Source organism: Gavia stellata, chromosome Z (genome assembly GCF_030936135.1).
Source record: "Gavia stellata isolate bGavSte3 chromosome Z, bGavSte3.hap2, whole genome shotgun sequence".
NCBI classification, from domain to species: domain Eukaryota; kingdom Metazoa; phylum Chordata; class Aves; order Gaviiformes; family Gaviidae; genus Gavia; species Gavia stellata.
In genome coordinates, this window is record NC_082637.1 from 58353541 (window position 1) to 58497719 (window position 144179).

The 144179-nt window shown below is 45.8% G+C and overlaps 2 protein-coding genes across 2 annotated transcripts; both read right to left on the minus strand.

Annotated features, from left to right (window-relative positions):
- Positions 1 to 19757: 19757 nt before the first annotated feature.
- Positions 19758 to 84589, minus strand: LOC104257745 (neuronal acetylcholine receptor subunit alpha-7). The gene is made up of 10 exons (XM_059833981.1): positions 84511 to 84589; positions 66574 to 66713; positions 48771 to 48815; positions 47461 to 47570; positions 44235 to 44314; positions 41486 to 41653; positions 39238 to 39432; positions 37848 to 37934; positions 24088 to 24197; positions 19758 to 20279 (listed from the first exon to the last, which is right to left on the minus strand). The coding sequence occupies exons 1-10, from the start codon at positions 84587 to 84589 to the stop codon at positions 19758 to 19760; spliced, it is 1536 nt and encodes a 511-aa protein (XP_059689964.1).
- Positions 84590 to 111865: 27276 nt separating this feature from the next.
- On the minus strand, positions 111866 to 136358 carry SLC49A3 (solute carrier family 49 member 3). Its single transcript, XM_059833980.1, has 10 exons — positions 136230 to 136358; positions 126726 to 126884; positions 125579 to 125798; positions 119550 to 119626; positions 119295 to 119432; positions 118584 to 118700; positions 116823 to 116975; positions 114789 to 114946; positions 113606 to 113718; positions 111866 to 112146 (listed from the first exon to the last, which is right to left on the minus strand). Exons 1-10 carry the CDS (start codon positions 136356 to 136358, stop codon positions 111992 to 111994), a joined length of 1419 nt encoding a protein of 472 aa, XP_059689963.1. The 3' UTR covers positions 111866 to 111991.
- Positions 136359 to 144179: the final 7821 nt, after the last annotated feature.

The following is a 144179-nucleotide window of genomic DNA, read 5'->3' on the forward strand; positions in this document are numbered from 1 at the left end:
TACAAAACAAAACTGGACATATTGTTCTGAACTGTTTTGCAAAGCTGAAGATTAAGACTCTCATATATTTGCTGAAATAAGAACAAGTGCTTTCAAACACCCCTCCTAAACAAAATCCTTTTTGATTTGCAAACTGTAGCCCAATATGAGTTGCAAAAGGTTTATTAATTCACCTCAGATGGTAAATGCTTGTTTACAGATTAGTGATTTTATTTTGACATCAACATTACAATGCCTTTTACAATCTTTTTACTTTACATCTTTTACTTAGGATCTTTACATTTTATGCATGAATATTTGATTCTTTTAATGATAAATTTTGTCTAGAATGAATTGTCTCCTTGGTTCAAATCTTAAAATTTAGCTCTTTTTTTTTGTGTTTCCTTTTATTCTGTCCCTTTCCCTTTTGAAATATGACTAGCCAACCATGTTACTTTGGGCTTTTGTAGTCCCAACTCCTAAACTAGTCTGGAGAAAAAGGATAGCTTTTTTTCCTAGGATTTCAGAGAGATGCTACATCCATGAGAATATAAACTCTGTTAATCTGGGTTTTTTTGTTAATTGCCAGACCCTGAAAAATGGAAAAGCTACTAGTGCCAGAAAAAAATGTGTAGGAAAGCAAAACCACAAGGTAACACAGAATTAACTTCTCAGAAGCAGATGTATCAGCCCTTGAAGACAAACTCTGCAAAGCATCTGCATATTCATTAACTACAAACCATATAAAGATTTCTTGGCTTGGTTTTCATTCTGCTTCTAGCACTGGTCTTGAAAACAAATTAATTCCATCAAATTTGGGAGATATAACATTCTTTTAGCCTTCTCATATTCACTTCTTTATTAACTGTTACTTCTTGTTTACCATGTCACAGATATTTGTCCTTTGAGAAAAAAGTCAGAGCAGATAATAATACCTGCCTTCATTTTTCTCATTGCCTTGAAAATGTTTCTGCTTTTAATTTGGCAAGCTAAATGAAGATGCTTTTTGATGTCTTTGATAGAGTCTGTTTGTGTACACATAAGTAATTAAACAGTGATCATGTAATATTAGTTTTAGAAGGTTTGTATGTCTACTAAGTTTTATTTATCTCTTACTAGAAAACTAGCATCTCTGCATAGAATTTGAAATCCTTTTTTTGTAGAGTCATTATCTGAAATTAAGACAAAAATAGTTTAAAAATGTTGATGATCACACTAAGGACCAGAGTTTGAGGTTGCAAGTGAAAAAAGTGAGAACAAGTGTTTGTTTTGCACGTGCATTCATTCTGCTTACATAGGAAATTGGGCACTTGTGCAAGTAGACAGGCAAAATTAGTTGTTCATCCACATGGTTAATGAGGCAAAGAAAGGATATTCAGTACACATACACAGCTTCAGCTATGACCATAGTCACAGTATGCAATTGCTTATGGATGATGTTGAAAGTTCAATAGTTACATGATTTTTACTACTTGACATGGATATTTTCTAGTACTACTAGTACTGGTTTGTACTTTAACAACTGAAAGGAACTGATTATGACATGAAAGCACTTCCACTTCCATGTACACGACAAAAAAAAGTGAATCTCTCCTAGATTCTAGAAAACAGGAGATTTGGAAAGAGAAAATATTGTTTCTTTGTGCATTTTAATGTTCAGTACAAATCTGTCAATACTATAGCTGAAATTACCTCGGGAGGGCAAGGTACTGATAGCTAAGATCAGAGGTGTCTTCGTACAGTCTTAAAGAGATTTTTTTGCTGACACATTGAAAGATGACAGAGAAAATATACAGAGTCAGGTAAATATATTTCAAATAAAGGATGAAAAATTTTCAGTTGACTGGAAATCTGAGTAGAAGAATTAATTCAGTCTTGGTTATTATATTTGTTCTCTATGAATGTGAAAGATTGTGTATTTTCATGTCTGTTTTATGTGATATACAGAAACAATAGTCTTCAACTAGGATCAAGCTCACTCCATGCATCTAAGCAGTATGCTAAAATTCAGTTTAAGACCTTAGAGATATTTATGGAGGAAACTGTTATTTTCTACGGTGGATGGTACTGGTGGTGTCCCTCCATTCCCACATGCAAAGCTTTCTGATCAGTAGTCAAAGTTGCAAGGAGGCACTCTTGACTCAAGCTTGGCATTATTTAGTAATCTTCTCCCATAAATCTAGCTAGTAGATTCTTTGAGTATTACTTGGTGAGACGACTCGCATGACTGGAGTGCTGCAATGGATGGCTATAAGCTCTTCAGGAAGGACAGGCAAAGAAGGATAGGCAGTGGGGTGGCTCTGTATGTTAGGGAGTGTTTTGATTGTATAGAGCTCAACGATTGTGATGACAAGGTTGAGTGCTTATGGGTAAGGATGAGGGGGAAGGCTAACAAGGTGGATATCCTGCTGGGGGTCTGTTAATCCAACCAAGACGAAGAAGCCGATGAAGCATTCTACAAGTGACAGGCAGAAGTCTCACAGTCGCAAGCCCTTGTTCTTGTGGGGGACTTCAACTTACCAGATGTCTGATGGAAGTATAACACAGCCGAGAGGAAACAGTCCTGGAGGTTCCTGGAATGTGTGGAAGATAACTTCCTGACACAGCTGGTAAGCGAGCCTACCACAGGAGGTGTCCTGCTTGACCTGCTGTTTACAAACATAGAGGGTCTGGTGGGAGAAGTGATGGTCGGAGGCCATCTTGGGCTTAGCAACCATGAAATGATTGAATTCTCAAATCTTGGCGAAGTAAAGGGGGGGGTTAGCAAAACCACTACAATGGACTTCCAGAGGGCAGACTTCGACCTGTTCAGGACACTGATTGAGAGAGTCCCTTGGGAAATGGTCCTGAAGGGCAAAGGGGCCCAGGAATGCTGGACCTTCTTCAAGAAGGAAATCCTGAAGGCACAGGAGCAGGCAGTCCCCATGTGCCCTAAGAAGAGCCAGCGGGGAAGACGACCGACCTGGCTGAACAAGGAGCTTTTGCTGAGACTCAGGGGAAAAAAGAGACTTTATCACCTTTGGAAGAAGGGGCAGGCAACTGAAGAAGAGTACAAGGATCTCATTAGGTCCTTCAGAGAGGGAATTAGGAAGGCGAAAGCCCAGCTAGAGCTCAACCTGGCTACGGTCGTAAGGGATAACAAAAAATGTTTCTATAAATACATTAACAACAAAAAGAGAGTCAAGAGAATCTCCATCCTTTACTGTATGCAGGGGGAAACATCGTCACCAAGGATGAGGAAAAGGCTGTGGTACTTAATGCGTTCTTTGCCTCAGTCTTTAATAGCCAGACTGGGTATCCTCAGGGAATCCAGTCCCCTGAGATGGAAGACAAGGATGGAGCAAAATAAATTCCCCGTGATCCAGGAGGAAGCAGGTAACGACCTGCTATGCCACCTGGACACTCACAAGTCTATGGGGCCTGATGGCATCCACCCAAGGGTGCTGAGGGAGCTGGCAGAGGAGCTTGCCAAGACACTCTCCATCATTTATCAACAATCCTGGTTAACAGGGGAGGTCCCAGATGACTGGAAGCTTGCCAATGTGACGCCCATCTACAGGAAGGGCTGGAAGGAGGATCCGGGGAACTACAGGCCTCAGAGCCCCACAAAACACTGACATGGTATATAGCACTATATTCAACAGATGACTGAGGTGGACCCCACGACCTGCAGTCACTGCACATCATTGACTTTCTGTCTGTGAAATACATGCCTAGAACACGAGAACAGGACTTCTGGATAATGAGGGCGATGGCTTGTTTTGGAACAGCTGTACCACTTCCTGCCAGCAGCTGTCTTCCCATCCCATGACAATGCCGGGTAAGAGGAATGCCTGCTACAGGGATGGCCCAGGTACCCGTGTGGCCGTTGCTGATCCACTGCAGATTACTGTGTGATGAGCTAGTATAGGTTGGTTTTTTCTTTGATATGACAGGCTGTAATTATAACAGATCCAGTTGTACCAGCACAACAGATAGGACAGCAGCCTGTCTTACAGGAGGATAGAGAAAAAGGGAGGAAATAAGCAATGAGAGATGGCTGTGGAGGGAACTCCATTATCTGGTGTGGCTGCTGAAAACTACATCTTCTGAGTTGATGAAGTTATCCAGGGTATCTGGGATGGAGCAGTTTCAGATCCATGTTTCCCAATACTTGGAGAGGTGCCCTAAACTTCCCTACCTATGCTTCAGAATAATTCAGCCGATCTGGAAGGCAAGGCAAATGAATGATGGAGATATATAAGCAGATTCTTGTCAGGCTTTTAGTCCAGCAGCAAGGCTTTGGAAAGCTGTATTGTTCTTTTTATTTTCTGTACGATTTGTTTTGTGTAAATGGTATCACAAGCCACACCTTGCATCCAGCTATTAGTTTTACAATGTTCCCTCAAGCAACAATTTGGTTTTCTGTTCCAAAGTGCAAAAAGAGGGAGGAAATATTCTGTCTCAAAATATTTTTTCCTGAAATGCTAATGAATGTTAATATATTACACGTGAATGTGAAACTTTTTAAAACATTTTTTTATAATGCTGCTTATGTTAATTTGAGGATGTCAAAAGCTGATATGCATCTGTCACTGCCTATGAAAAAGTCTGCCATCCATGTGCAGTTGCAAGTGTCTTCCTACAGATGTTTTCTTACAGTGAATTATGTGTCTTCAGATACTTTAAAGACAATCCTTGGTTTATATTGATAATAAGTTATATTCATATCCTGATACTTCATTTCTACCTATTTAAGTCATAAGAAAATATTTTAATATGTATATCATATATATACACACATAGGTATTTCTGCAGCAGGTGTGTGTTTTGCTTATGTGGGTGGCACTTTCAAGATTTTAAAGAATACATTGAAACCTTCCTCTGCCTGTTGATCCAGAAATCTTCAGAATGCATGGGAATGCCAATTTAGTGTTTCAGGTTTGTAGGTTTTTCTCAAATACATTTCTAAACTGATTATGTTAAATGAATTATACTTTGTAGTTTAAAAGGCAAATTTGATTTGCCCAATCACTGTTTGTTAAGCAGAAATAACAACGAGGAATGGCTGTACTACTTGTTAGATCTGGCTTCTCTCATGTAGGTATGTAACAGAGGAATCTTAGATGTTCTCTTCAACCAATTTCCTATCAACTCATGTTTTAATGAATTGATTCTTATTAGTTATACATTGTATGTTATATACTAACATAAATGTTATCCATGGTTTTGCACAAATCAATCACTTTTCATGGGCTAGTGGTTTTATACTTTCTGATTTCACAAAAGAACACTTTAAAGGAATACTGAGAAGCTGTTCAGATCCAAGTTCTCAATCTTATATTACTTAAATCTTATTCATTTTTCACAGGGGGAGCCCAGTAATCCTCTAAAATCTGCTTAAGCAGGACATTTATAGCAGTTGAACCAAAATAGTATTATATGCTTAGAAACACTCAAGGTAAGGAATTTTGAGACTTTCAATACAAACTAATAGATGCATAAACAAGAAGGAAAAAATGTTAGTTTATGCTTAAGGTTTTGTGGTAGAACTGCAGTGATTTTGTACAATCCTTGATTGTGCCACAGATCCCCTGGGTAAGTCATTTGATCTCTTTCTATCTTTGCTTCTGCTAATCAGAATAGATGATGAGATATACCTTCTTCGTATACCTGTTCTATTTAATTTAAAAGCTCTTCAGATTGATTGTAGACAGCCTAGCACATAAGAAACTAATTTTGATTGTTTTCTCTGAGTGCTTCTGTGTCTTCAATAATGACAACCCATGACTTTAGGAATACCTGTATGTTAATACTCCCATGATCATTCTGAATAACCTGATCTGTAAATCATACTTTTACCATTTATCTGCCAGTTTCTACAAGATCTCTAATTCTTTAAATTTATATTCTAAATCCATCAGGCAACAAAACACATATTAGTCCCTTTATGAAGATGGTATCAACTTTAACTTTTAGAAGCAGTTTTTGAACCAAATCAATTTACTTGTGTCATAGCTCTCTCTTTGGGAAAAAAGTTCCAGTTTGTGTCTGTAGTATAATATTAATTACGAAAACTAAACTTCTGTAGCAATAAACTGAAGTACTAGCAAAATAAAAGAGATGCCTCCCCCTAGAAAATAGGGAAGACAAAGAACACAATATTTAATAAACTTTGTTCCTCTGGGTTTGAAACAAGGATTTAATAACATCTAATACTAAGATAATTAAGTAAAAGCATTAAAATTTTAACTCATTTCCTTATGTTTAAAGTCTCATTCAGGAATATACATAAGGAATTTAATGGCAAAATTAGAAACATACTGAGAAGAATAAGCTGCTTTATGTAGGAAACAGTGAAAATAATTGTCTTTAGAATGATCAGCATAAAGTATTAATAAGCACTCTAATCTAATTTTAAACATCTGTCTTGAATTTAAATAGTATTCATAATCTGCAATTCAATGGAATGGATGCTGTGCAGAATTAAAAAATATATTGTGTATTAATTCATGGGAATGAAATTTAGGAAATATATTTTTCCTCTGTAGTTATTGTTTTACTAAATAGCTGAGAACAAGTAGAAAGTTGGTGCAGCATACCAGAACTAAATTTTGGAGTGAGCCACGTAAATAAGATCATAATCCCAAATATTCCGCGGAAGTATTTCCTATGAACAAAGAAAAAATAAGAAAAGACAAGATGAGGCTTCTCATGGAAAGTGCTCTGAAGGATTCCTATGTTCTATTTTTCCCCCCTCTCTCCAGTGTAAAGAGTTAAATACTTCAGTTATAATAATACTTGTGTTGCGGCCATGAACAACAGCACAAGGATCGGGAAAAAGCAGTGACAAAATTGTTCAAGCACTTACTAACACCATCTTGTCCAAACTTCCTGGTATGACAATGTCACTTCCGCCTTCTTAGTGCTGCTATTCTATATTGTAAAGATTGTTGGTTAAAAAGAGTGAAAATTGGTTCACTCTTTAATAAACTCACTTCCAACAAAAGTGTACTTGTGGTGATACCAGTCTTACATAATGAAATAGTAAATATGCATATAACATATAAAAAGCCAAAGCTTCTAATACTCATTAAATTTTTCTGACTTTGAATATTAAAAAGGAAAAAAAACCCTGAACATAATTTGTGGTTAAACCATGGAAGTTGTTGCATAAAGCATCATCGAGCAACAAATTCTCATTTGCGCTTTTGAACATCTTCACAAAGGTGTTTTGATTAGTGAATATAAAACGCATAAAATTAATCAAAAGAGATTTTTTTTTAAGAAAAGTGTTCTCTTGCTAAGTATAAACAACTGCTACACAGCATAAACATTTGGGAGTAGCAATTCAAATGCTTCAAGAAGTAAGACCTCTAAGCATTAATTTGTGTTAAGAATGATGATTAAAAGCATACTACTAGGACAATTTGTAGTATTGACAGCCTCTTTCAAAGTGCCCGTGCTGGCCAGTGCTGTAGACAGCATATCTGGCTAGAAGGAACCGTTAAAACAGGTAGGTGGGATAAACTAGTGCATTGGTTCCTGCTGACCTGCTGCTCTTGCAGGCACAATGGGGAATACGTAGTCAGCAACTTAGAAAAGCATCAGGAGATAATTTCAATGCATGGTAAATTCAGTTTGTTAAGCACTTACCTTCAGGATTTCCTCAGATTCCTTAATCAGAAAAACGTCCTTGGATTTGAGAAAATGGTTCTTAGAAAAGGGAAGTGCATGAAAAAATGGAATTAACTAAGGTTCAATCCCTTCTCTAGCTGAGCTTTTCCCATGTCTTCTGTTTTCCAGAAGCTCCTCTTTGATGGCCCTACCAACTGTATGGGAAGAGAGAAGGGAGAACAGACTCCTGGAGCCAGAGCAAGCACTGGGCATTTTATGATGCAATAGTAACAGTCTCATTGCTGGATTCAGGCAAGCCAGTGGAGCAATTCCCACTGAAATCAGGGAGACTGGATGCTGGCAAATGACAGGCCTCTTCGACACATCAGTGTCAATCAAAGGAGGCAAAACATTTCACCAGCATAGTTCTGGCTGCTGGGCGAGCATATAAACAGCTGTGAGATTTATGCATTTTAGGTGATACGAGTGTTAAAATTTTCTTTTAGAAAATAAATTTAAATAAGAGCTAAGGGAATGGGTAATAAAGGGTCTTCGCCAGAAAAAAAATTTATTTTCCCTAGTGGAACAAAAGATGTATATTGTTGCTATAATACCTCATCAAGAAAATTCATTTCAGCAGTAGAGATGATTTTTCTAATCACTTAAGACTTTGAAATCCATTTAGAAATACTGCCTTCTTTTCCCAGGGAGGCACTACAGTCAATATTGTGGAGTCAATACACAAGCAAGTCAGATAGAGTCATTCTCATGCCATGTTTTTCTCATGAACAGCTGCTCCTGTTTGCCTATAGGAATACTATTATTGGCTTCACCATAATTGTCAAGGCGTTTAATTTGTTTCTGTTTTGTAATACATTTGAAAGAGTGTAATCTTAACAGTTCAATGTTTTCTGCTTCAAACACTTTTAGGAAACCTCCCCCAGGTTTATCTTTTATTTAGAGAAGAATTTTTTAAAACCGCTTCTCTGGTCATTGTGTAACATGTGAAGTGTTAAATGCAATTCAAGTGTGCCCAGATCGACTGCTAAAATAAATTGGTAGGATTCCATGAGCTGCTGTTTAGTTGGATGACACAGCATGCAAGATCTGGTTTGGGTGCTTTTTTGTCTTATTGTACATGATATGAGAGAGTGCAATATCTCTCAGCAGAGATTGTTCCTCCCTACAGCAACATAGCTTTTGACAACTGCACGGGAAACAAGTCCCTCCTGTGTGCAGAGATTCTGCACACAGATACTGAGCAGACGTTCAGAAGCAGAGTGAAGCTGGGAGGTAGACAGCTTGATATTCCATCAGCTGTTCTTCTGTGATGGAAAGGAGTTTCCTAGCCACTGTGCTTGGGTAGAAGGTAGAGAGATTCAACAATCTGCATGCACTATTCAAAGTGTGGCACTCACATAGCTCATTTTGCACTGGGTGACAGCTAGTATAGGTGTCATAATCTGGATATAAATTTGTAAATAATTCTGGATTTGAACTGCAAATAATGAGTGTTAGATTCGGTTATTCCCAGCTGCCCTTCATCAGAGTTAATAATTTTCATTAAATCCTTATTTTAGAAATTTTAACTACACTGTGATGAAAGTATGATTTGCCCTCAAGTTTGTGTTTTTTTTTTCTTTAAGAGAAGTCTGTGAATATTTAGGGTATGTCTTACCTTTACTATGGCTCCAAAAGAGAAGAAAACCAAAAAGGAAAGTGGAAGATGCTTTTGTATTACTCTGCTATTATACAAAGCTTTCTGCTTCTGGTAGTCATTTGAACTCACTGTCTTAGCAACTTCAATGTCCAACAGACACCAAGAGCTCTTTCATCCAGTCTCCATTGCAAGCACAGCAATATTTCAGTCGACTGCTTGCATATTACACAATTTTTTTCACTTGTGCTTTGCAATGACTCACTGAAAGTTCCAAGTTAACTTTATTAATGTGAGCTTGCATGGGGTCCAGAAGTTGTTGTTGCAAATGCAAGATGAGTGTTTCCGTACAAAACTGTACATTAGATCTAGCACATTTTTTGGAGGTCCAAGTACTTGAACTTTTAGATCTGTGTAAAGCAAAGCTTCTGAAGATCATTCAAGACAAAGACAATCTGCATTTAGATACTGAGCTGTGAATGTAGACACCTGACTGGCAGTTGCCTATTTGAACTCATCCTTCTAATGCCCTTGAGAAGAGAAAGCAAGGACCCACTTTTTACTCAAGATATGTTTATGCTTTGGTAGTTAGTCCTCCTTGAGCTCAAAGCTATTTTAGCAATGCTACTTGTAAGCAACAAAACCAGCAGCATTTCATTACATCCGTACAATTGGTAACAATCATAGAGAAGTTGTGTCATTAATGTTTCTTAGACTAGAAAAGTACAGGAATAAACTGGCTGGTATTGTGAGCTTAAGTGCTTCTCACTGTGCAAATCACTCCTTTATTATTCCTTCAGTGAGTAAACAAAAGTAACTTGACACTTGCAGTGTTTTTACTGAAGTAAGGTCAATTCTGCCTTGAGTATAGACAGCACAGTCTCTCATGTCTGTTTTTACCTGGAAATTGCACTCACCACAAGGACCTGATCAGCTGAAAGCACAGCACCTGTACACGTTTCTCAGCTGCAGTTCTCTAGTAATGTCTATCACAGTATAGAAATTTTTTTTTTTTTTTTTTTTTTTTTTTTTTTTGTCAGTCAGTCTGTATCTGGCAGCTCTGGCTCCATCCATCAGGAGGGGTCCTTTCCAATTAGAACTTCACCATGGGCCACCATGGTAGAGTCTTTCTCAGTTACCTTCTCCATGCTAAGTACAAACACAGCAGCGCACAAGCCAGCAGCAAATCCTACCCTGCAGTCAGAGAAGAAGTGTGTTCTTCTGTGTATGTTGTGGGGAGGAGAATTCCCTGCCCAGATAAAAAAAAAATTACAGCCACCACTAATATACGTTAGGCTTACTTCTGAGACTATTTCATAAACTCAGAGAAGGTCTAGGAAGGATGGCTGAATGGGAAAACAGGTTTACGCACAGCTCATCATTTTTAGAGATGTGTAATTTCTTAGTGGATTTTCCTGTCAGGAAACTTTCACCTTTACTCCTCAGAAGGTTTACAGATACTCAGTGATACTGGTGTTGAGCTTGGTTATGAATAGACTCTGATGTCAGCTAAGGGAGCTTGTCACTGCCTTGATGGGTGCAGTATTTTGTGATCACAATGAACTACTGTTAAATATTCAGTAGATGCACCCTGTTCTTAAGATGTTCACTGTCCAAGAGATTAGTACTCCCATGTCAGGTACCTGCCATAATCTTAGCTCTGAGCTCACCATAATACAGAGCTTTGAGTGAGATTTCCTCCCCATGCAGAGGAGAACTTTAGGAGCACACCAGGGAGTTCTTACTGTAAGGGACTTAATATGTTGCACTTCTGGGAAGATGTAATAACTTATTTGCCCTCTGCCCTTTAAAAGTGCTGAATAGTACAGCAAGATGCTGCCCATGATGAACACTGAACCCTGAACAGCTGGTTCTGCCACTGGCCAAATCGCCCATTTTACTTGTCACATTTGCCTGTTTGGGAATTCCATTAGACAGACTTCAGCTGTGCCATCTGGAAAAACATATCTCAACTGAGAGGAACTACACCGTCTGTCTGAGAGCAAAACCCTTTGTCATCTTGCCAAGAAGACTCTACTAATATGTGGTAGAAAACATGGTCACTGAGCTACAAAACCTAGAACTATTTTGTGACGGTTGGTCAATGAGATAAAAGCCAAGCTCTTTTGATGTGTCCACAGGAAAGAAGCTCATGTCCAAAATTATTAATAAAAGAAATTACAAAAGCCACTATATAGTATTTTTATGTCAAAACCTGTCTAAAATGACAAACAAAGTAGTTGCTGTCTAATCATCCGCAGTGCCTACTGCTTCCATCTTTAATAACCATGGAAGAAAAGCATGGACAGATGTACAGTTCGTTTTTTGTCTCATGCACTTTTGGAAGATCGGTTAGTCTTCTTTATGTGCAGACAAGCTACAGGCCCTGTCATGCATCCCCAGAAACTGTGCAAAAGACATTTCTCCTTACAAATAGGTCTCCCTCTTTCTCACTACTCAACTCTGCCAAGTTCACAGGAATCTTTAGTGCTTTGCAGATGCTTAGCATCAACTCTTAGTTTTCCAAAAGTCCAGATTTTCAGCTGGCAATTTTAGTTGCCCATGGTGTAAAGCTGCCTGCTTCTTGCTATTGACATACTCCCACAAATACCCAAATACCAAAAGTTGAGACTGTTTTTTGCATTTAAACCATGTTACTCTTATCTTGTAGAGACAGCTGTTTCAAAAACATAGCTACAAATAAGGGATAAGTGGTCCATTCCTAATCCTGTGGCAAGACTTTTAAGTCTTGTTTTTAAAGCTCTTTAGAAACCCTCAAAAAAGCTATTGCTGGTTTTGTAGTTATGTCAGAAGAGATGAAGAACATCTACAGTAGTTTTCTAAACAATCAGGTTCCTGCTCTGTGGGGCAATGCAGCATATCCTCTGACGCCTTTAGGAAGCTGAGTACAAGATCTTGTTGTCAGGGTAGCCTTTCTAGATGGCATGGGAATTTCATGTAGAACATGATCTCTCTCAGCTTTATCTATAGGAGTTACTCAGAAATATGAAAGAAGAGGCTGGCCCAAATTTGCTGTATAGCCCTTTCTCGAAAGTTTATTTGGAATTACAATGTAAAACTCACACAGCGCACCCACTGAAAATTCTGCTATTTATTATCACCATTACATTAGTCAAGTCTGTTTCTAGACACTTGGTGCCAATCTGCTGCTGTTCTCCAAGGCAAAGACTTCTGGGCAGTGGGGAGAATGTGCTGAACCATGCCCTTGCAGTGCATGTGGTCGTCAGCACCTCCACAGCTTGAGCCTTCCAGGTCATGGTACTGCACCAGTCTCTGAGATCAGGTGATTCCCTTCATCTGTCTGATCTGCCTGGGGCTACTGTTTCCCTTTCCTCTGAATAGCATGTGCTTAATGACACTTTCCCAGGCATGTGGTCTAGCAGGTTTCTGGCAGCAGCATTCCACTTTACACTGACAGTCACTTGAAGGTAATTAGAGAGACCTAAGTCTCTAGCTGTCTTCCTCATTACCACAAACAGTACTTGCCTTTCAAACATCCCCTGCTGAGAACCTGAAACTCTGGCAGTCTTTTCTGCTGATGTTACATCTGTTTGTGCTAGAGTATGCTGGGTCACTTAGTCCCAGAGCACATTCATTTTAAATTCAGCAACAGCAGGAATTTAGCAGAGACATTTGCTAGAGTGGTGGTATGCAGTGGAGACACCTTCAAAGAATACTCCAGGGACTTTGACAAACAGGATGTTTCAAACGTTGGCTTTGGAGCCAGGTAAATGCCTGAGATTGTGTGTGCTACACAGTCCTAAAACCTTAACTTCTCCTGTTCAGGATCTTACCCACCCTATCACTAATGTAGGAATTTCCCTTTTATCACTCCACTTCCTTCTGCTTCTTATTGTGCCTGTGCTTCGTAAGATTCGGCAGGCTTTTGCAGTGAGAGTTTGGCATTTGATTGCACCTAATTATAAAATTGGAAGCTTTCAGAACTGGCAAAAAACTTTGTGCCTCATCTCTGACTTCCTTGTGAAGTCAAAGTATCTTAGGATTCAGAGTGCTGAGAAAACGCATTATAAAAATACTCTGGTCATATGCAGAACTCTTCACGTTAGCCATAAGCACATTTTGTATTCTCAATACTTCTCAACACATACCATGTGTCCCATTAATTCATTAAGGACTATTAGTTGCAAAGCTATAGAAACAAATTTTAATTTAGGAAGGCATAGTTATTATTCATAGACATTATTCATATATAATAGACATATTCATCAGGCATAGACATTATTCATCCTCTTAGAAGTTGGATATTGGGCTAGAAGGGTCTGTCAGCCACCCCACTATGGCTGTGTTAAAAGTGCTTCAGATGGGCCGAACTTAGCCACGAACTTCTAAGTTTAGCAAGTACGATTTAACTACACAGTGTTAAACTTCACAACTAACATTAGCTAAAATACTCAGGTTTTATAGGCTTAGATCAAAACAAGGTCACACAAAGTCTTTCTCGTTCTCTGGTTTTTCTTTTCCGTAAGGATTTTTGACAGGTAAAAAAGAAAAAAGAAAAAAACCAACACCCTATATAGAAACACATTTGTTTGCTGCAGAATTCTGGGTCATGGGTGCTAGTTGTCTGTATTATTCTTCTGACAGGATGCCCCCTTTTCATTGCCCTTAGCTAAGAGGAAAAAGGGAGCCAGCAGCTGCCATTTTGGATAGTTCTCATGGCCTGACAGTCTCTCCTGAGATGAAAAGGCCATTCTGCACAACTCTTCTATTGATTCTAAAATGAAAAGTCTTGGCTTTTTGCATAGAAATTAAGAAGAGCGTTTTCTCAGGAAAAACAGGCATCTGAAGGTTTTGGAGGTACTTTTGACATTTGTTTCTAGAGTTATCAAGGAGTAATTTTTCTTCATAAAATAAAACCGACAGTGCTAATCAATTAAAAATAAATTCTTAACTCCAGATCATATGTCTTTTTAGAGCTTTTAAAAACTAGGGTAAGTTTTTAATCAGAATGTTTCTAAGTAAAATGAAATTTAGAGTAATTTTGGTAAATCTATTTTTAGGGTTTCTGTGGCTTTGACCTTTTCCCTTCCTTCATGAACTTCAGTATTTTTTTCTGAGTGGAGAGATATATATATATATTTTTGTCTGTGACATTTTACTCATTGTTTTCACTTTTTGATATTCTTATCATTGGCCATGTCCTGAAGATGGTGTATGAGTTCATATGATGATTTTGACTGTAAGTCCTTGGGATGATGAAGAAATGATTAAAGGAGATGCCTCATCAAATAAATCCATTGTTACCAGTGATCTATTCTGAACTGCAGAAGAACTATGAAGCCGGTCCACAATTGTTCCATTCATCAGTCTGTAACTGGGGCCAGAGCAGGTACACTGTCAATGAAAGGTAAGCATTTCTTTGAAATTCCATTTTTCTGTTCAAAACCTTCATTTGTTTGAGCTGTAAACGGAACATTTTGAATGCACAAAAGATCAATCTAAACCTTTGTTAGGATGTTGAATGAAAATCATGTTACAAGTGATTCCAAAGGAAATTACTTTATTTGTGAGAAATACACATACTAGACCTCCCTCGCAAAACAGTTTAGATGTTTCCCTGGTGTTAAATCTCTGGGCACTGTGACAGAAGTCACTGCTGTGCATTATTCTAAGGAGCCCAAGATGCTGGGAGTGTCCAGTTTGGATCAGCTGATTACTAATTAGGCTTTTCAGAAGCACTGGGGAGGATGTAGATGGTTTAGTTTAAAGATCTGTTTTGCCTGAAATTACTTATTCTAAGCAAATAATCCAAGGACAGAACTTGGTGAATGAAGTGGGGTTGTATGCATTTCCTGTAATACTGGGTTTAATGAAACTCAAATGCCTAAAATCAAGGAAGAACAAAATTAAGATATACTAAACCTTATCAGTGCTGCTTTAGAGTTGGTGTTAGTTAACAAGAATTACTTGTAAGTATACTAACTGCATTCACTGGTAGTATAGCTACATTAAACAGTGAAGAATTTAATCCCAATAGCTTAACAGAACTAATGGGGTACAAAGTGACCTGTGAGGGTATGAATCTTTTCAACTACCAAGCATGTAATAAAAGGCAAAAGTATACGTAAGACCTCCATCCTCTCCATTAAAGATCTCTCCTACGTCAGCTGTGCTGGGAGCTGCACATGGGTCTTATTGGCAACAATGTGAGACATAAATGAAATTCAGAATTTACTACATCATGTTAGATCAAGGTGCATTTGTATGTATGAAGGTGTGGAAGTATGGTACACTTTTAGTATAGTATTCAGTTTTGGACATCAGGACAGGTCGAACACAAAAGAATGGGAGTAGTGTTAAAGTGGCTTTCAGAACTTGCTGCATGGGGGCAGAACTAAGGTTTTGCTATAACTCCGTACTTCATAGATTTCCAAAATCTGTACGTGAAATACCCTCAAACTTACTTTTTATTTCAGTAGTTTCACAAAACATTACAAGATAACCTTTTTTTGGCATTTTTTGCTTTTGCTTTTCACGATTTTTAAATGAAAAAAAGGCCTTTTCATGCCTTTTATTGACATGAAATTTCTGAGAAAAAAAAATTGTTATTTATTGGCTTTTTAAAAGATACAATTCTTGAAAAAATAGCTGAATATACAGCTGTAACCTTGAGGGATGCAAACAGTTAAAGGATATTGGGATTTCTAAGTATACCTTCCCCTTATTAAATACATTCTCTCATTGAATATAAATAATGGTTGTGCCTTGAAAATTTTGGAATGCAATGTCATGTGTCTAAAATCCAAGAATGTAACAAATATGATCTTAAAATTTATTTTGACTACAACTCAGTGGACATTTCACTATACTGTGTTGTGCATACATTCACTTTTTGGATGTTGTATAACCGTGCAAATTATATCAACAAAAACAGTTTTCTATATAAGCAAATATATGTTCCTAAAACCACACTGCCATATTCCTGTCCTCGGTCTGAAATTTAGATCCTGCTTTCTCTGATAAATGGTTTTAAAAAACTGAGATGATATAAAGCTTGTATGAGATAAGCATGTGTCCTGAAAATCCTAATCTTTTAAAGTTCTCATTCCTGCAATAATAGCTCTTTTTAGGTTTACCATCAGAATGACTGCATGTTTTTTTTTTTCCTAGTATTCTGTCCTTTTTCTACATTCTAATTGTATTTGCATTTATTTTTGTTCAATCACTTGCCTTGCCAATTTTTTTTCTTTAGTCAGACAGGTATGTCTAGGTATTTGAGTCAAGATAGTTAAGACACTTCAAAAAAACTGGTAATCCATGAGTCAAAGCTAAAATTATGTTTGACGATATCCACAGTTCTTTATGGTCAATGAATAAATCAGGGCAGATTCTCATCTTTTTATGCTGAATGCCTCCATACCAGAAATCTACCATGTCTTCTAGGAAATAAGGTACTCCTCAGCAAGAGAGTGTGCACAAGGACCTTTACTATCATGTTCCTGTGTTACTGGGGGAGGGTAAGACCATCACTCTTTAAGTAACATTTGTTTTAGTGCCTGGATTTTATAAAGTATATTATGCGTTAATTTCTTGTTGCCATTTACAGTTTGTAATCGATTTGGGAATTTTTCCTTCTTTTAGAATTATGTAATACCTTGACAGATACTCTGTGACACTAACTAGTGACGCCATGAAGAGCTTTGAATCAACATATACAGATGATGCATCAATCTTTCCAAGTGTACTGTAGTTCTCAGGAAAATCTTAAATGCATTTGTGCTTTATTCTGCAATGCTCTTTATGTACAGTAACCATTTTTCTATGCCATTTTACACTAGGTCATTCTATAAATTTTGGGGTAACACTGTTATTACCTTCCAAAAGGCCAGGTGGCAACTGGATATCTAAAGGATCTGCCTTACTTTATCATCTGAGAAAGCAAGCAGCAAGCAGTTTCAGTCCAGTGTAAGGATTTGTAAACTGCATACCACTAACGTAATTTGAGGATATTTCTATAAGAGACAACTCAGTCCTGACAATCTAACACTATAAGGTAATAATCTATAGATGGATTTTTTTAATTTGCACTGGCTTTTATAAAATAAAAAAGTGATTGAAATTAATTTTCTGCTGTTGTTTTCAGATAGTTTCCATCCTCCTTCTTATCCTAATATGTATGCATTCAGTTAAAAATACTCTTATACAAAAACTCTGTGTTTCATGTAAGGAAACATGCTTTGCATTAGGATGCTAAGGTATTGTGACTGTGTGCTTTAACATTAGCTTTTATCTTTTTATCCTGTCACTTGAGATTACTTTCAAAAATGGGGATTTTCAAGCAAAAATATTAGTGGTCCTTGAGCAAGTGTTCTAAAGGTCATTTAGCATCCAGCATCACAAACTGCAGAAGTAGTTGGATATTTAGACTTTTTATTTATTGTTTGTCCCCATAATTAAAGCAATAAATTACAATGAACATTTCAGCTGCTGTCCAAGAGCAGAGCCTGATATCCCTAACCCAAACCCCCAGATCAGTTCTGCTGTTTGGTTAGGTGTTTCTATTAGGCAAACCCTTCTTGAATTGCATTCTGTACCTCAGCAAGGCCAATTTTGTAAGTAGAAGCAGCAAAATGGGCAGAAGAAAGAAGCAGAGATGATGGGAGTCTTCTGCTGCAGGTTCAGAAAGAGCTACTTAGAGCGCTAATGCCTCTATGAAGGAAAACAAAATCTGTCTGAAATACAGATTGAATTTTCAATGGAGCTTTTTACTATAAACCATTGTTACCCCTTTGAGCTGCACCCAGAACTGAAGTAACTGCAAGAAGTGCAAAAGCTAAATGAAATACAAAACAGGTCACTGTAGTCAGGACCTCCAATATCTTTTAGGTGCTTTTAAAACATAACTCCAAGCAGTGTGATAAATCCATCGGTGTGATGATCTAATCTTACAGCTACAGAGGTAACATGACAGTGAAGTCTCTACTTAAAGGGAACCATCACCACCTAATGAAAAGCAATAGTGGAAAAGCTCAAGCACCTTATCCTAAAAGAAATAGTTGCATATTCCTTCAGTCTGTAGATCTACAAGCTTCACCATCACCTTTTAGATGGAAAGACTTTCTATTGAATAATAGCGCCATGATCTGCTTCTTTCTCTTCAACAATGATGGTGGGAAGGATCCCATCACACAGATATGGGAAACGTTAATTTTGGTACTCTGGAAGAACAGGAAGTTGAAAGTCAGCCAGAGAAGATAATTAAGAAGTAGTTGTTTTCTTTTAGTGAACATTCAGGAAAGTGCAGTGTTAGCCCAAAGAGGAAAGGTGTCTACATCAGACCACATCCTTTTGTAGCTCTGCTGTGATCAGTAGGAAAATAAAATCACACCAACATAGGTGTCATTCCCACCCACAGTAGTGAATGGAAAGAAGTTGCTATTGAGAACAGTGGGTTTTTTCCCCTTTCTTCCAGGGAAGTGTTGTAATTAGATTACTTTTTATTAATATATAGACATTATATTAGAGTACTTCTGGACAGCAAATGGATAATAAACATTGCTACATTAAAATCTAGCAAAATAAAATTAGTCTTTTACACACTCCTTTTGACAAAGCCATACTGATGAGGTTGGAAAGGGGACTGTACTAATAGAATTTTAAAAAAATACTTCAGTGGTGTAGACTAAATATGAAATCTGAGCCCAATGAAATCTTGGCAGAGCCAAGATTTTTGCCCTAATTACAGAGTTAGTCAGTAGTAGGTTGGCAACTGTGTCCCAAGAGATCAGAGATCTTTCAAATTAAGTAGAATTTCAAGGTGACAGCAACAGTTAAGTAGCAGTAGAGCTAAGAAGGCACCATTAATGATTTATATGATTGTCAACATAGAGAATTAATTTTTTTTCCAATCTCACAATCAACACTTCCTAATTTAAAAAAAAAAAAAAAAAAAGACATAATATTCTGGCAAAAATACATTCTGTTAACATATTTACTGAGAAAACATTCCAGTCACTGAACTAGTAAGAGTTAACGTGATAGTTTATTTTCATAAATACAATATACAGCATCATAAGACTGTGGAGATATGTCTGTGAAATCTGAGAAGTGAATGTCACAACCACACAAAACAAAAACGATAAAACACAAAATATCGAAAACAACAAAATGCTGTAAAGCTAAGTCATCAATGAACATTTAAATTATTAACAATATCTAAAATTTCACAAATTCATAGTAACACATTGATACTAGTGTTAACTTGTAATAAATATAGTCTAGATTTGAATTCTTGTCTATCATTTATCACAGATCATGCCATAATTACATGTGGAACTAGTCTATGAAGTAAGTAACAGAGCTTAATATGTTTACTATTCAGTAACTACAATGACTAACAACAGGAATAATTACCTCCTGAAATTATTTTCATCCCCTTCTGTGTGTTAGCACATATAAGTACACTTCTCTATTTGATTTAAATTATTTAGCAAAATTACTGGTAATGTTCACGTTTAAATTATCGTGCTCATCTTTGAAATTCTTATGCAAAATCCTTTGAAACAGCTTCTATAAAATTTGGAGCAGACATGAGAATTGTAAACGTGCAAATGATGGCAAAAAGGGTAAATGCAACCAGGCATAATCTGTCTATGACAGCAGCTGCGAACTTCCACTCACTGCAGATGTCTTCACCCTCATCTTGTTTCCGGAAGCGCATTGCTATGAACTGAACTTCCTCCAGAATCTTCACAATCACTGGAATAATATCCATTAAAGCTTTCTTTTGAACAAGCTCAATATCTTCTGGTAAGGGGCAAGTAATCTTTCCGCTCTTGCCACCCAGATCATTCTTCTGCGGGCAGCATGGATTTTCCATCACATGGTAGCTATAGATCATGTTGCCATTGCTGGACTGGTGCCCAGGTAGGACATTCATCTCCATGCTGTTTACACTCAGATGGTGCTTGGAATAGCTGTATTTGCAAGAGAGGGGCTTTATATTTTCCCCAGGTTTTTTCATACGTAAAAACCAAGCACACCAATTCAGCAGAATCACACGGACCTGAAAGAGAGTGATCAAAATAGAAATAAAAGGAACTTTCATGCATTTTTGAAGTTTTTGAAATATTTCATGTTTATAGTTAGTCTGCATGACACTTCAGAAAGACTGACTGCCTTCTGTGTTCTCCAGCTCTCTGCTTTCAAATGGGGTTTTTTGGGGTCTGGCTTCTTCCCAAGAATGACCTTTTTTGAATATGTCTTGGACATAGACGTGTTCAATGCCCACTTAGCTTATAAAGCAAAAGAGATGTAAAATCTTTCTTTACAAAATGATTCTTGAAGTCCTATCTTTAGCAAACAATCACAGATCTCTGTAATTGAGCAGAGGCCACAAAATTGGCTGCATAGCTTTCAACCATTTCTCTGATAGTATGGAAAGAGATACACTTAAATATTTTGGGGGGCAATGTTTAGATTCTGCTGACACTCAGACATCAATTTGTTCTTGTTGTACTAATTAATTCAGGAGAGAGCTGCAGCATGCGGTTGTTGGAAAACAGTCCAGGCATGATGGTATGAATCTATGTTCTCACCTGCATTATACTGTGAAGAAAGGACACAGGTACAGCTCCCCTCAGAGGTCAGAAGCCTAACCTGGCTGTGACCCTCTCCACCAAGGTCCTCCCCTAACCTTAATACAGATGTACTGTTAGCTCCCATTACAGCCACCTGCCTGGCCCAGTCCAGAGAAGAGAGTCTTCAACTAAAGCTCTCCTGGTAAGGGCTACCAGAACCCGAGCAAAGCTGTGCATGTCCAGGTTTGAAGCATATCAAAAGAAAAGCCTGAAACATGACAAACCTGATTTAGGCACAGCAAAGAGACAGAGTGCTCTTGCCTTTTCCCACAAGACCCTTTCTTCTCTCTGTGCTTGGTCTCTCCATTATCTTTCACCTATGCAACAGTCTTTGTTGTCAGCAAAGGTAAGTCAATGGAGCGTCATGCTCCATGCCTCATGCCTCATGCTATCCACTCTCAAACTGCTCCTCAGCTGGACCTTCTTTAGTGCTCTTTTCCTTGCTAGCTCAGCAGACATTATCAAAAGTGTCAAGTAGCCAGCAGCTCTCACTTCACAGAGTAGCCAACAAATGCCCTGACTGAACATCTGGGATTTAAACTCCTCTCTTGGAAAAAGTTGGCTTTAGTAAGTCATTGAAGATTAATAGAAAGGAAGACACAATTCTCAGCAGTAGAGTAAAAGAAGAAAGGAGCACCTACAGAGAGGCTAAATGCTAACACGTGTATCTCCTCCCTCTTCTGGTTCAAAGGCCAAGCACAAAGCCCTTGAGAGACGGGCAGGGAAAAGAAGCTGCTCAACTGTAAATAGTTTAGAAAGTGAGTGTTTAGGCAATGCAGTCTGTTAAATGTTCTAGGTGGTTGAGCTGCTCACACACAAGTCCAATGCCCAATGCCTTCCCCTGCAACTTACTGCAGCAGCTAATTCCATTTAAGTAGGAGGTGAGAACAATCCTGGAACAACTAATCAGAGTTAGAGCTTTGCAATAAACTGATGTCTGGCTCTGCCAGGATGAGGAAGGTGCAAGGAGTAAGTAGATGGTAGGTGTATCTCCTGGAACTGGAACTGCAGAGAAGAAATTTCAGGTAAGCAATTTCCTTCTTTCTGCAGATGGCTGCCTTAGATTCCTGGTTTTTATTGAGCAAAAATCTTTCAGGGTGTCTCTGTAAGAAAAACCTGACATAGGTGGACAGGAAAAAAAAATAATAGTGAGACTTTGCCATGAGTTCTAGTGACCATGCCTTGCAGAGGACTAATGCCCATCTTCTGTGGGGCCAGCCTCTTCCCTACACACTTGGCATTCACCCTTTTTCTCTTGAGATCTCTCAGCCCTGCCAGCTTGCCTGGTCTACAGCTTTCACAGTCTATCATCTCCACTTCCCAGTAGTGCTTCCTGATGGCATTTTTTCAATGTATGCCAGTTCAGCTGTCAGGCCATTGAACAAAGGTTCCTCAAGAGTGAGAATTCATTGCACGCTGTGTTTCCAGCCAAGAGAGCAAGAGACTGGTAGAGAGCAAAAGCTGACTTGCAGGGCCTGTGAACAGATTTAACATGAGCCATTGTGTCGAGGCTCCTTGAAAAGCAGACAAAACAATAAAATTGTCCATGGGGGCTGTTATGCTGCTGTATACCATGTCCATGTAGACTTCTGAAGCATGTTTACCCAGATTTGTGCCCTCAGGTCTTCCTTACATGCACGTTCATCCAGAATTCACATGCTCTGCTGTCTTGAAAGTAAGGTGATTTTAAATGATACAGCACTTAAGAAATAATTGTTAGTACGCTTAATTGCTACTGGATTTTTTTTAAAATATGCATTGATGCTGCAGTTTATTTTTAGAGAAGCTGAATTAGAAAACTGTTCTGTACTCAGGCTGACATTGGCAACAATGTAACATTCAGCATCATGTCAGGATAATTGTCTAGCATGACAAATGTGGTGAATGAGATACCAGACAATGCTGTACAACCAGACTTCTGTGAAACCAGAGTGGGTAGACAGTTGACTGTGACTATTTGCATCTGCTTCTGCTTTCATTCCTTTTCTTTTTGTAAATACAAAGTATACCTTGCTTATTCTAAAATCTAATTTTAGGAAAAGGAGAGAGAAAAAAAGTATCATGTTCTTTTAACTTGAAAATCTAAAGGAAACACATTCCTCCTGAAGGCCAGCTGACGTTGGTGCCAGACCTCACTGGGCTAAGAGTCTGCTGCTGTAGAGAAAAGAGGGTCCACATGCTAATGCATTGAGAATTGATCAGATGGCAGCAGACAAAATTGTTTTTCCACAACAGACAAGCAGATGTGGCTTTAGCAGAAGGCAGATTTCCAAGCCAGGGAAGTCCAGGGGTCTCCGCAGTACAGTCAGACTGAACCCAACAGCTGGTAGAGTCACCCTCCCTGGAGGTATTCAAGGAGCGTGTGGATGTGGCATTGTGGGATGTAGCTTGATGGACATGGTGCTGTGTGGTGTTGGGTGGGTTGTGGCTTGTTGTTGTTGTGTGGCGTGGGTTTTGTGGTTTTTTTGTTTTGGGTTTTTTTTTTTTTTTTTTTTTTTCTTTTCCAGGTTGGACTCGATGATCTTACAGGTCTTTTCCAACCGTACTGATTCTGTGATTCTGTGATTCTGTGATTGCCTTTCTGTTTCTGCTGGTGGTGCAGCAGCAGTGAGCTCCAAGCTATGAGAAACATAGCTGGGTTCAGCATTCAACACCCTCACTACACTGAGGTATTGGGGTTCCTGATCTTCCAGCAACTCAGGGAGCCAGCCCATAATTGGAACAGTTGCAAGAGAGAAGTAAATTGGCTTAATCTCCTCTCTTTGTTTTGGGAGATTACAGCTCTGTCACAAACTGCAGTGAGAACCTCTGTAAGGGAACAAAAGCAGACAAACTGCTCAGCAGAGACCAGTAAGTGTTTGTTCAGTGCTTTGAAATGTCACATTTTATCAATACTGCTGTCTGCTGGATGAGAAATCAAAGGTGTTGCCCACAGGGCTAGCACTTGCAAAGCGGGTGCTGAGCAAGATTACTCTGCCATGACTCAACCACACCATTCTAAGTTTAAATAGAAAACCCAAATAACAGATGCTGGTTTTAATGGAAAAACAAATTTAGTATGTTTGTTCTTTCCCTCCAATAGCAAACATAAGAGTCACACATACTGCCTGTAGCTGACTCTTTAGATTAATGGAGAACAACTTCTACCCCTCATTTATAACTAGTTTTCTATAGCTTTTAGATTAATTTTTTCTTCCAGTAGGCTGTTGAATATTTACCATCAAAGCTGCTTACCCATTTGGGCATCTTTCCTGCTTGTGGGTCATGATGGTGAAACTGCAGAACCAGCACTGTTACCACCACAGACAGACCAACGATGACCATGATGCTAGCGAAATACTGAGCTAAAAGTAAAAGGACAACTTGGTTAGGAGGGGAAAAAGCAAACAAAAGGCAAATAATATTCCTTGGCCATAATCCAAGATCTGCATTTGAGAAGCATTGCATCACATCCAAACATCCTCTTCTCTGGTCTTCCACACTAGAGCATTTGAGGCCTTTGAGGTTTTCGGTGTATCTGCTCAGCTCCCTCCTCTCCAGTGAGGGAAGCGCTAGAACCAGTGAAGGGCGTAAACTGCTTGGGTTTTGTTCCCAGGGGGGAATGTAGGGCCTCCTGCTAAGGACCTGCTCCCTGCCTGCTGCCAGGACAGCAAGGAGCTGAGCTGACCAGACCCAGTGAACAGCAACATGCCCAGCCCTGGGCCACCCCACAGTACCAGCAGAGGTGCTGGAGGGAAATGCTGTCCTCATGGTGTCACTGGACCCCCTCAGGAAGTGTCAACAGATCCCCTCCCTTGCCCCACCACTGCTCACAAAGCTTTAGGCCTATTTTTCAGCACCCGCTTCAGCCCTCAAGACCACTTCTTTTGGTTCCTACGAAAGCATGCCACACCCTTGCTGAGTGCTGAATTTAAGCCTGCCATGCAGGAAAGAAATCAAGCTCTTGAACACCAGAACTGAGACTTGAAACTGTGTCTTCTAAGTGGCAGTACGGCTTCCTCATGCCAGGAGTGAGGTTGATGCACTGGCATGTAAAGAGGAATTACCCACTGGGCTAATGACTTTTTAAGGCTGCTGTCAAAATACCAGGGAGCATTACCGTTTACTGATACAAAGGGGCGATGTGGGAAAGCACATGACACTGCCGCAGGCTGCAGCCTCCTCCTACCCCCAGCCATCCCTTCTGCAGCTTGCAGGAAAATTCAAAAATTCAATACAGGCTCCAAGGCAAGTTTTGTTCCGGCTCTGTTTCTCAATAACACTTTCCACTGCCTCAGCAGCAAAAAGCTTGTTCATAATTATGAGGTTCTCAGGCCTTCCTGAAACCAACACTGCAATTGCTTCAAGAGACGGGCATGGCTTTCGGTGGCAAAATGAATTATGCAGCTAGATTAGAAGAACAGTCCTGAGTGTGAGGTGAATTGAAAGTTCTTTGTTGCACTTACTCATGAGAGAACAGAGCCAACAGCCAGGCAGAAGCAGAGCAAACCGGGAACTCAGGTTTGAGGGATTAGAAGAACAGTCCTGAGTGTGAGGTGAATTGAAAGTTCTTTGTTGCACTTACTCATGAGAGAACAGAGCCAACAGCCAGGCAGAAGCAGAGCAAACCGGGAACTCAGGTTTGAGGGAAGCTGGCTGACGTGATTCCAGTATGCCCCATGTAACAGAAACACAGCAGTGTTGATATTGCTGGTTTAATTACTTCCACAAGTCACTGCTGTAAATTCTATGCATTTTGATGCCACCAGACTTTAAAGGCCTGAAGTGGTCCATTTAAAATGGCTTTGGCTAGGATTTTTCGCAGATCCTTTGAAAATTAGTCAGCTGGTTGAACTTGGAAACAACTTGGTATTATCTGACTCAAGATCCCAGCCAATGATTAGCAGAGGATTTCACACTCTCAGTTTTTTAGGCTGTAAAGCCAGGAACAGAGGTCAAGAAACAGCTATGGAGACCTGCTAGTAAACAGTGAAAACAGTTCTCTCAGGAACAGACTGGGAACTGTAGGGGACCTGTGGACCTATAAAGAAGGATGCTATATGTTTTTGTCTGGTGATAGGCAAGGAAGATGGCTGGGTGTGTATCACCTGCATTTTGGGGTGGGGGCAAACCTTTTGTTCAAGGTCCAGTGAAGTTTTCAGTCAGAACGTAAGGGTGGAGGAAATAGGGCATAGTACTTCAGCCCTACTATCAGCATCAGGCAATGAAATATCACAAGATATCTGTGAAATGGGAACTGGCAGGTAGACTTATACAGGCCAGGTAGGTGCAAGTGCTGTATTCATTTCAGGGGGAGAAAACCCCAAAGGCCTGGAGCAGCCCAGACCTACTCTATGGCTGGATTTTGCCAGCCCTGAAGAACCAGCAGTGAAAAGGGAGGAAGTAAGTAACAATGGCTGGCACATCTGTCACGTTAGCTTTCCACATCTCTAGTTGGAGATATGATGAAGGCTGTTGCCTCCTTTCCTGTGGCAAAAGAAGGCAGACCTAATGGCCATTGTTCACAAAGGAATTGCTAGATATTCTGCCCATGGGCCTCTTTGACGGAAAACATGACTCTGTGGTTACAATCCCAACCCTGCATTGGGGCAGAGCCACAGGTAGGGATGGCCAAGACCTAGCTGGGCCTGAGTTCAGTGATGGTTCACCTATAAGGGAAGGAAAGGCCCCAGAACTGAGTGGGTATGTCCATGAGGCAAAATGGTGCTGGCTCTGAAACGGTATCCATACCCACTCAACATTTCCTGATCTTTCTGTCCAGGGTTTAATCCTACATCCTCTCTTTCCCAGCAGCAGAAAAACATGGTCCTCCTGCAGCAGTCAGGAGAACTGGTGGGGAAGAATCCTGTGCTGTCTCCCATGCACCTCCCTAAAAGCATGGCTTAATCCTCCTTCAGTCTGCTGGCTTGGCATCTCTGTTCCTGGCAGTCTTCCAGCCAGACCAAACCCATCACTTGGTGAAAGCTACACAGGTTGCTGTCCCTTTTAACCTAACACCCCCTCTGATATGACCATGAGTCAACCTTCCTCAACAACCCTGTGAGCAGAGGAGCCTAGCTGCTGAAAGGATCAAGCTACGATGTGCAAAGATAACATGTTCCTTGGAGTCACGGGACTCACCCAACCCTAGCCCCACACAGCCCTGAATTAGCAAACTCTATTCCTGGGCCTCCATTGAGCACAGAAACAGGATGCTCTCCTGTGAGATGTGGCACAGCAGACAATCAATGGAGTAAGAACTGAGCTTTGTTCTCCCAAGTGGCAGCCACAGTCCAGCCACCAGGCTTTTTTTGCCAGTATTTTAGGGTCCATCCTAAAGCTTACAGCACTTACGTAGTTAGGGCTTTGAAGCTGCTCGTCCCAAAGAGTCCTACCCCCACGTGTGTCTGTTGGCAGGGGTAAATGCAAATCTGATTTTACAAAGAAGCTCAGCCCCTTTCATTTCAGCTGCAGAAGCAAAATGCTCAGCAACTCTCACTAAGCATCTCTCTGTATGCTACTTCAGAGCTTCTGGTTACTAGATCATCCCCGGTACGGATGGGTCAGCTTTACAGGAACAGCAATCCCAGACCGGAGTGCATTTGAAAGAGCAGAACCCTGGTTGCTGTATGTCAGCTGCTCTGAGGCACAACTGGGAAGCGACTGACCTGTTCTGGAGGGGAACTGGCTCATTTGCACTCTCTGCCCTGGACAGCTGCCACAGGCCAGGAAAAGGGGCCGGAAGACCTGCGTTTGGAGCCCCTCAATATCCCTGAATTACACAGCGACATTCCCCAGGGATACTGAGCTCTGCACTGGTCACTGCTAGATGCTCTTCATGTGTTTTCAAACCTGCATGCTGCTTTCTTCAGCAGTTGTGTGTGAACAGAAAAGCTGTTTTGGATGCTCAAGTAATCTCTATCAAGTAGCATCAAGTATTTGTGCTTCTACAATTTGCTTTCTTCCCTTTCTTTGCCAAAGGAGGCATGACATAACACACTGCCTGGAGAGCTGTTTTAACATCTGGGAGTTGTCAGCCTCTGTCTCAGCACTGTCAGAAGATGATCAGGTGCTGTTGTCATAGCAAATATGGACCTAATACAACAACAAATAGCCAGGAAGTATTTTTAAAAAATTGGTGACAACAGCAATTTGTTCTTGCAGGCATCCTCTGACATCACCAATATCAAAAGGATGGCAATGGCTTGCAATTCATAACTTGAGGGGCTTCCAGTACCATTTTTGGACCTTCTGTGCCATTATCTGATGTTAGAGAAGCACCTCAGGACTATTTTAGAGATGTTTTGGAAGATCTGCTGTTTGAGAGGACCTGGATTAACCTTAAGGACTGATTAGGGTAAATAAAACAGAAACCCTAAGAGGAGCAAGATGATTCCAGATGGTTGCTTTGCCCTGTTGATTTTATCACTGAACACTGACTAAGAAAGCAGTATATTATCCAGATTTGTTAACATAGTTGATCATAGGATAGGCAGAGCTTCTCTATTGTGACCAGTGCTGTTCCTATGAAATAGTGGGGGAAGGAGGAGAGTGTCATGCTCAGGTATTCAGAGTGATCAGGTTGGATACCTCCCACTGGTGTTCCTGTTTGTACTCCTTCTTTGCAGGAAATGTCAGGTTCTGCATATGAAATGATGAACTGGTTTAGAGCTGCTCTAAGTCAGGTCATTTCAGTCATTCAGTGCTGAGTGCTTCTGGTGAACTCTCAGAAAACAGGAGAAATTTCCCAGAGCATGCACAGAATGAGATATTCACTGCTCCTCCTTCTGGAAATGGTCCAGGTTAATGAACTGAAGCCTGTGGAGGATGCAGGAAACCTCAAAAAACAGCAGAGGGGCTTCCAACCACCTTTCTTCTTTTCTCCTATGGCAGGGACCAGGGCTGGTGCTGGGCAGATTCTGTTGCAGTCTACAACAGGTGATGGCAGAGTTTCTCAGAGATCAGGGAAAACAAAAGGTAGAGGAGAGATTGATTCCCTTGCTGGCTGATTTACTGTTGTACACAGACAGCAAAGAAACACAGAAGAGGATGTAGGCAGGAAAACAATTTCCACCGTTGTCGAGATTTGCTGCAGCTGGGACTGTGCTGTCCATTAACTCTCACTGCCAGTAGATAGCGAAGAGCATCATCTCCATCCAGCTTGTCCCTCATAAACATGAAATGTCTTAAGAGAGTGAGAGACTTCAGGATTGGACCCTGTGTCTACCTTGTGGTTATGTTATTTGTAGAGGGCACAGGGGCAGTGTTTTCAAGCTCTCCTCCTCCCACATGCTTTTGAAGAATAGAACTGGGTGTTTGAAAAGCGAAACTGTTCTCTTTTTTTAATAAAGAAAAGGTGTCCAAGACTCGTGGCTTTGGGAAAAGCACCACTGATCACAGGGCATGAAACTGTAAGAGCTGCTATGAATATCAATTTCTGTTTCATGGAAAAGGCTGAGCAGGGTTCTGGTGCCAGCAGGGCACCCGACAGGACCATGAAAGGGAGGTAGGAAAAGCACTCCACAAAACCAAAAAGAGACAGAGTAAAGTGAAGTGGCAGCAGCTGAGGACATACAGGCAGATGACAGAAAAAGTAACAGGAGATTAATCTCGTTTTCTCTCTCTAGTCAGAACCACTAATGCCTTATGCTCATAACTTAAAACAATCTGTAACTCCTGGAGGTGGTAAAGCACCACATTGCTTCCTTGTCTTAGTAATTTGCAGCCTCGTTTGCTGTATGACTAACTGCAAGAAATCACCCCAAGCATCTGCTGCAAACGTCCTTATTCACAGCATAAAACCTTCATTCTTACTGAAATAACATAGGCATGATAAAGAATGGCAAGGAGGGGACACAGCTGAAAATAAGTCATGATAGTAGAGCCCTAAGCAGCAAGTAAGTGTTGTGGTTTTTAAAGAAGCAAGCAGAGGAGCTCAACGGAAGACAGAGAGAAATGCAGTTTTGTTATCTGGAACTGAAGATAACTTAATTTTCATTGTGCACTATTTGAAACATCCAGCCAAGGTGTCAAGCATCACACAGATGTTAATCGTAGGAAATGATAGTTCCTCACATTCATGAGCCCTATGTTTCCCTTTCAAATACCCTCTGCACACGCCAGCTTTCAGGTGTTCCACACTTTCTGCTATAAAACTCCTTTTAGAGCAAAATACAGATTCTTGATCCAAAACCAATGGTGTTATTTTGGACAGAGCTGGAAGGAAATAATGATTTGCAGCACTTCAGAGTTATTTGGGCATGGAAAAATATCAGAAATGATTAAGCACTTCTCCTGTGCAACAGGATGCCTTGCATTTCCAGGTCTAAAAAGTGTTTATGAGAGAAACAAATCATCTGACTGGCCTGAGAGGTCTGAACATTTCGTTTCAAGATTTGGCTTTTGGGCAGAAGCATGCCTTATCTGCTTGCACAAGGTACTTTCAAAGTGATACTTCCTCAGTGGAGGAAGAGCAGCCAACTCAGAGCTTATTTCAGCTTTTCTCTCAACCTGAAAGCATCCTGCTGTGGGTGGTCCTAGCTATTTCTCTGCGTGACTGTACTTTCTGTGCCACCTGGGGCCTGAACTCAAATGCTGCAGCAGCTTTGGACCAATATAAGAGTAAAGAGCTGGGTGGGGTTTTCAAAGTAAGCATTTTAGGGTCAGCATCTGCACAGTGTCACCCTGTTCTCACAGCGGTGAGACTGCAGCATAGTAAACCAGAGCTGAGTGCAAGATGGATGTGGGTGGGTGGAGGAGGGACCTCACAGCCTGTGTCTTGCTGCAGGGTGCAACAAGAGGTGAACCTGCTGCTTACTAGGGGTGGGGGCCTTAATGGTGTTTTCTTAAAAACAAAACATCTGGTGCTGGAAGCAGCCAGGATCACAGAGGGAGACGGAAAAGTGGAGACAGTTACAAACTTTTCAATGCCATGTGACCCCAAATGTTTTACCTTCTGGAGGTGATATTGCAGGCAGGGAGAAAGAAGGGTCAGGAAGTTGTGCTGGTTATGCTTGTAACTGTCTTGCTTTCAATTTTGCAGAGCAATGGCATTTGGCCATGTCTGACTTTAACATGGGCTGTGTATTGATCTGTCTTTCTGAAACACTGTCTGGTTTTGGTAGTAACTAAACATTACATTAGGAGCTGAAATTTTAAGCCTAGGAGTCCAAACTAGCAGCTTATACTGAGACATCAATTTTTTAAGACATTCCTACAGCTGTGCAAGATGAATGAGATTCTGGTCACTGCCTTATCAGGTACTGCTGGATGTGGGTAAGCATGACCACCAACTGTGTAGTCTTAAGGAGACTCTAGTCAAAGGATAGTCATGAAGGGGAAGAGTTATAGTTAGGAATCTGTCTTGACTTAGGGGAACTTGTTCCTTAGTGACCTCTTAATGTATGGTTTCGTAGCCTTAATTACAAGGTTGTTTTCAAATGGAAAACATAGTTTAATGAAACAGGTCAGGGATATGGAGACTGTAAACAGGGAGGCACAGTGCTCTTTAGAAAAAGAAATTCAGGCATGTGTCTATTGCCTAAGGAAGGAGCTCATCCTTTCTTCAGAGATGGTCATAAAACAATTACCAAAACCAGATCTGATTATCCAGTGCTATTTATGTGGATCACATTGTCTTTATAGAAATAAAAAAAGACCTTCCAGTTTAGATCTAACTGCCTCAAATGTAGTTCTCAGATTAATTACCTAAGCCTTTAGTTTTAATGGGGAGGACCTGAGCTTGTACAAAAGCTTTATTTGAAATAACAGTGTTTGTTTAATTTTGATTTGGTCACTGATCCAGGAAATCAACACAGGGGGACATGGATATCCCTTCTTACATAATGCACTAGACTGGGTGCAGTGGTGTTACATGGTAGGGGCAAGAAGGTGCATGAAATCCCTATGAAATTACTAGCATTTATAGTGCGGGACAAATCTGCGTAATTGCATAGGTTTTTAGAAGCAGAAAGAAAAATTGTTGTCATATACCTGAGCTGTATCACACAGACTTCATGATTTTACCCAGTGATTAGTGCACTCAGACCAGTAATTTTGGGTGTGTAACACATCTGGAGTTCTCTGCATTTCTGTATATCCTTTCCTCAAGTAATGAACTCCAGCTGTCTACTTACATAGACTCTTGAAAAAGTATTTTTAGACAGAGAGAAATAAAAGTAAGTCGAATCACGAGTGCTGCCAGACACACTTCCCACAAGGCATGATTAAGCTAGGTTAGGAAGGGTAAGTTCAGGACATAGCTGCTGCTGTATAGTCATGGTCTGCAAGTCTTTTAGGAGCTACACTCCAGAGATTTTAAGTGCCAGGAGGGACCTCCAGGACCCTATAGTGAAAAAAGCCTTGTTCGTATAGTTGACTTGCATTGGATTCTGGCCAAACTGTTGTGTTATACATGTCATGGGACTCTAACGCTTTTGATACAAATGGCTGAGCTGGTTTCTGTTGCTATGGGTAGTTAATTTTTTAAACAGAAACAGAGGCATGTTTGCACTGGTTCCCAGACTTCTCCGTTCTTTGGCATCTCAGATGAGTTTGCAGAAGGGCAGAATTCAAATTCTGAAAGACTGCAGTGCCTTACTTTGCACATATGCATGCTACTGAAAACTGTTTTTTGGAAATACCTTGTTGCCCCCAAAAGGGAGGCTCCCCTGGAGAAGGACAGGAGCAGACATGCTGCTGGGCAAGGAGTAGCTAGTTGCTGATGTGAATGCAAGCCCCCAAGAAAGCTGAGTGAGAGCAGGGGGCAAATATAGTGACACAGCCTGTCCAACTGGAACAATTCTTGGCACGGAAAGGGGCTGGCTCACCATGGAAAGAAAGCTCTACCCATCACTCTGCAGCATAGAGGAGTAGCACGGTCCTGATGTTCAAAGGTGTTGAGCAGCCTGCTGCTGATTTCTAGGCCAAGCTTTGTCATTTACTCTTTACAGAGAAGAGCAAGTGGCTTGGTTTTAATGTGTATTAACACAGCAATCAGTAGGCTATATAGAAATGGGAGTCCATCATGTGGGGAAGTTGCATGTGCAGGGTAAGACAGTCTCTGCTGTGGGCAGCTTTATGAACAGACAGAGAATGCAGGGGACATACCAAAGAAGGGGGGGAGCCACTGTTCAGAGGAGTAGAAAAAAGCAAGTGTCTTGCCCCACCTCCTTCCTTGTAATTATTTAGACTGAGTGGTCCTTCATTTGTTCTAAATGTAAGTTGAGGTCAAGGGAGAATGGCCTCAGCTGAGAAGAATCGGAATATTATTTCCATATTTCTCTGCAAATATACCAGACCTCAGAAGCTGGTTCTTTTCTTGGTGTCATATTAGACCACCTTTCCTTTGCTCCCTCAACAAAGACACTCCAAACAGCAGCTGTGAGAATTTCCGATGTTATTACAATTAAGTAGTTAAAGCTGAGGTCAGAAGACAGAGAAAAGTTAGAGGCAGAGTGTGTTAGGTGCTAATGGTTTTGTGCTAGCAAAGACTGGGAGTGTTCATCCAGGTCCAGGTAGGTTTGGATGCATGTTTGTTTTTAAAAACCTACACCCTAAGAATATAATGCAGATTTTTAAAGTGGGGTCCCATTTTCAGAGCATCTCTGCTCCCATGTGGCTGATGGTGGCTTTTCTGCAGACCAGCAATGGATCTTTCTACTTCAAGATCAAATTACTTGCATCCTTCTCAAACCACATGCTTTAGAAGGTTTGTTTATTTTTGTAACCTGGCGCTAACCATGCTGATTCTCCAAAAACTGAACAAGCTGTCCAAGTGTTCTCCTTTTCCTCACACTCGTTCCTGAAGACTTTCAACTGAAGAACTGTGATCATGACCTCATATATCCAGTTCAGCAGCTAAAATATCCCATTTGGGATCACCTATGAGATCACTGTGGAGACATTATGCTGTGCAACGCTGTTAGAGCAAGGATAAGGTTTTCAGAGCTCAAGATCATATAAAACCGCACAGCCCACGCACAGCCCAGCTTTGAGCACTTGCTGAACAAGGGCTGTCTGGGTGCAGAAGCCAAATGGGTGAGCAGTCTTTCCCTGCATATTTGGAGTCGAGCAAGGAGTTGGGAGCAAGGCTTTAAACTAGGAATACTCTGAAAGGGAGATTACAACCCAAATTTAAATGGAGAAACGGTGGACAAGGGCGGAAGGAAAATGGTGCTGGGTGGCTAGAGCAAGAAAGAAATGTGAAACAAGGTGGAAGGGCTCACCTGCAGAGTGAGCAAATGCATGAAGTCTGGGAAATATGCAGGAGCAACTGGAATTCTGTGTGTGGTCATGAAACAGTAACGTTGCTGGGACAACTGATATGTGGAGGGATATCTCTCACTACCAGAATGCTCTAATGCATAGGTACAAGATCTTCAGGAGGAACAGACAGCGAAAACAACATGGGTTGCCCTCTTTGTGAAGGAGCCACCTGGATGTGAGTGGCTCCTCTATGGGACCGATGAGAGCTGCTGGAGAGCTTGTGGGTCAGATTCAGTGAAGAGGCCAACGAAAGTGATGCTGTGGTGGGAGTGCTTTATAGACCACCCACACACAGTGGATATGGGCATGGGGCCTTCTTAAAGCAACTCAGGGAAGCCTCTGTATCACAGATCCTGGTTGTCACAGGGGACTTGGACCTCCCTGATGTCTGCTGAAAAGGCAACACAGTGTAATGCAAGCAGTCAAGAGGATTTCTGAAGTATGCCATTGATAACTTCTTGAAAAAAGTACAGGACAGGCCAACCAAAGGTGGTGCACAGCTGGCTCTGCTCTTCACTATAAAAGGAAGAACTGGTTGGGAACATGATCATTAATGGCAGCCTAGGCTGTAGTTATTATGAATAGTGGAGTTCAAGACCATGAAGGGAGTGAGGAATGAGAACAGTAGACTTTTCTCATTTTGGGGGGAACTAGTAGCTGGAATCCCACTGGAGGAAGCTCTGAAACATAAAGCAGCACAAGAAAATTGTGAGGTCTTAAAGTACAGCAGCCTCCAAGTGCAAGAAAAGTCCCTTCTATTACTCAGAGAAATAAGGAAACACACCAGGAGACAAGCATGGGTAGGCCAGGAACTCATAGTGATGCTCCAGTGCAGAAGAGGGGGGGATGCGGGAAACAGAGACAGGCTGCAAAAGGAAAATTTGGAAGCCTTGCTTGGACATAAGGGTTGCTGTGAAGAATGTTAAAGCTCAGGAGCTGAGACTGCCAAGGGAGTCAATGGCAACAGGAATAGTTTCTACCACTACACAAACAGTAAAAAGCTGAACAAGGAAAGCATGGGCTTGCTGCTGAATGGGGAGGATGATTCAGTGACAGTGGACAGAGATAAGGCCAAGAGAGTGCATACTTTTCCTCAGTTTTTGCCATCAAGGTATCCTATGTCTCTGTGCTTAGAGACATGGTTCAAGGATGAGGAAAACAATCAGCAGTGGATGAGGATGGAGTCAGTGATTGATTGTGAGATCTGAACCTGCCCAAGTCCCTGGGACCAGATAGGTGTCACCAAGAGTCCTAAGGGTATTGTTGCAAGGCCACGGAGATGGGGTAAGATCCTTGGCAACTAGAGAAAGACAGATATTGCACCTATCTTCAGAAAAGTCCAAAAGGACAATCCAGAGAACTACATCCCTGTCATTCTGACTTTGGGCCCTGGGTAAATCAGGGAGCAAGTCCTTAGGGAACATTTCTGGACACTTGAAGGAGAAGGTGGGGACTGGGAACAGCCAGCCTGCATTTATCAAGAATAAATCATGTCTCACCAACATGATTGCCTTCTATAATAAAATTACAATATTTGCAGACAAGGGGACAGCAGTAGAGGTCATTTACATCACCTTTAGCAAGGCTTTTGACACAGTCTTCCACTTTCTGAGGTCCTTTCCAACCTGAACTATCTTGTGATGCTATGAAACAAGAGCTTCCATTGCACAGAGGTGGTCAAGTTTCAGAGCATGCAGCTTGAGGGCACCCCCGTGTGTCAAGGTTCAGTTTGGTTCTGGGCGTAACAGGGAAGCATCAGATGACAGTAGCCACAGGATTATTTTAGACATCCCTCATCTGGATACCTGAAGTCAGTCTCCAGGGTGTTACAAAGCATCCATGCGCAAGGATTATTCTTTTATAGTGTTTCACAGTATAAAATTCATCTAATGAACAGATGAAAGAAATAGACTGTGTTTGACCTACATGACAACTTCAAGAGGTGTGTTTCTAATACATTTGATGATACACTATAATTATTTGGGCATTAGGAAAAAACTTGCAACAACACATGCTGTCAACAAGGCATATTTGTGAGAATAGACTCCCTTAACATCTCCTTGACTTTGTGATCCAGACAGGGTGAAAAAATGTGAGCGGTCGTAAGAGTCGAGCTGATATTCACCTGGAGAAGGGGAACTTTATGCAACAGGGTTCCCCAATACTGCTGCCCCTCACCCTCTCCTGATATGTGATGTTCACATAGCTATGCTGTAATAAGTAGAAATTAATCCGTTATTACAGCATGAAAATCTGTAATAATACATAACTATTACAGCTTTTCTTGGTACAGATCCTGCCTTCTGTGATAGGGGACTGTATCAGTAGAAACTGGTCTCGTTAAAGCTAGTGGGCTAGGCATAGGCAAGTGCATCCCTTTACTAATTCCAAACAGCTTTTGTCATGTATTACACGAAGGAAAATTATGTGAGAACTGGTCCAAGATGTCTTGTGTCTCCTCCCTCCACACAAAGTTTGTCTTAAAATTGTATCTGTTTCTGTAGAGTCCCAGGTATATGTTCAGAGAGAGTTTTTGTTAGTTTTTTGGAAGCTCCTCTGTGACTCAGAGGCAACAGTCCTGCTGACTTTCAATAAGATATTACATTTATTTGGAGGCTTTCAGAAACTCTTGCTGATGGGCGTTGTTGCCCTTACTGTTCCATAGTCACCCTCCTTCCCCACCATTAGGTCTGAGGTTTTAATCCTTGAAGTGAGATAATGAGGTTGTCTGAGTAAATGCTCTTTTGTCCTATTCATGACGTAACTTGTGCGAGGCTTTAATTGTACAATGGTGAGGTGCACCTTCCATCAGCACATAGATATATTGTTGAATATTTTGTTTATTTCTACTGTCTGTAATGTGTACTTTAGTCATGATTTGTACACAAAGATAGGCCTTAGCTCAAGAGATGATAATTAAAGAGGTTCTGAGTTTTTCTGTGGTGTTCATGCTTTGTTTTGTAAACCATAATAGGTTTATTTTCTCTACCCTGTTATGACATCAGGGAATAATGCTTTCTCCAGTTCACAGCTGAGAAACACAGGCCCCATGAGATCAAGATAAAGGGATGGACCTATGAAAACAGAGGATGTAACAATAACTATCTGGCCCACGTTGCCAAGATGATAATCGGTTCCATAGTTTTCAGCCCATGTTAAAAATGCTCCAATGATATATTTGAATTTTGACTGTGGTACCTTGAGTTGCTCTTGGGGTAGAGAGAAGAGAAGAGGAGAAGAAAGGTGCAGGCAGGAAAGAGAGGTTTAACAGCAGGGAAGGCGGGTGATGCAGAAGAAGAAAGATGAATATTCTCCAGCCAGCAGCACTGAGACCTGAAAGCTTCAAAAGCTCTCTGTGCACACAGCTTAATCCAAAGAGCTGTGAAAGGGACTTTATGGACAGACTCGGTGAATCCAGAGCCAGGGTTGAGTACTAGTATCCCACTCGTGCCTGTGGACTGGTGGTGTTGGCTTTGTGCTTTGCCTATGCAAACCTCCATGTTGTGTCTTTATTCTGTGTCCCCTCAATCCTTGCAGTTACCAGCTTATCTGATATTTCCAGATCCTTTTTGTATCCCTAGTGTAGGCTTTTTTCATACATGCAAACAGGAAAGCCCAGACAGAGATTTACTCCTGACATTGCTGAAATGCAAAACTGTAGTAACAAAAAGAGTCAGTCCTCAAATAGGCTTTGAACAACTCTTGAGAAGCATCATATATTGTGCACAGAGCAGAGAAAATCAACTTACCTATTAGTGGGACTGAGTCAGAAGTTGCAGGCATGATCTCAGCCACAAGCAGCATGAATACAGTCAGGGAAAGCAGGACAGTGATACCTGCAGGGAGTGAACATGGAGGGGAAGGATGAGGAACACTCTGCAGCTGCTCCTCTGATGTCTTTGCTGCTAAATATAACCTTGTTCTGATCTACGGCTAAGCCAAACCCATGACTTCACATCTGTCAGTGCAGATAAGAACTTCCACAAAGTGAGAGCATTTTTGGATGCAACTTTATCTGCTGTCTTTTCACTTTTCTCAGTTACACCCAAACCCTTGCTCCTCTTTTAAAGTAATGGAGAAATCTTTCCTGCCAAGTGAAATGAAGCTTGCAGAACTGGTAAACTATGTTGCTTTTCCAAAACACAGCTCAAAGCCCAGATGGTTATTAAGGGCTAGAAGACACTTGCACAGATATCAGTCTAGTTTTTGGCTATTGCGTATTATATAACACCCTCCAAGGAGCTGCAGCCTGTTTTATAAGTAGGTCTTTGTATGTTCTATCTGGAAAGACTGTTGCTAAACCTAACTGCCCTAGTGCTGAGAAATCACAAGGCAAGGTCATGCATGAATATTTTCTCCTATTTTTGTGTCAACATTGTACTTCAACTCAGGTAATTCTTTTCCTTGTTTCCATCCTATCTTTCATAGATGGCAATTGTATCCCCTATAGCCTGTGTTTTATTTCTTGTAAGACAGGCCGCTCAGATCCCTGATTGTTCTACTAACACTGAGGGCACTTCATATGATTTAAAGGTCTCTGCCCTGATTGGAATTGTGCACAATTAACTCTTAAGGTCTTGCATGGGCCAGTCTTGTGTATTTCCAGCTCTTCCCTGTCTTCTTTTGGAAGCACCCCTCCTGTCTTTATCAACACACCAACAATAAATCTCGTTCAGCCCTTCCTTGGCTGTCACTGTTTGTGTTCATGGGGGACTCATGGCTTGGTGTTTTGGGAGCTGAACTTGGAAGGTGAAAAGCCAATGCCCAGTTGCTGCTGCTGCTCACAACCCTTCACTCTCTGTGTCTTAGTATGTCCTGTGTGAAAAACAGAGTTAATCAACTGTGAAATGCATTGAGACGTACGGAAGAACAGAACAACAGGGATGTCAGAGTACTATCACTGCTGCCTGTGCCAGCGACAAGTTCTGCCTCATCCCACAGTAAAATCCAAAAGATTTTAGAAGTGTTTAGCCCAGGATGTGTGAATGCCATACAGAAAGCTGTTACCCTGGTTTCTGCAACAAAACAAGTGCTTCTATTGCTCCTCCTGGGAAATCTTTATTCATCAAGCACTATGAGGTATTTATTTTTCATTTTATAGGAAGTACTTATGAAAGAAATGAATTCTTTAGCACTTACCTAAAGAAATCTTCTCCCCTGAATCAGCAGGCAAAAGGAAAACAAGCAGTGCCAAGCCAGATATGAGAACGCAGGGAATGAGTAAGTTCAAGCCATAGTAGAGGGTGCGTCGGCGCATGGTGATGGTGTACGTCACGTCTGGGTATGGTTCTTTACAGCATTCATAGTATATCTCATTCCTCTTTCCTGGGACACCTACAGAGAGGGAGATCAGAGCAGTGGGGAGAGGTGCAGGACTCCCAGGTAACCCCTCAGAATGGGCCAAGAACTGATGGTTTATGAGCCAATGTGTGGCAACTCCACCACACATTGTGTGTTGAAGCGTGCTTCGAAGTGTCCTGTGGCAATTGATAAAGGAGAAGAGACACTCCCAAATCAATTACCAGGCAAAAGAAATTTCCTAACACTTGTGGCCAATGATGCACACATGGATGAATAGATTAAAGGGGACAAAGGACAACATGCCTCTGTTCAATGTTGTTTGAAATCTGAAATACATAACTACGGGGTTAAATGAGCCAGTGTAACTCTTAGTGTGTCAGTGTCTTCTGCAACATCTGAGGCAACAGTGCAAGATGTCTGCTGTTCTTAGTCCACATTCTGTGTTTTCTGGCATTTATTTTCATGCCTTCTGAGTCCTTAGAACTTGACTTAGCCAAGAAAGCTCATCTGGGCCAGATCAAAACAGTTCTGAGCATCCCAACCTCAACAAGGAAAAATTTGCAAGCAGTGGCCAAAGATTAACTCAGTAAAAGTATCCAGGGAATGGTGACAAACAGCTGATGTCATGTTCACTAGCCTATGCAGCAGATTTTTTGTGTGACAAGTGCCCCCGGTTCTTATTTTTCTGTCATTCTCTTATACACATTTGCTTTGTTTTATCGAGAAAAACAAACAGGATATGGCTTAATTTTCAAAAGAGGTGTCAAGTTAAGCTTAAAGTCTGTCACATGGTTGAACAATATATCTGTACTGCAGGGTTGGCCATGGTGACCCAGCTGCAGTGGACTGCCTGAGATGCTGTGTGGCAGGGACTGCAGCAGCACAGGAAATGTCAGGGGAGCTGGAAAAACTCAACACCTTGTATCTTTCATGCCATCATAGTTCACCTCTTTTTTATTTCTGTGCACATGACAGAAGATGTGATAATGTGTATGTTCTGGCAGGAGCATTGCAAAGTCTTCATAAAGGATATGGCCATGGCTTGCCTGAGGTGTTACTTAATTCTTTTGCTGTATGAGCTAGATAAGAGCCTGTTTTGTCCACCCTTGGTCAGGGTTGAAGCCGGATAAACCACAGGCATCTCTTAATCAGATATGCAAAGTTATTGGACAGAAATAACCACTATAAAGGAGCAGTGGAAGGTCAGGAGTGCCCTGAAATGAATGGACTTCAGGAGGACTTCCCTAGGGAGTCCTTCGGCTTCTCATGAAACTGAATATTCGTTATGTTTCTTATTGTATTATTTCTCAGATGCCCTACATGGTAAAACTACTGCACACAGGTGGTCAGTGACAGTTGTTTCCTTGTCTACACATCCAGACTAGAAGATGACACATCCGGACTAGAAGATGAAATGTCCCTTCTGCAAGCTCTCCTTAGGGTGGTCTAAGCTCTACCAATTTCCATAGCATTGCTTCTGACTTATACCTACATAAATGGGTTCAAAATAACTCAGTAGGAGCTCACTCCAAATAAGTAGTTCTGGGCATAGATTTCTGTTTTAAAAGTACAGGTATCTTCCAAAGCACAGAAGGGAAGAGAGACATACTGAACTGCGGTTATTTCCAGTTATTATGAACTGGTAGACACTTGGAAGGTTTTCTGGGTGAGAGAGATTCACCTCTGTAAAAGTTCATTCCGGTCTTGCTGACATAGTGTTTTTTACACCAATCAATTTTTGGCTGACATATTAGAGTAGATGTGACAGTAGTGTTCCGTGCACCTACAGGAGACACATCCAAGTTTAGTACTGACAAACTGCTCAGATGCATCAGGACCAGTAGATTTGATTTATATACTCAGTTGGAGGCCATTGCTTCAGAACACAGTGTTTTCAGACACAGTTCAATGAATGCGGCTGAAAGGTTGTCTCTGATCTGTGATTTTTTTCTTTTTTTTTTGCTGCCTTTTACATAAAAACTTTTAATATCTGTATTTCATGTCCCAGGGGGATTGATCATTTCTATATATTTGGGGTTTGCCTTGAAAATTAAACTATTGAAAATCTTTAGGCCAGCCGATTTACCCACTAAATCCCATTCTCCATTTGAGATGTAGTTGGAAATATCAGCCTCGAGCATCTGCAGGTCAATCAACCAGCCACTGTGAGTCCAGGAGCCAAACTTCAAATCACACTTCTGCACATCAAAGGGGAACCAGCGGACATCAATGTAACATGTGCTCTTCAGAATGCCTGTGGATAGAAATCAGTCAGTATCAAGCGTGTGCAGGGTGCAGTTCACCTCTCCCCTTATCTGTCTGATCGATTATGAGCAACTCTCTTCTCCAAAAGTCTGTGTGATGTAGTCATGGGGTAACGAAACAAGTAGTGCAGGTGGAAGATGCTGCCATGAGTGGAATAACTTCCCTTCTGGGGGCACCAGTGAAGATCCCTCTTTCTTTCACTGCATCCTTGAGGTAGGTTGCCCAGGACACTCTGGCCATCCAGGAGCAGTCCAGGCTGTCTCCTAGTGCTGGCTCACCCTTGCAGATCACAGGCAGTGATGCAGGGCCTGACAGGAGCATAGAGTACATAGATGTCCATGCACTGTGGCTGGAAGTACTGTGACAAGGTCTTTGAAAGGAGTTCCTTGTCAGGCCCTGCATTAGACCTACCACGTAAATACATTGTTATGCTAAACCTTGCTTTGCTGGCCTTTATCTGCTGTATGTTAACCTGGGCCTTGAATGTTACTCTGGATGTGTCTAGTCCACTATCATTATTTCATATGACATCTTAAGCAGTTTAGGAGATTAATACTTGTATATTGTTGCAAACTAATTTTTTTTTTTTTTTTTTTTTGTTATGTAGATGCTCCGAACTTTCTTCTTGGGGCCACAGATGTGGCTGTGGGACTTCCCCAGCCATCTGGCAGCATGAAGGACTTGGAGAGTGGGGAAGATTATCTGCACAGCCTGCATCACTGGCAACTGGTGGCAAAGCACAGTGGTCATTCCTGCAAACCCCTACCCCTGTGGGTCTGTGGCTTTGCAGCCTTCACCTTACCTCACCAGTTCAACACATGCTGGCCAGCTCAGAGGCGCTGTGTGAAAGAGAGGCAGCTTCTGCTTCATTGGAAAATTATCTCCAGCTCTGCGCTCTGCACTTAGCCTACCTGTTTGCAGTAATTGTTTCTGTGTGCTCCCTAAAACACCAGCTAATGTGAGTGCCAGCTCTGAGTCACCTAACTGAGCAGTTTGATGTTTTGCAGTTAGTGCTTGAGCCTTGCCTTCTGACAGAGATTTTTGCTTCTTGTCTTTGCCTGCTGCTGCAAAGGCTGAGGGCATTGTGGCATAATCATGTGCGCAAGACAAGTGTACCTGCACAAACACTGCTGCTCTGGGGTGGCTGGGTTCCCTTCATTTGTCCCTTTATGTTCTGGGAGGTCTGACTCCCACTGTCCCATTGCCACTGTCCCACTCCCACTGTCATGGCCATTTTTGGATGGGGTCCATGGAGGCTTTTCTCCCAGTTTCTCCTGAATCTTGGCTCTGTTCCTTTCCTTAACAGCAGACAGCTGTTCCCTTCTTGTCCTTTCTCTCTACTCCTCCACCTATCTTGTTTCTCTAATGGACAGCATCAGTGAGTACAGCCTGCTCTCAGAGTCATGGGAAATAAAACTTTCATGAAGCTTTGGAAACACCATCTTTTCCACTTTTCCATGTTTTCCAGTGTCTTGATTAATCTAGCTGCTTCTGTGAGCCCTTGTTGCCAGTCAGTAGGCTGATAGTCAACTTTTTCCTTCTAAAATTTTGCAAAGTAGTTTGGCAGCAGTTAAATCCCTGTACCAAAGGATTTCCTTTGCTTTATACAACAGATTTTCATTATTACTTCTTCTTTCTTTACTCTTTTCTTGGGTTCTTAAGTAACCAATTCTTCACCATGGAGTTTGTATCTCACCAAGAGGTGAGCGGGACAACAGATCTGCCCATATAGGCACCCTCTGCATCACCTCCCTACCTGGAGGGATGGAGAAGGCTTTGCTCTGGAACATGCCAATTTTATTCCTGCCTCATGTTGCTCCCTGGAGAGCAACCTTAGCCATGGGTCTGTCCCACTGAAAACACAAGGATGCTTTAAGAGGTCTCAAGGGTAGAGATCAACAGAAGACCAGCCACCAATGAAGACCCACGTGTTCGCTGGTAGGCCCTGTGGACGTGCTTGGGGTCAGTCTGCCAGCAGCTATGACACAAAGTTTGGGCATTTCTTGTTCACCACAGTGAGTGACTGTGGGGATAGCCTGTGTATTTGCTGGTAGGCCCTGGCTGCTGTGCCCTACAGACACTGAATTGGCAATACAGATTCACAGAAAGCAGGCTGAGACATGGGTCTGGCTGGCTGAGATTAGTCTCAGTGTGTCTTTTCACCTGGAGTTGTAGCCTCAGCCTGACAGGGAGAACTTCACTGCAGGAGTGCTGCTGTCACGGTCTCCTGTGGTCACACGCCTCTCCACTCTCAAGAAAGGGTTAATTGGATTGCACATGAAACATGACGTGAGTGTGCACACAACCTTGCTGTAGATGACATCTCAGTTTGGCCTCTTAATGTTCTAAGCAAACGGGTCAGGAGAGTGATTTATTGATTTGTGGAGTGGAAATACACGACTAATAATGGACCCAAATTATTTCAGTGGGTTTGTCCCATAATCACACAGTTTGCAAAATTTCCACAGGCTGCTTCTAAACACCTTGGTTTTATTCATGAAGGAAAACTGCTTGTAGTTATTCAAAGCTACACATTGACTAAAAGCAAACAAATGCTCTCTGTGCCCTACCTGGAGGAATATATTGGCAGGATCCAGAGTAATTCACCAGCACATTTGTGTGAAATGTCGCATCAAATCTTTCATCCGCACTATAACACAGTATAAACAAAACAAAACAAAACAAAAAAAAAGAAAAAGCAAGCTGATGTTTGAGTTAAGATGTAGTAACTGCCAACATAAAAATAATACTTTGGCTGAATTTAATGCACAGAATGTCTGAATTAAGGTCCTACACCTAGGTGAAGAGTCCACCCTCGATCAGTATGTCTGCTTCTCATACACACTGTTGGCCTGCACCCAGGCATGCTGGTTGCATGCTGCAATGTCCTCAAAGAAGTGAGGTTCAGAGCTGTTGGATGTCTCAGAGCAAAGGCGGAACTGAAAGGAGCAAAAGTGTCATAGTAGCTGTACCCAAAAACCAGACAGTCAGTAGCATGAGGCTTTTCTGGGGCTGCTGTCAGAATCAGGCAACTCACAGCATAAGTCAAGTTATCTGTTAGCCAGATATCTGTTGTAAGAACAGGCTTGGGGACAAGTGGCTGGAAAGCTGCCCCGCAGAAAAGGACCTGGGGGTGTTGGTCGACAGCCGGCTGAATATGAGCCAGCAGTGTGCCCAGGTGGCCAAGAAGGCCAACGGCATCCTGGCCTGTATCAGAAATAGTGTGGGCAGCAGGAGTAGGGAGGTGATCGTCCCCCTGTAGTTTTGGCACTGGTGAGGCCGCACCTTGAATACTATGTTCAGTTTTGGGTCCTTCACTACAAGAAGGACATTGAGGTGCTGGAGCATGTCCAGAGAAGGGCAACAAAGCTGGTGAGGGGTCTGGAGCACAAGTCTTATGAGGAGTGGCTGAGGGAACTGGGGTTGTTTAGTCTGCAGAAGAGGAGGCTGAGGGGAGAACTTCTTGCTCTCTACAATTACCTGAAAGGGGGTTGTGGTGAGGTGGGTGTTGGTCTCTTCACTCAAGTGAAAAGAGGAAATGGCCTTCAGTTGCGCCAGGGGCGGTTTAGACTGGGTATTAGGAAAAATTTCTTTACTGAGAGAGTGGTGAAGCATTGGAACAGGCTGCCCAGGGACGTGGTGGAGTCATCCTCACTGGAGGTGTTCAAAAAACATGTAGACATGGTACTGCGGGACATGGTTTAGTGGGCATGGTGATGTTGGACTGATGGTTGGACCTGATGATCTTACAGGTCTTTTCCAACCTTAATGATTCTGTGATTCTGTGAATGATGGTGGCCTGAGGCAACAATTCTGCGGTCTCTTAGGACTCAGATGGGCCAAGGGTTTGCTTCAAGCAATGGAGGAAAGCACTAGGAAGAAGTTGTTTTAGATTTGGGGCTTGTAGGAGGAGAGTCATTGAGACTCTAAGAGCAGAAACCAGATGAAAGGGACCAAGAAAAGAGAATTTCTTTAGGATTCCAGCAATTCTGAGAAAAATAAGGGAGTAATGTGCCAGGCAAGGACAAGAATCTTTCAAAGGAGCAGGCCTGGGGACTTGCTCCAGACCGTCTCTTGGGAAGAGATGAAATACAGAGGGTTCCCCTGGCTGATGCTGTAGAGCCTTGCCTGTCATGGCTATGTCTATGTTCATGATTCATGACTGCACCATCTTAGACATCCCGTCTCACAGCCTGATGTGGAAAATTCAGACCCTCCATCCTTCCTGTGACCTGCTCTTTACTCGTGTCTGAGTCCTCAGTCCTCAGAATTGTCCCCAACACAAAACAAAGGGGATAAAATTGAATAGGCTAAGTGCAGAATGAGTGATAACTATCAAAAGACACAAAAGGCAACAAGAAAGATTTTTATAAATGCAAGGAAACAAGGAAAAGACAAAGGACCAGAAGATCCATTACTTGCTGTGGAAGGAGAGGAAACAACAGGGTGCAGAGGGCTGCGGTATCCTGCACCCTCTGTGCTTCACTCTTCACAAACTGGCTCACCACAACTAATTCTCACACAGTAGCAGGAGTCCAGGGCAGAAAAGGGGAGGAATAGATTAAAGAAGTGTAGATAAGACAGATTCCAGTTGGCAGGGCTGATGAAATTTACTTTTGAGAACTGAAGGGACTGGCCGAAATACCCTCTGAAGCATTAACAATTATCTGTGAGAGCTCATGGAGAACAGGAAAGGGCTCAGTGAAATAGGGAAGATCAAAGAGGATTCTGATTATTTTTTTTTTTAATGGTGCAATTATAGACACATCAGCCTAACTTCAAGGATAATGAGGTGAAAACACCTGGCACAGATTTGTCAAGGGCCAACTGCATCAAATCAATCTAATTTTCTTACTGACCAATTGAGTAAGAGGAGACAGGTGATATATCTGAACTTCAGAAAGCAGAAAGTCTTTGCCACATCATGTTCTTATAAACAAACTACAGTAGTATGGACCAGGCTATATGCCTCCTTTTTAGAGACTGAAAAGGAATGAAGAGACTGTGAGGAGTAAAGCTGAAGCAAAGAAGAACACAAACAATTCAGATCACTCCAAGCCTCCTTCACAAATCTTGTAGTGAGGGTTTGGAATGGAAAATGAATCTTGGTGAACTGGGGAAACCAACAGAATTAAATTCAGTCTGGATGATTAGAAAGTATTATCTTTAAAACTGCCAGAGAAAGACAGATCAGTAAAAATCTAGTAAAACAGCAAGGCTGAAGTAAACATCTGGTGTTTGTGATGGATCAAAAAATAAGTCCAAAACTAAGATGTTAGAGCAAAACCAAAATCCCCTCCTCCTGGAAAGTATTAAGAAAACATGTCTAGAGAGTTTACACTCCAATCAACACTGCAGAATTGCTGGCTAGAGAGCTGGATTCAGCTCTGGAGGTGGAAAAACAGATTAGAGAGTGTTCAGAGGGGAAGAGGAGTGATGAGGAAAGTGAGAAGAAAATCCGTTTGTTTAGTTCATGCAGGAACACTATAGCAGAGATATGACAATAGTTTTCCAGGAGAGCCATGGTAATTATAAGGAGAATATGGATTGTTTTCTCTCTGCATTCACTGGGGAAAGGTAAAGAAGACATCTGCAGAACTACAGTAAGGAAGGCTTAGATTGGGTATTAGAAAAATATATTAGCTGGTGCTTGTTTGCTTTTACTGTTACAGTTTCAAGAGTAAGAGCCAAATCCCCAGATGGCAAAAGCCCCAGAATATCAGTGAAGTGTGGCTGATTTCCAACATCTAATGCTCTAGTTCTAGGCTCCCACTGGCCATTGCGCATCTTGCTTACCTGTTATACAGAAGAATGTCTGGTACCCAAATCTGGTCGGCTGGAAATCGCAAGTTCTGCACCCCTGGATATTCATACTGATCCCAAGACAAGTAAACATCAACCCAGTACTGTTGGCAAATACATACATCAGATTATATGAGCTGGTAAAAGTCTTCTAAGTTGTCTGGAATATTATGGGAACAGAATAGATTTTGCCAGTAACAGTAGCACTAGTGTGATAATAGTTTAATGCTCAGCTTTAATTACTAAGAAAGTTTGGCATATATACTGAGGAATCCACGGTGTGATGACTGAATGCTGTGAGCTGTATTTTAATTTAGTGTCTAACCCTTCCACCTTGGGGCATGAAGCCAGGTATCCCAAACCTTTTCTGGTGCGCTGGCAGAAACACTGGCAGTAGGCACCTCAATGAGGCACACTGCTTTTCCCTCCAGAGCTGCGTCTTTACTGAGTGCAAGCCATTAAGGAGATCAGTTTACATGCCTTAAGAAAAGACCGTATCTCTCATTGTATGTGGCCAGCAGCAGACCTGATGGGAAACTACCTCCCCCAAAGCTCTCAGTGAAGATCATTTTTGTTTATCCTGCATGACCGATGCAGGTCATTCCTCAGCTGGAGCAGGTTGCAGAGGAGGGAGGAGGAACGTTTATGGATGACATTTGTAAAGCACGAGGCAAGGCACTCATGTGCCTGGGCACTGCCAGCAGCAATGCAGCATGGGGATCCTTGTGGTCCCTGGCCACCCCACCAGCCCCCCGAGCAGTCTCCATGTGGTCCAGCATGGCTGCATTGCTTCTGTGTTTGGGGTCAGGTGCTGGGGATCTTTGCGTCCTGCCCTCTGTGGGTGCAACTCTGGCTCCCTGTTTCAGACAGAGGTGGGGATTTTGCCAGAAGCCATGAGTGCAGGATGTCCAGGTCTTACTGGGTGTCTGGCTCGTTCACAACAAGTCCCTGTCACTGGCCTTGAAGAGGGCCTTGAGCCCCTTGATGAGTCTCTCCTTCTGCTACCATGTGACCATAACTTTGGGCTCTTTGTTAGTAGATCCCTACCCCACTGGCCTAAAAACGCAGTTGGTTTCACCCTCCAAACGCCAACAGGTCTGCCCAAGGGATTAATGTAGTCTCCTGCATTTCATTTTCAAGGCTAAAAGAAGCACTAAAGAAATTTCAAAGGACTCCAAATGTGTGCTTGTTTCACATCATAAACAAGTTAAAAGACAGCAATCTTGCTTTTCAGCTAAGAAATCACATGCAGTAGTTTGCTATTAGAAAGGGGTTTTTTTTCTTCATTGACACAGGTTACTTACCATTTGCAGCCAAGCATTTGTGATCAGCACCTGATTCTTCTCGTCCTTTGAACAAAAGGGGGAAGGAAAGGGAAGAGAAGAGAAAAAGGGATGAGATTCAAAGTACAGTTTGATTACAGGTGGAAGAGTTTCTGTTTCTTTTAGAAACCGAAGACTCTTGGGGTAAATAAACACAAACTTTATGGAGTAGATTGTGAGCTCAGCGCAAAACCATTGAACTGCATTATATGGCCCAGACAATATGGCTCTTTTCTATCTTTTAAACCTACAGACCTCCTCCATTTATCATAACTGATCAACAACAGAAATGAAAATAATAGATAATCACTCTTACTTTGCTGGGGACAGTCAGACTGCTTACCAAAAGCAGAAGTTTTTCCTTCCAGCTAGGTGGTCAAAACAAGATTGTTTCCAGTACCACACAGCATACAGTACTTGGAGAGATTTTATTTGTATTTGCTGCCACTGCAATTGTGAAATGGTGCTGGAAGTGCTGTTCCTTTGGAGTGTCAGCGTTATGTAGCTTAGCTCAGGCTGAAAGGGAAGGGAGGGCTGGCCTTGGGCAAAAGCTAGGACATGGCAAAAGGACACGAATGCTGCCAGAGAGGGAGCTCACATGGCGCCCGCACAGAGCAGGATTCTGTGGGTTTAGACACGTGAATGCAGAGGCCACAGGGAAGCAGCTCTGACTCACAACAGAAACAAAGCTCTCACCCAGCTGGTCTCCAAGTGCTTTGGGGTGCTGCAGGGTGCCCAGCTTGCTGCAGTTAGCCTGCAGGTGCAGGACCCTGTGGTGCTACTGCCACAGTGGGGATGGAGAGCAGGGCTGCAGAGTTACTGTGGTGCAGATACCCAGATCCACACCCCTGCCTGGAACAGCTCCAAATACCACCCCAGGCATGCCCTGCACTTCCCAGGAGCTGAGGCTGGGGTACTCAGGAAGGCTGTCTCACTGTATACCAAACTGTCTCTACACCACAGGGACGTATTTCTTCCCCCTCAGAGCATCACCTGTGTTCAACTTTTACCTCTCCAGAGAGCACTCCAGCTTTGACTGAGGTGAGTCCTGAAGCTTGGTTTTGATGCTGGAGATGGGGGCAGGCCTGACCAGTGCAGCCACTCTCCGAGAAAACCACATTCTTGGCCAAGAGGCATACCAAAAAGCAACAGTTTCCCCCTCTGATTCAGCTCAGCTCTCTTGGGCACATGTTAGGAAGCACAGCTATGGCCTGGCCCAGGTGACTCACTTGTCCATAGCAAAGTGGAAATACCTTCAACCTGTTTTCTCCAGATTGCCACCCCATGGTGCATTGACTTCACTCCTCTTCCTATAGATAAGTTGAAAGAAACTATGATTTGAGGCCCTGAAACAGTACTCTTCTTTAATTAGAGGGAAAATTTTTGTTTGACTGTGTTCTTCCCATTCTTCCATAGTCAAGGATAAACATAGAACTCATGCAGACACCAGAGATTAGCTACATTACAAGGAAGATAAGGAGCTTTCTGAAGGACAGAGGTATGTTTTAGCATCAGACAAAGCTGCTGTGAAACTCTGCAGCAAACCCTGTGAGCTGCAGCCCATCATTACTGCTCTGCAGTGATCAAATCTCAGGGTGCAACACAGAAGTGTGGGAACGTGGAGGCACCAACAGGATGCAAACACTCATGGCAAGTATGCTGTAAGAACAGCCAGACAGAGAGCTTCACCAAGATGCAAGACGATGCGTTGACCTAGCAAATTTCTAAGGAGAATCTCCACCACCTACCCATGGGTCCAGGCTCCCTCCTGATCAACTTACTTCCCAGGCTCATAATGATAACCACATGGTGCCAGTGCCCAGCTCTTCCAGACGGCTGAGCTACCTATTCATGTATCTTTGTGGTGTTCATGCCCTAAGAAGCGCATACGGTTGTCTGCAGTGTTTGGGGTGGGAGATGTTGCAATTGCAGACTGCTCTGGCAGGCATTTAAACCCTACAGAGTACCCTGGGCATGCAGGCCCTCTCTGGTCACATCCTTAATGTAGTAGATGAGGTAGTGTGTGCTTGCCATTGTCCTCCATGCCAAATGTCTATCTCACTACCACCTCTCCTGCTCCACTTGAGTCTATGCCACTTCTACTCTTCATTGGCACTCAATGTCCAAAAAGCCTGGTCTCTAAAACCAGAAGGTAAACCGCAGCCCTGAAATAGCTTGGGCTTTTTGGTTCATGCTGATCCTAAATTATGCTTTTTTTTGCAGTACTTACTGGTTAACAAGGTAGTAAAGCCAAAACTGCCTTACTCACTTTGGAAAAATACCAGTCTGCTCACCTCAAGCTACATTCATGCTCTCTTTCCTCCCCTCCACCTCTCCAGAGTTATCCTCGCAGTACATATGCAAAGAAACTACCCCAGAAGTGCCCGGAAAGATGTAAGCTGCTCAAAAGCAGACTGCATGATCTCACACTGAGCTGCATAACTAGGTGCATGCTTCCTTCTTTGAGGCCTTGGGGTTTACTTCTTATGTGTCCCATGCAGGACCACTGCATGACTGAAGACTCCCAGGCTAATGCATGAAGCAGAGCTGCCTGGAGAAGCCTCCTGATGATTGATTCCCCAGCACACAGGCTACTGGTACTGCTGAACCCTTAGCATGAACCTCGTCTGTGTGATGATCTCCTCTCTTCTCTCACTTGGGTTGTTGGAGCTGCAGAAACACCCCAACCTAGAAAGGGAGACATCATTGATCTGGAGGATTGTTGACTGTTTTGGCACAGTGGGCTGAGTTATCCTCTGCAGCCAGACTCCTGTCCCCAGGAAAAGCAAACTTCAGGCATGAAACAGACCTTTGCCATAGTCCTCCATGCAAAACTCTCTATCACAAGACCTCTTCTTCTGCTCCTCTTGAGTTCCCTTGAGACCTGCCTAAACAGCTTCTGCTGCTGGGACGTGCCACACAAAAATCAGCTGGGATTTTATATCATGTTGTACTGCTCATACATTTCTTTTTGACCTCTCTGCTGCTCCTCAAATCGTGGCAGCAAATATGTGCCTCTCTTTGTGCAAACCACAACCAGCCTCCAGAGATCTGGTCCATCTGCAACTCCCTTTGTCCCCTTGGATGCAACTGCTGAAGCAACTGTAAGAAAGTCCACAGAATAATAAGAAAAGAAAAATCCCACACAAGACTAAGCTTGTTGAAACACATTTTTTAGATGCTGAAGGATTCAAAGAGATAAACACCAACTTGGAAAAGTATGAAATCCTAAAGTGAAAAAAATCAGAGCTGGTAACTGATGGGGTCATCAGGGCTATTTGTGTCAACTGACTGGGGAAATGAAAGAAACCCAGCAATACAGAGGCTGTGTCCCAGGGATCCTCAGAGGCCAGCCCTTCCTCATCTGACTGATGCCTTCCTGGCCACTAATGACTCCTCAGGTGTCTTCTAGAGTTAGTGAGCATGATGCTTGTCTGAGTTGCTCATTAAATCCTAGCAATATTTTGTGTTGCTAGCCAATCAATAATTGCTTTATACTTGTAAGCTTCACATGTCCTCCTTGCCAAGCCTTTCTGCATACTGCATACTGCTAAAGAAGCCTCAACATGGGCTGCACCTGTTAGGCAGTTCCTTTCCTGTGCAAAAGGAAGGATTTCCCCCAAGGACATTGCACCCTACAGGGAAGGGGAGGAGGGGACCTTCCTTTTTTTCTTGACTACCTGACAGCCGCAGGGGGATTCATTAAAGTGCAATGTAGATCTGGAATGTCTATGGGTTTCCTGCATGTGGAGATTCCTCCTGTCAGCAGCCTTTCATGTGTGGCTCTGGATTTACAAGGAAACTCCCTTTTACCTGACATAGTAAGTTTATACTTAACAGACTCCATGTCTGCAAAGGAAAATATCTAGGGCTGACTTCTGTATTTCACAAAACAGTCTGTTGCCCTTACCTGCTCCCCTGTCACACCTCTGTCAGCTCCTTGTTCAAAGTCAGATGCTAATGACCTTGGTAATCGGCTTTGACTCCAAGCAATTACTTAGCCATGTATTCCAGGTAGCATTAAATTCATTATCTTGGGCACACTTTGCCTCCTTTTCACAGGGCTACTGAGCTCCCCATTTTTGTCCTGCTTCTCAGATTTTTTCTGCATTCAAAGGAAAGCTTGTTTGTTAGAGTTCTCACAGGTTTATCTACAGCGTTACCATGCCCTGCATGGTCTTCCTTGTCTTGCCTTTTGATAACAGCAGTCAGCAAAAGTACAAAATCTAACCAGGGCTTTGGGCTGCTTATGGCTCTCTGAGCCTTGGGGGGAAAAAAATGTCACTTCAGGATGTTTTCATGGCCATTCAGAGTCGATTCTCATCCTTCCCTTCAGGCTGCTGAGCTTTCAAAGGGTTTTTAGCTTTACGGATAGCAAAAGACAGAAAATGCTATTTCCGTATTTAGCACTGATCAACAGATGCAGCTTGATGGGTCCTTTTTATCGCAGGATGGAACAGAAAGTTTTCCAAACGAGGATCTGAGTTTGCCAGAAGTGCCTGGTTTGCAGGAGCAGTAAAGCTCACTTTACACTGCCTAGGCATGCGTCCCAGTGTAGCTCACTTCCTAAGCCCCTTCTAGAGAAGGACCCCGAGGAGCCTGGTCAGGGGAAGAGTTCATGCTGGGGCTGCCCAGGAGGTGAGGGCTGTGGGAGTCTAAAGTCTGAATCCATCCCCTGTTAGAGCAAGAGGCTTTTAAGGGCAGAGGTGTTTATGGAGCTTTCCACATTTGCAGGTGTGGTGGTTTACTGAGCCGTGTAGCCTTGCATCCTATAAGGAAATAGTTTGGCCTTTGGAGTGGGCTGGTTGCTTTGCCTTCCCAGAGCTGCGGAGGAATCACAGCTTGTGCTGCCTTCATCATGACCTGTGGACTGTGTGCATCTCTGAGATACCTGGGTACAGGAGGGACCATATCTGTCTGTTAAAAAGATACTTACAGACAACCATGAGAGTGTTTGTGCCTTACTCTGTCCCAAGAGATTCACTGACTGGTACTGCTTTGGCTAAGTAAAAGCTAATTCTTGAGCTTGGGAAGTGCTGGAAGTGGTTCCCTCACTGTGTGTCATTGGTTTGTGCAGAGGTATTTAAGATTAGTTCTGAGGATGTCTTCCATCCCAGGAGAAAACTTGAATAATCCATCACGCTGTGCAAGGTTTCTGTCTCACTTGGCAGTGTCAGCCTTAGGGATGACCCTCCCCCCATGTTTGGTGGGCTCTCAGCTCCCAGCTCTCCCTGTAGCAAAGCAACCAAAGCAGCCATGCTAAGATCCCAGGTGAGGCTAAGATGACTAGCCCCCAGAGATGCTTTTCCAGCGCTCCCCTGGCAGTTCCCCTGGGCTGCAAATGTTCAGCTCAGACAAATAATTTTGCTTCTGATACTCAAAAATGCTGGGAAAACTAATGCTGTGTTCACTAGCTAGTGCAACAGTTGCCCTCTAAATCCTTCCTGTCTTTATCTGGGTCACTTTCTCCCCTTTCTATCTCCAGCCTGACACCGGTTAATCCTCTGACCTGGATATCTGCTTATTCCTACAGCCACCTTTGACCCATGGTGAGTGACAGAGTTAGTTTGGTTTGTTCTGGTGCACATGCTGCAACATGTGAATGTTTTAGTTTGGTTTTCTTTTCCCTGCTCTCAATCCAAAGCTTACACTGTATGTAGGTCTGCCTGCCTTTTGCACCACTGCCTGTCAGTAGATTCTCCATCAACAGGCTAACATCTACATAAAATGTAACTGCGTCAGCCCCATAATTACCTGGGTCATAGCACATGGACAAAAAAACCAAAGACTTTCCTGGTTCAGTACCCACATCATATGGTAACATGTCATCTCTGTAGCAAGGCACTTGTTAACAGGTGACTGACAGGTATCATGAATCCTTGCCCTCTCACAGAGCCACAGAACTGGGAGTTGAATCAGCCATTGATTTATTGCAAGACACAATCAGAAAAGTCCCAAATTGAACAGGTAACTCTCAGAGGTCACCAAAGGCCACATATGGCTACTTTGGTTAATTTCTTTCTTCTTTTTTTTTTTTTTGACACTGTTTTTGTGCCTGAATATGAGGAGCGATATGGCCAAGAGACATGGAGACATTGACATGCAGACTTTGAAAGTTTTGTTAGCAGAGACATTGGTCTCCACATGGGATTTTGATCAAGAGTATCAAAAGGAATTGATAAGACTTTCAAATGCTTGTATGCTTAGTCTACGACTGCAGCAGGCAGTCCTTTCCGTTGCTGAAACACCCATCTGCCCACAGCCTTCAGCTGATTAACTAAAACTCAACTTAAATGCATTGTATGGTTGAAGTCCCACAAAGCCAGGCAGTTTGAGGAAAACCCGGGTTGCCTTGGCAACATTCAGTAAGCATTGCTGGACAGCCTTTATATTTCAGAGGTCTCATTAAAAAGTTGGAATAAATGTTGCCATGGTAAAATCAACTTTGAAGAGACACCTGATGTTTAAGTACTTAATCTCAATACCTTCAACAAAGCACCCTCAGGAGGAAGGTTGGAATCAGAGGGGCCCAGAGTCAAGGTGAAAGCTTGGGGAGAGGTACAAAAATACAGTGGAATAACAAAGGTTGAACAAACATCCACCGATGCCTGCTGAGCATTTCTTAGCCCATCAGGATGGAGATGCAGCCAGACTAGTGTTGTCAAGCCAAGGAGGATATTGTTAAGAGCTCATAGCTGAACACCCACACCTCCCTGCTTTTCTCATTTTGTTGCTTGGGCCTTTTCTCCTATGAATGGTTGGAGGTGAAGTCTCATAAGTGTTTTTCACCTAAGGTTGAGCCACATTCCCATGGATTGCCACTGGCTTCTCCCTGAGGTCATGCCTTGCTTGGTCCCTCTCCTGTCTTGGAGAGGCACGTGTCCCTTCATTGTGGACAAGCAGTGCAATCTGCTTTTGGTCTTTGCACTGGGTAGCAGCATGAGGCTGCCTGGTCCCACTGCCTTTAACACCCACAGTGTTCTCCTCCACAGAAGAGCATTCTGGGGGGAGTATCATTGCACCCATATCTGCTGCTTACAGCAGCCCTGTGCACATTTGCTTTCATAGCAGGAGCTTTACATAATGAAGTGTCTGGCCACTGTCAGATCACACTCCTTCCCTTGCAAACCCCTGGAGCCAGGAGCAATCACCTGTGGTGAGAGTGAAGAGTTTAAGACAACCCTGTACTGGGAGGGGCACAGCGTTCAAACAGGGGCTGTGTGAGAACAGCCTGCAAACGCAGGGATGCCAGCCATGTTCCTCAGGAAATATAACACATGAGCAACAAAGTCCGTGAAAGGTGTTTCCTGTGAAGGCCTTGGCTCCTCGTACATCAGAGACCAACCAGTTGCTTTGGTACGGATGTTAAATGCAAAGGCCCGGATGCAAAAGCCACTGGAGGAAGTACTGAACCTGCGCATTCCCCAAAGGTGAGAGTGGGAGGAAGGAACAAGGCAAGAAATACCATTTTCTGCTGCTAGCCAGGGCGTCAGAGGAGGCAGCCCTCCCACTCACTCACACAACTGGTGACTGAGAGTCTGCCATGCCTACAAATTTGTGCCTTACCTGCCTTTTTGCCCACATTTTCCAATTTACACTGCCATTGTGGTGAAAAAAGGCAGAATTGTTCTTGCCCTGCACATGTGACATGACCTTCAACTACAGCCCGGGGCTGTGGGTACCTACCTTAGGAAACTAATTTTATTTTTCCAAGATGCAGCTTCTCAGCATCAGGACTGCTGTGAAGTGTGTCACATTATGCACTCCAGCACTGCTTTTGAGACTGTTTGACCTCAAGCCCTTCAACAAAGACCTGCAAATTCCAGGGACTACCTGTCCCCACACTGTTATGGCATCCTGGGGAGAGTAAAGCCACCAGCTTTGTCCGGCTGTTTCACAGATGCTTCTCACGGAAACCCCAGGAGCTGGATCAGAGGGCCTCACATGGCTTTCCAGCACAACCCTGCTCTCTGACTGCTTGGATGAACTGACGTACATGCTTGGTTCCTGTGGGAAAAGATGTTATGCCATCATTCAAAAGCAGTCAGTCCTCCGTTAAAATCCCAAGTCATCCGCACATAGCATGTAGGTGGTTTGTATATTCTCCAGGGTGGATACCTCATCCTGAAATATCCCTCCATGTGTTTTGTGCACAGTCCACAGGTGTTTCAATAAACAGGACTAGACACAAGTCATTATTCCAAGCTATTTATTATTCATTGCCTTTTTCAGCATTTGAAATCACAGGGAAAGAAGTGGGAGGAGGGTTGAGAAAGGTCCCAAATAGGCCAACCCTGAATACTTCTCAGACACTTGCACTCAGGCTATCTGCAGGGCTGCCTTTGCTTTTTCTTCCTGTATTTCCACGCTGCTGTGACAGCACAGCAAAGTAAGGGGACGTAGGCCTGTTCAAAAACTCAAGTGAGCCTTGGGGGCTCACCTTAAAGTCTGTGATCAGGGATGGAAAACAGGGACAAAGTTTTTTACTGAGGAGCTGAAATCACTGTCTCTCAGGAGTTACACTCAGAGAACACAGTGTTAAAATACTAACCTTCCAAACAATAAGAAACTAAGAAATACTAGTTCAAGGCCACCACAACAGCTTTGGTTTAACTGCTTTATTGCAACTGGTGGCCTCAGGAACATGACCATTCACAGGGCCCCTGCCCCATGCCAGCTTCCACAGTCCCCTGGCAACAGTGAGGCAGGGCCAGGAGAAGTATCTGATTTCTAGGGACCCTGCTGCCTTTCCTGGAAGGAGATGTGGAAAATGTTTTCCATTTCAAGCAGCTGAGTGCTTCTCCAAAGCATGACTTTCTTTCCCTGCCACCGCTATTAAATTCCTGAGTGATAATGAGGAAAATCTCACTTTAAATAAATTTTGCTCCTGTGCACCTTGGGCAGCTGATGTAAAAGTACTAAAGTCTCTTAAAAATCCTTGATGGCTCAAATTAGTTACCCAAGATTAAGGAATATCCATGGGCTCAAGGTCTAAATTCCCACATCTTCAAACAGCATAATACAGACTTTTCACCAAGCAGGCAGAATATTGGTTAGTTATTGTGAAATGCCCAAGCTGGATGACCAACACTGAAAACCCCAGAAGGAAATCAGCCATTCTTTTCTTAGAGTCACCGCCACCAAGTACAGCTTGGGGAACTACGCTGAGAGAAAACAAACTGTTGAATTGCGGCTCACTAAGTGAGCCCTCTCTGCTCTTTTCCCTGAGCCAGGCAGAAGCCAATGAAAAAAAGCTGCAGGTAAAATTCAGGTAAGTAAGGCTTCATCATAATGTTTCATGCACATGTGTGCACAACGTAGTATTAGACAAGAAGCCATAATACCCACGGTGCCGAACTTCATTGTGCTAGCAAACTCATGTGTCACATGTTTAATTGGTTTAGTGAAACTGGTATTTTGATAATGCCTGCCACTTAGAAGGCAGCCAAAATACTAACTCATGGCTCAATTACCCCTGGCTTTCCCAGTTTTTGAGCTCCTTCCATGCTAATGAAGAGGCCAATTTATTTAATTTTTCTTCCCAGAGTTCAAAATTGGTTACAGTAAGTGACTAGGAGAGAAAGTTTGGGATTTGACTTAAATGAATCTGTTGGTCTAGCAACCTTTCTATAATTTTTCTGCCTGGAATTTTAATGACTACTATTCATGATCACCAATTACTGATTTTCAGCTTTTATAATGATGTCCAGTCTGTTTTCCTTCTCAGTTACGCCATTTTGCATCAGTCTCACTGCTCTGGTCTCACTGAATTTGCTCTTGCGAGATGATACTGAAACTTCTGGTGGAGAAAAAACTTTCTGGAAATATATGTGGTTTGGTAGAGTAGGTCTATACAAGAAGAAACAGAGTAAAAGTAGCTTGCAAAGATTATACAGGAAGCCCACAGATAAATGCAAAGGCATTACTAGGAGAGGAAAAAGAAAGATACTTCAATCTAGAAGGATTGAAAGGGCATTCAGATCTGACAGAGGTGATGTGAAGAAACAAGGGCTGTGTCAGACAGAAGGTACCATAAGGCTGGGTGTCACCTTCCTCCTGCCTTCTCACCTTCACTTTATGGAACAGAGTCTACTGACAAGCAGCCGCTAGCTTTGGCAGTTGTCACTCAAATGGAGAACTCTCCAGCAAAGAGCTCGTTGCACACCAGCTCTTGGAGACTGACATTGAGTGTCCTGCTAATTGAGGAACAGATCACCTGGGAAGTGAGCAGGCTGATGAGGGTATCTCTGTTGTGAAGAGATGCCGGTATTTAAAGGTTGTTCTCTCACCAAACACTTCCTCAAAAAAAACCCCAAGCCAACCCAAAATCAAAAAAACCCAAACCCCTTCAGGGCTGCAGTCCCTGATTTAAGGGAAAACCAGTGCAAGCTAAAGCTTGACCCCAACAGTTTGGTAAGTTCCTGGTAGATAAGATAAAAACTGCTGTGCTGCTAAGCTAGTATGGCTGCTTATAGTGGTAATGACTGCATCTCAATGCTCAGGGAAAGTATGTGACGATCTTTTCCCTTGGTTTCCTTGCACAGCAAGGCACAGACCCAGTTTTCAGGAGGAAACCTGAATCTTTGTTCTTTGTTGCCCCACTAAATTCTTCTGTTACCTTGTCTTATTTCTTTCCAAACCTGTCCAGAGCTTTGACACACTGCAGCAACAAAATCTGCAGTTTAAGTGGGATTGTTTGCAAGCATGTGTTTGCAAGTAATGTTTGTGATCATCCTGCAGTCCCTAGGATGTACGATCATTTTACACACTGTTCAATCAAATCCAAACAGTACATACTAAATATTCCAGATATAGCATTCAGCCCAAAATGCAGTAAAATTATGTATTTTTTGTCTTCTGGATGTGTAAAATGACTCATGGATGGTTAGGGGTTTTTTCAGTATTTTTTTGGCTTCCTATTGGACACTCGCAGTCCCTTTTTCTGGTTGTTATGCCCTCTGAAACAGGAGGAAATTTCCACAAAAACACCTAAACAACCATGTCACATTACATACTCGGGCAACCTGTCAGCTGCTGTGGTGGTTTTCTGGGTCAGTAGCAGCTGGAAGGGTGAACATGGAGGAGAAAAGTACTACAGGACTTTACCAAATGCAGGGAGTCAAACAGCCAGGCCCTTCGGATGGCTTTGCAGAAGACAACACTGTCAGGAACAGTGTGGCAGCTAGGCTCTCCTCCTTGCTAATGAGTCTGCTTAGCAGTGTATAGCCTCTGAAAGGCAACAACACCATAGTTACTGGAAACCTCAGACATGTCTTTGCTTTTGGAAGGGGATTTTTAGGCATTTACTATCTCTGCAGCACTGTGCAGCCACCTTGTAGCACTCTTCTTAAAATTAGGCACTTTATTTAGAGGATTTTTTAAAAACGTGTGATACATTTCTGGTCTGGCCATGATTTTCTTCTTCATACTCTTCTGCTGGTTGACTGCTTGGTTTCTTTTTCTCTTTGTACAGTTAAAATTGCAGCTTGAGGAAACATGAAGCCTAGAAAGCTAATAAAACAAGCTTTTTCTGTGGACTACCAAGTGCAGTGAGGCTATTGTTGCAGCAGTACTGATGCACTGACTCAAAGATAATGGTAAATCGTATCATTAGCAGAAAGAAAGCTGGAAAGTAAAGACTGTATTTTTTTTAATAGCTCACCAGTTCTTCAACATAAAGCACGTAGACCCCTTCAGATAAGGTCCTCTGCAAATGCCAACAAGAGCAATGAAAGCCATCATTTATGATGGCAAATGGTTACTACCTAGCAGGCTCCTATCACATTAAGCCAAGGGAAAAATGCTTGCATTTCCTCTGCTGTGAAAAATGTCATACCTCATGTCTTAATCGCTTTAGCCTGACCAGCTGGCTGAGCTCTTAGACAAAATAAGAAGAGAATTCTTGTTCCCAGTACTCTCATATGTGGTCTACACTTGCTTGGGCTGGAAGGGCTTGGCAGGGCCTGACAGTACTCTGTGGGAGACACCACCAGCCAAATGCCCTGCTGATGCACAGGGAGTGCCTGGCTCCTGCCAGGGAAGGGTGGAGGGCAACTCCAAGCAAAAGTGACCCTCAGAAACTGCATACACATGAGACAGCTGAGCATGAAGTTGTCCTTACATGTAGAGGACAAGGCATACTGAACTGAGCCCTGTTGGTAAACAGGGGGTGTAACAGTCCTTCTTTCTGCTCATTTGTTTCCTGGATATAAGAGGCCTGTCTTGGCTGTAGTTGTGAATTAATATAATTTTGGAATAAGTCCTAACCCTAATGACAGTAAGTCCTTCACTTGCATTCGTCTACCACAACTGTGACAAGCAGAGAACATGTTCTTCACGGCATTGAGTATGATGGCTGGGTTTGAGTGCTAAAACTCACACAGATCCTGTGCAGGTAAATACATGCTCTTAGGAGCAGAAAGCCTAATCCAAGGTAGTCATGTTTTGAAATTTTCTTTGGACATGAGAAGAGGAGCTGAGATTTTAAGTAAAGTCACTTGTCACTACTATTTGGCAAACCACAGAGCTGTCTTTCCTCTCTGTGTAGCAAAGTGAATCTAGATTGTCATCAATGCTGTTCTCAGCAGACTGGCTGTAGCAGATGAATTTAGATTTCATTACATTATAATACAGTATGTGTAGGAAACAGAATTATGGAGGCACATCATGGAACTTGTCCCAGGTAGAAGTGCATTAGATGTGATGACAGGTCTTGGCAAGGAGTGAGTTTCTGTGAGTATCAGTGGCAGACCCCTTCTTCCTTCCATGCTACAATAAAAGAGGAGACTTGTTTTCACCTTCTTTACATTGTTTCCTCTCACAGGGAAACCAGTCCAGGGTCCACTGTCTCACAGCTGTTGCAGTGACTACTTGCAAAGCATCCCAGTGAGGCCAGCGGTACTGTTGTATGCTGTGGCACACCATACTCCCCTGAGTACAGAGTGCTTGTTTCCTGATGCGTGAAGATCCCTCTGGCTGGGATCTTGCCTAGCACCCTGCTCTGTTACGATAATGGAGCATGCTGGACACATAAGTCCTCAGAAAGAGCAACTCTGCGCTTTGTTAGTGCATAAACCATTGGCAAGACTGTGATGCTGTCTGTCCCCTTCCCCAAACGAGAAGCAACTCTGCACCAGTTGCTTTGTCTTGTGCCAGGCAGGGCAACTGAGGAGACAGAGTCTACTGACCCCCACCTCCCATTTGAGTGAACAGAGAGACGCCTGCTTGGTTTGTCACATGGTGTGTCAGCTAATAGAGGTTACACCTCCTTTGTACCTTGCTTGCTACTCTTTACATCACTGTGGCTATCATGACCTTCCTTTTAAAAAGACATTTTCTTCAGCAGCTGGAGCATCCAGACACTGCAGTTTGTCCAGCTAGCCATGGAGGCTGAGGGGCTGTGTCCACGCTCACGACCTGCTTGCTGCTGGCATTTTCCTGCATTGCTTCCTGATTTAGGGACTCATGGGAGCAGTATTTTGTGGATTTTCAGGCTGTTTGGTTTAGCCACTTGTTCTCATGGGGCACTTCCACTTACCAGATGTCTGCCGGAAATACAATAAAGCAGAGAGGAAACAGTCTTGGAGGTTCCTGGAGTGTGTGGAAGATAACTTCCTGACACAGCTGGTGAGTGAGCCAACTAGGGAAGGTGCCCCGCTGGACCTGTTGTTTGTGAAAGGAGAAGGACTTGTGGGGGATGCGACAGTGGGAGGCCGTCTTGGGCACAGTGACCATGAAATGATAGTTTTCATTTGTCAGGGAAATAAGGAGGGGGGTCAGCAGAACTTCTGCATTGGACTTCTGAAGGGCTGACTTCATCCTGTTTAGGGGCCTGGTGGCCAGAGTCTCCTGGGAGGCAGCCCTGAAGGGCAAAGGAGGCCAGGAAGGCTGAACACATTTCAAGAAGGAAGTCTTAAAGGTGCAGGAGCAGGCCATCCCCATGTGCTGGAAGATGAGCAGACAGGGAAGAAGAACAGCCTGGCTGAAGAGAGAGCTTTGGCTGGGATTCAGGCAAAAGAAGAGAGTTTATGACCTCTGGAAGAAAGGGCAGGCAACTCAGGAGGACTACAAGGATGTTGTGAGGTTTTCCAGGGAGGAAATTAGAAGGGCCAAAGACCAACTAGAACTTAACCTGGCAACTGCCTTAAAAGACAATAAAAAATGTTTCTATAAATACATTAGCAACAAAAGGAGGGCTAAGGAGAATCTTCATCCTCTGCTGGATGTGGGGGGAAACATAGTGAAAAAGGATGAGGAAAAAGCTGAGTTACTTAATGCTTTCTTTGCCTGTCTTTAACGGTAAGACCAGTTGTTCTCTGGGTATCCAGCCCCTGAGTTGAAGATCGGGACGGGGAGCAGAATGAAGCCCCCCCAATCCAAGGGAAATGGTTAGTGACCTGCTACACCACTTAGACACCCACAAGTCTATGAGACCAAATGGGATCCACCCAAGGGTACTGAGGGAGCTGGCAGAAGTGCTCACCAAGCCACTTTCCATCATTTATCAGCAGTGCTGGCTAATCAGAGAGGTCCCAGCAGACTGGAGGATAGCAAACGTGATGCCCAACTTCAAGAAGGGCCAGAAGGAGGATCCAGGGAACTACAGGCCTGTCAGCCTGACCTCAGTGCCAGGGAAGATTATGGAGCAGATCATCTTGACTGTCATCATGCGGCATGTACCGGAGAACCAGGTCCAGTCAGCATGGGTTTATTAAAGGCTGTCAGGTCCTGCTTGACTAACCTGATCTCCTTCTATGACAAGGTGACCCGCTTGGTGGACAAGAGAAAGGCTGTGTATGTAGTCTACCTAGACTTTAGTAAAGGCTTTGACACTGTTTTCCACAGTGTTCTCCTGGAGAAAATGACTGCTCATGGCTTGAACAGGTATACTCTTCGCTGGGTAAAAAACTGGCAGGATGGCCAGGCCCAAAGAGTTGTCATGAATGGAGTTAAATCCAGTTGGCAGCCAGTCACAAGTGGTGTTCCCCAGGGCTCAGTATTGGAGCCAGTTCTGTTTAATATCTTTATCAATGATCTGGATGAGGGGATCGAGTGCACCCTCAGTAAGTTTGCAGATGGCACCACGTTGGGCGGGTGTGTTGATCTGCTTGAGGGTTGGAAGGCTCTGTAGAGGGATCTGGACAGGCTGGATCGATGGGCCGAGGCCAATTGTATGACATTCAACAAGGCCAAGTGCTGAGTCCTGCACTTTGGTCACAACAACCCCATACAATGCTACAGGCTTGCGGAAGAGGTACTGGAAAGCTGCCCGGTGGAAAAAGAACTGGGGATGTTGGTCGACAGCCGGCTGAATATGAGCCAGCAGTGTGCCCAGGTGGCCAAGAAGGGCAATGGCATCCTGGCTTGTATCAGCAGCAGTGTGGCCAGCAGGAGTAGGGAAGTGATCGTCCCCCTGTGGTCAGCACTGGTGAGGCCGCACCTCGAATACTGTGTTCAGTTTTGGGCCCCTCACTACAAGAAATACATGGAGGTGCTGGAGTGTGTCCAGAGAAGGGCAATGAAGCTGGTGAAGGGTCTGGAGTACATATCTTATGAGGAGCAGCTGAGGGAACTGGGGTTGTTTAGTCTGGTGAAGAGGAGGTTCAGGGAAAGCCTTATCACTCTCTACAACTACCTGAAAGTATGTTGTAGAGAGGTGGGTGCTGGTCTCTTCTCCCAAGTGACAAGTGTTAGGACAAGAGGAAATGACCTCAAGTTGCACCAGGGGAGGTTTAGGTTCGCTATTAGGAAGAATTTCTTCACTGAAAGGGTTGTCAGGCCTTGGAACAGGCTGCCCAGGGAGATAGTTGAGTCACCATCCCTGCAGGTATTCAAAAGATATGTGGATGAGGTGCTTAGGGATATGGTTACATGTTTTAGTGGTGGACTTAGCAGTGTTAGGTTAACGGTTGGACTTGACGATCTTCAAGGTCTTTTCCAACATAAACAATTCTATGATTCTATGATGATGCCACAGTGACCCGTCTACTACAGGGACTCAACTGCCAAGGGATTTTCTGTCCCTCCCCAGAGGAAGACAGGCACCTTTTTACATCATGAAAAACTTCATGCAAACATTTACATCATGCAAGGTGACTCTGGATGTTTTTTAAAAATACCATGAGTGCAGTTTGCAAGGCCGTGAGCCTGGGACAAGTCATTAATGCTCTGAGCTGATTAACTTCTAGCATCTGTAGTGCATGCAGAGATGGAGGGAAGCAAAGCTTTGTTTCTGGTATGTATGACCATTTAGATTACCTCTTTCCTATCATGGACTATCAAAAGGGAAGACTGGAATAAAATTTGATGTAATAGACATTGACATAATGTAGATAAAGTGCTTGAAGAAATGCCGATTTCCTGAAAGGAACCTGAAAACCTGAAAAAAGCTTTTATCAATATCAGTCCTGACTGACTTTGACAATGTACAGTCACAGCCCTAAGGCTAAAAAGTCCCCTTTACTACCCCAAAACTTCAAATTACTGCAAGAAAATACCATCAGAAAGAGAAGGGCTGGAGCAAGATCTTTGGAGCTAAGATGCCTCTGCTAAACCTGGAATTGCTTGCTGAAATTTACTTGAAATTAGCTGGAGGATTTCTCTCCTCTTTCAGAGGACTGTGAGCTCCTGGCATGAATGAGTGACTTCAGTTGAGAGTACTGATCTCCCCTCTCTTCCAGCTCAATGCAGTTGCTAACAGTTCAAAACAGAAAGCTGCTTACCCTGCCTCAGCGGCTGCTGCCTTCCTCCACGAGCACAACTGGCTGGACCTGCCACTTGTACAGCATGATGCTGGAGGGCTAGACTTTCAGGGTCCTGCTTACCCCTCCAGGGAGAGCGCCTGGTGCACCACGTGTTTTCAGAAAGATTGTGAGAGCTTTAAAAAGTTTAGATATTTGAGACCTCTGTCAAATTGGTTTGCAACTGCACAAACGTTTGCACACCTCTCTCTCTATTCCTTGTTCTCTCCATGGCAGTGACGGTGTATTGGAAACCAGCCCATAATACTACCTATGGAAAGGATGGGATGAGGAAAGCAGCACTAATGTGTTCAGCTGTTTGCTGTGTTGACAGGGTGAAGGTGGTCAATATTGTTTTCCTGGATTGTTTTTTCCATGTAGATGAAAGAAATTTTCTCTATATGTCATGGTTTATCATACAGAATCCTCTTCATGATGAAAAAAGGGATTTGGATTGTTATGTTAAAATTTTCCATGGGTCAAATCTCCAATTCTGAACATGTTGCAGTCAAGACAATGAGAGGTCTGTGCCTCCAGGTTTTGCTTTTATGTATTTCTGACCTCATCTCAGGGCAGGATCCTTCAACTGCAGTGCATGGCAAAGACACGATGGGAAGAGGACAATGCCATTATAATGTCTAATGAGAAAGTGTAAGTGCGGTGATGCTAGCTTTGAATGCTGCACATGGCCTTCAGTTATTGCATCCCACATGGCTCTGAGAAGAATATATCATTAATAATTTGTAGTAACACATGGCTTCTAATTTATTGAAAATTTTTTTCTGTTTAAAACAAATGGAAAAAACTACATAATTAATCTCCTTGCAGCTCATGTTGTATGAGAGATGGCTGTGCTTTTAGGAGGATATTCACTCCTCCAAACTTTCAAAGCATGTTCTCCAGCATTTAGGGAGTATGCTTAGCCAATGACAGTCTGCTTTCATGTCTGATAGCCTGATTAAGAGGAAAAGTATGGTCCCTACAAGAGAGATCAGATTTGTTATGTTGAATAGGTGCCATAGAAAACAGAACAGCAAATAACTTACCACGTCAATTATCTGCAGCAAAGAAAGCTGGAGCTCGACTACAAGGGGTTGGGAGTCATTCACTACTGGTCGTTCAAGACGATTGTAGTTTCTCAGCAGTTCTCTGTACAAGCGTCTCTGGCTTTCGCCCTGCTGAGAGACTAGGGGAAAAGAAAGAAGGCATCTGTCATTTGGGCTGGTCGTACTGTCCCCATTGTTTGTCTGTTTTGTGGAAATTTTGTGTTTGTAATTTGAAAGCAGTTCCCCAAAAAATTGCCAAAATTCTGCACATGGGTGTGACAGACACAGCTTTTCTGCATACATGACTCATGAGCTCTTAAAAAAATTAACTACTAACACTCTAACTCATTACTAACTCTCAGAAACCACTGAACAGCCTTTGGGGCTCTGAGTAAACGTCCCCATCCCTTGGTGCCCCTCCTGCTGATAATCAGTGGAGATGTGGCTCCAAAACCACCAGACAGCTTCCTGGAAGGCAGTCAGAGCACTTTTATTTGCTTGTTCTTATTTCCTAGAGACTGGCTGCTGTAAGCCAGTGCTGGTATTACTTGGATATATTGTGTGTTTACCCAGCATGAGTAACAGGTATTCTTATTTCTTGGAGCTGAGGTATCAAGCCCTTTTCTGTGCTTAGGAAACAGTAACAAGCTTTCTCCATACCCTCTTCAACTTTGTGTGGCAGTGTTTCCAGGCTTTGGGTTACTTCCCTTGCCTTTTTTCCTTCTGATGGCAGCACACTTTTTTAACGCCTAATGAGGTGGTGGTATGAAGGCTAGAGTATTTGACAGGTATGTATAATGATACTGAATTTCTGGTGTTACATGCTTAACTCACCTTCCACTGGGAACAGCCTCAACACAGAAGCTGTCATGCAAACACATGAGCATGTTAAAGACTAGCAGAATTTCAGTCTATGCTTAAATTGCAAGCTGCCCCTGTTCCACATCTTTGGGCTAGGTGTGGAGAGCATTCATCTAACCTGCATGACCGGCTTTCCTTGCCACAACAACCATGGATGGGGCAGGGTAGCAGTGATGGCTTGGGTCTCTTCCCATGGGAAGGTGAGCACTTTGCAGGGACAAGCTGCCCAGGAGCTTGGGTCCCCCAAAACAGTGTAGGTGTTGGTGCTCTTGGCAGTGGCTGCCTGAGCTCTACCTAAGAGCTGCGTCTAACAGAGTGAGGGTCATGGGCTGCAGGTTCCCTGAGGCCAAACCAGTTCTGTCAGCATGAGTGCGTATTCCCTGAACTGTAGAAATCCAATCCGTGGCAGGGAATCTGCACTCTAAATTATTATCACTTTGGACTGAAGCATTTTTTATCCACCACAGCTCCCGATCTCTGTGTGTGACTTTTTTTAACTCTTGAGCAGAGCTCTGCATAATTGAGACCAGGACTCCTCTCACAGTGGTTATGATGAATATCTTTTTGACAATGCAAACAAACCATAACAACCAGTTCTGTCTTCCCCAGACTCTTACTGTGCTCAGCAAACTTTGAAAGCCTGGAACAAGCTGCTCTCCAACACAGCAGCCATACTTTTTAAAGCTAATAGTAAATTTAGTTTATAAACAGTTTATAAGTCTGTTTAATTCATGTTCTCTTCAGTTTTCCTGATACTAAAGTGAGCTTCGTGGCTTTCCAGTATGGCAGTGCCTAGTTAAAAAGGAGGAAGGGTATTTTTGTTTATTTTGGTAAGTTACACCAACATATCATCTTCATAGGCCCTCTCTGCTCTTGCGTAATACATTACATGATCATGGGGATCCAGAGGAGCAGGTGCTATAAATGCTGCTCCAATAGCCCTTGCTGACACATCAGTATTGGATGCTATGTTTTCACCATGAGCAAAGACGAGCTCTGGCCACAGTACCTCTCTTTCACCAGGTTAAGTAATCTTCCCTGCAAGGCAGTGTTTTAGGGCCTCTGTTATGGCCTTAGAACTTGCTTTTCAGTGCCTCAGCGAACCCCAACTCCCCTGTAGGATCCTTCCATGGAAAGGAAACCAGTGAAAATTACTACACAGTGTTCCATGGGAAGAGGCTCTGTGTTTTGAGCAAATTTGCTGTCCTTCCACTCACGTCCCCATCCCACCCACCCATTCCCCCCGCACCCCTGTTCCTGTGCTTTAGGGAAGAAATGACTGTCTGCACTATTGCTCTCATCTTGAGCACTTAGGTAATAATTGCTTTTAACCTTCGTTTTAAACTGGCTACCTCAGCTTTTACAAGGGAAAAGTGCCCTTCACCAGTCGCTGGGAGTCAGCTGGCCTGGTAGAGTGCACTGGTACCATCGCTGTTGTGGTGCATTAAAGCAGTGCCCCCGAGGGAGGTCTGACTTGGAGAGATCTGAGCATAACCTTTTGCTGTGCGCTTCAGGAAGCTGTCTTTGTACTGTGTGCTCCAACCATGCTGAAGCCCCTTTCCCTGTTAAACTTTGTGAGCTGAAGTAGCTCAGTGCTGCAATTTTGCACCTGGTTTTCCATTCTTTCTTCAACTGTCCCTTCCATAATGTGATCCTATTACTTTGTGGACTCCAGTATCCGAAATTGTTAACATAGCCTTAGCTGATCTATTCTTAGCCTGCTGAGTTGGCATTGGTGATCACATGTTTGTCTGCTGCATGGTTTTGTTTACAAAATTACATAAATTCAGAAGCAGTGGATTCTTTGGGGTGTCCTGCCAAATAGCCATGGCAGCTGTTGGTACCACAAAAACCTGGCTAGCCTAATCACACTGCCATCTCTCTGCTGCAGCTGCTTTGGAGAAGGAACTGAGGTGGGTGAGAAGTAGATTTGTATTTTCGTAGAGTTTTTCTTTAAATTGTAATCTTCAAATACTTAAGGTTTCATAGTCCTGAGAGATTTCTTCTTTTTTCCCCTCTAATGCTTGTGCTAATGCATTGTGACACTACATATTTGTGTGCTAAATGGAGTGTTTTCTGGTGATGACGAAGTCTGGATCTCTCAGGAGTAGTGGTAGAATAAGCTTTACCACAGCCTACCCCTCAGTTACAGAAATCTAACTAAAAGCAGTGGCACTGTTTCATCTTTTAAACTAGGCTGGAAGCTGGACAACAATATTTAAGGTTGCCACATCAGTCTCACAAAAGCAATGCCAGACTTGCTTGCCTATGTATGTTACCAGAAAGTACAAGTAACTGGCAAAGGACATGGTGCTTTCTAGATGAAGGATCTTTGAGCAACAGAGAACCTCTTATGTGCCACTGCCTCAGACAGTGTTCCCCTTGTTTCTGAACTATCTTTGAAGCAGTAGGAAAACATACAATCTCATTAAAATTTGAGGGAAGAGCAGTCTATGATATTTGTCTCAAGTTTAGCAAGACTTTTGAAACCATCTCTGAGAACATCCTCATAGACATTTGTCTATGCCTTACAGGCTAGATAAGTGAATAGTCAGGTGGATTGAAAAGTGGCTGAACTGTCAGGCTCAGAGGGTTGTAGTCAGCAGCACAAAGTCCAGCTGAAGTCCAATCAGTGGTGGAATACTCCAGAGGTGGGTACCAGCGCCAATGCTGTTTAACATTGTTATGAATGATGGGACAGAGTGCATCCTCAGCAAGTTTTCAGATGGTACAAAACTGGGACAAGTGGCTGATACATCACATGGTTTTCAAAAAACTGGAGAAAAGGTTGACAGGAACCTCATAAAGTTCAATGAAAGGAAGTGCAAAGTCCTGCGCGTGAGGAGGAGTAATCCCTGGCACCAAGATAGGCTAGGGGCCCACTGGCTGGAGAGCAGGTTGGCAGAAAAGCCCTGGGGGTCCTCATAGCTGACCAAGCTGACCATAAACTGGCAATGCACCCTTGCAGCAAAGGCCACCAGCATCCTGAGCTGCATCAGGCAGAGCCTTACAAGTAGGTCAAGAGAGATGATCCTTCCTCTGTACTCAGCACTGGTGAGACACACCTGGAGTGCTGGGTTCAGTTCTGGGCTCCCCAGTACAACGGAGACATGGAGTTACTAGACCAAGGAGTAGGTTGTCCCTCAAGCTTTACCTCAAGCAAGAGAGAATAATCTGAAATCATTCCCTAAACTGCTCCTGGAGTTTGCAGGCAACCGGGAGGCACAAGGCAACCCATCCCCTCGTGGTTTTGTGAAGAGCTCTATGGACAACAGAGGTATTCATGGACTACATTCAACTCTTAAACACCCCTCTGAATCTCCTCCCATGCTTCTACATGTGCAAAGAAGTCTGCAAGAAGCCCACTGATTGATCAACACAACCTATAAACTGCTACCTATCTCTTCGGAATACATGCTATAGTTGAATTTCATCTTTCTTTCTAGGATGGAATTGCTGAGAACTGCACAGCAGGGTAACCTGCCTAGGAGCTATTTCTCTATTGCAGAATGCTACCACCTCCTGTAACAGGAGATACAAGAAAACGTGGGTCCCTCCAAATGCAGTGCTGTGGGACCAGGGAACTCCCCAGGTAGGGTGGTACTGTGTGGTATCCTCTGTGCTGGATCAGGGAGTCCTATAATGTGAAAGGAGAACATGTAGCAAGAGAAGAGAAGATGACAGCTTCCCTACAGGCTTATTTCTGAAATGTGTCTGAATAGCTGTCCTTCGCCTCCTTTGTTCCCCTACAACATGCTTGCCTTGAACTATTTCAGCAGGAAATAAAGCAAGTCATCTTGCTGTTAGGTTACAGTCTGACCTCCATCTTTCCTTCCACACTCATGGTCTGCATGTGAGATTTAATCCTCTTTATTAAATGCAGACATGTTGCAATGTCCCAGAAAAGTTAAGCTGAGAGACTAGGACTGAAACATGGGATAACTGTATATTAAAAAAAAATTTACAGACACCTCCTCAGAGCAAGCCTAGAAGCAAGTTAATAACTGCATCCATGTATTTGGACAAAGTGTGGATTCATAGCTGGAGGGAGAGAGGCACCTCTGATGAGGCTTGAACAGATGGTGTCTCATACTGACTGTGAGCCTTCATGGTATCTATAAAGATGGTTGAATTCTCTGAGACACTGCAATTAAGTTAGATCAAGCTGGTACTGGCTGATATCACCTCCAAGTCAGCAGCTGTGCACGCCCAAGCTCAAGCTCAGACTGAACTCCTCTTGTCCTATCACCAGTGATGGCAAGGAGAGCTGCCTCAGTTGGCCTGCATGTTTTATGGAGACCTAAGACATGCTGATCTTGGTGTAACTCAGAGATCTGCTGGGGCTGCAAAGCTAAAAGTAAAATAAATAAACCAAACCTCTGGGTAGGGAAAAAGAAATGAAAGAGAAAAAGAAAGAGAAAGAGGAAAAAAAATTACTAAATAACATAAAAAAATAAAAATAGAAAAAGAGAAGAGGAAGAGGAAGAGGAAGAGGAAGAGGAAGAGGAAGAGGAAGAGGAAGAGGAAAAAAAGAAAGGAAAAAGAAAAAGAAAAAGAAAAAAAAAGAAAAAGAAAAAGAAAAAGAAAAAGAAAAAGAAAAAGGAAAAGGAAAAGGAAAAGGAAAAGGAAAAGGAAAAGGAAAAGGAAAAGGAAAAGGAAAAGGAAAAGGAAAAGGAAAAGGAAAAGGAAAAGGAAAAAGAAACCTGACTAAAACTAGCAAAGCCCTTCCTCCTTCCGGTGTGCTGCGTACGGTTTCACTGGTTGCGCTGGTTTGTTCCATTATGATTTTGCTTCACCTGTTGAGGAAACATAGGGCTCTCGGCATATGGCTGTGGGCTAACAACAAACCTCCTTCACCTTCTCTGGATGGGTGTTGTCCTCTGGGTATGGATTGCCACTTCCATGCTTGAGTGTCATCCCATCCTCCCCACTGTGCCTCCATAATACTCCTTGTTTATTCCGTGTGTTTGCGTTCAGATCCAGGGAAGTGTTTGTTGGGGCTGAAGGCTGTTCAGCACTGTCTGGTAGAAATGGCTGTCAAAATTGCAGCTAGCTCTGCCCAGACTATCCATATGCCATCCCCAGAAAGGCAGATGCTCCCTCCTTTCCTAGGAGCTATGCTGTCATGTCTGGTCTTGGCTGGATGATCCTCTTGTTCTGTTTTGCATGCAGAGCTCCCTGAGCTACAAGGCAAAGGTCCAGCTCTTGCCAGTTCCCCAGGTTTGCTCCAAAAGTGGTCAGCTCCTTGACTGAGCATCCCTGGTGTGGGCCACATCATAATGGCTTGCTGTGCACAGTAAAGAATAAATAATGAAATATTAACAAGAGGGTAGGTGGAAGGACATGGATTTCCAAGAGGCTTTCAGTCTCTTTATTGACCATTCCACCTCTGTTTCATAGTGGTTTTATTTTCATAATCTCTGAACTTTTTGTTGGGCCAGCTGCTAGCTGAATGTTTTCTAGCTGTTGCTTATTTCTTTTGGCAGAGGCCTGAGCCTTACACACAAGTTATTACTTTATCCATTGAAGATTATGGGAGTTATTGGTACCTAAAGGACCATGCTTTTCAGACCAAATATCATATTCTTCGTGTATCACTTTATATTTACACATATGCATGCTAACATCTCTGAATTACAAAACATGCCTTTTTTTCCTTCCCTTCTCAAAAACAGTTCCTAGAATCGTTTGCATATACAACCTCTTTGCAGAGCACAGTAAGTTAAAATCGACAGCATATTCCTGCTCCATCACATTGTTGCTTTTAAATACTTTGTCCTCTGCTACTTCATAAAAGGTCCTAAACTGCAGTGATATTGTGGCTGTGGTACTTACTCACTCCTCTTGTACCTTCTGCAGATATTTCAGCACATCTATGTCATTTTTTTCCCTCAAAGTATTGTTACTTTGCCACATTCCCTCTGTTTTGGTTTGTTTGTTTGTTTGTTTGTTTGTTTGTTTGTTTTACTGTTTCCGAAAAGAAATTGAGTGGCGTTCTGGCCTTTTTTGAAAAACAGTGTCATTATACTGAGAGGTATTATTGTATTTTGTTGTTTAATGATTGTATACAATCTTGTTACAATTGGAATGTTTACAGAGCAAAAAAGTCATTAGGAAAACCTATGGGTATCAGAGCTAAATCCTAACAACTTGCAGAGTCTTCTGCGATAGTTCCTCTTCTATTATTTATTTTATTTTTAGTTTGTTCCTGTACTCTTACAGGGATTTCTAGCTGTTTCTTTGGGAATGCAAATAGAATGATCACAGGAAGACACACACACACTCACACACTATATGCAATCATGAATTATGGGGGAAGTAACAGGAGTAGTATCAGAGAAAAAACAGGTTGTTTCACAGGCAACTTCATTGGCATAAAGAATTGGAATGGTAACAGCACTTACAAAAATGTCGCATGTTCTAATGCTTTGGTAACTATAAAAAACCACCCACCTTATTTTGTATGTTTTGCAGATTTCTGAGAAGTAAAGCATGTCACTGCCATATGTCACTTAATCCCCAGAGACACAGATGTGTCCCATCTGCTTTTGTTCTTATGTGCAGCGTTGTTGCTTTTATCTGTGGCTGCAAATGCGTTATTTCTTTCAGTGTCCTTTGATTCCAAATGCATGCCATCACACCTTCAGGGAAGAGTACTCACATAAAAATGGAATCACATCAGCTGCCTCAACCCTGTGTGTGTCTGTGTGTGTGTGTGTATTTGCGTGTTGTGTGTTTGAATACCTCCCTCATTTAAAACCTCTTTTTAATCTACTTCCCTTCTGGGTAATCTTTGACTGTAATCTTTGGCTTTCGCTACGCAGATTGTTTCTGCATCTTACACACAAAACTCATTAGATAGCCAGAGGAATGTGAGAAATGCCATGTTTTCCTAAGCAAAAAGGACCTAATCTTCCTGATATTGGTCATTTCTGTTCTTTCATAGCAGATAAAGAGCTCCCAGCAGAGATGGGAATTAAAGGGTATGCTAGGAAAGGTTTCATCTCAAAGACTTTAGGCACATGACAAAATGCTAAAAAGAGAATATAGGCCATTACATAACGAAAGGATGGGATTATATTTTTGGTCCTGCTGGCTTGGTGCAGATGTTTTAAAGGCTGAAATATGTGTGTAAGGTGAAGATACACACATCAAGATATTAACAGTGGGCTATCTCTCAAATGTATGATAGTTATCTAAACTGCCTCATTGCTCCAGGTCAGAAACATAACTGGCTACAGGCAGAAAGGGAAAAAAATGTATTTTTAGTGTAATTTAGTTTACATTAGCTCCATGCAATATAACTGTGATTGCTACAATACTGGATTTGGAGCGAGCACAGGAGGAGGGAGTTGGAGCAGTGGTGAAGAGGGGGAGTCCCCTTGCTAGATATGTTACAGAGAGCTGTGGCTGTCTAAAGGTGACTCTTGCCAGCCATCCTGGGATTTGGGGGGAAAAGCAGTAACGGAAGCCAATAGAAAGAAAGAAAATCATATGACAAAAGTGAGATACCGGTGATAGAGTCATCAGTGTACTGGAGTGGGCTTCTGGACTCTCTGCTCCCAATGGCTTGCAGATCAGCTTGTCACATCCCTTCACCTCTACATGTTTCAGCACTCAAGCCAGTAAACCAAGGGAAAGCCCTTCTTGGGAAAGTACTATGAACTTTGGCAACCAAGTGCTGTCAGTGAGGTAGCCATGGCAATCTGCACAGCATTCAGAGAAGGCTCTGAAAAGGGCCAAAGCCCACTCAACACCATGCCAGACACATGTGGAGAGCTCAGACCTGGGAAAGCCAGATGTGAACAGACTGGTGTAATGTTTTCAGTGGAAACAGATAGGCAAGTCAGGTTAGGGCTGGGAAGACAATAGGTAGAAAGGTTTTTTTCATAAACCCAATGCAGATAATAGCAGTGATAGAGGCTGCAATGAAATCTTCAGTTTACTGTGCAACACAGTTCTTCAGGCTTCACTTCCCACCCTGAAAATGTCACAATATAATTAGAAAGAAGCCCACACCAGGGTCAGCAAGACCCTGGCAGAGGAGGAAGATAAGTTAACCTCGCAGGAAGAGAAAGAGAAGTCATTTTGTCCCCAAGACATGAAGAGAACAAAGATAAAAAAACAAACTTGGTTGTCCCAAGCACTGTTCCTTAGTCACAGACATGCCTTTGCTAGGCAGAGAAAGCTTGTTCCTTTTTTCATAGTTCAGAGGTGAGGAAGGGATCTTGCCTCAAAACCATTGCCTCAGTGTGTTGTTAGCAAAGCAGCAGTGGTATGGTTTAACTTCTCTGGACAATACAGAGGACAGGTTGGAGTAGAAATATTACAGACAGTAATATTATTGAAATGAACCACCCAGTGTGCCCAAAGTTGTTGCAGTGATTCTTTCTCCTTCACCTTTTGCAGTGCTAGTCAGTGGTAATGGTTATGATTCCAGAGATGGCTAGTTCCCTGAGCAATGAACTTTTGCCTTGCCGGCCTGCCAGTTGTACTTGCATAGCAATGCTAAGCAGTAAAGGTACCGAGGATACAACAGGCCAGGCTAGTGATAGCTCCTCCTGCCTTCTTCCTGCACCGCTCAAGCCTCAGCTGTTGCTTATGAGCAAAGTAAGAGCGGCACTGGCTGCAAGGCACAGGCAAGGCTAAGATGTCCAAAGTGAACATGGAACTGGGAATGCAGAGAAAGTTGCAAGCTTGTCTTTCCAATATCAGAAACTCAAGTGCTGGATAATGTGAAACATGGTGTTAGAGCCCTGTGAAAGGGACGTGGCCTACCCTGATGGAAATTTTGACTGCATCTTGAATGGCTGCTTATTTGTCCTCCTTTTCAGTGATTAGTACCCGATTTGGTTAATATGAAGATACATTTTCCCAAATCTGAAATAGTTTCCCACTTGGGAAGCAAAACTTACATAAAATATCTATCAATGAGACTCAGCCCTGTTTTAAACAGCACTGCTGAGCTTTCACTAGGCCAGGCTAAAGTTGCTGCCTGTCTATGTGAAAGATGCTGTGCTGGTAGCTGGCTGGTGACTGTTTGGAGGTTTTGGCAGCAGAAGTAGCTGCTATGAAGGGATTTTTTCCAAGGGAAAGAATTCTGAGGCTTTGGTGGTCCAGGTCTTCAAAGACAAAGGGAGCTGTAAATAGAGGCATGCAAATTCTCAGCAGGGAGTCTCAATTTATTTCACACTGAAGACAAAAGCTGCTTCCAAGACTGTCTTGATGAGGTAAATGACTGGCTCTGAGCAAATTAGATTTGTGGCGAATCAAACAAGGTCTGTGGAGATCTGACCTAGGACACTTGAAATTGTAGGAAGTGCTTTGTTTTGGCTGATTCAGCCCAGATTTGATTAATGTACATATAAAGTGGCTGAACATGGTCTGTGTCATGATTTTTACAACTGTTTTTTTTCCCAGAGTCTGAATGTCGCAAGGTCTCAGTGACAACTGAGCGTTGGTTAGCCTTGATCTGTTGATTTTCAGAATGCTGGATACTATTGTCTTTTCCTCAGGTACAGGCCTCGAATCCTGGTTTTGTTGGGATCAGTGGGGATATGAAATACATGGGTCTCCTTGCTGCACCCTGCCAGACAAACCTGCATTGGCTGAGTCACTAATCCTGGGTAAGAGCAGAAATGAACTACAGTGAAAATGAGGTACTTCCAGACAATGATGATCTGAGGAACCTGATTTTGTCTTAACTTTATTCTGTTGATTTAAAGCTTTGGCAACTTCAACCTAATGCTCCTGAATTATGTCACTGCAAACAAAACAAAATTAGAACAAAATTGATGCCCCACAGGTACAGATGGAGTATGACTGTGGTTTAGTGGACATGGTGGTGTTGGGTTGATAGTTGGACTTGATGATCTTAAAGGTCTTTTCCAACCTTAGTGATTCAGTGATGCTGTGTGATTCTGTGACTATCATCTTGCGATACAGTAGCAACGCCTGCAGATGTGGGATGCTTGGTCTCTGAGGGAGACCAAAACTAGCCTGAAAAGCAGAAAGTTACCCTGTGCTGTCAGCCTGCCCTCTTGTACTCCCCAGCATATGGACTTCCTGAGTCTGCTAGAGCATTTTGATCCAAAGGGGAAATGATTTGCCCACTTGGGAAGAGGCCTCCTCTGGAGAAGGATCTCTCCTCTCTTTACCCACAGACCTGTTCCCATTTGATCTGTCCTTTCTCTATCATATCCTGCCCTCGTGTTGTCATTATCAGGCAACGCGTCAGTAGATCTGATGATGGCAGGACTGCTGAAGTGCTCAGGCTGAGATACCAGTTCAACAAATTTGAATTATATAGTAAATGGAAACTGGGGACCCTAATATCTTTGAAGACTACATTAGAAGTCTTAGACCTTGAATGAAACACTGCTGCAGAGCCTATGCTCCAGGATAGCTATTTGGCTATATTTAGAAAGGCAAAGTCTTTTGCTTTGAGCTCTTGAAGCTGTCCAGTTGCTTTTTATGAATTGTGTGTGAAGCCTGAACAAGAATGGGTCCAATTCAAAGTTGCTGCCCATTTGCCACTTGAAACACTGACAACTGCAAACCATCTAACAACCATTTATTTCAGTTTTTACCTCCTATTCCTATTGTTACAGCTGCTCAGGCTAGATTTCAGTTTGCTGATGACTTTTCTAAAATGACGCAATATTCAAGGGAATGTACTCCATCGTTTGTCATGACCTGTTCTGCCTCTTTGCAGGCTCAGGATGAAGAAGTTCTTCAAAAAGAGCACAAGATGGCTAAGAATTATGGAATGTATTTTCTACATCATTATATGACATCCTACTTTGTTTTTTTTCTTAAACCTACTAACTCAAAGGTGATGAAAACACTAAACAGCATCCTCCTCTACAGCCAGCCTATATTCAACATCAGTGAGACCTACTGCATGACACACAGTTAGCTCTGTGCCTAATAAAGCTTCCCCAGGGCAGCACAAGACATACACTGACCCTGTGGAGTGAGTTGAGGGGAGGCCACTGAGACAATGGGTTGCTGGAGTACAGCATGTCTGACGAGAGGTGGAGAGACATGCCTTTGATCAGCTTGGGGATGAAAAAGCAGAAGAGAGCTCTTTTGACTGCCTTCAGCTGCCATAAGGAAGGGCTCTATGATGAAGGAGCCAGACTCTTCTGGAAGGTGTACAGGAAGCACTAATCAGATACAAGCTGCATCATGGGGCATTGCCAGAGTATCAGGGGAGCCTTTTTTTCTCTGAAGTGTACTCGCCATAGGGAAGATCACCATCCTTGGAGATCTTCCCAGCTTGACTGCCCAAGAAGCAACCTAATAGAGCTGTCCCTGCTCTGAGAAGAGGGGTTGGACTGGGCAGCCTCTGGAGGTCCCTTCCGGCCAAATTATTCTACCAGTCTATGAATGTGTATAAATCAGATCCTCTCTCACCTCAGCTGCCACAAACATATCTTTTCCAATTTACAACTTAATTTTCTTTCTTGGCTCGGTGGAGATCTAAGTGACCAGAGATTCTTTTCCATGTAGCCACAGCTGAGCTTCAGGAAACACAGTGTACAGTCTTGTCAGCCCAGCCTGCAAACTGGCTTTAGGCTTTTTGAGTCCTCAATGCGACATGAGATCTCTTCAAGCCTGCCCCTTCCCTCTGAGTCCTCTTTCTGTCCAAACCTATGTTACATCAAGGACAGAAATGAGGACTATGGCTTTCTGTGCAACATTCTGGAATGCAGTTAAGTACTGAAAACATCCATTTCTGGAAGGACATAAGAATTGCAGACATCCATTTCAGCACTCTGGTAACCACAGCTTCTCTAACTTAGCAAAGCCAACTGATAGCAAGGCAGGAGAGTCACCTGCACCTCACTATTGACATGCATAAGTACTCATGATGACTACAAGTTCTTTTTCCAGCTCAATTTACTGACTTAATTGCAAGCCCTAGGTGGGAAGACTGTTGTTTCCAAACACGTTATCTGGTACTGGTCTCAGCCTTGTTATCAGCTGCTTTGCGCAATGCAGAAAGTACTTGATAAGCAAAACTCTTTCTTCAAGCCATATTTGCTCAGGAGTGTGTCCCAAAACAGCAATAAACTCCTGTCTACCTTTTTCATTCCCACGGATGCTATTGATTGCCAGTGCTAGTCCTACCTGTCTCAGGCAGATTTGCTTTCTTCCTCAATTAGATTACGTAGCATCTCTAGGCAGTAGGCATCCTTGAACAACCATGTCAGGAGCGATGCAAAGGGGTTTGATCTACTTTAATCACACCCTAGAGATGGAGAGGCTTTATATCTCCCTCCTTGCTTGTAACATACAAATGAAGTTCTGCACTAACCCTTTGTTCAGGACGTACAGTGAAACTGAATGGTATTTGGGTACATAAGTTCCCTTGAAAATCACAGCCATCATGTTCAGATGGAAATATTTCCTGGTTTTTGACTGATGTGACTCAAGTTACTTCATCGTGCAGGTGTGAGATGGGATGCTGCTGTTCACCGTTCTCACTGCACCAGAGAGACATAAAATACCTCTTTCACTGCTTGGAAAAGTTTACAGTTGTTGACAAAGTCATCCAATATGTTACCACGATCACTAACTCATGTTCTCCTCCACATGTCTTAAGAGAACAAACCAGAGGGAGAAAAAAGGTCTGGAGCTGTCTTTAGGACATGAATCTTGTGCCTGGAATGGGAACTTATGCTCTGAGACCATCAGAGGTCCCCTGCACTGAAGCAAGGCTGAAGGCTCCCAAGGCACCATCTGACATCATCCCAAAGACCAGATGGATGCTACTTTCTCGTGTACTGTATCTTCTTCTGGACCCCTCCCTACATGCAGAATGCTATACCAATAGGTGCATGTAACAATAGGTGCTGGTTATGTCAGGGCCCAGGTGCTTTTTCTGGACGTCCCTGCTTTCTCTAATGAGATTTGAAGAGTGTTAACACATGAAGATTTAGCCCAGATCACTATCAGCAAAAGTGCATGGAAGTACCTCCATGGCTCCATGTGAGACCCTGGCAACTTCTCACAAGCTTGGGTCAGCTCCACAGCTGCAGCTGTGCCTATGATAATACAGACCAGCCTTAGAGCTGTGCCAGTGAACACACATAGAAGATTAGTGACTGAACACGAAGTCTGGTTCATTGAACTAAAAAGTCAATCTCAAGAGGCAAGCATGTACAGCAAGTTACTGTGGCAGACAGTAACTCACAGGAAATCATCTCAGAGATTTGCCTAGGACTCTCCCTGCCTGTCTTAAATGTGTTAATACATTTCTGTGCTAGTATTCTTAATCACAAAGCAGACTGACACCTATAAATGGGCATGTGCTGTACATGCAATCCTCTCTGACTCCATGCATATGTGATGCTTTAGCATGCTTTCAGAATCCAGGGTGACCAGACTCTGGTGTCTGTGCTCCCAGATGTTATAGTAATGGCAGAGATCTGGCAGTAATTTCCCATTTCTGCAAGGTACATGTGTGACATCTTTTTAGCCAATATGGAAGAAAAGACCTACTTGTACAAGCAAAGGTCTTCCTCGTATCTTTTCTGTTTTAAACTTGCATCAGCTGCATTGTTATCTTTGAAACTATGTATCACTCAGTCGGGTGATAGAACTCAGAGCATCAACATAGAGAATGTGGGGAACTGAGGTGAATGCGACCTTCAGACCTCAAATTAAGAGTATGAAAGATTCTAAAAGATCTGACTTTAACACCTGGTTCTAGTCTGGTAACATTTATGAGATCTACAGGTAGAGCTCCTTCACCAACCACCTAAATTACCAATGACATCACATTGTACTCTATTAAGGCTCAGGACTTCTCACATCTATTGAACAGTGCCTCTTCGGAGTAAACCAGTTTGATTAACACAGCTGACTGCAGTTCCATCAGTCCTACTCAGCTGAGGCCCGAAGTTTAGACTCCATATATAGGTATTTAAGTACCAGCCTTGGCTCTTCCTGCTACACAGATCTTTAAACTTGTGTTGCCTCAGTCTAACTAGCTCACATTAGAGAAATTTTAGCTTGGCAGCAGAATCTGGCCTTTTGAGACTGTCTTGCCAATGCTACTGCTGCTGCAGGAATAGCACCTACTTGCATGGAATCGAACCAAGAACAGTATCTTTGTGAGGATTTGCTCCTAGAGATCATCAGTTGTGTTCTGATGTGATCACTAGAGCTCATCTAAATCAGCAAAGCTATGAGAAGGCATGAAATGAGTGTAGCACAGGAATTCAACTCTGTATTGTGAGTGAGCCAAAGAAAAGCTGTTCTGCACCGGCTGGGTACACCAAGTCAGGCTGAGTTACTTCATAATTTACATCTTTTAGCTGGTTAACACATTTGCAGCATCGCCTGCCATAGGATTTGTCCCATACTGCTGAGCACTTACATTCCCACCAGACTGCAGAGGAGGGGCTCTGCCTTCAGTTTGCCTTTGCCTTTGTTGGGCTGTTCAAAGCCACATGGCCACAGAGTATGCCCTTGATGTCAGGGTGCACAGAGCAAAGAAACTAAGAGGTCTGACTGCTCTGTGTGGCATGTGTGGCACTTCTTTTGTGGCCTTACTTAAAAAAAAGGACATAAAAGCACAGTAATTAGAATGCATGGGTTGACTGGAGACTAGCAAAGTGCATGTTTAACTTCCCTGGATGTTCAAACCCAGCAGATGCCTGTGCACTGAGCTGAGGGTAATGTTTCTCAGACAGGCTAGGTGCCTATGTGGTCACTGGGACATGTTTCTCAGGAGAACTCCCTTGCAGGGTCATCTGCACCTTGGCTCCCAGACTGTGCCATGCTCAAAGAAAGGAGCAGAAGTGGGTCTGATCCCTCCCTTCCAATCTCTCCCTTGAGCAGGGTTTTCAAGCCCCCCCACTTGAGATTGTTATGTAGCTGCTGGGACTTACAGGGTCCTTCCATCCTCTGGGTGCTCCTTCAAGGATTGCACCTGGCCTGGAAGGGATGTCTGGCTCTGAGAGATGTCATCTGGGATCCAGGGAAGCTGAGAACCAGTTTCCCGATTTTTCCTAGGGCCCATGGCCCAGGAAAGCATCACTAGCCTCCAGGTTCTTCAGGAGGGAGGGCTGCAATGACCTAACATGAATGACATGTCTATCAGGGCTCCTAGCAGTAGTGCAAGCAGAGTCAAACTGAAGCAAAAAGTTGTGGAAAGGACTGGGAAAATGACCGAGTTCTGCATGTTTTGTTTTGGTTTGTTTTTTACCTAGTCTTTTTCACAATTTTCCTGTCAAACAGCCCTGCAGGAGTTTTCAGTAGTTGAGGAATTGTTATGAATTCTGTTGAAACAAGTCAGCACTATGTGAGAGTCATGTTAGTTATGATGGACTTGCTGTGACTTCCATGTGGGAGCACTGAGAAATCCTGGAGGAATTCATTTGGAACTTACTGTTAAAAGACTGTGCTACTGATAACATGCTAAGATCATCTTGGCTTTTTTCTCTTCTGCCCCAACTGCACAATTCCTGGGGCTTTTATTTTCTTTTTTTTTTTTTCCTTTTCTTTTCTTTAAAAAGAAAAAAACCTATACATAATGCAGAGGTCAAATACAGACCACCTTAATCAGAGTTTCATTTCATTCTGCTTTAGCAGTTGTCTGTAAAAGTGCATACTTGTAAAGTGCTAGTAAAAGCACCTAACAAAAAATCCTCTGAATTATTTATAAAAGCAGTTTTTGTCTTCATGTGCCACTCAGAGAAACTAAGCATCCCCCCTGATGAATTAGTGATTACTCAGTATTTAAAAGGCAGTATTTACATGATACATAACGGCTCAAAATGGGACCACACACAAAGAGATTCATATAACTAGGTGCCATCACCTGCCTGTAAGTTCAGCTCCTGAAGTAGCACAGAAATGTCTTACAAACAAAGATAGCAAGGTTCTTAATTTAGCAAGGTGGGGAAACATTTTTCTGCAATACCATTGCTACTTTAGGCAGCTGAAATGTGGAGCTGTAATAATCAAACGCATGGATGTTTTGCAGATTCAGATAAACTAACGAGGAATTATCTGCGTGGTATGAATAGTCCAGTGCAACATCACATATACATAAGTTTCCTTTGCCCCTATGCTTCTGAAATATGTGGACCACTTTCTCTGCTTTAAAAAGACAATCCCTTCTCTATGCATAAATCGTGGGTAACATGACATGGTCCCTCACACCTGGAATACTCAATTTTGGAAATTATAGTTGCTGCAGGCATGCACGTTTCATATAAGAAGCTGTTAGGGAGCAATAAAAGCACATTTTGTGTAGAAACCTGAACATCTTTCAGGACTGTGGCTATTTCAACCTCCCTTCTCATTTAAAAATTCTTTATCGTTAGCCTTGCAATCCTCCATGTTTTGGAAGAATCACACAGTTCTTACTTTTGTTTGTAACATGCTGAAACTTCAGAAGATACCTTGGTCACACGTGACACCTTAGACTACAGAAGCCCATTATTATTTTTATTAGATGTTTCCAACTTGTACCCACCACTGCCTGGAAGGATTCTTATTAAACATACTAAAAGTTAGAAGACAAAAACAAACCAGAAATAGTAAATTTATGTACTTATGCAGCTATAAATCTTCTCAAATGATGCATAGAAAGTAAAGAGTTAAGAATTTTCTTCTGGTCTTTTTTCTTTGTAGAACAACACCATTTCACCCTCACACTTACAGGGTTCTCACAGACATCCTGTCCACCCTGGATTTATAATTCTCATTCCCCAAAAAAATACAGATATGTTACATTTTTAAAGGAGAGCAAAAACATACTCCTTTTGAAACACAATCATTTCAATTCATTTCTGAAAGTGAAAATTACTCACATTTCATTAAAAAAAAATCCACACCTTTTTCTTTCTTAAAAGAAGGTGCCCGGCACTGTAAGATCCACAAACTTACTCAAACTGATTACAAAACTCAGTGGGACCAGCACTGGACTGTAACAGTTTAAACTACAAGCAGATACAAGTCCTTCTGAAAATAGAGTGGGGGCAGGATGTGACTAGTGTTTAGAAAAAATAAAAGAAAAACAAAAAAACCCAAAAAACCAACCACAAATGAGCTTACCTTTAAAGAAAGACAGGAACAAGGATGCCCAGAGACATAGTCCAGAATAAACAAATCCCAAACACTTTTCTGTGAGCATTGTCAAAATAGGCTGGCTATGCTTCCTGAGCAGAGGGTGAAAGAGGATGAAGTCTTGGAGACAGCCTGGAATGACAGATGGATTTGGCAATTACAGTAATAAGGCATCAAACCAGCTTCCCACCAAGAGAGAGAAGAGCATTTGCTCCTGTGCTTCTCCAGTCCCCAGGAGCCAAATCAGCTCAGTGCTGGGTCAGTAAATCCAAGCACAAAGGGGCTGGTTACTTTGCTTGGGACTCACATTCCCAGGCACTCTGAGTCTTTTCTTGGTCGAAGCTAATGCTAGCGATCCCCACACACAGCTGTGTGTGTACAGCAAGGAGGGGGAGCGTGCTGCCTGGGAGATGCTTTCCACATCCCCACAGATTGTGCCTAACTCAAGGCAGCACGTCTGCAGTGTTTCCAGTGCTTGCGCTCGAGTGCCTCTAGAGCTGTTTCCCAGCAAAATGAGTTTGTGTCCCTCTCTGCTCTCTCTCAGCTGCCAGAGCAACTTGCAGCAAGCACCTGTGGCATGGGCCCTCTGCCATGCACCTGCCCTTTCTCTCAGCAGAGGTGGCTGGGGAGATTCAATAGTACACAAGATGGGGAAGGTGAAACTAGCCAATCTCCTGCCCTTTTTGATGCACCCCTTCCTGCGATCACTTCCACCAGAGGCAGGGAACTGGCCTGAGTGTCCTCTTCCCCAGCTGCCCACATCTGCTGGCTCCCCACCATGGAATTTTGCACACACCCTGGCTCCCCTGGGACAGCTACTCTACCTCCCCACTCCATTTTATTCACCAGCCAGGCAAAGGCAAGGCAAGGCAAAGGCTTGAATACATTTCATAACATTCATCATTAACATTCATCATTTGTCCCTTTTTTTATTCTTTTGCCTATTCTGCACACTTGCCCACTTCTCTTTCATTGAAAACAGGTGTAGGACTTTGCAATTCCCTTTGTTGAACTTCTTGGGTCTCCTGCCTTGGCAGGATACAACCCTAGGTTGAGACAGAGAGCAGCACCAAGTTGTGATTCTGTGCAGGAGGGATCTGGGCGCCGCTGTAGCAAGGCTGCACCAGGCAGTGCAGGCTGGTAGGAGAGCAGAGCCCTGGGACGTGGGTGCAGAGGGTGCGGTGAGGAGGAGGCTAGGCCTGGGGTGATGAGCAATGGGGCACGGTCGGTCCCTGGAGAACTGTGGGCTAGAAACACCTGCCCTGGGACCAGCTGCAGAGATGCAGACCTGGAGCTGGGCAGCCTTTGCCTTTGGGGGGAACAACAAAATAGTACCTCGCACATGTAGAAGGACCCATAACCATCAACATCCCACCCCTCCTGGCCAGGGGCTGCCTCGCTGCACCCCCTCTCCCACCAGGCTGACCCCAGCAGCCGTACAGCCCAGCAGACACATGACCAGTTGGCCAGCCTCAATGATTCTCAAATCAGCACACGAATGCCCTTCAAGACCAGATGGCCAGGCCCCATGGTGCTCAAATCAGGGGGAAGAGATCCTGCAAGAGCAGGGGACCCATTTCTGTGGTGCTCAAATGATGTCCTGGCCCTGTGGTCTTGCAGAACCAGGATCCATGGCACCCTGCTCAAGGGAAAGGGGGTCTGCAAGACCAGAGGACCAACACCCGTGCAGTAGTGCTCTGGGAGAAGATGCACTCAGAGAGCACATGTCCAGGCCCCATGATAGTCAAATCAGGGCAAAGAGACTGTGCAATACCAATGGTACTCTGCTATGGACAAAGAGACCATGTGAGATCAGAGGGCCAGGCCCCACAGCACTAGAATCAAGGCAAAAGGCCCTGCAAGAGCAGAGGGACAGACCCCATGGCTGCTGACTCAGGGGAAAGAGTCCTGCAAGACCAGAGGGCAAGGACCCATGCTGCTCAGATCAGGGCTTAGAGACCCTGCAAGAGCAGAGGGCCAGGCTCCATGCAAGTTGAATTCCGGCAAAGAGGCTGAGCAGGAGCAGAGGGCCCAGCCCCATGGCACTCACTAGGAAGAAAAAGGTCCAGCAAGATGAGATGGTCAGTCTCAGTGGTGCTCAAATCAGCACAAAGAGACCTTACCAGCCCATAGGGTCAGACCCATGGCACTCAAAGGAGAGGAAGGAAGCCCTCCAAGACCAGTGGGCCACACCTCACAACTCTTTAATCAGGGCACCTGGCTCTCCAGGGCTTGGTGTCATGCATCAGCACTCATCCTGTCCTGCTATGGAGGCTATGGTTAGGCAGCAAAAGAAAACACCAGCAGGCCCTTGGCTTTCTTCTTTTTTTTTTTTTTTTGAAAACTTTTCTGCCCTGCTCTCATTGCTCCACCCAGCGCTAGTCACTGATGGATGTGTCTTCCTGGGAGACAGAGGGAAAGTAGACAGCCTTGGACAGCTTGCCTCTATCATTTCATTTCTCTCTCCCTTCCCATGCAACAGCTACCAAGGTTCAGCTGCTTCTTCTCTTGGCTGCAAAAGACAGGTCTCTCTGCCTCTCTTTGGATGCTGTGTGCCCCAGATCAGAGTCTTGCAGATACAAATGGCCAGCAGTATCCAAAAGACACAGAGTAGGACCTGAACTGCCTAGAGCACAAGTGAATGCCGCTGGAGAGACATTTACTTGGTGAAGACTGAATTCTGGAGACTCTTCAAGGCCAAGCTGACAGTTGTCTTCTCATTGCCTGCCTTCCTGCCCTGCTCTCCAGTGCTCTGCCCACAGAGAGTCACTGACGGAGAGTTTTGGGTGGGGGGGCAGAGTGGGGGAAACTCGTCGGCCTTTGAGAATAATGCCTGTATCACAAAATCACAGAATCACAGGCTGGCTGAGGTTGGAAGGGATCTCTGGAGGTCATCTTGTCCAAGCCCCCTGCTCAAGCAGGGCCACTTAGAGTCAGTTGCCCAGGACCATGTCCAGGCAGCTTTTGAAGATTTCCAAGGAGAGAGACTCCACCACCTCCCCAGGTTACCTGTGCCAGTGCTCGGTCACCCTCATGGTGAAAAAATGTTTCCTGACATTCAGGAGGAACCTCCATGTTTCAGTTTGTGCCCACTGCCTCTGGTCCTGTCACTGGGCACCACCGAAAAGAGCCTGGCTCCATCTTTGCAGCCTCCCTTCAGGTCTTTATATACATCGATGAGATCCCCCCCCCACCGAGCCTTCTCCAGGCTGAACAGTCCCAGCTCTCTCCAGCCTTTCCTGACATTTCCCCAGTTCCTTTATCATCTTAGTGGGTATTTTCTGAACACTCTCCAGTGTGTCCATATCTCCCTTGTAATGGGGACCCCAGGACTGGACCCAGCACTCCAGATGTGGCCTCACCAGTGCTGAGGAGAGGGGAAGGATACCCTCCCTTGACCTGCTAGCAACATGCCTCCCAGTGCAGCCCAGGAGACCATTAGCCTTCTTTGCAGCAAAGGGCACACTGCTGGCTCGTGTTCAACTTGGTGTCCACCAGGACCCCCAGGTCTTCTTCTGCCATGCTTTTTTCCACCCGGGAGGCCTCCAGCCTATACTGGTGCCTGGGGTTGTTTGTCCCCAGGCGCAGAACTTTGCACTTCCCCTTGTTGAACTTCTTGTGGCTCCTGCCTTGCTGCATCGCCGCACCACCTCTCCCACCAGGCTGACCCCAGCAGCTGTAGGGCCCAGCAGACATACGAGGAAATAGCGGTCGTAGCACCAGGAAAAGGGGGGAAAAGCAGTGCAGGTGGGGATAGCAATGCCACCGGCATTATTAGTAATACTGAGACTTTTTCTGCAGTTTTCATGCTTTCATTTTCTTTTATTAAATGTTAAATAGATTCAGGGGACCAGGACCACAAGGCACTGGTGTGTGCCCCAGCTGCAGCCCGGTCCTGGTTTAGCCAGCCCCTGAGGCACCCTCCCAGTGTCACTGATAGCGGGGTGGCTTCCTGGGGGGCTGGGAAGGGTCCTTAGAGCTGCTGGCCCTCCTCTTCAGGCCTCTCTGGGGCCCCCCAGGTGACCGTTCAGCGCACCGGCTGCGCATGGAAGGCCCAGGCACAGCCTCCTCTGTGTCCTCCTGTCGCTCTTCTTGCTCCTCATGGGTGGGAACGGGGACAGAGGAGGGGCTGCCAAGACCCCCACAAAGGGCTGGGCTGGGGGCAGGAGCCCCTCCTTGGGAGGCAGCGGAGCCAGGGGCAGCCATGGGGCTGTCCTCCCGCACCCCAGCAGCATGGCCGTCCCCCAGGCCCATCCGACGTCGGGCCTCCCCGCTGCACCGGTGCACGATGGTGTCAAAAAGCTGGTGGACAAAGCTCCTTGTGCGCCTGCCCAGGGAGGCCCGCAGCAGCTGGATCAGAGCGTCCTTATCAAGGCCAAAGTATCGCAGGCTAGACGTGACGAGGCTCTGCGCTGCTGCTGCTTCCTGGGCATCCTCAAAGAGCTGCCCCAGCTCCTGATGAAGCCAGGGCAGCAGTGGATGGAGGACAGCGGGGTAGACACGGAAGAGGGATGCCCAGACATAGGCATGGAAGCCACCCACTGGAGCCCAGGGCAACAGCCTTGCAGCTGCTGGCTGGGCTGCTGCAGGGTGATGGAGGCTGTGGGCAGCTGGGTGTCTGGGAGCTCCTGTCAAGTGGACGACGACTGGTGGTGAGATGACGTGCTCCTCACAGTCATCGTCCTCCCGCACTGAGTGTAAGATGGAGCTCACCCTCCTTTTGCAGAGCGGGCGCTCAGGCTTGCTCTCAGCCCACCGCAGGATGCAGGTGTAACAGAATTGGTGGAGGCATGGCATCACATAGCTGGCCTCCTTCCAGCTGTCCAAGCATATTGGACAGCAGTTCTCCAGCTCTGTGGCCATGCTGTCCATGTGCTGTGGTGGGCTGGGGGTACCTAGGGATGACAAGCTGCTCCCTCTCACTGCCGCTGCAGCAGCAGTTGTCATGCTAGAAAAGAGAGACCACAATTGTTGGCTGACCTGATGAGGGGTGGAAGAAATGCCCAGGTCCCTCAGGAAGGAAACCCTCCCAGCTCCCCAGGGTGAGGTTTCCCCACACAGCTCACCTCTGCTGCTGCGAGTGTGCCTCCCAGGTCCCCCGCCTGCCTGAACCAGGCAAGGTCAGGGAAAATCCTCTGATGGCTCTGAGGTCAGGCACTGAATGCTGCACTCAAGAACACCCCAGGCACAACCTCAGTACCAACAACAGCCTTACACGACACACCAAACCTCACGTTTTTGCTCACCTGGAGTGCAGGCATGAGCCAGCTGGGTGAGACACGGCACCTGGCTATAAGCAATGAGGGACATGTGGTCACAATCCATCGCACGGGGACATCACAGTCCATCGCTTGGAGATGTCACAGTCCACTGCTTGGTGACATCACTGTCCATCACGCAGGCATACCACAATGGGCCGTCCTCGCCTGCGGCGCTCCCCCTGGCAGCAGTCCGGCCCCAGCACATGCGTCTGGGATTACTGCAATGCCACTGCCCCCTCCATCCCACCATCACTTGTCTTGTTCTTGGCATCGGTGTTTCACACCAGCACCGAGGCCTTGGCCGTGTCTTCCCAGGCCCCCGTCAGGTCGCTCTGGCCAGGGCAGACATCGCCAGGCACATGCAGCAAGAGACTCGTGCCTCCCTTGGAGCCTGCAGGACAAAGTCCCACAGGCTCTCCCCACACCCCAGCATTGCTGGCCAGCCCTCTGGGCTTCCCTGCTTCCTCCGATGGGATATCAAAGGCAGCACTTGGCTTGCTTTCGTGGATTTTCTCCTACTTGTTGAGCCATCAAACCAATGCCTCCAGCCCCACACTCTGGGTGGCCATTTGCCAAAGGTGATTGCACCCCTCGCCCCCTGTGGAGACACCACAGGAGGCGGTCACTTCTCCAGATAGATGTTTGTGTTCAGTTCCTGCTGCCCCTTGGGCCAGGGTGGACATAGTGCTTGGGCCCCAGCTCAGATGTGGAGCTGGATGGGGCCCAGCATCCCCCGCTTGGAGTCTGCAGGGTGGTGGAGTGAACACTAATAACAATAATACCGACAGACCTTGGGCTGCCCGGTCCTCTGAGTTGGAGGACCACAACTGCGGGAACACTGACTTTCCATTTTTGGACACTGAAGTCGTGAGGGACCAGTTGTATCAGTTGAACGTTCATAAGTACACGGTGTCAGATGGGATTCATCCCAGACTACTGAAGGAGCTAACGGTTGTTATAGCAGGACCCCTCTCAATCATCTACCAAAGGTCTTGGGAGTCTGGTGATGTCCCTGTTGACTGCAAGTTAGTCAGTGTTGTTCCGATTTACAAGAAGGGCATGAGGGAAGACCCAGGAAACCGCAGACCTGTTAGTCTAACCTCAGTACCTGGAAAAAATTACAGAGAAGACCATACTGGGTGCTGTCGAAAGGCGTTTAAAGGACAATACACTCATCAGGCACAGCCAATGTGGCTTCACAAAGGCAAAGTCCTGTTTAATTAATTTGATATCCTTCTACGATAATGTCACCCACCTAGGGGATGAAGGGAAGGTAGTAGATGTAGTTCTTCTGGATTTTAGTAAGGCTTTTGATATTGTCCCTCACAGCACCCTTCTGGACAAGTTGTCCAGCTGTGAGATGAGCAGATACATGGCATTCTGGGTGAAGAACTTGCCTGAATGGCAGGGCTCAAAGGGCTGTGCTGAAAGGGGCTACATCTGGCTGGTGACCACTCACCAGCAGTGCTCTTCAGGGCTCAGTTCTAGGACCAGTCTTGTTCAATATTTTTATCAATGATCTGGAGGCAGGAGTTGAATGCATCATTAGCAAGTTTGCTGATGATACTAAACCGGGAGGTGCTGTTGACTCTCTCGAGGGATAAGAGGCCTTGCAGAGAGATCTAGATAGATTGGAGCATTGTTCTCCAATATCCAATATCTTAAGATATGCATCCGCATATATTAATAGGATGAAATTTAACAAGTTCAAATGCTGGATTCTGCACCTGGGAGGGAGGCACACTGGACACAAGTATAAATTGGAAGAGGAGTGGCTGGAGCGCTGCCCTGCAGAAAGGGATCTAGGGGTGCTGGTTGACAGCAGGCTGAATATGAGTCAGCAGTGTGCCCTGGCAGCCAAGAGGGCAAACCGCATCCTGAGGTGCATCAAATACAGTACAACCAGCCGGTCAAAAGAGGTGATTATCTGTATTTAATGCTGTATTTAATGTTGCTGTGGCCTCACCTTGAATACTGTTTTGGGCCCCACAATTTAAGAAGAATGTTAACACACTTGAATGAGTCCAGAGGAGGGTAACAAAGCTGGTGAAAGGGCTGGAAGGCACATCCTGTGAGGAGCGGCTGAGGATATGGGGTTTGTGTGGTTTGAAGAAAAGGAGACTGAGGGGCGACCTCATTGCTCTCTACAGCTTCCTGAGGAGGGGAAGTGGAGAGGGAGCTGCTGATGTCTTCTCCCTGGGATCCAGTGACAGGATGCATGGGAATGGGTCAACGCTGCGCAAGGGGAGGTTCAGACTTGACGTTAGTTGGGAAACACTTTTTTACCGAGAGGGTGGTCAAACACTGGAACAGGCTTCCTCGAGAGGTGGTCAATGCCCCATGCCTGTCAGTGTTTAAGAGGCATTTGGACAATGCCCTTAATAGCAAGCTTTAACTTTCAGTCAGACCTGAAGTGGTCAGGCAGTTGGACTAGATGATCATTGTAGGTCCCTTCCAACTGAACTACTCTATTCTGTTCTGTTCTGTTCTATTCATTGCTATTGCTCCATGTGAGACCCCAGGCCTTACAGAGACTCTAGCCTGGGAAAGCCACCTCCTCATTCTCCATGTATATGCTGCTTTGAATAAGACTGTGTAGCAAAACCCTTTTAAACAAAGAGGAAACCACTGCTTTTCACTATATGCTGATGCTCAGCCAGGTCTGCAATGGTGTACGGGCAACTATGCATGTATAGGGGCTGTTCCCTGCTCACTACAGCAGGCTGATTCACTAGCGACAATAAATGCAGTCTTTTCTGGCAGGTAGAGCTCTCGCTGCCTGAGGCTGCACTCTCCAACACTCGCTTAACATTCAATGCTGAGCAGGGTGCAGGGATGGTGATTTAGGACCAGTTCAGTAAAGGGAATGCCACTTGGCATTCGGCACTGAAGAACTGTAGATATTGGTGTGATGTAAGTTGTATTTGCTCTGGGCACAGCTTTGCACAGCAATAAGCACTCAGTGGCACGGGCACAAGCTTAGAAACTGGCTGCGCTGAGACTCTCTGCAGCTACACCTCAGAAGCAGCTGTCAGTGCCGACCCTGTGCAGAGCCTTCCCAGCTCTTGGTGAAGAACTGACAAGAGAGATGTGTTTCCAGGAAATCACATGCTTCCTTACTACTAAATTTCCCTAGAAAATGAAGACCTTGGCAAAAGGACATGGGTAATGTGTATTTCTAAAAACAAATGCAATTTATTAATCAACATTTTTATCTAGTTTTATCCAGTAGGTCAATTACAATATCACCAGTTTGGTAAACCATGAAGAAAACTGCCATAAAAGCAGAGCGGTGAAGACCAAATTCATTGCAGTAGGACTACAGATTAGTAAGATGGTTTTTTGAACCTCTATGTGAAAAAAGCAACAGCCCCAAAACTACATACTCAGACCAATGGCTGAATGGATCAGAGTGCATTTTTACCCACATCACTATCTGGAAGGAAGGGATTCCTTTGCAATGTGACATGCTGAGCAATCCTATCACTGCTAATGGAGGTAAAAGAAAAAGGATTTTTGCTACTCCAAGGGAGACACCCTGTTCCATTCATCCAGCCAAAACTCCCGAAGTGTATTTGACATCTACTACAGCTTTGGACAAGGTCAAATCTCTTTCCTCCCAACCTCATCATTGACATTTAAGTTGCTGAATGCTGTGGATGGTGTAAATCTGCAGTACATTCCCTCCCATGGAGGGATGTTTCCTCTCGGAGGCATGCATCCATGGCTTCTTCGAACATTTAAATTACTTTGCCAGACAACGAGTTGTCAAAAAGCTATGCTTTCAGCTACTCCCAGTTAATCAATTTCACCCATTTTGATCTGGGCTTCCTCATCTGTTCCTTTTTCTGTAACTCCACATCCCTGGACAGAAGGCCAAAAGTTTAACAAGCAGCCTAGCGTGATGCACATTTCGGGGACAACCATTGTGAAACGTGAAGGCTTACCTGTGCATGAAGATGTCAGACCTGATCCTTGAGTGTTTACAGCTTGGGGATGTTAGAAACAGGCCCATACCTGGCCACAAACACAAATCTTCAAGGGCTTCCTTTACCAAGAGTAGCACTATGTAGTGACAGGGTAAGGCGTCCCCTAAGACAAGCCGAAGTGGGCGCAAACACGGTTACAGGCCAGGGCACATATTCTCCCTGGGGTAACCACAGCCTCTTACACTGCACCATGAAACGATGCTAATTGAACTGCCGTCCCTCCCCAGAGCTGCTTGCTAATTCTGATTCCCCCGCTGTTGCAGGGGAGCAGTGCTCAACTCGTATGGCTTAAAACCAGCCAAAATCAAAGCGGTTTACTGGTTTCTCAATTACATGCAATTAGCTGTCAATCAGCTTGTACTTCTAGTCTCCTAAGAGGTCCTGGGCTGCAACCAGGGAGGGCAGTTGGGCAGGCCCTGCCTTAATTTGGGTCCTGGAGCTCTCCCAGAGGGGATCAGCGCTCAAGGCAGAGCAGAAAAGGAAAAGGTAGCTGCAATTGCTCCCTGCAGCAGGAAAAGAACAGCCTCATCACCATCCTGACCCAGGGTTAGCTACCCCCAAGACACAATGAGAGAGAAAAACACAGCCCTGGATATTATTTCCCTTCCAGGTTTAGGACCTCAGCATGTGACAACTTTACTCTGTGCTCTAGCCACATCTACCTCTGCTCCTGAAGATGACAGTCTTGAGATATTGCCTGCTCGTGGGGGATGGAAAAGGTCCTCTGTGTGTTAAAGGAGCCGCAAATACAGGCTCCGGGGCTTGGGGCGGGCACACAGGTGATGAGCCCTGGGAACTGCTGGGAGAGGTGGGCAGCAGAGATGGGCAGCTCAGTGACTGCAGGGAGGGTGCAAAGGGCTGCTGGGGACAGACAGGGCCAGCCTTGATCCTCTGCCCATGTAGGGGACATTTCTTCCTGTCCCCTGCCCCACAGCAACTGGGCTTTTCTCTGCAGGTAGGGCTGGGGTGTGCGGGCGCTGCAGAGCCCCAGTGAGGTCTCTGGGAGCAGGAGGGCTGGGAGCTGGATGGTGGTCCTGGAGCAAATCCCTAGCACTGGGTTGCTGAGCTGCAGATGCCCCCTCAGGTGACATGGGAGGCAGCTCAGGACAGCCCAAACAGCACCATGCCTTGCTTTGCCTTCGGCTCTGTAAGGCCAAGGCTCCTCTGGCGTTGGTGAGACACACAGGAGCCTGCTGGCCCCTGAGAGCCTGGGACTCTGCAAGAACTTTCATTTCAGACTTGTTGGCAGCACTCACCAGGAGGCAGCAACCCTCACAGCAGCTCTGAGAGCACCAGCCAGCCTCAGGCCTGGGACCCTGCTGCCGAGCCCGGGCTTGGGCATGGGGGGCATTTTGTAGCTGGAGCCAGAGCCCTGATGCATGCCTGGTGGCAGGACAGACTTCTTATGCATCACAGCCAGGCATTTGGTGCTTGCAAGCATGAGGATTTTTATTTGAAATTAAATGACCTTCCCCTCCTGTTTGCCACACCCCACCCCCAAATAGGTATTTGCTATACTGTGGCTAGGCAGCAACCCTCCTACCCCTGCACTCTGTTGTTGCAAGGTGTTTGCCTTGTTGTTGCGGCCAATGGTTGCTACGCTTCACCTGGAAGAGTTTGCGGTCCTTCATCCTGCCCCGTCTGCATACAGCCTTAGCTGCATGAAGGGTCCCCCTTGCTTTTAATAGCTTTCCTTATCTTGTGAACAGGAGCCATTGCTAAACCTCTGTTCCCATGCCTTGAGGCTTTCATCCCATATGTCTCTGCACTGTGCCTCCAGTACAGGGTTGTCCACTCCTCACAACAAGCCTGGAAACCACTTTTCCTCTCCCAGAGGGGGGAAGCCCCATTTTGAAACTGACTCATGGGGGACAGAGCTGAAGGGGTGGTTGGTCCCACGAGCATGGCAAATCGACCTACGTTATGTCTCCTTGCAGGTGGGAGACCTGGTGCTACATTTTCCCACTCTTAAGCCTGCAAAGGCAGTCAGCGGGATCCTCAGGCTTTGCAGCTGCTTTCTGAACTCCTCAGCCCTTAATCATGTTCCAAAATTAGGCTACAAGTGAACCCTTGGAAATGCCTGGGTTGCTTTGTCCCACAGCTATTTAACCATACCAGGTGGCAGAAACAAGCATGTCTTACTACCAAATATGTGCCCTGGAGCCTAGAAAATCATACTGAAAAATCATTCTTTCTGACTTTGGTCCTGGGAGGCAGTGGTGGCCAGGTACCTATGGATGCTTTTTCTATCACACGCTTGGGGAGAGGGAACCGGGGGGCCAGTTCTGGTGCCATGGAGTCGGTCTGTGAGCAGCGATGGTCAGCTTCAACACAGGGATCCTGGCAGGCCAGGCAGGTGGGGACTGAGGATAAACCACAAAAAGTTTTCTCCTTTGAAAATCATGAGAAGGCACTGGTGCTATAAGGCGGAGCACTTAACTTACTGCACTCCCAAGCTGGAGCCTGGCTCCTTGTCATGGCTCACATGGGCTTGGTCATCAGTGCAGGGGCCTGGAGGTGTGGTTCCATGCTCACAGGCTGCTGACAAGGAAGGAAATGGCGAGAGTGAGCTCATCTTGCAAGTCTGTGTTGCTTCTCCTTTCTCCTGCTTATCTGAACTGTGCTGCCACTACAAAAGGCTTTCCAAGAGATGATAAAACCAGGCTTTTCTGGCTGAGATCCTACAGGAAGGATGCATACCTGCCGCTCAGCTCTGGCTAGGTTCATTGCTTGGCCTCCCTCTCCTATAGACGGAGCAGCAGATGAAATGAATATAGAAACCAAGAGTTTCCACCAAAGAGCTGTGAGGCAAATGTTTTCTTTCGCTGCCATTTCCCTCTGTAAAAAATGGATAGAGCACTGGAGACTGGAGCTTGTAGAGGAAGTCCGTATCAAAGATTTACTCCTCCTCTTCTTGGGGTCACTTCTGCTGGTTACAGCACTGCACCTCAGCAAACTCAGCACTAGGCATCCCTCCTCTACAGATGAGTGTGCCTGCAGGTGGGCCAGCTCTGCTTCTTCCACCACCTTTCCCAAAGCTTGCCACTGAGTTTCCCCAGTCAGCCCTTCCAGCATTGGCTTGACTTCCAAGACAAACCCCAACACCTGAGGCTGGGACTCAGCACAGATAAAGGATGGTAGGCCACAGTCAAAAGCTGAGCAAGTAGAAAGGAGGATGAAGAAAGCACTTGGACTGAAGACAGCACTGCAAAGTGCAGCTACTGGCTTTTGTCAGCTACTGCAGGCTCCAGGGAAGAGCAGAGACACAAGACCCTCGGCTTTGATGCCCTGGAAAAGACACGGAACTGTTTTGAATCTTCAGGAGAGCCTGAATTTCATAAAGCTGTTTTTTCCCAGGAGTGGTTTGGGTGTGTTATGAGTGGTTTTGGGAAGCCTGGCAAAGGTGCCAAGTGCTGGTGTGGATGTGCTCTGCAGTGCATTGGTCATCAGCAATGTCGCCAGGATTTCCCCATGCATGTCAAGCTGCACAGTCTACTCATTGGGTTCAGCTCCTTTCCAAGGAAGGTGCATGGCAGGGCTGTGCTGAGATCTGACAGCAGGGCATGCAGATGCAGGCTGAGCTGCCTTGCTGGCGAGGCTGGGGATGTTGGAGGTGGATAGGAATGTGCTGCAGAATGTGGCTGGTGGAGCAGGAAGCCGGCTGGGGAGATTCCAGTGCTGCTGGGTGCTGGGACAGGGGAGGCTGGGGAAGTGTGCAGTGGGGGGCCCCAGTGCTGGCGCAAAGAGAGGCAGATGATGGCTGGAGGGTATGCCTGAACTGGGGGTCTCATGGCTGCCCATTCCTGCAGGCAGCAGAGGCCCCAGTGAGTGGCCAAGGTCACAGTGGAGCTGCTGTCTGAGCTCTGCATGCTCCAACGGCACATGGAGAGAGCTGCCTGATAAAAGCAAGGAGCAAGTGGCTCCAGCAGTGTCAGGCAGGTGTGCAGTGGCCCCTTGTCCCAGGGGCTGAGGCTCTGACAGTTCATCCCCTGCTCTGTCCTTTCCCCACACAGGAGGAAGAGAAGCAAGAGGTGCAGGGCACCACACCAGAGCTCAGCTGGGAGGCTGAGGTCCCCTCCTCAGCCCATGTGCCACAGCCAGGGCAGTGAGTGGAGCTCACCCCTGTCTCCAGGTCCTCTTCCCAGAGCCATGACCTGGCCCAGCAGTAGCAGAGCAGGCACCAGGAGCTCTGGAGGCTGGAAAAGCTGCTGCCACAGCTACAGCTGGAGGCAAGGACCCCCCTCATGCCCAGGAGTCCTTCTACCTGTCCCCCAGTGCCTGCAGAGCTGGCTGGGAGAGGGGACCCAAGTGTGAGGGCAATGCCTGAAGGGATGCATCAGGGGAAATTGCCAGGACCTCCTGCCAGGTAGAGGTCTCACTGGAGTGCCACTCCTCTCTCCCCCACTTCCCCCATGCCCTGCTTGGTGGTCCAGTTGCCTCCCTCTCCTGCAAGAGCACTTGCAGGCAGTGAAAAAGGAGAGGGGCACTAAACTGAAAGAGCTGGATGAGGTACAGGGGTGAAGCGGATGCATCCAGGCAGTGCCAGGATGCCTGAGGCCATGTACTCCAGCACCCTCAGCCAGCAGCATGGCTGGGGAAGGCATCAGTCCCATGGTCCATCACTTCCCTGTGCCTTTGAGCAGGGGAGTAGCTAGTGAGTGAGCGCAGTGCCAGGGTTGGAGAGGGTCAGGTGCCCCCTAGCCTAGGTCCTAGCCTAGCCACCCTGCACTGTGTGCCTATTGCTTTGTAGGAGAAATAGTGCTCACCCCAGCTGGAAGAGTAGCTGTGGGAGCAAGAGGAACAGAAGGGCTGGGCCAACGGCATGGAGAGGTGCACACTGGCATGGAGGATTTGAAGGCTGCAGTGGCCACATGGGCTTGGACCCCTGTCTCTCCCAGACATCATGAACTAGGCAACTTGCAAGAGTAGGCAGAGGAGCTGCAAAATGCCCAGTGAGTGGGGACTGGGCACCCCTTACCCAACACAGGTAGCCAGGGCGGCTGTGTTGCATGGGCCCAGGGAGCACGTGTGGCAGTGGGGAGCCCCCCCTGGTGACAGAGGTACTCATCCAAGCAAGCCCTGTGGAGTGCAGCAAGCAGCAGACACAGCAGGAGGCCAAGGTGCTGGGGTCTGTGCCGCTGGGGATGGTGGAAGTGCAGCTGGTGAGGGGGCACTGCTGGCTCCTGCCCCAGCTGGCAGGGGCTGTTGAGGACAAGGGTCTGTCCAGGGCCCAGCCAAGATGGGGGCTGTGCTCCTGTGCAGTGCAGAGGCAAGGGCCTGTTCCGGAGTCAGCCCTGGCTGTTGTGGCCACATGGCAGAGCGCAAAAAGCATCCCTGCTCTCTGTTGACCTGTGGGAGAGGGACACAGTGTTCAAGATGCAGCATCAACTTCTGCCACAGCCATGCTGGCCCCAAACTCCATCCTGTCCTCCGGGCCTTGCCTGCCAAAGGCAGCTGGAGAGACAGCTTCCCCTGATGCCTGTGTGGGGTGGTAAGGAAGAATGGGAGTCCTTTTTCTGGTTTGGAGGGGAAACAGGTGGTGAACCCCAGGACACAGCCCTTGGAGCATGTGTTCCAGAGGGACCCCAAGACTAGGGATCTCCTTTTCTGTCCTGATCCCCATCTTTACACTTAATTCTCCATCTCAGTGTCCATCTCCCTCTTTCTGTCTGCTTTTCCTGTTCTCCATCCCTTTTCTTCTCAGCCTCTGTCCATCTGTTCTGGTCACATCCCAATTTTTCTCTCTCTATATAGCCCTCTGCCAGGCCCTCAAGACTTTGTTTCTTTACCCTTTTGTTTGGCTCCTCATCCCTATTTTTCTGTCCTCACCCATCTTTCTCTATCCCCACCTCCCTTTCATTCTCCCCACCCCCTCCTCCATTCCTTGACCCTATTTCATTCTCTCTATCCCACTTTTTGTTTCACCATCCCTTTCCCCTCCCGGTCCCTCCCTTCCACTCTCGGTCCCAGTGTCCTCACTCTGCCCCTATTTCCCACTCCTCTATCCCTCCCCCGACCCCTCTCCCCCCCACTCGGCTGCTCTCACCCTCTCACTCTGGCCTGCTCCCCGTGGGGCAGTCCTGCCGCGGAGCACTGCTTCTCCCTCCCTCCGTGCCTCCCCTCGGCCCCCTCCCCCGGGCTGCGGCCGCCACCACCCCACTACTCCCGCCCCGTGGGCGCTGCAGCTGCTTCACCCATGCGCACGGCTACACCGCCCCCACCATGCACGTGGAGTTACGCGCATGCGTACTAACCCTCTTGCCCTCAGCCCGGGCGACTGCGGGCAGAGCCCGGCGCATGCCCTCAGGGCCCCATGCAAACCCAGGCGCATGCGCACTGCCTTCCTTGCGGTCCTCGCTTCTACTGCGGGCAGACCCAGGCGCACGCGTACTGCTTCCCCTTGTCCCCAGCGCTACGTCCACAGTCCAGCGCACGCGCACTACCACTCCTGTCCTCGGGCCGCGCTATTGCAGGCACACCGCTGCGCACGGGCGGTGCGGGAAGCTGCACCCAGTGCCGCCTCCCCTCATTGCACCGGGCGGGCAGCCTGCCCATGCATCGCCCTCCCTCGGGACTATCCCGCAGCGCAGCCGCTAGCCCCTCACGCGTGCCCGCTGCAGCTGGGCGTGTTTACTGCTTCCCCGCGCCTTGGTAACAAAAAAACCGTGACCGGCCGCGGCCGCCGTCCTCGCCGCCGCCACTGCTGACTGGCAGGCAGCACAGCATTTCTGAGGATCGCTGTCACCGGGCAGTGAGTGCGGCCTGGAGCGGCTTGGCGGTGCCCGCGCACCACGACTGCCCCCTTGCGGCCACCAGCCCCCCGGAGGCGGACAGGGCTACCGCACACCGCTGCTCCGCCGTGTAAGCGCCGGGCTGCAGGCGGCCAGCGGAGGTGCAAATGTCTACAGGCGGTGCCTGCGCGGCCTCGGGAGCCGTGACCTGTCGTTTCCACCCACCCCTACAGCCGGCGCATGCGTGGTGGCGGGAGTAGCTGGGTCGCGGGGTCAGCGCGCAGCAGCGGGTTGAGGCGGGCGCAGCCGGGGGCTGAGGGCAGGGCGCTGGTGGGGCGGCCGCCGCCCTTCGAGTGGCCGCGGGCGTCGGGATGCCTTCTGTCTGCGGGGACCGTCGCCGCCGGGAGCGCGGCAGAGCCACCCCCAGAACATGTCTCAGACCTTCAATACACTTCCTCTCAATTTAAAAAGACTCCCACACCTGCCTCAGCACACTCAGTGGTCCCCGAACGTGCCCAAACCGGCCCGGTTGCCCCCAGAAAAACCCAAACCAGCACCAGGGCCCCAAACACACAAACCTCTGCTTGAGGCCCCCAAAGATTCGGCTTCAGGGTCCAAATCGCAGCCTGACTAACCCCAAAGACATCAAAGATGCCCCAGGGCCGCAAAACACCCCCACGCTGCTTCAGCTCCCCCCCAAACCTTCCTCAACAGCTCTTGGCTCCCTCCTGCTGCCCCACACCCTGCCTAAATGCCTCCAAACACCCCTATCCCTATACCAGCAGCCCAAAACAGCATAAACCCTACTCCAGGGCACCCCTATTTACCCCCACATGCTCTCTGAGCATGCCCAGTATTCTCCAATCCTGTCACAGTACACTCCCAAAACCTGTTTCGAGATCCCCCAATACCTCCATACGCTCCTCAGAGAATGGCATGCAGGTGTCATGAATACCTGCAAACCCTACCAGCACCCCCCAAAGTCCCCCAAACCTGGCTCACAGCCTCAAAAAATCCCAAACACTGTTTCTGAGCGCCTGAAAGTCATCCTCCAAAGACCCACAGATGCTAATTTCCCACAAAGACCCCACAAACCTTTCTTCTAGGCCATAAAACATCCATAGGTCCTTCCCGGGAGCCACCAAACAACTCCAAACTTCTCCCAGGGCCCCCAAAGTCCCCAAACCCTGCCTTCAGGTCCCCGAAGATTTCCCTCAAACACCCTAAAACCTTGCTCTTGGGCCAGCAAAACTTCTCCAATCAAATCCAAGTGCCCTGAAAGACCCACCTAAAACAGCCCAAGCAGCCCCAAACACCCTAAACCCTGCTTCCAAGCTTCTCAGACCTCTCCCGGGCCATGCCAAAGGGTCCAAACACTGTTCCAAAGCTCCCACCAAACCCAAATATCCCCAAACGTGCCATAGTTCTTGCTGATTCCAAGAGACCCTATACTCTGCCCAGTTTTCCTCAAAAAACCCCAAATTTGCCCTGGGTCTCCAAACAAACCTTGTCCTACTTCAAGACACTCAGAAACCTCCCCAAAACCCTACCACAGGACCCCAAATGCTGCCACAAAATCTCCTAGCAATGCTGAAAGCCCCACACCCTCCCTAGTGACCCTAAAGGGTCCAAACCTGCCTCATGCTCCAAAACCCCCAAAGTGTGCCCCAGGAACCCAAAAATACCTTCAGCTGACCCCCCTAAACCCATGACCAGGGCTACTGAAGACCCTCAGACCCTGACCAATAGTCCCCAAAGATCTCCAAACCTGCACTAGGGCCCCAAACACCCAAAAACCTGCTTCAGGCCCTCCAGAGATGTTTTCCAGCCCCAAAATCCTGTTCCAGGTTCCCCCAAAGCCTGCCAAAATGCCCCAAGGGCCCAAAAACCTGGACCAGTGCTGTAAAAAAACCAAGCCAAAACAAAATAGTTTCACAGGCTCCTAAGATCTCTCTCAAACACCCCTGAACCCTGTGGCAGCATTCCCAGTCCCTCCAAACTCTGTGCAAGTTCCCACAAAGACCCCTGCACCCTGCCTCAGGTCACTGTAAGTCTTCCCCAAAACCCTACAAAAACCCCTGTTCTTCAAGTACCCTATTTGCTCCACACAGTGCCCAAATATTCCCAGTGTCCCACAGTGCTGCCCAAGGGCTCCAAACCACCACCAAAACCTGCTTCAGGATCCTCAAAGACCCGAAACCCTATCTCAGGCTGTCTTTGGCCATGGACATCCCCACACCCTGACTGCACGACCCCACAATCCCCAAAAACCTACTCCCAGTCCACAACACAAACCCTGCTTCTAAGCTTCCCAAAGACTCCCAGACTCTGCCCCAGAGCCACAAACTCTCCCACAAACCTGGCCCAAGTGACCCTGCTTCAGGTCCCTTAAAACACTCCTGCAACCCAACCCACACCCTGCCCCAGGGTTCCCACAGGCCCCCATGCACCCTGCCCAAGTACCCACAACCCCTCCCAATCTGGCATCAGGGTCATGAATCACCCTGATAACTTAGTTCAGGACCCCCAAAGTCATCAGTCTCTAGACTCTGCCCAACTGCCACCAATGAGCTACAAACCCTGCTCCAGAGCTCCCCAAACACACCCTAATCTAGCCAAGTGGCCCCTATTGCCAAACCCTGCCCCAGGGTCCCCAAACACTGGCAAACCCTTCCCAAGAGACACCAAACCTGCCCCCAAACCCTAGAACACCCAACCCTATTTCACAGCCCCTAAAGACTTGCCCCAAACCTGTCCAAACCATATCCCAGGCCCTGCAAAGATCCCAAACAATGCCTAAGTTCCTCCAGAGATGCCCAACCCTGCCACTGGTCACCAAAACCTGTCCCAGGGTCCCCATGTCACCAACTCTGCTTCAGGGCCTTCAAACACCTTCCTCTGAACACACCCATAGCCTGACCAGCTGTGGTATCCTCTTGGGCTGCTCGCACCAACCCTGACATCCCACACCTACATGTCCCTGCAGCCATGCCCCAGGAAGGGCTAGCAGCGATGTACTCTACTGCAGAGGCACCTTGCTGCCTTGCAGGGGTCATGGCCATATGGTCTCAGGGCCAGGTTTGGTCTGCTGCTAGGCTCTTAGCCTGAGGAGTCTCCAGGGGGGCCCCCAGCACGAAGAAACTATGGTCATATGGCTTTTGGGCTTTTTGTGGAGGACAGCATGCAATGAGCTGGGGGTTTGGAAGGGAGGGAAAAACTCCTGGGAGGGCAAGGGCAATGCAGGTGCCTACAGGCAGGAGGGGACTACCCCAGAGACTGCCCCCAGCCCCTCTGGCTGCCCTGGACCTCTTGCCTGTGCCTCTCCCTGAAGTGACCACTGCCACCTGCTGCAGCATAGTCTGAGGCAAGCCCTGGTGCAAGGCAGAGCAAAGGCTGCTTTGGGTCCTGACCAGCATTGAGCACTCCAGAGCCTGCTGGCTATAACACTGGCTCTTTGGGCAGGGCATGGCTTCACAAACTGCCCCGAAGGGGACACCCAGCATCATCAGTCTTCTTGACAGGCTTTGCCTATTTGAGGGTTGGGCATTCCTGACAAACCCCAAAACAGTTGGCCTTCCTTTAATTTTGGATTAGCTAATTCTAAGTAATTGGAGGCTTTGGCTTTTGCAGATGAGATCTCAGTCTTCTCTTAGTAGTGTGCAACAGATGGGAATTGCTGAGAGCAGCCTGGCAAAGCTTTGCGTGTACATGGATGCAGGCTGCAAGCAGTGACTAAAAGCTGCTGTTCTGTGGAACAGATACGTGATCACACCTCCCTGCAGGGGAGACCATTTGGGCAGAGCCCACTGGGCCGTAGCAGCAGTGCCTGTTCTTGCAGCCCATTGTGCTGATTGGGGAGTAGCTATACCAAAACTTCTCTTCCTCATTTCTTCCTCCTCTGCTCCCCTCACCTCCCCACAGTAGTAGAACATGAAGCATAGTTTTGGTCATATTTTTCGGTTTAGATTTGGAGTTTTTAAAAATTTCTTTTAAAATGAAGGCATTCACCAGTGGGCACAGCTTCACAGATACTGCAGTTCAGGTAGCTGTACTCTCTGCTAGCTACTGGAGGTGGCTGTCCTGCTTTCTGGCTGGGTCAGCAATGCCTTTGACTTAATAAAAGCCTGTGGAAAGCTCTGTCTGGCTGAAAGGAAGTGCAGCTACCACAGGGTCTTGAAATTACTGTGGAGTGATGGAGTGGTAGACTTAGGCAAGGATGCTTATGCTATAACTGATTTTTTGGATGTGTATCTTGCTCAGTTTTATTTATGTCTTCCTCCTCCAAGCAAGGTGTCATAGCACTCATTTTGGGGGAGGCTGGGGGATGAGCTCTTCAAGCTGTGTAGCATCCCCCATCCTTGCCGCATCCAGAGGGTCAATGGGATTGCACAGGGGGTGCACAGTCTGTGTTCTTGGTGCAGATGGAAGGCACCAAGTCGGAACAGGTGCCCTCACTGTGGGCAAGCAAGAGCCACAGGGATGAAGAGTGCTGGGCAGGGCAGGGAGGGGGAGAAGAAGCAATGGGCACACAAAGGCTACCCATCCAAACTGAGGTGCTGCTGCTTTGGCCACAGGAGTTGCCTGCACCGTGACAGCACGAGGAAGCCCAGGAAAGCCTGGGGACCATCAGCAGAGGAACAGATTTTGATTGCCTCCCCAGCTCCTTTGCAGGCTTACTGGTGGGACTGGTCAGGGAGCCAAAATCCTTGAAGACCTTCAGGACACTGGCCTGTAAGCTCCTGCACCCCTGCAAGACCATCACCCCAGGGAGAAAGGTCTATTTGGGGAGCAGGGCCCCTTTGCCCCCTGCTCCAGCTGGAGACTCTGCCCTGCTGCAAGTGGACAGACCACCCCTCCCTGCGTGACACTGGGAGGTCGAGGCCTGCTTCCCTCAAGGGTTCCAGCTGACTTAAGCAGTCCCAGACTGAGTGCCTTTGGCTTGTCAGTGCTGACAGCAAGCACTGCCCATTGGCAACCCTTCTTCTGCCTCTCCATGTCTCCCCCCTGCATACTGCATGTTCCCAGAAACAGCAGGCCCTGAGTGGGACCTCCCCTTTTCCCCTCACAACTTGCTTGGCTGGGGAAAGCAGGCTAAGGTGAGGCTGCATGACGGGTGCAGTGGCACGTCTCATGGCTTCTTTTCCTCTGTGTTTCCTCAGTGCCAGAGGAAACCCAGTGAAGGCTGTGAGGTTTCCCAAACTTTTCTGAGAATGTCTCCTGCAGCGACCTCCAAAGGGAAGAGGCATGAAGACCTGGGAAGGAAGGCTTGGAGTCAACCAACCAACCCAAACCAGGATTGATGCCTGAATACATGTGTATTTATCTATCAGTTGGGGAATTGATGATCTATTCCTTAACAATGCAGTTCTTGCTAATGATTCATTCTTACATGGTATTCATCATCCTCTCTTCATTTCTCACCCTGTGGGTCTGTAGGTCTGTGCCTAATAAGCTGCAAGTACCATGGAGCTGGTGCCATCTCTTTAGCATGGCTGGCTACAGTCCTGAGGGACTTCTAGTCGCAGAGGGGAAGGTGATGAGGCTCAAAAGCTCTTTGAGGAGAGAGGTCAGGACTTAAATGAGCTTGTCTTATCCATCCTGATTTTCCTCCATCGTGCCTGATATTTTTATGTTATGCCTCTCTCCCAAAATGGGGTGGAGGGCTCCTCTGTTCCTCACACTGTTTATCTTGGGTTTGGGTTTGCCCCTGTGTATTCAGGATGTTTCTTATTTGCAGTTCCTTGTGTTTATCTTCTGGCAACATTTAGCTACTTGAAAACCTTCCTTCTGCACCTGCACGCAGCCCCTTGGCTGATTACATGGTTCACATACTTAGCCACAAAACGTGTCTGCCTATGCCATCACAGTGTTACAAAGTTCTTGGGTACTGTTTGCGTTACATTAGTTGAGTGGACTTACACATGCATTTAAGAAAAGCTAATATTAATTATACCCTGATTAGCACATTTATAATTCATGGGTAACTCAAACCTTTGCTTTGGTTTCCCAACTCCCTAACTGTGTTGCAGATCCCTGCATGGTGAGATGCCATGGAGGGTGTGAGACACGAAGACTCTTGCAGGATGCGACTGGACCCAAAACTGCGCAGACCCTAACCCATCTAAAGATGCCATAGAAAGTTTCATACCTGATGGTGGGGCAGGTGCAACCAGACACCCTCCATAGGACATGTGGCATGACAGCTGCTGGTACTGCTTGGCATCATTTGCAAGCTCCAAAGAGAGTTCCTAGAAGTCTGGGTCCCATGGTGCTTGAGTTACTGGAGGGGACTTGGGGTACAGCCTCAGAGTGAGTCAACCACACACTTGTTTTCTGCAGTTGAGTCCCATGCAGGAAAGTGGAATCACAGAAGTGCTCTGACAGGGCATCTTCAGCGCAGCCTCCTTCTCACAGCAGGACTATCCCCAGCAACAGGTCTGGACACCATGCCTTTGCCAATGCCAGAGGAATTGTTCCTTGGCTGTGACTGAAACAGCCTGGCTACCAGAAGAAAAAGAAGAAAGAAGAAAAGAAAAAGGAAGAGAAAAGATCTTGAAAGAGGGGTACAGTGAGCATTATTAGTGGTGGTGGTGGTAGTAGTAGTAAAGTTAAAATGGAGCTTTGGTGATTGGAAGTGGTTCTGCCTAGATTTCTCCTTACAAGGAAGCATGCCAAAGAGACCGAGGGGGCTTTTAGCTCAAAAGAGCAGAGTCAAGTTTCTACAGTTTCTTTCTCCAGGCATGCTGTGTTAGTCCCTCTTTCTTCAGGGGAATGCACTTGATTAAATCACTCTCTTCTATTAAAGGAACACGATGTAGCAAACTAAATAATGCCAGTACTATCCATTGTATGTTAATAAAGCCTGGAGTTCCTGAAGCAGGATCACAGAGGGTGTACATGAAGGAGAAAGTACTGGCTGTACATACAGGCAGAAAGTACTATAATAGATGTTTCAGCTAGTTAATATTTTTGCTATCATGCTTCTGGGTTCCTTTTCCACAAAACCTCCCAAGAAATCTAGTTTTGTTCCCATTTTGTAGCACATGTGGTTCTGGGATATATTTTCTTCCATCCTATACCACTATCTGACTTGAGACAAAATGATTGAGGGAGCTGCCTGCAAAGCAGGCACACATGTGAACGCATTACAGCTGCAAGTAGGCCACTTGTTTTAAACGTGATAAAAATTCCCTGGGGAGTTTTAAAGCACTAGTTGGTTTTGGTGTTTATTTTATTTAAGATTGCAGAGTATCAAACAGAACTTGGACATGCTAACTGCTGCTTTATGCTCCTCTGAAGAGCTGCAGCCTCACAGAGCTCCAGAAAGCAAAATTACATTTTGCTTTCACTGGTAGGCCATGAAATCATGACAAACTTGATCCAAAGAGAGGTGTAGATGAAGCTGAGATGTGGACAAAAAGTCTTGAGGCTCTGGGGGCTGGAAGAAAATAAATCTATTTCAGAAAGGCATGGGGCACAAGAAGGTTTTCTGTAGCCCCAAAGTGTAATTGCTTTCAACTTTCAACCTGTATCTGTCCTGCTTACTGAGTATCCTTGCTCAGGGCTAAAGGTGTTTGAACACAGTGGTTCCAAAAAAGGGCAATAAAAGCTGACAGAATGGCTACTCCAGCCATTGTCATAATTTGTTTTTTTCATGATGTGTTGCTTCCACTGCCAGCTCCCATCACTGCAATAATTTTATATCTATATAGTTTATACACAGGTTTGGGGTTTTTTCTACAGTATTTTCTTTCTTCTGAAGAAACAAAAGGTATCTTCTGCCTTAAAGTTTCCCCAGATTTTTTTTTAACATTTTGATGACAAGTCTGCTTTTACTTACTTAAAAAGACAGCACCAATGTTAGTTTTGTTTGCGTTTAGGGGGGTTACAGTGTAGACAACCTCCATCCTAACTCCAACCAGGGTGACCCAGTCCTGTAGAGGCAGGCCTTCCTGTGCTGGTGTGCAAATACCTGCGGAGGCAATGTGAACTTTGCTGATATGTCCACTGCCCTCTGTGAGAGGTGCAGCGTGGGAGTACTGGACACTGACAACTCATCCCATGGCAGCACAAAGGGTCTCACCTGAGCCTCTCTACAGGTCTCTAATGAGGCAGCTGTACTCACAGGAGCATCCTTGGGGCCGCTTTTCTCCAGTACATTCCCTGCCCTTTTTGCCTTCCTGGCACTTACAGCTAAGTCTGGCCAGTACAGGACAGGGCTGGCAGGAACTGCTTGGTCTTCAGACTGCAGCATACCTCACCCCCATGCTCATGTGAACTTGACCTTCCTCTGCCAGCCCCATGCAGTCCCCAGGGGAGCCTGCAGAAAGAGGGCAGAGAGAGTTGGCTGTTCTGAGGGTTTGCAGCAAGCCTATAGGGGTATCTCACCCAGCAGAGTTGCTCTAGAGACAGGGAGTGACAGTGTCCTGCAGAAAGCCTTAGGACTGAGCTGCTCCAGGGGCCTCAAGACTGGCTGCTGTGCAAGAGAACAACCTTTCTTGCAACAGAAGTGTTGTCTTGGCCCCAGCTGTGCACAGGATGGCAAGAATTCGCATCCCTGCCTGTGTCAGAGGGCCTCTCTAGGATCCACAGCTGTGATGGGAGCAGTTGGCTGACCTTTATGTCCCTCTCCTTTGGCTTTACAAAAGCAGAAGGCCTCTAGTGAGACCAGACCACAGCCAGGACCATTCACCTTTGCAGCAGGCTTTCTGCAGCACCAGTTTTCCAGTGACGCCTATAGACCTATTGCAGAGGCCTCTGCTGGGGTTACTGGGGTCACAGAAGGCTTGTTAAGGCAGCCACATCACTGCTTTGGCAGGGAGAGGACATGGGTCCACCCCCCCACACACCAGGCCCATGCCTTAAAATCCAAATCTCTCTGTCCTGCTAAGATTTCAGCTTCACGCTTTCCATAGGCTTTCCAGGGAAAGGTACATCTAAATCTGAGCTGTGAGAGACAGATGAGTTATGCAGCCTTGAAGAGAAGAGTGTACAGCAGTAATCTGACTTCAGCTATGGTGGTAATTACAGACTAGCACAGAAATTTGAGCCTCTTTTGTTCTAAAGACAAAATGTGAAGTTAGCTGAGCCAGCAGAAACACCTGATGGTGCGAGGTAGGTATTTGTGCGCGCTACCCGGCCTCACTGTTAACAGTGTCGTAATGCCTTTATGGCACGCTGCCAGCGTATGACAAACCATACAGTGAAGGAGCAACCTGCTCCACTACACATTAGGAATTCAGAATTAGCCTCACACACCTGTATGTCTGATGCATTAGTAGAGAGAAAAATCTCCCCTTTCAAATCTCTCTTATATGCTTGGATAAAGATAAGAGCATCTTAGCTGGTGCAAGGCAGTCTCTCTGACCAGGGCAACAGCAGATTTTTGAAAAAGTTGCTAGCAGTATTTCCTCACTCCTTTAATCTATCTGTCAAAATGAGCTAACTGTAGTTTTACCTACAGCTAATGTCACCCTGCCATTTTAAGGATCTGAGATACCACTTCACATCATCATTTTGAGCACAACTTAATGCACATCTGGCAAATACGGAGACCTTTGGTTTGCGCTACATAGCAGATCTGATGCACTCTTGCATCTATAAAATACTTTTCTAAGCTTAATATAGTGAAAAAAGATCAATCTTTTCTTAAACCACCCTTTATTAAGAAAACATAAGCATTTGTAAATATATAAAATTATAATGTACCAAGTGCTTCTTGCTTCCCAGTACAGTAGGACTCAGGAGTGGCAGGTAAATTTGGTGTTAATCTGTTCAGTGTATTAGGTCTAGGGCTGCAGAACTGACCAGCTAGTTTTGCAAAAGACAGCTAATCTCATTCCTCTGACAGGTCCAAACAGATCTTGTTTCAATTCAGCTTCAGATTTAGCTCCTGCTCCTTTTGACAAACATCAGTGCTTACTGCTGAGAGCAAGGCTGGAGCTGTATGATCTAGGAGGCTTCCTAGAAGGATGCAGCTAGGTGTTTTACAAAGGGAGAGACTTCCAGTCACTAATGGGGAAGAGAATTCAGGCACTGAGAGAGCTCCTCTGTACAGTGTTCCTTAGGGGAAGTGCATCCTTTGCTTTGGGATCACCTTCTAGCTGGACTGGACAAAGCCTGTCACAGGTCCAATTTACATCAAGTTCCCTTAATCAGCAAGTACTCATATCCCCTTGCAAGATGCATGGTATGAAGCATCACCAAGTCCCATCTATCTCATTTTTTTACCACTGAAATGTTACAGGGTAAAAAGTTCTCAGGTCGTACATCTAGACCTGAACACCAAAGCAGGACACTGGACTGCTGTGGAAGTACTGTAAAATGAAAAACCCAGTTGTACCCATTTCAGTTGTTAGGGTAACTCCAAACGGGATCTTTTGTGTCACTACACATCTTTTCTAACACTGAAGAACACCTGTCAGTTGCAGAGAGAACTGGAAGGTGCTTGTTGATTGTGTTTCTTACTTGCTCTTCCCCCAAAAGCCCCTATCATCTGCAGAAACTTATGACACATCCCTGCATTCTCTAAGTGGTCACCTTTGCCAGTTCTCCTGCCAGCTTCCACCACACCAGGCACTGCTGTGTCATTCCCCAATAAGTGAGCTGCCCTCTCAGTGTTCCCCTATAGGAGAGCATGACTTGGCCTGGAGAGGGTACACTATCCTAATCTTACACCAGCAGGTTCATCTTCTTATGGAAAACTTAAACCACTGGAATTGCAGGAGAGGTGGAGAAACAACAGAAGCCCAAGTAAAACAAGCTTATCCTGAATGTCTCAGCGTATGGCAGGGGACCAGAAGGGTGAGGAATGCTGCCGTATTTAACTTCTGCTGCTTACTGATACTTTCTTTTACAGGCAGCACTGCAGGCAGGTCTTTTCCTTTCCTGTTTGTCGGAGAGGACAAAATGGCTCATTGTAACAGACTTGTATGACAGATCACATACCTACACTTCACTTCTGCAATGGAAGGATTCTCTAGCTCCTACCGCCCATTTGCCTCTTAAGGCACAACTAGCTCCAACCTTAGAGTGGAAGAGTTGTTATGCTGTACAAGAACCACAGTCCTTAAAAGAGAAGTTTTCCAGTAGGTTTGTGATAGGCATGGCTTCCACCCCTCTGAAAGCTTCACCCCTGATCCAAGAACATGAAATTTAAAAAATGGCTGAAATACGATGCTCCTCTCCTCTGCAACATTCCTTTAGCTTGAATCAAGTCAGCTAAAAATCCCTGTTACCTGCATAGTTGTCCAGTCCCACTTTGACCTTTCTGGCAGCACAGCGTTTCTTACAGCCTGGACTCACAAATAAGTACAAGATTGAGGGAAGTATAGCAAAGGTGCCCCAGTGACTCTGCTCTAGACCTTGCTTGTTGTGCAACAGGACCTGGATATCCCAGTGTGCCAGCTAAGCATTTGCAGTCGTGGTCCCTGCCCACAGGCCTGAGTCCTTCCCTTACTGGGGCCTTGGCATCCCCTTTTTGGCCTGGTTAGGCTTCAGGAACATCTGCTGTTGCTGCATCTTCTGCCTTGACCAAATCACCACTGTTTGTCTCAGCATGGAGCCGCTTGTAGTCAGTGTGGAAGAAGATGACGTAGAAACAGGCCATAGCACTGCAGAGGCCAGCCAGTACCAGTACCGGAGCTGCAAGGAAGATACACTTTTAGACAGTGAATTCACAACTCCCCACGGGTGCAGAAGTCTAGAGGTCAGGTCCCCAAGCAACTGCACAGTCTGGGTGATCTCCTCCCAAAGGCTACCCCTGAGGACAGTGTGCAGCTAACAGTGGGGCAATACCAGTTTGGTAACAGCCAAACCTTGTCTCACGTGACACTGGCATAGGAAGAGGATTTGATTGAAATGCAGGTGGCTTCCAGGACTCTTGTCCTGCATGACCCCACAGGTTGGAGGTCTTACACTGGTGCACATAGAGTGTCTGTGGGAGTGTGTGTGTTTCTGTGTACGTTTACATGTTGGAGGTGGTGAAGAAAGTTACAAGAAAGACAGAATCAGAACACTTGAGCTTCATAAGAGAACAGGTCCACACAGGTAGTGCTTCTTGTTATATCATCCAAGAGCAAAGTATAGGAAAGGTTCACTAAGGATAAACTTTAATCAAAGAAAAATTTCTGTTGAAAGAACCTTTTCTGAAGAAAAAAAAAAAGTAAATCTAAAAGGCTATGCAACAAGGCCTGGAAGTAGTTAACATTCTCATTCCAGCAGTGTCTCAAATAAACACCTCCATCCCTTTCTCCATAGATGTTCTTGCATGTATCATACCATGAAATGAGTAGGAATGGGTACCTAATCATGAGATCCAGCTCTGATCTGATGAGATGGAGAGTTGCGGGCTTTCAGACATGAAGCAGACAAATTGCTTTTGGGGTGCAGTTATTGTGAAGCCTTGTTCCCTGATGGCTAGTGGAGCTTGTTCTGGGGAGTTTCTGCTTAGCCAAGCAGGATATATTTAAAAGGTGTTTGCCAGACTTTGTGTTATGGTGTGTCCACAGGACTTGGTGTCTGTATTACATAAATATGAACCAGCTGAGAGATCAAGACCACGGTCTAGCCTGCAGTGAAAAAGCATCTGTGCTCCTGTTCATCTCAGTTGCTGTCTCTTCTTCTGACCAGTTAGGAAAGGAAGGGAAATGTGGAGTAAGTCAGAACAAAGCTGTACCAGCATGTTACAAACCCAGGCAGCTGTGTGTTCAGAAGCAAGGGAAGCAGCTTTCAGTCAATGCATTTGTAGTTTTGGCCTCCCACACTGCAAAGCAGCACAGGCTGTGCTATGTGGACAGTGTCTTCTCCCCAGAACAGCTGCTTTCTAGCTTGGTGAAGCTCAGGTCTCTGCAGCATGGCCGTAAGAGAAATTTTAACCCAGTGCCAGCAGCAGCATTCATGGCACCTTAGAGGTCTTCCCATTTCAATCTTGCAGGTCTGGTTTAGCAGGAGCAGCAAGGAGTGCAGATTGGGAAAGGTGGCTAAGAGGTATGCTACAACAGGAATCAGTCTTGCAGGCTCCCTTACAGTGAGACCTGGAGGAGGGGGGTGGTACATGGAGTGCAACTGAGTGTCCAGCATCATTTCCCAAGGACATACTTACTTGTCCAGTCCAGGGCTCCACCCTGGTCAAGGGCGCAGGTGGAGGATGGATCCTCAGAAACACGCACGGTGAGGGCTTGTAGCAGAATCATTAAAATCACACCTTCAACCTGGCTGTGGGGAGAAGCCAACATGCAGTCATGGCACCTCCCCAGTTTATCAGTGCTGCAGACAAGCCCAGCTTCGCCAGCAGTAAGAAAGTGAGAGCCCTTTCTGGAGCAGGGTCCTTCTGGCAGAGAAAGCTACTGCTGGCTTCCTCTGGCTGAGGTGCTTGGTTAATAGACCGTGGCTCACAGGGGTGTGCAGATTAGCCTTTCAGAACATCCCCAGGCACAGGGCCAGCATGGCAGGACCACTATATACTCCCTCTGGAGGTGGGCAGGTGTTGAACTACAGCTGTCACGAAGCTGAGGCTTAGTCACTGGTCAGAGACTTGGAAATACCTCTCACTGCAGGGTTGAGGATGGGAAAAAGTCAGGCTATGACTTCAGCCTCCTCCTCATTCATAGCTGTCTGGCAGCAGCAACAAAGTCCACAACCAGTGGGAGACAACAGCCTTCAAAGGCGGTGTCTAATGCCCCTCTTTGACTGATGGTTCTTGCTGCTGCTGCAGCTTCACCTGACACACACACATGGCACCAGGCCACATATATCACTGCTTAGGGCCCCAGCAAGTCATTCCTGCTGCAGTCCAGTGCCAGCCCTAGGTATGTAAATTGATCACGGGAAGGACTGTCACTGCCCCATCTGTTGTGACCAGCTGCCCTGTGAGTGATGAGCCCCATCTCCCTCAGCAGAGCGCTGAGGCCTGACAAGTCCCTGTACTGCCGTGGGGATGGGTGCCCCTCTCAGGCATACAGCCCCCATCTGCTTCAAAGGCAGGTGATGCTGGGCATGGTTAAATCCCACTTTGTGCCAAGCAAGGGAGACCTTCATCTTCCTTCTTGCTTCTCTTGCACCAATTCCACATACTCCTCCTTGCTTTAAAACCTTCAGTTCTTCATCTCTGTGGGTCAGCCAGCCAGCTCCCCGCTTGCTATGGTCTTGTGCACGGATGCTAGAGAGAAGTTCAGCAGGATGGCTAGCACTGATGTCCATGCTTTTCTCTATCTGCACCCACACCCCTCTGTGTGTGTGTTTGAACCCAAGCTCAGCTGTCAATTGGATTTAACCTGCCTGCTTACCTTGCAACAAAAATCAGGCCTGTAGATGTGCCCTCTCCCACGGGGTAGGAGCACTCCACAGCCAGCTCCATGGCGATGGGGTAGATGGCAAAACCAAAGAAACCAAAGAGCGAGCTGGTGATCGCCAGCGTGACGGCCTGATGTCTGAACCGAGAAGTCTGCAGGCAGAAAAGCAACATGAGTCTCAGTGGCAGCACTGCTGTGCAGAAAGTCTCTGAACCCATAACCTGCAGGAAGTCCCAAGGGCTCACTGTTCTCACCAGTACCTTCCCTACCTGTTCCTGAAACCTCTCTTTTACCTCCAAACCTCTAGAGTCAACAAAAGGCTACATGATGGAGATTTATCTGTTTAGTTTAAGCAAGGGCAGAGAGGATCAGCAGAATTACCTGGAAAGCATTGGTGTGGTCGTATTACTGTGACGACTTCCTGGTCAGTAACTTACCAGGAGTGTGCTCAGCATATCTCCAGCACCAGGTGAAACACACACCTTCCTCCCAATACAAGCTAACATTTCAGAAGTAGTGTTACATCGGGTTACATGTGAGAATTCACCGGGTTGCTCCAGCTCATTGATAAGCAAAACTATTCCTCAGTTGCTGCAGCTCAGTGATAAGGAAAACAATTCCTTATCATGTCAGACTCATGTTTGTACCATTGGGGTTTTACCACACAAACAAAGCCTACAAAACAAACAAAGAACCATCTGATACATTCACAAACCCTGGAGATTAATTTAGTGCCTAGAACAGCCTTGTCCCTAACTCTGGACGAAAGAGTATGGCCTTGTCCAGCCAATGCTAGTAAAGTCAAGGGCATAAACCCTGCAACCACAGTGCTGGTACCTCCTTCCTTAACCATGTAATAAATTCCCACAGAGGAACATGAGGTGTCTGTCCTGGCATGGCTGCAGCAGGACTGGCCCAGCAAAACTGGTAAAGTCAAGAAAAACTCTTGTGTGTCTGGAATCCGAGCTCAAAGCGTCAAGGCAGCAAGCAAATTTGAATAGGTGTTTTTCATTTTACTACTTTGAACTACTACTTTATCTGTATGGGATGAAGAGGACGGAGGGAAGAGGAGGAGGGAAAGTTCCACTTGTTGCTACTGACACAGCCTCTTGCCTACTCTGTGCTTTATCTGAGCCCAGGCATACTGACTTGTACTCAGAGCACGCCTCCAACGAATGCCAGAGTACTAAAGAGGGAAATGCAAGCTCTGCTTTAGGCACCTTTTCCTACACTGAGAAAGGCGTTGCATTTGTCTCTTCAAAGTGGAGGTAACATCACCAGGATCTTGGCCCAGGGGGAGGTATGATTACGCTGTATTGAAAGTCTGGATTTTTCAACACACAGGAGAAATGCACAGCACAAGCCTGTTGGGAAAGCAGAGACCTGCACCAGTCTGGGTCCTCTGCAGTGCTAGGAGTCGTGTGCCTCATGCTTAGGTTCCTGCTGGATGATGGCTCCGTTGGCAATGACTACACTTGAGTGCCATACTTGCAGTCCAGCCCCATGGGTGTAAAGTCTCCAGGTTTTGCATCCCTCTCCTGGCTGGATTCAGGTGTTCCCCTTTTCTGCATCTCCCTTGTCTTGTCCTCCTCGAGGAACTGCAGAACTAGGCACATAACTAGGTCCTTTCTGCTAATCTTACACTCCTGGCAGCCGCCACTGTTAAACGCAGGTGTTGGGAAAACTATGGCATTCTTGTTCATTTTTGCAAGATGGTTATTTAGCAATTCCATTTCTTTTTGGAAAGAATGGTCTCAGGACCAGTAAACAAACATGGTGATCCAATGTAAGGAAGTAAAATTATGCCAGTTTTTTTATATCCTGAAGCAGTCTCAGGCTCCACAGTGACTGTGAAATCCTTGGTAAAGGGTTTTTCTTTAAATTCCTAGCCCAGAGAGATAATCCCAAAGCGTAACACATGGCTTAATAAATGCTATGACATCAAATGACCTTGGTTTGAGTTGATGATTTATTGGATGGCAACAGAACTAAGCCCACAGGTATAGTGCAATGCAACGGAGAACTCACCACTGCGAACACGATGCTGGCAAGTGCACTCAGACAGAAACAAATCTTGGTGGACTCTATGAACTTCCTTGTCCGGTCAACATACAGGCCTAGCAGGAAAGCACCCAACAAACCACACACTGTAAACAGTGCACCATTCAGGCCAGCAAATTCCTGGAGGGAAGAAGAACAAGTAACTGAGCAACTAGAGCAGTTAGGAAAGAGGTTTTAATGTCACTGACCCATCTGCCTACTGCGTCACTTACTGAGGTAGGAAAAGCTTCCCTGCCTGTTGCAATAGCCGAGGCCTCCCGAGGGCTCTGAGCAGCAAATAACAGGGCCCAGGTGCTGCTACAAGTGTGTGGCGACAGCAGGGTCGCAGCACTCCCAAGGTCTCAATGGATGACAAGTCTCTGCACACAGGGCAAGGGAGGCTGGGAGCAGAGCAGCAGCAGTTCCCTGGCATTAAATGCTCCAGCCCGGGCATGAGACTGTTCTTGGCTCTTCCGGGTCAATCAAGTGCCTTGTCCACACTCATGGTAACAGGTCCAACTGCCTTGGGATCTGCTCCTGTTTATAATCATGCTCCTGACCCTTTTCTTACCAGGGAGCTCCTCTGACATAATGCCTTCCACAAAGCTGGCAGCCCCAAAGCATGTTGGATGAGACAGCATTGCTTGGCTGTAGCAAGATGGTCTAATTAGAGAGGCAGTGAGTTAGGATAGGGTACATGCTCTGTTGCCTGCAGTGACTATCTTTGCTTGTCCCGCTCCTTCAGCTCCGTAAGAATTCAAATGCAGACAACAATCCTGAAAGCAGGGAAGCTTTAACAAACTTAGGTAAACATTTTTGGGAGCCTCAGGGCAGACTGGAAGGAAAGGGTATCTGGAATAGCTTCTGTGGGCTAAAAGGCCAGGGCAAGCCAGTCACACACAGACAAAAGCATCATGATGCACAGAAAGCGAGGCTACAAAGTTTAAAAGGTTTCCAGTTAAAAGCCAATGGAGTGTGCAGATGTGACCTGGCTGTGGAACACTGAGCCAGGTATCAGACCTGGAAGTTGAGAAGCAGTGAGCAGAGACCAGACATGTAGACGTCCATACATAACAGCTGGAAAGGTGTTTTAAGAGGACCTCCATGGGGATACAAGCAGAGGACTGAAGTGTTGCCTGTCTGAGGGGAGATGCAGTAACTGGGGCAGAACCTTTCTATTGCAGGGAGAGAGCAGGAGGAACCAGCTGTGCACACACTGTGCTCAAGTGTAAAAGCAGCAGCTAGCCAGTGTCATGGGAAGGATGGGAAAACAGCTGTCACAGTACCTGTGACCTCCTCTGCTGCCCTGGCTTCATGTAAGACTGTGCTAACAGGAAAAGGCACTTCTATCAGTCTGCGTTCAGCTTCACCCTAGGGCCTGCCTGGGCCCCATCCTACTCTGGGGAAGGTGTCAGAAGGTTGCATAGACATCAGTGCTCTTGAGTGTCTCAGAAAAAACACAATACTCTTTTTTCTTAAAAAGTGTTTGAGGAGTAAAGGTTTTTCATTTGCAAATGGGAGCCTGGCCATGGGCAGTAATGAAAATGCAGATCACCCATCATACTGAGATTGACTGTGCTCTGGATTAATGTACTGCTTAATCTATATTAGATAATGTGAGCAAATAAGATATGAGACAGTACGCATATTCAACTGTCTTAATTTTGCTCTGAGTCCCTTATCAGGGAAAATAATTTTGATTGTATCATAGATGATGTGGACAATGGGGAGGAAAGGAGGAAGACTCACATTTGAATACCCCTTTTCACAAAGGATCTGTTCTAGAAGAGCTGAAAAGCAGGTGAACATCCCAATTCCTCCTCCAAAGCACACTGCCAGGATGATGTACGGCTTGTTTCTCAGGAGCTAGAGAAAGAAGTTAACGTATCATTTAAACAAGTGGAGAGGGAAAAAAGACCTGGCTGTGACAGTAGACTTGAGGGTCAGTGGCACAGTAGCCTTGAGGGTCAATGGCTCTGACCCCTCAGTTGGAAATGCTGACAGGGCAACCCTGTGATCATTAGAGGAGTTTGGGTCTCTCCTGTCAGTTCAGCCAGAGGACAAGTTAAGATGGTGACCATGTAGGGAGGAAGGATCTCTTCAGCACCCAAATTCTTCATTCACTTCGCCACGTGCTGTCCTACCTGTTACCACATCTGATCAGAAGGCTCAGGTTGTATGGTCCTCTTGGATGAGCCCAGGTGTGCCGTTTGAGCTAGCTGAACAGCAGCCAGCCCACAGCTGAACGGTCAGATAGCGTCTCTTGCAGCTTTGCTGTGAGCAGTTTCCACTCCCTGAGGAAGGAAGGGATCCTGGTCTCCTTCAGGGGGCATTCCATGGTGGGTTTGGTGGACTGGAGTTCAGAGTCTGCTTTGTCAGCAGATTTCCCAGCATATCCCTGTCTGGCAGGGCTGCATCCCTCATTCCAGCACTGGTCTCTCTCTGTGCTACAGCACTTACCATTTTGAGCCCCATGAGGAATGGCTGGGAGGTGGAGTTAGTGGCACTGGCTGAAGGAGGCGTTGGAGGAACCTTCTCGTGAATCCCCACAGTTGCTAGAGCACAGCCTGTTACTGCTGGGATGGCATAAATACCCAGCTACACAACACAAAGTAAAAACATGTTACCAGTCTTTCCAGCTCCACTGCCTCCAAATAAATAAATCAGCTGGACCCCAATCAGCCCAGCTGGCTGATTAAAGTAGTTTTCATTTACCATCAATGGGATGTGTTTTCCTTCAGGAACTAGTGCAGGTGATAGCACGTTTGCTATGAGAATACCCAAGGGATTGGCTGGAGGGAAACAAAACAGAGACACTTTTTTCATGTAAGCAGTCAGAATCATGAGTCCATCCCTACTGCCAGTCAGCACCAGAGCTGCAGTGTGCAGCAGAGCAATGAGTAAGGACAAAACAAGGCATCTACAGGGAGAAACGAGGAGGGGAACATTCAGAGAAATTGACTGAGTGGTCTTACTGTTGCCACATCTATTCCCTCACCCCCATGAACTCCATTCTATAAACCCATTTCACTACAACCCCTAACTCCTGTAAACTGGTTTTCATCTATGAATTACAGTGTCCTCACCCTCACAAGGCTGCCTCAGTAAATGCTAAGCTGAAGGGACAAAATGAAGACGGACAAATCCATGTCATCTGTCCTGATGTTATATAGCAGCAGGACCAAATAGAGGTGCTTTCCCTTCTTTACTCCCCCTATGCCATTAGGCATGTATACATATGGATAAGATGCCCCTGAGCCTTCTCAAGGGTGAACAGTCCCAGTTCTCTCAGCCTTGGCTGGCATGACAGATGCTCCATTCCCTTAATTGTCTTAGTGGCTCTTAACTGGACTTACACTAATATGTCCATGTCCTTTTTGTACCAAGGAGCCTACAACTGGACACAGCTCTTCAGATGTGGACAGGGGACCTCCCTCAAGCTGCTGGCAATGCTCTTCCCAATGGTCACCAGGATGCCATTGGTCTTCTTTGCCAAAAGGGCATGAAAAGCAGGAAAGCCTTATGACAGCTCTCTAATGTGACACTAGGTCATTCCTGACACCTTTCAAGCCAATATATTTTCTCAGTAAAATCCAAGCTGGCATACAAGTTGATCTCTGCTACCAACTACAAAAACCACAGGGCAGAAGAGAATCTTGGACACTTGTCTGTACAGGAATAGGGAGTTGCATTGTTATGGGGCTAGAGCTGAGCTGTGTGTGAAGGAGCACTCCTGGGACTCAGCTTGGGAACATCCAAAATTGCAGGAGACAATTTTTTAACTTTAAGGCAATGTTCTGCACATAGTCAATTTAAGTTGATTTTCTACTAGTGTGCAGGGATGGGGTTAGGAAAGCCAAAGCCAGCCTGGAATTGAGTCTGGTGAGAGATGTGAAGGGCGACAAGAATGGCTTCTACGAGTACAATTAGCAGCAAAAGGAAGGTTAGGGAAAATGTGGGCCTGCTGCTGGATGGGGTGGAGACTTGGCGCAAAGGACATGGAAAAGGCCAAGGTATTCAATGCATTCTTCACCTCAGTCTTTACTGGTCAGACCAGCCTTCAGCCCTGAGACCAGAGGTAAAATCTGGAGCAACAAAGATTTACTGTCAGTGGAGGACTAGGTTACGGAATGTTAAATAGACCAGACATACACAAGTCCATGGGACTTACGGGATGCACCAATGATTGCTGAGGGAGCAGGCTGATTTCATTGCAAGGCCGTTCTTTGTTATCTTTAAAAGGTCATGGCAATTCCAAGAGGCTCCTGAGGACTGGAAGAGAGCGAATGTCACTCACATCTTCAAGAAGGGCAAGAAGGAGAATCCAGCGAACTCCAGGCCTTTCGGTCTCACTTTGATCCCTGGAAAGGTGGTGGAACAACTAATCCTGGACACCATTTCCAGGCACATGAAGGACAAGGTGAACAGGAGTAGTCAGCAAAGAAGAAATGCTTAACCAACCTAATAGCTTTGTACAGTGAGATGACTGGCTGGGTGGCTGAGCAGTGGATGTTTTTTATCTCAACTTTACTGAGGCTGTTGAGACTGTCTCCCATAACAAGCTGACGAAGTACTGGCTAGATAAGTGGACAGTGAGATGAAAGTCAATCAATCAGCTGGGCCCAGAGGATTATCATCACTGGCATGAAGTCCAGCTGGAGGCCAGTCACTAGTGGTGCACGCCAGGGGGCGATACCGAGGCCAATACAGTTTAACCTTAATGAAAAACTTGGATGATAAGGCAGAATGCACCCACAGCCAGTTTGCAGGTGATGCGACACCGGGAGGAGTGGCTGATAGAAGTGATGGCTATGCTGCCGTTCAGAGGAACCTCAACAGGCTGGAGAAATGGGCAGAGGGGAACCTTGTGAAGTTCAACAAGAGGAAATGTAAAGTCCTGCTCCTGGGGAGGAATAACCCCATCCACCAGTACACACTGGGTCTGACCAACTGGAAAGCAGCTCTGTAGAGAAGAACCTGGTGTGGGGGGGTAGGGGTCCTGGTGGACACCAACTTTACCGTGAGCCAGCAACACAACCTCATGATAAAGAAGGCCATGAGCATCCTGGGCTGCATTAGGCAGTGTTGTCAGGGGGAGGTGGTCTTTCCCCTCTACTCAGCACTAGTGAGGCCACATCTGGAGTATTGTGTCCAGTTCTGGGCTCCCCAGTATGATGGAGACATGGACTTACTGGTCCAGCAAAGGGCCAAAAAGACTATTAAGGAACTGGAGCTTCTGCCATGTGAGGAGAGACTGAGAGAGCTGGGACCGATCAGCCTGGAGAAGCTGCTAGAAAGCAGTTTTGCAGAGAAGGACATGGGGTCCTGGTGGACTGCAAGTTGACCATGAGCCAGCAATGCACCCTTGCAGAAGGGTGTCAACAGCATCCTGGGCTGCATTAGGAAGAACATTGCCAGCAGGTGGAAGGCAGTGATCCTTCACCTCTGCTCAGCCCTGGTGAGAAACATCTGGAGTGCCGAGTCCAGTGCCGGGCTCCTCAATACAAGAATGACACACAGTTAATGGAGCAAGTCCAGTCAAGGGGCAAAGACATGATTAAGGGACCAGAGCATCTCTCATACATAAAGAGGCTGGGAGAGCTTGGAGTGTTCAGCCTGGAGAAAAGAACCTTGATCAGAGGTTATAAAGAAGAGGGAACCAGACTTTTCTCAGTGGTGCCCAGTGACAGGATAAGAGGCAACGGGCACAAACTGTAACACAGGAAGCTCTGTCTCAACATAAACTTTTTTACTGTGACAGTGATTGAACACTGAAACAAGTTGCTCAGATAAGTTGCAAGACCTCCATCCTTGGAGGTAGTTAAAACCTGACTAGACACGACCCTGGGCAACCTGCTCTAGCCAACCCTGCTTGAGCAGGGCGCTAGACAAGATGATCCCAAGAGGTGCCTTCCAACCTTGTCTGTTCTATGATTCTGCTGAGGCATCATCATTAATAGTGCTATAACACACAACAACCATAGCATTTCTGCTCTGTACCTGGGAAAGTACTAGCTTATGATCCTGGTGAAATGTTACCTGCTTCTAAGTACACGGACACAAACAACAGTTTCCAAGGAGATGGATTAAAGCTCCTCTGTTGGGGTAAAAAGCATCTGGGCATTGTAGGGGACTGCCTGAAAACTACTGGCAGGTGTTTCCATGAACTATTGGCATGCTGAAGCAGTTTCAGAAGGTATGGGTGAGAGGTGAAAATGTCAGCATTGGGCTAAGTTTGAAAAGACTAAGTGAGACTATCTGAGTAATTACAGATTTTCAGCCATGTTGTCTTCCTGGAAAGAGAAATTGTATGACCCTAGACTAAGAATGGAAAGGAGATCACTGGAATTCATCAACTGTCCATTGGTCCAGGGGTCCTGGTGGATTAGCTTGCAGTACTCTACAATGGGGCTGTGTGTTTTGTGGACAGAGATGCTGATGCACTAAAACTCTGCAGGGTGCAGAAAATGACATGCTGACAGACCACAGTAAATGAAGAATCCCATGGATGCAGCAGAGGCCACTTCAGTCTTTCTTCTCCTGACACAGGAGAATTTTTCATGGTCTTCACAGGGGATAGGTTCTTGGTGCTGCACTGCTTCTCTGTAAGTAAGTCTCTGTAAGTGACGGGGAGGACCGAGATATGATAAGAGCACAGCTGAGTCACAGTGATTTCAGCTGCTCAGCAGGATCCTGGGTGCAGGGTCCATTTCTGTCTGCACACAAGCACAGGAAAGCCTACCCAAAGGCACTAACAGAAACTGTGGGGAATCTGACAGGAGGCTGTAGGGCCAGTTTCTATGTGCAGAACTGATACTGACAGTACAGCAATGCTGAGTGCTGCTCTGGCATTAATGCAGGAAATGGGTATTGATAAACTGGAGTAAGCTGAGAGAAAAAGCTCATATGAGTACAGGCAGACATGGAGACACATGGGAAGAAGCAAAGGGAAATGTGTCTGTAAAGTGACTGGTTTGGAGCCATTCAGTCTTTCTAGACAAAGGAGAGAAAAGGTGACTCTGTGCATAACTACCTGACAAACAGGTGCAACAAGACTGAATAGCTCGGGGATAAGGAGCCCTGAGACGAGAAGTAACGTGTAGACATTTGCCAGTAAGGTAATTAACAATTAACCACTGGAGTAAATGACTGGGGCTGTGGCAGATGCTCCTTCTAGGCAATATTTAAAGTTTCTTGAAATGAAATCCTTATTTTGTACAGCAGACAATAATGGGTGTAACCAGACATTACTAATGGAAGCCCTCTACCCAGCAATATGCAGATGTCCCAGCAGATAATAATCACAGCCCATTCAGTCCTCACACTGATATCTCAACATGCCAGAGTTTGAACAGCTTCAGATCTTGGCTTTCCACTGTTCCTTGCTCTTCAGTTTTATTCTTTCCCGTAGTTAGATCCACTTGGTCCTGTAAGGACTGAGGACACTATGTGAAAGAAATGCTCTTTGGTGGCTCTGGCTGCTCTCTTAACTTAAAAAGAGCAAGTTGTCTGCAGACTGGGGTCCTTCAGGGCAGTGAAGGACTGAGTGCCCAGTGGTAACAGAGCTCATTCTCCAGCAGGGAAGGTGAAGGTCTGTCTCAGCCCTGGGAAACAAGGTGAGCCATCAGGTCCATCCTATTCTAGGGAAAGCAGTGCAAAAAGAATTTATTTGTTTTGACACCATAAATCCATTCTTGCTAAACAACAGTGCCCGTGCCCTGGATTTGCAGCAGCATTGGGAAAGCTATATAGGGGTGCTCCTACATGGCCCTTTTCCTCATGCCTACCTCTTCCCCACAACTCCAAGGCAGTGGGGAGGGAAGGTGGCTGTTGGCTGTTTTGATGGACAGGTAGGTGGGACTTGCCCACACATGTAGGTACTGTGAGATTTTTCCAGCTGGAGCCAGCCCAGTTTCTGGGGCACCTCTCAAGTCCTTGGAGAAAGGAGAAAGAGATTTCTTCTGGCTGCTGGGGAAAATGTCACATGGAGGGAGGAAACAGGTCTGCCAAATGCAGTATCATGTCTCTTGCAGGGCCCAAAGGAGCCAAGAGAGGAATGAGATTAGAGCAAGGGTATCTGGTGCCTCTCCTCAGTTTCCCAGCTTCCGGGCACTTTGCAAGGCAGATGTGGTTTCTCCGTGAGTAGTCCTACTGCATTAAGCACCCCCAGTGTATTAGTTTGGCCAGCTGAGTATATTTTATCTGTGTGTACATACATACCAATTGAGAATACATGCCCAGCTTTGCTACTGAATGAACTGGTGGACAAGATTGCTGCAGCAGCCTCACCTCTATCTGGTTATAGAATTTGACAGCTGTGACCACTGGCATCACGTGCAATTTGGACACCTTCCTAATAAGCTTCAGAATTAAGGCCACTACAGACTTTAGATTTAGTAATACTGAGGGCTGTCTCTAACCTCTATGATATTTAGGCAAAGATGATCACCTCGTCATGGCAGAGAGGAAGAAGGTTGGGAGCCTAGGTGGCTTACTTTGAAGTTTGCACCCAAATGTGGCTAAGGCCCACTTCTTGCTCCCCAGCATGGAAATGCCTGCCTGTCTTGCGGGGCCTTGAAGGCACTGGTTTATTGCACATGGCTATGAGACTCTCAGGCAGAGTTGTATTTGCAGGACCAAATGGCTGTAGTACAGAGGGTTTCCTCTGGCTGCTGCCTCTGAAAGGCAAACAAATGCTAGCAAGTTCTGGGAGGCAGCAATATTAGTTTGCAGCTATCACTTACACATTGATGCAATCATATTTGCTGTTGCTCTCTGGTGATCTGGGAACCATAGTGCTGCCAGTTTTGTTGGTGAGAAGATGATAAGGGGCTGTGCCAGTGCACAGAGGCATTGCCCAAAAAACAGGTACCAGTAACTCCGGGAACCCAAGCTCAGGAACTTCAGGACGCTGAATATCCGGATGATGCTACCTGTCATGTTCAGCCATGCGCTCAGGATCACCTGCAGCAAGCAGAAACATCCAGGGGTTGTGTGCTGAAGCCTGAAGGGCAGAACTGAATGCAATTGAGTAGCATGAGCAGGGGCTCAGATGCACTACAGGAGACACTGGCTGTTAGTATTCACCGCATGGCAAGTGGCCTGCGGACCACGCCCACCCCTTTGGGCCACTGCAAGATGCTCCTGATCCAACAGTGAGTTACCTGTCTCCTCAGGGAGCAAGGAGGCTGTCCTGGCCCTACATGAGAACTACACCACAATGTAGCTTACGCAAGACAGCAGACACTGTCATGGAATTGATAAGAAATCCAAAGGTCACTAATTACACTCTGTTTGCAATTTGCGCCATCACCCATATTTTGCTGTGACAATCCAAAGATCATGGCAATGAGTCATCCAGCATATGGATCCTGCAAATGCTCTTCTATACCACTAGCATGCTAGTGTTTCAGTGGCACATTCCACAACACTCTTGCTTCTGGGAAGACTGTGTAGAGATCCCAAGCTGGATAACGTAGACCAAACTTTGAGTTGATAGGTGTCCCTTGCTTGCACCCTGCCCTGCTGCTCCTTAAACTGGCCCTGCAAACAAAATAGCTGTCTTAACACTTTTCCATAGCAAACCCTACCCAACTACAGCAAGCTCTTCACAGAGTCAGCTCACAGCATCTGTCCTTGTCAGTTGGCTAAGACAACAAAAACTGAAGCAAGAAAAGGCAAGTAGGGATGCAACATTATTCTGACTTTTCCTACTGCTCCCCGCCTCAGAGGTGATGTGACAGGTATTAGTGAACTAGGACGGAGCTTTCAACATGCTCATCCTCTGCAGCATTTGGCAAGACACACTCATAGTATGCATGTTAGTGCTTTGTGCAGCTACTGCTATCTCTAGGTGAAATGCCCTCAGGGAAACAGAACAGTTCAACTCACAGCACATCTGAGGCCCACGCTGTCGAGAACCCATGTTGCCACCAGACCAAATGGGATCGAGATGAGGAGGTACACGATTGAGAGCCAGTTGACCACCTCCAGGGAAATGTGGAAGTAGGCAGCTGTCTTATCAGCCACAGGAGCAAACGTCAGCCACAGCTGCAGAGTAGAAAGCAAAGATGGATAAGCATGAACACCTCTACCAGAACAGAAATTCAGCATCCCCTCAACCTGAGTTGTGAAGAGGCTCACTATCTTAGTTGCTCCTTGAAATTAGGATGTTAAGGCTGGTAATAAAAATTCAAACCCCTTGTCTGCAGTTACTCATGCTAGGACTATTTTACCACTGATATCATCATTATCTTGGCCCAGAGCACCCCATCCATTTCATTACCTCATCCCCAATCCCCTAGTCCTGCTGCTGGGAGCTGGCAGAAGCAGTGGCCAGTACCTTCTGCCCCCAGGTTGAACATGTTGGATCCTGATGTACTTACTTACCTGATGTAAGCCACAAGCAATCCTTCTATGTTAACATAAACAAAACAGAGGCTGCCATCGCCTCTCTACAACCAAGAGCCTCTTAAACTCAGCCTGGTATTTATGGTTGCATTGGTAACCCCTGGATGTGGCCTTGTAAGAATAATTTTGCTATGGATCAGGCAAGAGACACATTATTCCATGCTGTCCTACACACACTCAACGGTTAGGAAAGGGCCTAGAAATGTGCATTATTCAATATATCGTAACACATAATAGGGAAATGCAAGAGGTAATTTAATAACTATCCACCTTTTCCTTCCAGTGCCATATCTGAAAATATTTCCCTAAACCTTTTTTTAGGCACTGGTTTCATAAGGTTGCTGTCTGCTTCTGGTTGCTTCTGGGAATGACAAGGCCTGCTTTGATCCTTAAATCAGGTCCTGAGATCATGCCCACAAGAAAGAAATGAGGGTACTACCCCAAATTTAAGGATATTTCTGTGGATTCTTTGTGGAGATACCCTCTCTGGTGCTTTTCAAAGAGGCTGGCCTAATCTGAGAACAGGTTTCAATAACGTGGATGTAAGCTACTCCACTGTTAGAATATGATCTTGCAGCTGCTGAATACTCAAGATTATAAAGTTTGCAGAAATGTGAACAAAAACTTCAGCTATAGCTTCCTACAAAAGAACTCCAGCCACTGTCTCTTTCCAGGTACCCCCCTCTGCCATCACAAGTATCCTCTTCATAGCCTGCATCCTGCAGACAGCACCAGCTGCAGCACTAATGTGTAACTGAAAAAGGGCTTGGGTAAGCTCAGAGGAAGGTGTGTCCCTACACTCTGCTACTTGTTATTTCCAGTGTTCCTGTTTAATTCTTACTTGCTAGAGACCACAAAAACTACCACATTAAATGGAAGCAGAAGGGGAGATGGGCTTTTCTTCTTTTTCAGTGTCCCTGTGTGAGCATAACCACATGCAAATCATTCTTTAGCTAAACTTTTCTCCTAGCAGGGATGCAACGAGTAAATGACAGTAACAAAGAAGTTTTGAGTGTATTATCAGTGTCCTAGCAAGGACTCCTCGCATCAGCCTGTTCCTCTTCTCTGAAAGGAGCTGACATGCCAAATCTCCTGCATTCAACACGAGGTTCACATTGCCATGATGGGCCCAGACACACCCACGTGGGATCAGTTAAAGGTGTGGCAGGGGGTGGATTTAGTGTTTACTCAGCTTCTACAATCAGGTGGATGAAGATGCTAGGTGCTGAAGGAAATTGTACTCTTGTTAGACGACAAGGAGGCTATTCCAGGTCCCTGGGAGACTTGCAGCAGACTTCTAACAAAATGAACTTTTTAAAGTGGAATGATGTTACCATCTTGTCTCAGGAAATTTCACCCACCTTTGTTTTTCCAGAACTGATCTCCATCAGATTGAGATGGGAATTTAAATGTTTAATGCTAATGTAATTGTTTAAATTTTACAAGCATCACTAAGGCATAAGCATTAGTTTGATTATGGGATGCTAAACTGCTGCTAAACAAAACCCAGCTGTGTATTTCCAGGAACAGCAATTCTCAGTTCCTCACTGCCTTCCAGATGGGGGTGGGGGTGGTGAAACACTGTACCGGGAAATAGTGTAATTAGAGAGATGATACATTTTGTAAGCCAGCTTCAGGTACATTTTCACCCCTCCTGTTCCTCCACACAAGGTGCTCACCCATGCGTGACATCATTAGAAGAATGATGCCACAAGCCAGAGCACAGCATTTTGTGTTCAGTGGCTGTATACATCTAGGCAAGCTGGGATCAAGCACTCTGGCATGTTTCCATTAGACCTAGTAAACCCATTCCTTGCTGAAAACCAAGCATTTGGGTTGCCCTGTATTTCTAACCTGAGCAAGAGCTCCAGTTCTAGTGTATGTATGTAAGAGCACAGAAGGTGGGAAGTTGCAGCCTGTCCAAGCCTGAGTTTGTTCTTCAAAATAGGAAGTGGGTTTCTTTATGGGTCTGGAGAGAAAAAGTATGTTTCTGCCTCCATTCAGGCAGGGGTTGTTTACCATGTGTTGCTCTAACAGAGAAATTAAGAACTAGGCAATGGAGCTCAAGGTGTAGCTGTGGTCAAAGTGGCTGCCAAACACCCCTGCAACGAAGAGATGGCACTGTGGGATTTAGCCAACATAGGGAAATTGCCATGCTAAGCAAGTGAGTATGTCACCTTCTGCTTTTGGTTTTCCCAGCTATGATTACTTCATCCACAGTAGTTAGCAAGCTGTTCTGCTGGGAGCTAGAGCCCTTACCCTACATGTTATTTTTGAAACTCCACACTACCAAGGCTGACACTTATGCAGGGACTGCCCTGATAAACATCCCCTCAGGCAGAACAGGGTGAGGATGACACAGTTCTTTCCTGGTGAGGTCTAAGCCCTGTAACCTCTAAAGACACAGAATAGAGACTGAGAAAGATTCCTCTCTCCTCCACTCCCCAAGGGCCATTGTCTTAACTCAGCTTTGGCACACCAAAAACAGTATCAAAGGTCTCCACTGCAGATCATGGTGACAGATGCCGGAGGAGAGATAATGGGTTGGGTTATAGGATGTCAGCCCCCAAAAGCTGGTTGCTCCTGGGACAGATAAAGGAAGGAGAAACAGACAGACATCTCTGTTGTTTCAGGGTTGTCTACACGCTTGTTCAGTCCCTGCACAAGCCTCACTTTGTGGAAACACGCCCTTGCAGTCTGGGTAAGCTGCACTCAGATCCATTGCCTGTGTAGCCACAGAGTCCTAGATCCTCAGTGTGAGGTGCAGAAGGCTTCAAAGGGAGTCTGTGTTACACACTGCACTGCTCCATCCATGTCCACACGCGCTTCTCTGAAGGCAGCTCAATGGATGTCACAACAGCAGAACTGAGAGAGTTCAGCCTCACGTCAGTGTCTCACAATTCCCCTTCACCCACTATGGCTTATGTCCCTTCTGAGCCCTGTCCGGGCTACAATTAACCAAAACCATTTAGCAAACTTTGACAAAATTCCAGCTTGGCACCTCACATATCAGAAATGCCTTGTCTCTGAGGCTTCAAATGCACCCAGCTCAGAGTCCCACACCCTGACTGCTCAACAACTACCTTGTGCAGTCCCCACAGCAGAATGCAGCTGGGCTGCTTAATGAGTTGGTGTGGGCAACATTGGAGGTCAGCAGGAGTCCCCTCTCTGGGACATTGCATAGTTAGGTCAAGTCATTTACACTGAAGCTCACACAGGGCCACTCAAGCACAGGGACTCACACAGAATCACAGAATCACTACGGTTGGAAAAGACCTGTAAGATCATCAAGTCCAACCATCAACCAACACCACCATGCCCATTAAACCATGTCCCACAATGCCACGTCCACACGCTCCTTGAACACCTCCAGTGAGGATGACTCCACCACTTCCCTGGGCAGCTTATTCCAGTGTTTCACCACTCTCTCAGTAAATAAATTTTTCCTAATATCCAGCCTGAACCACCCCTGCCGCAACTTGAGGCCATTTCCTCTTGTCCTGAACATCAAAGACTCTTGCCTTTGAACATCAAACTACCACAATGGGTTTGTGAGTCCAACCCCCTAATACTTGGCAAAACTCACTTCCCAGCATTATCTCACAGATTTTGCATTGTTTGTTGTCAAATGACAGGTACTGCTGTAGTATAATCCAGTATCATTGGCCATGGTCATTCATACTGTAGACAATAGTATTTGATTCTTTAGCATTTGGGATGGACTTTTCCCTTCAGATAGACATCTACCAGGATGTTGAAATAGCCACAGTAATAACATACACCATTTCTTCTCCAAATGCAGGAATTCTAGTTCCCATACTCTTCTTATCTTCTGAGCTCAAGCCTTAGAAGCATGTTCATCTCACTGTGATTTCTGAGTTTAGAGACAGCAAAAGCTCCAGTGTGTGCTAGTCTGGGCAGGAAGTCATACCTTGGCACACACTCTTCACTATAAAAACTTGTACTCTGCACAGTGGGCACAGCAACTGATAGAGAGGACAGAAGGTCCCCTTAAGATCCACGAGCCTGTTCTGGCTTGCATTGTAGCACAGCTGCAGGTTCCACTGCTTTCAGCATGCAGCTGGCTGATTGTGTAGCCATGCCCCATCACTACAAGAAAAGGACAGAGGTATTTTCCACCCAGAGTCTATTTATATCCTCAATTACAGGAGAGGCCCCTCCACACCTCCTTTAACAATGGAGCATGTGGGACCACCAGGGAAAGCAAGTGCACTGAAACTCAAATCATCTGACTAGTACTGATGTTGGAGGGGTACGGGCTCCACTTTCAGCTCTCTCTCCCTTTACTTTAACTTTCTTCTAGCTGACATTTTGTTTTCTCTTCTCCTGCTCTTCCCAGAGACTGCCGGCTCCCTTCCCCATTAATTACAGGCCTGCTTGGGCACTCCTGTAACCAAGAACAAGTTACAGCTCTTCTCATCCTGCTCCCATTTCTAAGCTTTGTTGTTGCTCTTTCTGATATCCTTGTAAATCCTTAACTGATTCTCAGACATGGATGCAGCTCTCTTCCTTCCAGAATCAGCCCAAACCCTCTAGCTTTCCTCCCTCCCACTTCTGCAGGAGGTTACTGGTAGGCTGTGAGGCACCACTTCTCTGTCTGCAGTGGTAGCAAGGTGATGGCTGAAGGCAGGACTCCATGCAGACTACACTTCGGTAAGCAATAGGTGTGAGTTGCACAAGGCTGCAAAAATAAACACAGCCCTAGGATTTTTGGATCTCAAAGGGCAGTAATGATATATTGATGCATCACATGTATAGCCAGGTGCAGCCCTGCCAGAAGCAGTACCAAAAATGCTGTTTTTCAAGAAAGGCAAGCTGTTAACCAATGTCTACCCTCCTTACCAACAAACCAAGGTTCTAAAAGTGAAAAGCAAAATCATTTGCAGAATGGCAAGCGAATGCAATCAGGCAGGGTGGAAATTAAGCCATTTTGCCATGTCAATGGTGGTATCAGATAGCAAAGCCTGCCACATGGAGTGCTCTTCACTCTCTGGCATACTGTATAGCTGTGCACAGTGTAGCAATGCCCCTGTAATACCTTTTATGTACAGCTTAAAAAGGAGGAGCCAAGGGGGACAACTTACATGAAACGGGACCGTCTGCTTTGTAACAGGCACAGGCACAGTTCACCAATCCCCAGACAGGCATTGCCAGCAGCAAGTCTCCCAGCCCCAGCATGCTCTTTCCCACATACCCAGCCACTGCTTTGAAAGTGATGTAGGATGTCTTTCTGAAACACACAGGCTGCCTCCTCCTCCCCTGGGACCAGGCTATGAAGCTCTTACCCCAAGGTCAAAAGGGCCACACAGTCCAGAAGCAAACAGCCCCTGGTCTCAACTGAAGGCACCCATGCTGACACAACAGCCTCGAAGTAATGACAGAGGTGTGATCTTCAGAAAGGTCAGATCCCTGCCTAGATGTCACTTTTATCCTCTACAGCTCTTAGGAGGACTAGCAGGACACAACAGCCAGGCAACAAGCAGTTCTGTGTACAGGCATATCTACAGGGGCACTGCTGGAGCAGACAGGTGTGGGCGAGGAGCGTGTGCACCCTGTCCTGGAGCATGCCAGTCTCCACTTGTGCAGCTCTCCTTCCTCTCCCAAGTACACTAAGCGGTGGTGGAAGTCTTCCAGGCTGGTGAGTCAGGAACCACCCAGCCAAGTGTGAGCCAGCTCCAAACCTCTGGTCCCCTCCTCCTCCCCAGCTTGCTCACGCTGACAAGCACAGAACTGGGCAGGAAACACTCTCGGTTTCATTCTTCTGTGCATTTCTCTGTCCCCAGCACTAAGGCAAGAAAAAGTTCCTTCTGTCCCACCTGTTCAGCTTCACAGGAAGGAGGCAACAAGGAAGGAGGTATTTGCCTCAGTAGTTTACTGCTACAGCAGCTGTCAGCACACCATAAATACTCTTAAACATTAAGTCTTCAGATTAAAAAACCCACACACTCAAAACCACAGCATCAGTCTGACAAAACAAATCTGGGGAGCAACCGCAGGCATAATTATGTCGCCCCTCACCAGGAGTGCTGCAAGAGACAGCTGGGGAGAAATCATCTAAGGTTAGCTGTGGCAAGAACAGCCTCTCTGCCCAGGACTTCAGACAGCAAGTAAATTATACTAATGTCTACTTATGGCCTTCTTATGATAATGCAAGGATTTCTTACACTACATTGTCAGCTAGGAATTTCCAGAATAGCTGTATTTAGGAAAAGAGAAACAATCCCTGGTAAAATAGTACCCACTTTGTTCAGCAGGGAAAGACAGAGGCTTTTAAACTCAGGTCAATAATAGAGATTCAAGTAAGGGGCTATTTATCGTTGGTGTAAAACCCTCCCTTATATCATATTTACCCCACTGTGCTCTGGTTGAAGAACAGATTTCACACGATGATGTGGAGCAGGAGGAAGTAGGGAAGAGTGCCCCTTTAATGACCACATGGTCTGGCCTGACTTTGCTCAATCACAATCCTAAAACAGACTGAACTAAGAAATACTTCTTTCTTAGCCTGCTCTTGCTGCACGACCGAGCGTACTTTCCTGCAGTTTGGTTGCTCCTACCTTGTCTTCCTGACACTGACACTCTCTCCCTCTCAGGATTGCCTCCTGTCTGCCACTGTTAGTGACACTGAAGGCCACTAATAGAAAGCTGCACGTGTGCATGGGTAAGAGTGGCATCGTCCTGGAAGTTTGGTCCAGAACATGAGGCGATCTGTTCTTTCCAAGTCAGACAATTCAAAAGTCATGTGTCCTCACTATACACATTTTGCAGAGAGCCTGACACAGGAATACATAGAACAAAGTGCTGCATGCAACATCTGCACGGGAATTGAGGACACATCTTAACTTGCAAGGCAATTTTCACACTACAGAACTGGTAAGTTCACCTTGCCACCTGGAACTTTTAAACACCAACCAACCACTTTGATTTCATGGCCTTTCATCCACTCCCTCCATTTTAATGTGATTTTTATCAGGAACATTTAGGAGAAACTTTAGCGTAAGGAAATGTTTGGTTGCAACTTTATATGTCAGTATACCTGCCATTCCAGACCTTTGCAGTGGCTTAGAAACAGTATTTCCATCTAGGATTAAGCACCCAGTTTTGAAGTAGTGAAGTTCTGGATTAAGTTCATAATAATGCTGTGGACAGTCAGGAAGTTGGCAAGAGATCAAGCAGACAGACAACAGTACAATCTTTCAGGGCTACAAAGTTTTTGGCAACATGACTCAGGACACAGTTATACTTGCAGAGGCATTGAAAGGACCTTTTTAAGTAAACCTCCAGTTTCACTGTTAAGGTTTCAGCAAAGTCAAAGTTTGACAAGACATCCTGGGAAGGTTTTTGTACAGCTTCCTTCACGCATGCTGTCACTGTCCACTTCTAGCAGGCTGGATTTTTTCCTGCTACATGATGTTCTTGTGCTGTGCCAATTTAACTGCAAGCAAGCAGCAGGGCTTCAAGTTGCTTTTCTGCAGGACACTTTTTTACACTCTTAAAGGACACACTCATTTTCCCTTGAGAAGGCTCATTCATTTTTTGTTTTCCATATACAGCCAAATTCTTACCATGTTTTTTCATTTCTCTACTCGAGCACTTTTGCATCATGGAATACCTACTCCTCCTTCCCAGCATTTCAATGTTTGCAGATTGCAGTGCCTGATCTTGGCTGCCAGACAGCCTGCATCTGCAGCATGGTAATCCTCAAACAGATGAATAATTCTACATCATTCTGATAATTATCAACAATGTCCTCAATGACTTGTTGAGCAAGGATTCCGGCTTCCATCTTGCATACTAGGACTTGGTAAGGGGAAACTTTATGTGTTTATCTTGATAATTACTGAACTTAGTTTTAATCTGTTCAACAGGTAGGGCGTGATCTGGCATCCCTTTTTTTCAGGTCTTTCAGAATAAAGTACCTGTAGGCAGTAAGTTCACATGTGTTTAGTGCAGAATCACTCCTATACTATTCTGTATGTGCAACAGATCCCAAAAGGAAACCTACTTGCTCCTTTTTCTGACCAGACAAATCTGCTGTCATAGGCCAGCAAAAAAGCAGAGCTAACTCCTGCTCCTCTACCCATGGCATTTCAACACTGTTCTCCTGTTCTTAGGTTTGAAACACATGACCCTCACAAACGCTGAATACTTTCTATTCCTCCCCATGGCCTACGAAGTGGACTCGGCAGCAATCTCAGCAGTGGTCCAGAGTACATTTTGCTCCATCCCACTCTGGCCCGATGCTGCTGCAGTACTTCCTGCTGTGATCTTTTAGATCACACACACCCTCCCGCCCCATCCTGCCCTTCCCCCACCACCACCCTTCTATGCCCGGATCCCACGGGTCAGAAAGAGAGGTGTGCAGGCCGAAGTCGTAACCAGAGAAACAAAGTTCAAGCGGAAAAGCCGCTTGTTCGGTCCCTAAGGCAAGGCCAGGCTCAGGCTTCTCTGCGCTATGCGAGTACAACCGAGTCCCGGTGCTCCAAGGATGAGGGGGTGGATGTGAGACAGAGAACTGGGGCAGAGCCCTGAAGATTGCCTGGCTGCTTCTAGGAAGAGATAGGAGGTGGTTTTGGCGCAGGCGAGCCCTGTCACCCCCTCCTCCCTCGGCAGCAGCAGCAGCCACAGTTGCTCTCCAGAGCTCCGGCACAGTTAGGCAGGAGAGAGGGCTGTTTGCCCTGCCTGCTCTGCGCCTCCTCCCGCGCTCACGGCTGCTCGGACACCCCGAAGCTGCCGGCAGCCGCCCCTTTCCCTCCCCGGCGCGGGGCCGCCTTCGCCCCTCCGGAGGAGCGTCCCCGCCGCCCGGCGCGGTCGCAGCTCGCACCCCTTCCCCAGGCTGAGGGGCTCTGCCAGCCGCGCAGCGGGAGCGGCTCCCCGCGGCGGGGAGGGTGCGCGGGGAGGGCGGGGGAAGCCGGGCGGCCGGCGGCTCTCCGCCGGCTCGTGCCACCCCCGCGCCGCACTCACCATGGCGTTGGAGCAGTTCAGCAGGCACACGGCGGCCAGCAGGAACCACCGCCGCCGGTACGTCTTGAACTGGGCCAGCCGCCCCAGGCCGCGCTCCCCCAGCAGGCTCGCCACCTCGGCACCCTCCATCGCCGCTCGGCACGGCACGGCACGGCTCGGCACGGCGCTGCCCCGCCCGGCCCCGCCCCGCCGCGCCCGCCGGCCTCCCCGGGGCGGCCCCGGCCGAGCCACCGCCTGCCGCCCGGCACGGTGCGGGCGCGCCTTGCGGAGCCGCGCCAAGCCGAGCGATAGCCGTTCCCTGCGGGTGCTGGGCCCGGCCCGGAGCTGGCTGCCGGTGCCCGGGGAGCCGGGTTTGCCCTGTGGTGCCTGGCAGAGAGGAAAAGCCCGGTGCTCCGAAACGTGACTGCTAAGGTGCTCCGCGGAGGAAACCCCTCTCTTTCCCCGTGTGTCGTTAAAACAGCGACAACGGCAACAACATCATAATGCCGCTAGTAGCTCCGCGCTATCCTAAGAGTCACCGTTAACTCTTTCCTGGGGGTAGCGCCAGAGCGGCAGCTTCTGTGCTTGGGGGTGCAGGTGGCAGCAGGAGGGAGAAGCCTTGTGGAAGCAGCTCTGTCCCAGGGTGATCGCTTGCTGGAGTAGCAAAAGGATTAGAGGAGAATAAAGGGACGATGTTAAGACCTATAGGGGTCTGTCAGCCGCAGGATATACCGTTTGGTTATGGTTTTATATGACTGATTATGCGGCAGACAGCAGTAGCTTCTTCCTCCAATGCAGAGACACCCACACATCTACTCAAAAACTCACCAAGGGAAAAAGCCAAGAGTGCAAAGCAAAAGCCTCCTCCACTCCTAAACAAGACCTCTGACTTCAGGTTGGCTGGACATTGATAGTGCCTGGATGTCTTTCTCCCAACCCTGAGATTTGATCACCCTCCCACACCCACCACACCCCCACTGCTCAGCCTCAGGAGTACCCAGTCAACAGGCGAGTGGATTCCAGTAATGGCTCCAAGGCACTGTCATCCCTCATGTCACCTCTTGCTCAGCCCTTTGAAATCCTTGTGCTGTTCCTCGCCTGCTAAGAGCACAACACCCTCTCAGTCAGAGGCTGGGGTAATGTACTGTGAGAAGGACTTTATTTCAAACGCTTTGGATATATTTGGAAGAGTGGATAGGGTGGGTTATCCTGCATGCAAATATTCTCTCATGAACAATTTTAGCTGAAATTTTCCATGCGGTGGGGGGGGGGGGATGGGGGTGGGGGTGGGGGGGAGGCAGTGGGGAGGAGGTGGGGAGAGAGGGCAAGAGAGAGAAGGACAGAGGAGAAATCATTTCAACCCCATGTCAATCCTGTATTTGCAGGGTAGAGAGAAACATGGGTTGTTTGTGCTAGTGAGCAAGCTTTACTGACTGATAGATTGTGCCTTCCGGTCTCCCTCAGCTGGAATTGGGGGTTGACATTTAGTAATAGCAAGTGGGACTATTAAGGTAATATTAATGATTGACCTTTTCCTATGTCTACAAATGCCTGACCAGGTTTGCCTGGCTTATGAGCTGCTGACAAAAGAGTCCTGCTGTTCATATGCTGTAGGCTGATGCACAGCAACTTCTGCCCTGCTCTGAGGAGACATGCTGTGACCTGGGTTGTGCCCATGAGTTAACTGCCCTCCTGACCCATCAGTGCTGACACATGGGGAGAAACTTGTACATCAATATGCTAGAAAGAGGCCCAGGTGTATGGACAGCAGAAAGACCCAGAGATCAGTGCTCACCAGGAGAACCATCATTCCTGCCTCTCCCTGGTCTCTCCTGTTGACAGGAAAGCTTTGTATGAAAATGAGCTTCTCTGAGTCTCTGTCCACATGATCTGTCCACTGTGTCCATTCCTTCTTCAGCTCAAAAATCTGTGTTATCATCAAAGAAGTCTGAATAATGCTGGCAGAAACCAGGATCCCATGTGAAATACCTTTACTGCTTCTGCTCTCTGCTGTTCATTTTTTGTTAGTAAAATACATGAAAAGCTCAAATTGCACATATTTGTAGGACAGACCAGAATCAAGGCTGCCCTGTTTAGTCCCTTTCTGCATTATTTTTGATGTCAAGGTAACACGGTGTGCTGTTTTCTACTTGAAATAGGGTCCAGGAGTGAGTTGTAGCCAGACAGTGAAGGAGATGCTGTCTATGAGAGCCCTGTCACCTTGGGTGCAGACCTCAGAAAGTATGTGACAAGCAAGGCCATAGAAAGGGAAAAAGACAACTGCAGCAGGAGAGAACTTCTTTGCTGTTTGGACCAGAATAATCAGAGGAATCTGTGTAAGAAGTCACTTACATCTCAGAAGAAATTAAATTTTTTTTCCCCTCATGCTTCTCCTAGATGTATTGCCTTGCTGTACGTACCGTGCAAGGACTAGTCTGGGGCTGCAGGGAGCTATGAGCACTCAGAGCAGCTCTGTGCAGCTTCATTCCTCTGCTCTATACCACCTCTCCCATGAACAGGCGCACCACTTATTATTGAGAGCACACCAAGGACAGCGGTAGGATTAGTGCTGAAGAAGAATGGCCCCATCTGCCCTGCACCTCTTCATTCTTTCCTGGTACTCTGCTTCTGCCTGATACATCTTCATCAGTCCCTTTCTCCCCAGTGTCACGCTTTCTTCCCCACACCCCAGCACAGCCGATACCCTCCTTTCATCCTGGCTTTTGTTTTCAGGAACTGGCAGCTTAAGCCAGATGTCACAGGTGCTTCTCAGTTAAGCAGTTTGTTGTTTTGTAGGTACTTGTACCTGTAGGTACCCGTGGTCTCTGATGTGTGAGCATATGTGATATGCACTGAACAGACCCAGATACACAACTTGTACACTGAACAGTCCCCTAAAAAAAAAAAACAAACCAAACCACAAGGTGTTTGTTTTCTATCAGGGAAACGCTGAGACAGTAGGTATGCGAAAGATTTTTATCAATGGGGTAGTTGAAGTCTCTGAACCTTGTTTGTAAAATGGGTATGGAACAACTTAGTGTTGGGAGAGGATTTTGCATCCAAAACAGCTTTCCAGTATTGAGCACTCATGGTAGGAATTACAGGATCATGTAGGTTGGAAGAGACCTCAGGAGGTCTCTAGTCCAACCTCCTGTTCAAAGCAGGGTCAGCAATGACGTCAGACCACTTTGCTTAGGGCACAATCTGGTCTTGAAAACCTCCAATGATGGAGACTGCACAACCTCTCTGGGCGACTGTATCGGATCACCCGGCTAAACCTGTTTCAGAGCACAAAGGAGAGATGCAGGGAGTTGTGATTCGACTCAGCTTTGTCTCACCTTGACAAATCCTTATCTATGCAGAGACGACCTGGGGGGAGCTGCGGAAACGCCTCAGCCCGGGGTTGCCTGAACACTGCCGAAACCCAAATGGAGCCATGAATGATCCCTTAACAAACAAAATGCCCTGAGTACCATTCCAACACTATTCAGTAACTTTGTGTGCTAGACATCACTAAATTACCATACAGACTAAGGAGCCGAGCCATCAAGGCACCAGAGATAAACATTCGTGCATAAGCCTGCCCCCACCCATCAAATCAGGGAATAAAACCCGTAAGGTTTGGGCAGAAAAAGGGGGAGAGTCATTTTTCCAAGGATACAGCTGGCCTGTCAGAGATTCTTTCCGCCTTGTCCAGGACGCTGTACAAGGTAACTTCCCAGGGACTGAGAGGCCTTACTTGAGAGAGAGGGTAAGTGATTAAGAAACATACATATGGTATTTGGCATGCTTTAAGATCGTGATTAGCGCACTCTTTTTAAGGTATTAATATCTAACGTGCTTGTGAATTGTGTATTTAATTGCAATAGTGCATTCCTCCATTGTATCCATAAAAGAACCTGCAATAGTGGCGTATTGGACCTGTAAGTGAAGTTCAAATAAATTGTTAATTTGAACCTGACAGTGAAGTCTTTCTCTCCGTCACATTAGCGACCCATTCTACTGCTGGACTGGTCCTAGAATAGATGCTGTGGTACAGCCATCAGACAGAGTACAACTTATTAACCTCAACCCTCTGACCCAATCCAACCAGTACTTTACCATCCAGTTGGCTACTCCTGCAGACCATAATGTCCTAACTTAGATACAAGAACACTGTGGGAGACAGTATAGAAAATGTTGCTAAACTCATCCACAAATGACATCCACTGCTCTCCCCCCATCCACGAATCCCATTCTTTTATCAAAAAAAGGCAATCAGGCAGGTTCACATGGTATGATTTATCCTCGGTGAACCCATGCGGATTATTCCCAATTGCCTACTTCTCCTTCATGTGTCCAGAAATATCATCCAAGACAACTTGGTTCATGTTTTTTCCAGGGATTGAAGTGAGACTGGTCAACCTGCAGTTGCCTGGGCTGTCCTTTGACTGCTTTTCTGAACATAAGTGCAACATTTCTCCAGTTGGCAGGGGTAGGTGTATCCATGGCCTTTCAAAGATGATAGAAAGTGGCCTTGCTGTGGCATCAGCCAGCTCTCTCAACATCCTTGGATACAGCCCTTCTGGTTCCATGGACTTGTATGAGTCAAGTTTTCTCCAGCAATTCCTGATTCATCCACTAATGGTCATCCTTTCCCTCTGTGAATCCCAGGCCTTGAGGCCTGGGAGACCTTATTGGTGAAGATTAAGGTAAAGAAGGCACTGAGTTCCTCAGGTTTGTCTGTGTCCGCTCTCACTAAATCACCCAGCCTACCCAGTAACCGTCTGCCATTTTCATTGTTCAGCCTCTTACCACTAGTTTAGCAGTTGAAGCTCTTCCTGTTACCCTTGACATACAAGCTGAAACTCCAGCTGAGCTTTGGCTTTCCTGACACCATCCCTACATGCCCGGGCAATGTTTCTAAATTCCTCATTTGTAGCCCATCCCTGCTTCCACCTCCTGTATGCTCTTCTTTTGCATTGGAGTTCTGCCACGATTCCAAACTTACCCAAGCTTGTCTGCTGATATGTCTCTTTTTTTCCTGAATACTGAGATGGCCTGTTCTTGCACTTGGTTGAAGCTTCAGAGACCTCGTCACTGCTGGAGACAGTCATAGATTAAAAGGCTGCTTCTTCCCCTGCTGTGCACTGAAAGAGGCAGGGAACAAGATGTCCTGAGCTGCAGAACTAAGCAGCCAGATACCTCAGGGGTGCACCTTTGGGTTGACTAGCATTGAGTAAGTTGCAACCTTTAATCACAGCAAGGGCATTAGTAATATCTGCTGCATGGATTATCTGCTTGCTGCTGACACTGCAGGTTTTATATGCTGGGGTGCTAATAAGTTCTCTCTCTTCAGCTACAGATTTTCATGAAACTGTAGGAGCTTTCCTGATTTTGAGAAGGCTGTCCTTCTGTCAAGTTTTGTTAAAACTTGCTAACATTAAAAAAAAAAAAAAGGAAGGGAAAGGGGAAGGAAATAGGCAGACGTACTAGTTTTGTGCATTCCTTACTGCCTAAGGAGCCCAGGTTAAAGTGGTGCCTGAAAGTCTAATTAAAGACCATGCAGGCTCATTATGTGCAGAATGTGTGTGTGGAGGTGGAGGTGGAACTAAGATTGCTCAAACAATTTTTATTCTGGCATTTCCTAATGTTTTAAAATTTAAATAAGCAAGCCTTCATTCATTTTAATTCCACAAAAATATAGTGAAAAGTGTTGTTGTTACATAAATGGATTCACCATCCACTGCTGTTCAGTCTCTTGGCCTGATACTAGAAGCACGAGGAGGCTTCCCCAGGGAATTCTGGATTTTGGTTAATCTGAACCTTTGCATGCTAAATAAAGTGTGTATTTGTATGGTTTGTGGCAGACAAGGCTCCAAAGACTCATTCTGTATACCTGAAAGGCCAGCATCCTGTTTGTTTCCACAGCGCACACCGGAAGGTGAATTGGAAGAAACCAGTAAAATCTTCATTTCCAAGACTGTCATGATGCAAGCCACCTTCATGGAGCAGAAGACCATACATTAAAAAAAAAAAAAAAAAAAAGGAAAAAAAAGGAGACCAGTTATTAAGTGCACAGAGCAAACCAGGACAAAGGATCTCCCAGACTGCAAGAGACTATTGCCTATGCTAGTTCCACATTACTGGCAGGTATGGAGAGGAAACAGGAATGCCAAAGTCACTGCGCTTGCATGTTTGCAGACTGCTGAACCAGACACTTTCCTCCAGACATAAGGATCAATTACTCGCTTGGCCAAACAGAGCAAAACAGGCCAGTCAAAACAGAAAAGTATGTTCGAAGACATCAAAATGTATGTTCAACACCCTGGCTAGCAAACCAGTTGTCAGGGAGCTGAATCTCTTGACAGTGGGGCAGGTCCTGGGAATTGTTCCTCTTGTTGCCATCTTTGGCAGTTGTGAGCCTGGAAAACAAACATGTCACCTAAGAGAACTGCAAGCAGCTGACAGAGCTGCAGGGAGCTAACAGTCACCTCTGCCACTCTAAACACCAGTGAAAGACTAGTCCATTAAACAGTCTTACCTCTGACTATTTTTCTACAGAATACAGTTTTAAAGACTTTACACTTTGGCTTGCTCCTTCTTGTGAGGATGTTCTTTTTCCCAAGGCAAAGTATAGATTTGTCACAGAATCACAGAATCACTAAGGTTGGAAAAGACCTGTAAGATCATCAAGTCCAAACATCAACCTAACACCACCATGCCCATTAAACGATGTCCCACAATGCCTCGTCCACACGTTCCTTGAACACCTCCAGTGATGGTGACGCCACCACTTCCCTGGGCAGTTTATTCCAGTGTCTCACCACTCTCTCAGTAAAGAAATTTTTCCTAATATCCAGCCTAAACCTCCCCTGGCACAACTTGAGGCCATTTCCTCTCGTCCTGTCTCTAGTCACATGGGAGAAGAGACCAACACCCACCTCTATGCAACCTCCTTTCAGGTAATTGTAGAGAGTGATAAGGTCTCCCCTCAGCCTCCTCTTCTCCAGGCTAAACAACCCCAGTTCCCTCAGCCGCTCCTCATAAGACTTGTGCTCCAGACCTCTCACCAGCTTTTTTGCCCTTCTCTGGACACACTCCAGCAACTCAATGTCCTTCTTGCATCTATTCCAATGCACGGAGCATGGGCGGCAAACAGGAGGAGCTGGAAGCCATCGTGCGGCGGGGCAGCTATGACGTGGTCGCCATCACAGAAACATGGTGGGACGACTCGCATGGCTGGAGTGCTGCGATGGAGGGCTATAAGCTCTTCAGGAGGGATAGGCAAGGAAGGAGAGGCGGTGGGGTGGCTCTGTACGTCAAGGAGTGCTTTGATTGTATAGAGCTTGATGATTGTCACGACGGGGTTGAATGCTTATGGGTAAGGATGAGGGGGAAGGCAAACAAGGCGGATATCCTGCTGGGGGTCTGTTATAGACCACCCGACCAGGGCGTAGAGGCCGATGAAGCGTTCTACAAGCGACTGGCAGAAGTCTCACAGTTGCAAGCCCTTGCTCTTGTGGGGGACTTCAACTTACCGGATGTCTGCTGGAAGTACAACACAGCTAAGAGGAAACAGTCCCGGAGGTTCCTCGAGTGTGTGGAAGATAACTTCCTCACGCAGCTGGTAAGCGAGCCTACAAGGGAAGGTGCCCTGCTTGACCTGCTGTTTACAAACAGTGAGGGTCTGGTGGGAGAAGTGAAGGTTGGAGGCCGTCTTGGGCTTAGCGACCATGAAATGATAGAGTTTTCAATTTTTAGCCAAGTAAGGAGGCGGGTGAGCAATACCGCTACCATGGACTTCCAGAGGGCAGACTTTGGCCTGTTCAGGACACTGGTTGGGAGGGTCCCTTGGGAGACGGTCCTAAAGGGCAAAGGGGCCCAGGAAGGCTGGACCTTCTTCAAGAAGGAAACCTTGAAGGCGCAGGAGCAGGCAGTGCCCATGTGCCGTAAGAAGAGCCGGCAGGGAAGACGGCCGGCCTGGCTGAA

Excerpts from the sequence above, each read along its gene's own strand:
- LOC104257745 (XM_059833981.1), bottom strand. The coding sequence starts at position 84,589 with ATGCTCACAGAAAAGTGTTTGGGATTTGTTTATTCTGGACTATGTCTC. Across the intron at positions 48,816-66,573 it reads TGCTGCAGATAATTGACGTG|GACGAGAAGAATCAGGTGCT; the intron begins GTAAGTTATTTG and ends TTTTGTTCAAAG. Across the intron at positions 37,935-39,237 it reads AGGGGAGAAGATTTCTTTAG|GTATCACTGTCCTGCTTTCC; the intron begins GTAAGTGCTAAA and ends CACTCCCTGCAG.
- SLC49A3 (XM_059833980.1), bottom strand. The coding sequence starts at position 136,358 with ATGGAGGGTGCCGAGGTGGCGAGCCTGCTGGGGGAGCGCGGCCTGGGG. Across the intron at positions 116,976-118,583 it reads GTGAAAAGGGGTATTCAAAT|GAATTTGCTGGCCTGAATGG; the intron begins GTGAGTCTTCCT and ends TCTTCCCTCCAG. Across the intron at positions 112,147-113,605 it reads TGGAGCCCTGGACTGGACAA|CTCCGGTACTGGTACTGGCT; the intron begins GTAAGTATGTCC and ends TCTTCCTTGCAG.